Genomic DNA, 108,519 nt, shown 5'->3' on the forward strand with positions numbered 1-108,519 from the left:
TATTTATTTATTATGTATACAATAGTCTGTCTGTGTGTATGTCTGCAGGCCAGAAGAGGGCACCAGACCTCATTACAGATGGTTGTGAGCCACCATGTGGTTGCCGGGTATTGAACTCAGGACCTTTGGAAGAGCAGGCAATGCTCTTAACCACTGAGCCACCTCTCTAGCCCTTCTGCTGTATCTCTTAACGTGTGTCTTGAATTTGTCTTTGTTCCTGCTGTTTTGCCTTTCTCAACTGCTTTTGTAGTCCTCTTGTGCCACTCCCTAAGTGAAGTGCTAGGATTACAAACATGCCAGCATGCCTGATGTGTGCGGTGCTAGGGAGCAAACAGTACTCTCTACCAGTTGGCCTGCATCCCCCAACTCCTCTGCTGCAATCTTGACTGATTTCTGTGTCTCTCCCTTTTATTTCAATCCATTTTCCAAACAGCTAATAGTATTTTCTTTACTAAAATGTGCATTTTGGGAAATGTATTCACTTCTCTAGAAGGTCTTTGTCTGACTCCCTATTTTCTACCAAAGTGGGCATTATAGGCCATTTGTATAGTCAGTCATTCTAGCCCCTGCTCATATGTTCTTTTCAGTTTTGTCTCTCCATGTTCCAGTTTACCACTACGACCTTCTAATTTACTCCATTATGGAATTCATAGATGCATCTGATTGCTTGCTCTCGCTCCCTCTCTCCCTGGCCTCATTGTCTTTCAAGTGCTGGGGTTATAGGAATTTTCCATCATACCTCTTGAGGATTTCTTAGTGCTCTCTCTCATCCAGTACTGATCTTCTGTAAGTGTGGTATTTATATATGTGTGTGTGTGTCACATACATCTATGTCAGCTCTCTCCTTCCACCATGTAAGTTTCGGTGTTCAAAGTTAGGTCATCAGTTTGGCAACAGGTGCCTGCTAAAGCCATCTTGCTGGGCCCTTGTTTTGTTTTGTTGAGGAAGAGTCTCACATAGCCCAGGCAGGCCTCTAACTTATTATGTAGATGAACAAAACCTTAAACTTCTGGTCTTCCTGCCTCCACCTGTAGAACAAATGTGCCTATCACCACGACTAGCTTTTTATTTAACTTTATGTGCATTGGTGTGACGGTATCAGATCTCTTGGAACTAGAGTTACAGTTGTGAGCTCATGTGCATGTGGGTGCTGGGAATTGAACCCTGGTCCTCTGGAAGAACAGCCAGTGCTTGTAACACCTGATTCGTCTCTCCAGCTCTATTTTCTTAAAATGTATTTGGCCTTTATTTATTTTTAAAATTTTTGTTTTTTTCAAAACAGGGTTTCTCTGTGTAGCCCTGGCTGCCCTGGAGCTCCCTCTGGGTAGCAGACTAGCATCAAACTCCAGAGATCTGTTGCCTCTGTCTCCCGAGTACTAGGGTCAAAGATGTCCCGCCATCGCCCAGCTGACTGACTGACTTTTTTTTTTTAAATTTATTATGTATACAGTGTCTGCATGTACACCTGCAGGGCAGAAGATGGTACCAGATCTCATTATATGGATGGTTGTGAGCCACCATGTGGTTGCTGGGAATTGAACTCAGGACCTCTGGAAGAACAGCCAGTGATCTTAACCGCTGAGCCATCTCTCCAGCCCCCTGACTTTTTATTTTAATTAATTTCTTCAATTTAGTATACAATGTAGGATTTTCATTATGGCTATACATTTATATGCCATACACTAATCATACCTTTCCTACTGTTTGCTGGGACCCTCTCCTGAATTGTCCCTCCTTTTGCTTTAATCCACATACATTCATTGACCGTCCTTGTTCTCTTTTAAACGTCTCTCTATTCCCCCTCCACACCCAGCGTCCTTTCTATGTTCAGCGCATATACTGTTTATTGCAGAATTCTTTGAGTCCATCTTTTACAAACCTACTTTGGTCCAAACTGACTACATGCCAGTCTTTAGGTCTCTCTTTTTTTGTTGTTATTGATACTCCTGATTTATCTCCATTTCTTTGTGGTCAGATAGCTCTTCTTCCTCCTTTTTGATTTTAGCACCTCCTTAGGGAAGCCTTTCCAGACTTGTCCTTTTAAGCAGAACCCAGGGCTTTCTTTCTTGTGTTCTTCAGTCCCTTAGGCTAATGTTAGTCACTGTGAGCAGGCACTTGCTTATTTAACCTCTTGACTTCTTGGACTTCTAGCACCAGGCCTAGAGCCACACAGCCAGAGTATTTAGTGAATGATCCCTCAGCTTGACCATTGATTGTCTCTTCTGGATTTCCAGGTGAGGATGAGGACAGCGACTCATCTTCCCAGTGCTCTCTGTATGGTGACTCAGATGGTGAAAATGGGAGCACGTCAGACTCCGAGAGCAGCAGCTCCTCTTCCTCTTCATCCTCCTCCTCCTCCTCCTCCTCTTCCTCGTCTTCCTCATCAGAGTCTTCCTCTGAAGAAGAAGAACAGTCAGCAGTCATTCCCCCAGTGTCACCAACCCCCAGAGAAGTCCCAGAATCCCTTCCAGCACCTAATGAGAAGCCTGAGACAGACAGGGTGGTAGACTCCCCTGCCATGCCTCTCCCTGAAAAGGAGACATCACCCACACGGCCTACAGGTAGGTTTCATCAGACAGGTCATGTGACTAAGATGTATGTTTGTCAGTGTCTTGGAGAATGGAGTCTACCTACACTTTGTACCTGAGGTGCTGTGAATATGTGGAGGCAGTTAAATGGTCACGTGCTAACACTTAACTCATGTCTGAGTTTTGCCTTTGCTTTCTTTTGCAGATGTGTATGGTCCTTATTTTTCTGTAGCACATGCACCTGATGGTCCTGTGGTAGGTAGGGACTGTGCGTTCATACAGTAGAAGTTTATTGAGCACTACTACTACCAGTAGCAGTACAAAGACATGATGGTGTGTCCTCATAAAGCTTTCAGTCTACAGGGAGATACAGGCCAGTCAAGCAATAAGTGCATAAAATAACTATGATTTTAAACCATTAAATACTATGAAGGGAAGATGCAAGGAACTCAGATTCCTGAGAGTGTCTTTGGGTCTGGGCACATCATCGCGCTGAGGCACAGTGGTCTGAATAGCAGACACTGAGGAGGAACTAGCAGATATATAGGCTCTGCATAAGGCACAGAATACAAGTTGGAACACCTGTAAGAAAGCTCACCCTATGGTATGTTGAAAATTTAGAGTGAAGGGTGGCCAGAACTGTAGAAGTGACTGAGGCCCTCCTATGCAAAATGCAGACTCTATGCAAAAAAAATTTTCTTTGCCATGGAAAGGAAATTACTAGATAATAGTGATTTGAAAGGATACATTACAAAGAGGAGTTGGAGAGGAGCCAGAGTGTCACAGGGACACTTTTTTTTTTTTTTTCTTTTTTTTTTTTGTTTTTTGAGACAGAGTTTCTCTATAGCTTTTGGAGACTGTCCTGGAAATCACTCTGTAAACCAGGTTGGCCTCAAACTCAGAGATCTGCCTACCTGTGCCTTCTGAGTGCTAGAATTAAAGGCATGCGCCACCACCACCCGGCTGCAGGAAAACTATTCAGAGGCTGGGAAGATGGGACTTAAGGGTCCCTCTAAAATTAAATTTTAAAAAATTTCAACACCCATAAGATGAAGACTTCTTCTGACACTGTATACTGAATCTATGGGCAAGAGAAGACCACTTAGGAGGCATTTTTCTCCTTCGATTTTTCTGGGCCCACATCTACATTCCCAAAAGACCATTCTGGCGGGAAGTGGGATTTGGAAAAGGGGAAGGAGATATAAGGGAGGCATTAGAGGGGACACAGGTAAAATACAATTCCTGGACTGGGGATAGAGCCCAGCAGGTAAAGTGCTTCTCCCACACAAACCAGAGAACCTTTGGGTTTGATCCTAGCACCCACATAAAGGTGTGGTGGCTTGCACTTACAATACCAGGTTTGGGGAAGCAGAGACAGATCCCTGGGTTGAGCTCCTTGTCCCAGTGAAAGACCATATCTCAAAAACCAGGGTGGACAGTTGAAGAATTACACTTGAGGTTGTGGGTCAGAGACAGAAAATAAGTGGAAATAGGGATGAAGAAGAGGATAAATAACTTGGTGATACTACATGCCACAAAAAGATGGTAAAGTGACCTAGGATTATAGGCACGGATGATTTGGAGTTGAGTTGTGGCCTCTGGACTTTGAGTTGAAAACATTGGCAATTGGGTTATAGAGCTGAGGTTTTGGAGTCAGGTAGGAAGATATAAAGTTTGAGGCCATTTTAGACTATTCAGGCCTAATCTTGGCAATTTAGCAAGACCCTCTATCGAAATAAAATTTTACAAAGGTCCAGCAGTCTAGCTCAGTGGTAGTATTTACTAGCATGCATAAAGTCCTAGGTACAGTGTCCAGTACTAACTGACTGAATACACAAATAAATAAAAAATGAAAAGGCGGGGTTAGACTATGTTATTGTGCACAGGAGAAGTTATAAGATAGAGGTGCCTTGGATTTGACAGGTCATTAGAATTACAAACTTCAGATGAATAGTTGAGGCTGAAAGCAAGTAATAAGGGACAAGGGAAGGTAACAGCGATAGCTAGTTTCCTCTAAGGGTAGGGTATACAAGGAGGGCTGTGTGGCTTAGTGCCAGGAAATTGGGGAAGACCTGAAAAGGTAGTTCACACGTTCCTCTGGAAATTGTCAGCTTAATAACTAACGAGTAGCCTAATTAAAGAAAAGGCGTTGAGGGTCTAGATATAGCAGCCAATTTCAGTCAGTTTATATAGCAGCTGGTGATATGAGCTTCATCCTGGACTCCACTGAGCTCCAGGCTAGTCTGAGCTACATGAGACCTCTTTCAAAAAGCAGGAGATGGAGTGGGTAGGTGTGGGTATGCTTACATGGTATGCTTACTGGGAGAATTCAGAGACGAGTAGAACATCTTGGTCTTGCCTTTTTTATTTTCTTTTTTGGTTTTTCAAGGCAGGGTTTCTCTGAGTATATTTGGAGCCTGTCCTAGAACGTGCTCTGTAGACCAGGCTGGCCTCCAACTCACAGAGATCCACCTGCCTCTGCCTCCTGAGTGCTGGGATGAAAGGTGTGTGCCACCACAGCCCGGTGGTCTTGCCTTTCTTTTGTCTTTTAGTTTGGTTTATTTTTGCTTTTCCCCAGGAAATTGGTTTCCTTTGTTTCTTCATTCCAGTACAGTGTTCATACTCACCAACCACCAGGCTAGCAATAGGGCAACCAACCTACTATCTTAGACCTTCTTAGAAGTCTGTGATTGGGCCAGCTTGGATCAGGTGCAGTCTTTGTGGTATCACCTAGTGATGGCTCTGAGGGAGAAAGCTGGGGGACACTGACTTCTAGGGCCTTGTCTTTAAGAATTGAGGTCATGGGTGAGCAATTCCCAGAAAAAAAGTAGTTGTACTGCCTGAGCAGGTAACCCAAAAATTGTATCTTAAATGAAAGCCTGCGGAAGTGAGGGACCGAAGAAACCTGTGTGAAGAAGCTGAGTTGGATGCTAAGATGTGTACTTTGCCATTGTCTGAGACCCACGTGATACCCACGTGACACAACACATTGAAGGGCCTTACTTAGTGTTCCCAAGTAAGGAGCACTCAGTTCAAGGCAGTATGTTCAGCTGATTGCTGCCTGCCCAGCCAGATGTAGTACTGGCTGCCACTTAGTATTGAAAATGGTACAGTGGGCCAGGTAGTGGTGGTGCATGCCCTTAATCCCAGCACTCGGGAGACAGAGGCAGGTGGATCTCTGGAAGTTCGAGACCACCCTGGTCTACAAGAGCTAGTTCCAGGACAGGCACCAAAGCTACAGAGAAACCCTGTCTCGGAAAAAAAAAAAAAAAAAAGAGCTTGTGAAAATGGTACAGTGAGATGTAAAAGCTATAAGCCCACAAGTGTCTAGTCATGAAATGTGTTCTTTTCCAATGGTCTTTTTTTTTTTTTTAAGATTGATTTATTTATTATGAATACAGTGTTCTGCCTGCATGTATGCCAGCAGGCCAGAAGAGGACACCAGATCTTATTACAAATGGGTGTGAGCCACCATGTGGTTGCTGGGAATTGAACTCAGGACCTTTGGAAGAACAGCCAGTGCTCTTAACCTCTGAGCCATCTCTCCAGCCCCTCCAATGGTCTTAAAAATAATCTAGAAGTCCAATTTTTTTTTTTTTTTTTTTTTTTTTTTTTTTTTTGTGGCAACCCTTCCCTCCCTGGTTTTTCTAGTTTCACTAGACATTTGATTTGGTCAGTTATTCCATTTGAATGAAAGCTTCCTGCACTTATCTGTCTCCTCTGAGTTTTCTCCATGTCTGACATGACCAGAGTAGATGCTTGTTAGCTGGAATAATGAATAGGTACAGAGCCCTTTCCTGTTCAGGGAACACACAGGGCTGAGAGTGATATGGGCAGGAGAGAGGCAGGCAGGAGTGTCCACTGTGTAAGCAGGTATGTGTATTTATCATCATGAGTGTATTAGATGGAAGCTGGCTGGGCAGTGGTGGCGCATGCCTTTAATCCCAGCACTTGGAAGGCAGAGGCAGCTGGATCTCTGTGAGTTCGAGGCCAGCCTGGTCTACAAGAGCTAGTCCCAGGATAGACTCCAAAAGCTACAGTGAAACCCTGTCTCGAAAAAAACAACAAAACTTTATATGGAAGCTGAGGCAGAATAGGTAGAACTTGATGAAGTAAGGCTGCTTCACGCTAGTATAGCTGAGCCCAGGTCTCCAGCCCTGACAGTTTTGTCTGATGAAGTTGGCCTTTGCCCACGTGCTTCCATCCCCAGGTACTGCTGAGGAAGCACCTCCTAATATACCGCAGCCTCCTCCAGAGCCACCAGCTGGACCTCCAGACCCTGCCCCCCGCCTGGATGAGCGTCCTTCTTCTCCTATCCCTCTCCTACCCCCACCCAAGAAACGCCGGAAAACTGTCTCCTTCTCTGCCGCTGAGGAGACACCAACCCCAGAGCCTCCCCCAGCTGCCCCACTGCAGGCCAAGTCTCCTGGTCCAGTCTCTCGAAAAGTTCCCCGGGTTGTGGAGCGGACCATTCGGAACCTGCCCCTGGACCATGCATCTCTAGTTAAGAGTTGGCCTGAGGAGGTGACCCGAGGGGGTCGGAATCGGGCTGGAGGTCGTGTCCGCTCTACTGAAGAAGAAGAAGCCACTGAGTCAGGGACAGAAGTAGACCTGGCAGTGCTGGCTGATCTAGCCCTGACCCCAGCCAGACGTGGGTTAGCTATCCTACCCACTGGTGACGACTCAGAGGCCACAGAGACCTCAGACGAGGCTGAACGCCCAAGTCCTCTACTCAGCCATATCCTCTTGGAACACAACTATGCCCTGGCCCTCAAGCCTCCACCTGCCACACCAGCACCTCGGCCCTTAGAGCCAGCTCCTGCCCTGGATGCACTCTTCAGCTCCCCAGCTGATGAAGTCTTGGAGGCCCCTGAGGTGGTGGTGGCTGAGGCAGAGGAGTCAAAGCAACAGTTGCCGCAGCAGCATCCGGAGCAGGAGGGGGAGGATGAAGAGGAAGATGAGGAGGAAGAGGAGTCCGAGTCTTCAGAAAGCAGCAGCAGCAGCAGCAGCAGCAGTGACGAGGAAGGAGCTATCAGGAGGCGCAGCCTCCGCTCCCACACTCGACGAAGACGGCCACCACTCCCACCCCCACCCCCACCGCCTCCTTCCTTTGAACCAAGGAGTGAATTTGAGCAGATGACCATCCTATATGACATTTGGAACTCAGGCCTGGACTTGGAAGACATGAGCTACTTACGACTCACATATGAGCGGCTGCTGCAGCAGACCAGTGGGGCCGACTGGCTTAATGATACCCACTGGGTCCATCACACAAATATCCTGAGCCACAGAGTCTGCTTATTCCCTAGAGCAAGACACGGGGTTGGGGTGGGGACAGCTGTCCTTGGGGTCATGTGGCCAGAAATGTCATCCTCCGGTCACTTCTAGGATTGTATACTGGTCTCCTATCTGTATAACTCACTGTGCCTTGGTTAGCTTTGGGGTTCTCTAGCTGCCAGCTCTCTTTTTCCCTCTGCCTTGTGTCTTTTCTGGCACAACAGGTAAGGTCTAGACTTGCCTTATCCAGTCTGTTTCCTGAATGTTCTCACCGTTGGACCAGCTACCGGGTAGGCTGGGTTTGGGGTGGACAGGAGGTGTGGGCCCCAAGGGACTGGCCAGTAGGGAACCTGTTCTCTTCCTTAACACCCTGCACTCACCAACCTAAGCACTCCAAAGCGCAAGCGACGGCCCCAAGATGGGCCCCGGGAGCATCAGACAGGCTCTGCACGCAGCGAAGGTTACTATCCCATCAGCAAGAAGGAGAAGGACAAGTACCTGGATGTGTGCCCTGTCTCAGCGCGACAGCTGGAAGGCGTGGACACTCAGGTAGAGCCCTGCCTCAAGCCCTAGCTTGCCTCCTCCTTCCAGTCCTTCAAGCACTCACCACCGCCTTAATCTTGTTCACAGGGGACTAATCGGGTGCTTTCTGAGCGACGGTCAGAGCAGCGGCGGTTACTGAGCGCCATTGGCACCTCAGCCATCATGGATAGTGATCTGCTAAAGCTAAACCAGCTCAAGGTCAGGAGGGGAAACTGGAGGAGGGAGGAGACCCAGTGAAAAAAACCACAACAAGGAGATTGCCCCTGGTGTGATCCTATGGGACAGGGGAAGGTGCAAGTTTGTGGGAGCATCAAACCATTAAAGCTACTTTCTGTCTCTTAGTTCCGGAAGAAGAAACTCCGATTTGGCCGGAGCCGGATCCATGAGTGGGGTCTGTTTGCCATGGAACCCATCGCAGCTGACGAGATGGTGATAGAATATGTTGGCCAGAACATCCGCCAGGTAAGGTTCCGCGCCAGCATCAGCCCAGCTGCTGACTGTACAACAGCATGAGATTTCACGCCATCATCTGAGGCTTTTACAAAGCCTCACTCATTACTGCTACTGCCACTGCTCAGCTTTGAGACTTACTTAGTAAAGTAGACGTTAGTAGGCCAGCCTCCCGGGAACACTGGGCAGCAATGATAGTCAAGAATGGTGTTGATACCAGGGAGTTGTAGAAGTTGTGACCCAGAGCCTCCCAGAGCCCTGGAAGCTAAAGGGCCGTGAACTCCTGGGGCAGCAGGATACATGTGCTCCAGTTCTGGGGACAGCGTGTGCAAAGGCTTAGAAGCTGCATCCTCTTAGGAAGATGAGGCCAGTGCATGTGTTCAGGGCTAGTGACAGAGATGTGAGCCTGGAAATGCAAGAGGAGCCAACTCCTCAGAGCTGGAACCGTATCAGTCAAGTGTGACCTTGTGGATGGATGGGGAAAGTCCTGGAAGCTGTGCAAGCAAGGACTTGAGAAGCTAAATAAGCTCCCTCTGGCTGTGTAGAAAAGAGCTTGTGTAGGCTGGTCTCGGTGGGGCTTAATGGCAGATCAAAGCCAAGGTATGGAAGAGGTAGTGGCCCAGGGATGACAGGAGTCTAGCCTGTGGGTCCAGAGTGGTTGACAGAACCAGGTAGTTGGCCGTAGAGGGTGAAGGTAAGGTGTTGAGGTCTTTCTCAAGGTATCCCCATTAGCTTCTAGGAATGTGATTGGGAGCAACAGAAGGAACAGAAATAAGATCAGGATTGTCCCAGTGTAGACATAGGCTCAGGGTCCTAGGGTTGTAGGGATGATATTCCACAGTCCTACTGAGGTGGACTTGGCTGGAGATTGAAGCCTGGAGGAGTCCTCACCACAGAACTGCTGGTTAGAACTCTGCAAAGGGGTAAGGTCACCCAGTGAGAATGGAGAATGCATTGCTTATTTCCTGGGAATGGCTGCCCCTTGCTGAAAGCCTTTGTCCTGGCACAGACCATCTGCCATCTGCTCTTGCCAGCTGCCCATAGGTGTCTTATTTGGGAAGGATAGTCTTAGGAGAGGATTCAATTGAAGGCATGGCACTGTCATCTCAGAAGCTGCCCCAAGCCCACAGCATACTATTGGCTCCACTGTGGCCACAGGTTCTCCGAAGAGCCAATACTGGTTTCTCCAGAGTCCTTCTGTGGCTGACTTTGGGTCAGAATGGGTGGGAGCAGGTAGACTCAGGTGCTTATCCAATCAGCCTGACCCCAGGAGCTGCTGGGAGCAAGTCTAGCCCGTGCAGTGGCTGATGTCCATGACGTGTGCATCTCATCCTCCCAGATGGTAGCTGACATGCGGGAGAAACGCTACGTTCAGGAGGGCATTGGCAGCAGCTACCTTTTCCGGGTGGATCACGATACCATCATTGATGCCACCAAGTGTGGCAACCTCGCCAGGTTCATCAACCACTGCTGCACGGTGCGCTCAGGGCTGGGCCAGGGCTGGGCTGGGCAAGGGTGAGGTGGGGCTGCGGCTTACACTGCCCCTCCTGCAGCCCAACTGCTACGCTAAAGTGATCACCATCGAGTCTCAGAAGAAGATTGTGATCTACTCCAAGCAGCCCATTGGCGTGGATGAGGAGATCACCTACGACTACAAGTTCCCACTAGAGGACAACAAGATCCCGTGTCTGTGCGGCACTGAAAGCTGCCGTGGCTCCCTCAACTGAGGTGGGGCAGGACTAGTGCCCTCACCCCTATTTATTCCCCCTTGGTGCCCTAAGCTCCCAGCACCCCCAGCCTTAGTGGGCTCAGCAGGGCCCACATGCCCCCATCTCCACATGGGGGATAGGGGCCCTGAGCCCAGCAAGGGAGCCTCAGTCCTTTGAGGTAACTTCTGACTCCCCATACCCTTTGCCCAACCACCCTCTTAATTTTTTTTTCTTTGCGGAGAAGAAGCTGTAAATGTTGTGTAGCTGCCAGCAGCTGTTTCCTGTGGAAACCTGGGGTACCAGCCTGTATAGATGCTATTCTTGGGGGCTGAAGAGCCCTCTGCTTCATGTTAGTGGGGACTTCCCCTTCTGTCCTATATGCACCCCTCCCCAATTTAGGGGTCTCTGGGGCAGTGGCCATGTTCTCCCCCTGGGGGGGCCTTTGGCCCCTAGTCCTGGGAACTCTGTGCCTGGAACCCTGCCTCATCTGTTCCTGCCAGACCCTGTGGGTCACCCTCCCACCCTGGTGTCTCAGAGCTCTGGCTCAGTGGGCCAGGATGGTGGGGGGCAGGCCCTTCTTGTTGGGCTGGATTGTATATAATGTTAATAGTGAAAACCCAACGCCACATTTTTATAATTGTGATTAAACTTTATTGTACAAAAATGCTTGGTCAATATCTTTGGGAAGAGCAGGCTGGGATGCGGGTGAAGCGAGAGGATGAAAATGGGTGGCCTGAAGTTTGGGGTGAATAGGCCTGCGGACAGCAGTATTGCTGTGGACCAACCACCTAAAGGACTACAACAACCATGCCTGTATCTCCCCAGGGATGCTAGCCAGAGCTGTACCAAGATCAGGCTTCCCTCCTCTCTCTCCCCAGAACCACAGCTGGTGCTGGGACTCCAGCCTACTGGGAAACCCAGCAGGAGGGAAGAAGCAAGGTCATGTAGCAGTGATGAGGTCACCCTGTCTCGACCCCATTATCCCTAAATACGTCATTAGCAAGTGGGCAGGTTCTGTCCTCTGCCACAGAGAGTGGAATGGCCACCAGGGGGCACTCTGGCAAGAGAATTCCCTCCTCCAGACTCCCTTGCCCGCCCCTAGGGGTGGAGGCTAGGCTGGTCTTCCTGGAATGGGCCAGGGAGGAGGAGCAAGCGGAAGGAAGGAAGCCTGTGTGCAGCTAGCTGGCCCACCAGCCCAGGACACTGCCTCTCCCAGTGGCCAGTTTGGACTCCCTGGGACTAGCTACAGGTAGGCAGAGACGATACTGAGCCCAAGGGGCCCTTCTCTTACTTTGCTCAGTCCTTACCACCTCCTTGCACCCTTTCTAAACGACTCTTTCCCTTTTTTCCCTTCTTTAGTATCCCCAGTCATTTTTTCCATCCACCTCAATCCCTAACCCGTTCTGCATCCAATCCGAGTGACTAGGGTAAGAGGGTGGGCAGTCTGATGGCTGCCAGCACACAGCTGCAGCCACAGCTACTAAGCCTCTTCCACCCAGATTATCGTCCCACCTGCTAGACCCCTCTAGCAAAAACACATCATTGAAGCAAGTGGTGTTCTCTTCCCACAGCTGGGCATGGCAGAACCTGCACAGGTGCCAACACTGGTCTACCTGGTCACAGGTGGCTGTGGCTTCCTGGGGGAGCGTATTGTTCGAATGCTGCTGGAGCAGGAGCCCAGGCTTCGGGAGCTGCGAGTCTTTGACCTGCACCTCAGTTCCTGGCTGGAGGAGCTGAAAACAGGTGACTGAGTGGGGCAGTAGGTATGGCGCCCCAACCTCCCCAAACTGGGATTTGTGCAGTTGTGGAAAAGGTGATTCCTATGTCTGTCCTCCAGCTCACACAGACGGGATGGGTGAGTCACAGGGAACATGTGGTCCCCTAGGGGCATGCAGGCCAAACTCAGCAGCAGGCTTAGTCCTCAGCTCTGACACTGCCTTGGGCTTCTCCACCAGGGCCTGTGCAGGTGACCGCCATCCAGGGGGATGTGACTCAGGCCCACGAGGTGGCAGCTGCCGTGGCTGGATCTCATGTGGTCATCCACACAGCTGGGCTGGTGGATGTGTTTGGGAAGGCCAGTCCAAAGACCATCCACAAAGTGAACGTGCAGGGTGAGGTGCTACCTACATGTTTTTCCGTGTGACACCCGTCATTCCTTAGCATGTGGCCTGACCTTAGCATGGGCATCCTGTGATTTTCCTGTGAGAGCCTGTCCTGCTGATCACGGGGCCCCGTCACTGCTCCCCAACCCTTTCCTGACCTGTGGTGGTTCACCCTGCACACAGGGTGAAGCCGAAAAAGATGTCGAGGCAGGAAGAAGACAGCTTGCATTTGTCCCTTCCCTTCACAGGCACGCAGAATGTGATTGAGGCTTGTATACAGACTGGAACTCAGTTCCTGGTCTACACAAGCAGCATGGAAGTTGTGGGACCTAATATCAAGGGCCACCCCTTCTACAGGTGAGCTCAGCCCCACTGAATGTCAGAGGCCCTTTACCTCCAGCATTGAGTCTGTTTTCTCCCCCTCTAGGGGCAATGAGGACACCCCATATGAAGCAGTCCACAGGCACCCCTACCCTTGCAGCAAAGCCCTTGCTGAGCAACTGGTCCTGGAGGCCAATGGAAGGAAGGTAGGCTGCAAAAACAGGGCTTGGGGTGCTGAAGGTAGAGGAGAACCTGACTCCCAGGCTTCTTTGCATTCATCTCCGCCCCATGGTGGCCAGGATAGAGGCGTGTGCTCCAACATTTTCCCTTTGCCACCAGGTCAACGGAGGGCTACCCCTGGTGACATGTGCCCTTCGACCCACGGGCATCTACGGTGAAGGTCATCAGGTCATAAGAGAGTTCTACAACCAAGGACTGCGCTATGGGGGTCGGCTCTTTCGAGCCATCCCAGCTTCTGTGGAGCACGGTCGAGTCTATGTTGGTAAGGACAGAGCAAGGCAAAGGGAGCCCGAGAGCAGCGCAAGGGGGCTGGCTCTGAAGGTGGCAGAGTCACGAGTGTCCCCCTGGCCCTGTGAGGGCTCAGGCAGACGATGATCATGTGGGCACTTTCTGCATGGATCGCAAGAGAAAGTCTCCACGCCAGCTGGGAGGGCTGACATGTCATGGGTTATGCCAAGCACTGAAGCAGGGTGAGGACAGTTCTCCAGAGAAAGACAAGGGCAGCGTCCAGACAGGAACCGAGTAGCTACGGGATATCTGGGAGGGCGGGTGGCTACAGGGGTGGGGGAGAGCCACCTTGACCAGTTGGTAGTGAGGTTTGGGCCAAACAGGGGCCTGGACCAAGGGCCCTCAGGGGCTTATCTGCCTCCCTCCCTACTGGTAGGCAATGTGGCTTGGATGCACGTGCTGGTGGCCCGAGAGCTGGAGCAGCGGGCAGCACTCATGGGTGGCCAGGTGTATTTCTGCTATGATAAATCACCTTATAAGAGCTACGAGGACTTCAACATGGAGTTTCTGGGTCCCTGTGGACTTCGGCTGATAGGCACCCACCCACTGCTGCCCTACTGGCTGCTGCTGCTGCTGGCTACCCTCAATGCCCTGCTGCAGTGGCTGCTCCGCCCACTGGTGCTGTACACACCCCTGCTGAATCCCTACACTCTGGCCATGGCCAACACCACCTTCACTGTCAGCACCAACAAGGCACAGCGCCATTTTGGCTACAAGCCCCTCTTCTCATGGGAAGAGAGCAAGGCCCGCACCATTCACTGGGTGCAGACCTTGGAGGGTTCTGGAGTGGCTGGAGGCCACTGTGGCACACACTCAAGGTCCTGAACCTTCAGAGCCTGGATGGAGAGAAACGACTGCCTTCTGAAGCTAGAGGCTGTGGTGCCTGACTGGGTGGTAGGAACCGTGCCACGTTTTAACTACATAGATCTTGAGCCTGGGTGCTATCCCAGCCTCCAAGTTCTAACAGGGTTTAGGAACAGGCCTATCTTTGGTCCTGAGGCCTGCCAGCTGAGTGTAAAAACTGATTTCTAAATGGTCTCACTATCCTTCCCACTTCTGGTTTCTCAAGCAGGAAGGGGCTCACGCTGGTCTGCTTACTCCAGGTGGTCTTCAGACCTGGCTTCTGCCACATCTGGCTCTCCTTAAGGGGTTGTAGTTCGATCATTATTTAAACGTGTATCTCTTTTAGACATTTATCTTTTAATTTGCTTTAAAGAAAGCTGAAGAAATCAGTGAGTTTCCATGTCTTCTCCAACCACATTCAGTGCCTGTGATATTGTTAGCTTTCTGCCAAGGGGGCCAACCATGTGGTATCAGGCCAAGCCTGGATTAAAATCCTTTTCCAAGTCTGTGTCTACCTGTTGTCTCCCCTCCCCCCAGTGTCTCCCGTCAACACGGCGCCTGTCCCATGTGGGGACAGAAGGAAGTGAGCACACAGCAAGCCCGCTGTTGGATTGGTTGCTATTTCTCCCGTCCCACCAGGCCCAACCTGGCCCAGGATAGGGTTCGGGCGCTCTGGGGACAGGACATGCAGGTCTGGGGCAGGGGTCAAAATTTCCTGTATTTGATCCATTTGCAAGTTGATCACCAATAGAGAGAAATAAGACTCTGAGGGCTAACAGGAGGGTGGCCAGGCTCTGGGCCCCCAGCCAGGCCCCAGGAGTCCTGTCCCCTCAGGGGAGGGGAGGGAGAGAGTTCTAGAAACCAATGGAGAAAAAAAGGGGGCAGGGGCTCATGTCAGCAAACATGGCTACATCACGTGACACGCCAGCAACACAGAAACACACCAACGCACACAGCTGCACAGCGGGGTGTGGGGAGAGGCTAGGTGGGGGAGAAGGGAGCTAGGGACCAGCCATCTTGTCCTCTGTGAGGTGGGCAGGGCAGGGTGAGTTCACAGAACACATCATGTGTACACGCTCAAGGCATGACAAGAGCGTGATGACCCACGGGCACAGGAGACGGACACATGGTGGGCTTTGTAAGAGGCAAGGAAGGGACAATGGAAGCATTGAGTCCTGGCTTGGGCCTAGGACCACCACGGGGGCACATTTGGGCTTGATGGTTTTAGGTGTGTGGAGGTCAGGCGACACACACTTATCTGAGAACATGCAAAAGACACCAGCCCCCAGACAATCCAGGACACGCATATGGACAACAGTCAACAAGCTTGTCCATCATGTGATGTGTAGGTCTTGTAGAAAGCTGGGTTACAGCAGACTCAGGACTGCTAATCCACTTGAGGCCCAGTGGTGGGCAGCCCTGAGCCCAGTGCCATTCAAAGAGGCAAAAGCAGCATGCCAGCCACAGTCTGTCCTTGGGAACATTGCGACTGGGGTGTCAAGAGAGGCTGCTAGAAACACCTAGGTTGAAGGGGGTTCTGGCTGGGCTGAAGGAAGAAGTGGGTGGATGCTGGGGCCTCCTCTGGCATCTCCAGAGAAGTCAAGGATGGGGGCACGAAGCTCTGGGCGAACTCCTGTCCTGCTGAAGAGTATTCTGGAAATGGATAGGCAGGCTCCCTCCTCAGCACAGCTAACCTGGGGGTTACACACATGTGGATGCACACATGCACACACGCATACACACCAGGTGGGCAGAGCTCAAACAGACAGGCAGGGAAGAGATGAGCTGTCAGGGCTTGCTCAGAACATTTCCATCTAGAAAGCCATATTTTCAGGGACTCCCCCTCCCCTCGTCCTGCATGCACCTGTGCTCACACACACTTCACATGGCTACCCAACTGCAGGCCAGGACACATGTCCCTCTGTGTGCCTACACGTTCACAGGACTTGCAGCACTGTCCTTTATCCCGCTGACATCCTGCCTGCTCCCAGAGAGCCCACAAAGTGCACACATAGCTGTGCACACAGTGGAAGGGCTTTCTCCATTCCTCACCGCTGGAGGATGCTCCCTGTCTCAACCTCCCTGTCACCCAACTGTGGTAGTGGCCATGGCTGATGCTTCAGCAGTACATGTGTCTGAGGGACAGATTCAAGGATGGCCCTAAGTAGCCACTCAGGTGTGTGTAAAATCCAGCTGCCCAAACCCAAGCTCCTCGAGGAAGAGTTCAGAGCATTGGCTGAGGCAGTGAGGACAAACAAGAGCTTCGAGGTGAGTTTGAGAGGCAGAAAGGGTAAATGCCATGGTTTCCCACCTGTCTGGAGCAGCCCTTGGCATCTTACCTCCTTAGGCCTACCACACTCCTTCCAGGAGACAGTTTGTGTGCAAACTGGTGTGGCCCAGGATGGGCACCATGCTGTTTGTGTGTGAGGCCCCAGCCCCTGTGTGTGACCACCTTTCTGGAACTTCCTCAGCCTCGGCATTTGTGAACACACTAGGACGTGCTAGTTGTTCAAGGCTCAATACTGCTGTCAGGCAGAAAGAGAAAGGTAAGAGTCTGGGTGTGTGCTCCCGTCAGATGGTCTGGAGAGGAAGGACACGGCACTGGCACACTCCTGATGGAGCAGTGTGAGCCGCTGTTCTGAGGAAAGGGAGGGAGCAACTAAGTCTGGAGAAACAAACCTGGGGAGCATGAACTTAAAGAGAAACGTGTGTGCGTGTGATGCACAGAAGCAGAAACATGTAGAAAGTCCATAAGGGTGCACACGTACACAGTCGTCTTCCAGTAGCTTAGTGACAGCTATCTCTACCCATTCAAAACTAGTGTCTGATTCACAGCATGGATGGCTCTGTCTAGGAGAAGATTATCAACACTACACCACAGAGAGAGAGAGAGAGAGAGAGAGACCTGTGCACAAGCCCTTTACATCACCATCTATTAGGGAAAATACGCACTCATACAAACTAAGTCAGGATCTTTATCATTTACACACAGGTTTCCACTTGCTTCCCCTGAACTCAAAGTTCAACACACACACACACACACACACACACACACACACACGGACGGACGGACGGGTGGGGGGAGTCCCCAGGAAATGACGTGAACCCCTGGCAGTAACTGAGCCAGGAGAGTTTGTGAATTCTACATCACAGGAGACATGTGCGGTGGTCTCTGGGCCTCCCTGGATCCTCGGAGGCTGGGAATTCCCTCACATGTACCTCCCACTCCAGATGGAGCAGACAGGAGAGAAGGTCAGTGGAGGAATTGCTTTTGCACTGGGTTTTCACACTTAGAAAACTCCATGTACACACATTGTATGGCCACAGATCTATGCACACACACACACCTGCACTACACGTGTCTGTTCACAGAAGACAGGTTATGGTATGGCGGGCTGCTGTGTTCTACTCGGCCACAGTCTGCACAGCAACGGGAGAGAGGGAAGTTCAGACCACACAGGATGGAGGTGGCAGAAAGAGGTTCAGGGGATCTACATACATCTACACAAGTACATACACGCTGGGGTGTCCACACGTCTTGAGCATGTGCCCGCGGCATGCATGTTGGTGTGCATGTGTGATCACGCCTGCTGTTATCTATGTGCGGCAAGGTGGAGGGGGGATCCATGGCAAAGTCAGAGCCAGGGACTCCAGGGTGTGCGTGAGGGTGGCAGGAGCTGAAACTGCCTGGGTCTGTTTTGGGAGTGAGCTCGGAGCAGGGGAGAGTGAGGGGCGGGGATTGCTCCCAATGAGTGGAGAGGGACTGAGGGAAGAGAAGGGTAGGGGCCTACAAGCCCAGGGTCCCCCCAATGGATGACGCCAAGACCACCCCCAGCACCACACAGCAAATGATGATCATGATTTTCTTCTGTAGGTGCAAAGATGAGAGGGGAAGAGGAAGAGAGAGAGACAGATAGACAGACAGACAAATGAAGGGAGAGTCGGGATATAGGACATGAGGAAAGAGGGGAGAGAAAACAGAAACAGGAAGAGGTCAGAGCCAGAGATAAGGCCTCTCACCCATTTCGTAACTGCCACACCCCGCCCACTGATCTCCTACCCCCATCAGGCCACCTCCACTGGCTTACCCTCCTCGCCTTGCTCTGATATTTCACAGCTTTCTTGGTGTCGGACACAGCTCGTTCCACATAGTCCACGGAATGTTCCACATTGTATTCGATGCGGTCAATCATCTCGCCCTGCAGACGGGGGAATATGAAGAAGGGAGAATGAGGGTCGGCTAGAAAAGGCATCCTTGGGGCTCGTGGGGACCCCCAGACTGGTGCAGCCTGTACCTGGCTCTCCACGAGCATGGCCATGTCCACAAACATGTCGTGCAGCTCTCGGATGCTGGTCTCCAGTTTGATGATCTCATTGTGCCTGGTCTCAATCTCATTTAGTGCCTGCTTTGTCATCTGCGAGTCCATTTTGATCTAGGGCGGTGCGAGGAAGAATGGGGCTGTGACCACTCTTTGTTCATGTAAGGGTTTCAACTTAACAGTTAGAGGGGCCGGGTACAAGTCCTTGGGCAAATTATTTACCCTCTCTGGACCTTGCTAGCCACCACCTAGAAAATATGGATCATAGGCTGGGTGTGCTGGTGCACGCCTTTGATACCAGCACTCGGGAGGCAGAGGCAGGCAAACCTCTGTGAGTTCGAGGTCAGCCTGGTCCACAGAGTGAGTTCCAGGACAACCAAGGCTACACAGAGAAACCCTATCTGGAGAAAAAAGAGATGGAGGGAGAGGGAGAGAAAGAAAGAAAAGAAAAGGAAGGGAGGAAGGGAGGGAAAGGAAGGAAGGAATGAAGGAAGGAAGGAAGGAAGGAAGGAGGAAGGATCATAATAGCACCTATCTCAAAAGACTGTTGTGAAATTGAATGTGTCTGTGTATGTAACTTTGAACAATCCCTGGAACACCATAAGCATCAAAAGAAGTTTGTTGAATTACAAGAAATAAAGCTTGTAGAAGGCTGGCAATCTGGCCCCAGGGCTTCCTGTAGTGGAACACACACCGGGGAAGCCCAGGGAAGAGAGATGGTCAAAGCTGACGGGCGATGGCAAGATACAGCAGGTGGGAAAGTAGCAAAAGGCAGAGGCTCAGATGTGGAGGCAGTGTGCCCGCAAGTCAACAGGAGCCTCGTGAGATGAAGCAGGGGATAAATAAGAACAAGATGCACATCGGTCTCGAGATCAGGAGGAGAAATTCCAGCTCACAGCTACAGTGTCCCCTCAGCTCCTGACCCAGCCATTGGCTCCCACTGAGTTTAGAACACAGTGGGCAATCGCTTTCCCTCTGTACCCACAGGACTCCCTATTACCCTGGCCACACACCGCCACACATGGGGAGCAACCCTCCTCCCCACCCTCTCACTCTCCCTCACACCAAGCTCACTCCCAAAATAGACCCTTTCTACCCATATTTCCTGCCCCTATTGTAAGCACCAAGGTCACCCAGCAGCTGTCCTGCAAGTGTCCCTGTCTCCTGTCTACATTTTGACTGCTCTTCACCAATATTCTCATTATCTAAACACTCATTTGCTTCTCCTTTTTAGCTTAGATTTTTAAATGTGTACGTGTTTACACTAGAATGTAAACCCAGCTGCCCATGTGGATTGAAGGACTTGAATTCCCTGCAGCTGGAATTGCAGAATGTTGTGAGCCTGACACAGTTGAACTCTGGCGCCATAACCACTAAACCATCTCTCCCCAGATCCTGGTGTCTCTTTTTGTCTTTTTTAAAGACTTATTTATTTCCATATATGGGTGTTTTGTCTGCACGTACATCATCTGCACACCAGAAGAGGGCATTGGGTCCCATGGGAGTAGAGTTACAGATGGTTGAGAGTCACTATGTGGGTGCTGGGAATTGAACTCAGGACCTCTGGTAGAGCAGCCAGTGCTCTTAACCACTGAGCCACTTCTCCAGCCCCATCCTGTTGGATCGTAAGATCCATCTCAATGACAACTCCTAACATCTTCCTTGACTCCAATATTAATAATCCTAGCCAACACTTAGGGCTCATCTGCCATTTCCTCAGCCCATCCAGGGCTCATCTGCCTTTTCCTCAGCCCATCCAGGTCCCCAACCCCACTGACATTGTTGTGAAACTGAGTGAGTTCCATAAAGGTGGTTTCCACGGCCACAATGGAATGCCAGGGGGCAGAGGTCAATCCTTTTTATTTATTTATTTATTTATTTATTTATTTATTTGAGGCAGGTCTTCCTATGTAGTCCTGGAAGCTATGTAGTCCAAGCAGGTCTTGAACTCCCAGAGATCTTCCCAAGCACTGTGATTAAAGGTGTGCACCACCATGCCTGGCCAGAGTCCAGCTCTTGCCCACTAAAGTAAGACCTCTTGGAGTTGCCCACCAGGCTCCTCTCCAATCTCACACAGAGACAAGACAGCCTGAGGAGAGCTGTATTGGAAGGAGGAGGGGTGTCCCACTGGCCCACCGGAGTCAACTCAACAAATATCACATTCCACTGCAAACTCTTAGACAACCACAGTGAACACTTTATATCTGCTTACACCCATTTCCCAAAGCCATCTGGCCACAGAGGAAGAGATGGACACAGGACTGGGCAGGCCAGAGCACACGTCCACAATGAGAAAGAGAACCTGGGTTTGGGGGAAGCCCCTGTGCTCACATGTAACAGAACGGGGTCCTGTGGGCTCAGGGAGGGGGGAACGCTGCCGCTTCAGGCACCACACTGAGCTCTGACTCAGAAATTAAGACTGTGTTCTTACCAACAGCAATCTACAGATTCAGTGCAATGCCTATCAAAATCCCGGCAAAATTCTTCAAAGACCTCGAAAGAACGGTAAACTTCACATGGAAAAGCAAAAAACCCAGGACAGCCACAACAATCCTGTAGAATAAAAGAACTTCTGAGCCGGGCGATGGTGGCGCACACCTTTAATCCCAGCACTCGGGAGGCAGAGGCAAGCGGATCTCTGTGAGTTCGAGACCAGCCTGGTCTACAGAGCTAGTTCCAGGACAGGCTCCAAAGCCACAGAGAAACCCTGTCTCGAAAAACAAAACAAAACAAAACAAAAAAAAGAACTTCTGGAGGCATCACAATCCCTGACTTCAAACTCTACTGCAGAGCTACAGTACTGAAAACAGACTGGTATTGGCATAAGAACAGACAGGAGGACCAATGGAACTGAATAGAAGACCCGGATATCAATCCACACATCTTCGAACACCTGATCTTTGATAAAGAAGCAAAAAATATCAAATGGAAAAAAGAAAGCATATTTAACAAGAAGTGCTGGCATAACTGAATATCAACATGTAGAAAAATGAAAATAGACTCATATCTATCACCACACACAAAACTCAAGTCCAAATGGATCAAAGACCTCAACTTAAAGCCAGCCACACTAACCTTATAGAAGAGACAGTGGGAAGTACACTTGAACGCATAGGCACAGGAGACCACTTCCTAAACATAACCCCAACAGCACAAACACTGAGAGAAACAATAAGGGGAACTCCTGAAACTGAAAAGCTTCTGTAAAACAAAGGACACGGTCAACAAGACAAAACGACAGCCTACAGAATGGGAAAAGATTTTTCACTAACCCCACATCAGACAGAGGTCTGATCTCCAAAATATACAAAAAACTCAAGAAATTGGACACCAAAAGAACACATAATCCAATAAAAAATTGAGTACAGACCTAAACAGAGAACTCTCGACAGAGGAATCTAAAATGGCTGAAAGACACTTAAGGAAATGTTCAACATCCTTAGTCATCGGAGAAATGCAGATCAAAACAACTCTGAGATTCCATCTTACACGGGTAAGAATGGCCAAAATCAAAAACACTGATGACAACTTATGCTGGAGAGGTTGTGAGGAAAAGGGAACACTTCTGCATTACTGGTGGGAATGCAAGCTGGTACAACCCCTTTGGATGTCAGTGTGGCAATTTCTCAGAAAACTAGGAAACAACCTTCCTCAAGACCCAGTAAGGGGCTGGAGAAATGGCTCAGTGGGTAAGAGCATTGCCTGTTCTTCCAAAGGTCCTGAGTTCAATTCCCAGCAACCACATGGTGGCTCACAACCATCTGTAATGAGATCTGATGCCCTCTTCTGGCCTGCAGGCAGACACACAGAGAGAATATTGTATACATAATAAATAAATAAATAAATAAATAAATAAATAAATACCCAGTAATACCACTTTGGGGTATATAGCCAAAGGATGCTCAATCGTGCCACAAGGACATGTGCTCAACTATGTTCATAGCAGCTTTGTTTGTCATTGCCAGAACCTAGAAACAACCTAAATGCCTCTCGACCAAAGAATGGATAAGGAAAACGTGCTACATTTACACAATGGAGTACTACACAGCAGAAAAAAATAACGACAGCTTGAATTTTGCAGGAAAATGGATGGAGCTAGAAAACATCATTTTGAGTGAGGTAACCCAGACACAGAAAGACAATTATCACATGTACTCACTCATAGGTGGTTTTTAAACATAAAGCAAAGAAAGCCAGCCTACAAACCACAATCCCAGAAAACTTAGACAACAATGAGGACACTAAGAGAGACTTACATAGATCTAATCTACATGGGAAGTAGAAAAAGACAAGATCTCCTGAGTAAATTGGGAGCATGGGGACCATGGGGGAGGGTTGAAGGGGGAGGGGAGAGCAGGGAGGGGACCAGAGAAAAATGTAGAGCTCAGTAACTATCAATTAAAAAAAAAAAAAAGGAAACACACACACACAAAAAAAAAAAGAAAAAGAAATTAAGACTGGAGTCAAGTTCTTCGCAAGTTATTTCACCTTCTGGCTCAATTTTCCTCATCTGAGAAAGGAGCTACCTTCAAGATTTTGGAGACGATTAAATGAGGGGTAGACACGATGGTGCACCCCTGTACTTCCTGCTGAGGCCAAGAGGATTGTGAGTCTTGAAACAATCCTGTCTCAAAAAACAAACAAAAACCCTGCAAGTGTGAAAAAATGCCCCCGCAGCGCTATTGACCCTTTCCACGGAGCTGCCTTCCTGCTCCGCCCCCATGGAATCTCCCAGTTCTTGGTCCAAGTTGTCCATTCTCTGAGATTCCAGAGTGGACATGGAGGAGAGAGGCCAATGTTTTCCCCACAGACCCTGACCCGACCCAGGGGCTCACATCGTCAGTGAAGATGGCCAGCTTCCCGCTTTCCAACATGTCTTCCAGTTCTTCATTGGTAGTGGTCCTGCCGGCTGTGGAGGACAAGAACTTCCTGCTCAGGAACTGGGTCTGAGGTGGTGGGGTGAAGGGAACAGGAACCCAGGACCCACCCTTCCAGGCTCAGGCCAGGTGCTGGCTCCAGGGAGGAACCCGTGGAGCGGGCCTGTCAAGTCCTGGGAGTCTGGGGATGGGGAGGGGCACACGCACTGATCTCCAGCTGCCGCTGGATGCGGTCCTTGCAGCGGTCCCGGTACTTGGACTGGGTTGCGTTATACTCGGTCATTACCTCCACGAACTTCCGCGAGAGAGTAGAGTGCTAGAGAATCGGAAAGACACACAGGGTGTCATGAACACAAGGCTGAGAAGGATGCTGCAGCAGCTTCCCACGAATTCAAAACCGTATCTCCATCCTTCGCTCTGCTGTCTGGCACAACCCCGCCCAGAGCCCCCNCCCCCCCCCCCCCCCCCCCCCCCGCGACAGAGACCACTCCTGCCTGGGCTGGTCCCCTGCACGCTGAGCTTACCTGAGTCTTGCGGATGCGCAGGTCAGCGGAGGAACGATTCAGCCCCTCTTCCTGCTCAATGCTTTGCTCGATCGCTATGGGAGAAAAGACACAGTTACAGGCTGGAGATGGAGAAAGGGACCAGGATCTGGAGTGTAGGAAGAGGTCGGGTCCAGGCTAAGGGAAGAGACATCATGCTCCACGAAAGGAATTATGGTTGCTGGGCGGTGGTTGCGCACACCTTTAATCCCAGCACTTGGGAGGCAGAGACAGGCAGATCTCTGTGAGTTGGAGGCCAACCTGATCTACAGAGCAAGTTCCTGGACAGGCTCCAAAGCTACAGAGAAGCCCTGCCTCAAAAACCAAAAACAAAACAAAGCAAAAACAAAAAAAAAAAAAAAAACAAAAAAAAAATCATGAAAAGGAAGAAAGAAAGAAACAGTTGTGGGGAGCTCTAGTTTTGCAGGCTGCCAAATAAGCAGGCAGGAATCTGAGGGAGTTTCCTAAAGCAGGTAGGGAAAGACAGAGTCAAAAGGTCACCAGACAGAAGCTTTGTTTTGATGGAAGAATTTTGCCTTGGAGGGAATATAGTCCATTCGCTAGAGGGGACACCCCCCAAAGTAGTCTCCAGTTCCTTTTACCTCTAAACAAAAAGCAAAACCCACCAGCACTTTGTGTGCATGTGTGCTTTTAAAGGCAGGGTGTGGTTTTTTACATTGCCTGAAACTTGTGGACTCAAAGACACTTCTGCCTCAACTTTCTGAGTAGCTGCTCCTACAGGCAAGACCCCCACTACCTTCTGACTTTTTGGTGGCCATCCTTTCATGAGAATTCTGTAGCTTACAGGTAGATGTTCTAACAGAGAAAACATAGCTCTCCTGCCCTGCCTGTCTTGTCAGTTCTGCTTCTTTATTGTTTTATCTTTTGTTTTTTTGAGACAAGGTTTCTCTAGGTAGCCCTGGCTGTCTGGAACTTACTCTGTAGACCAGGCTGGCCTCCAACTCTGCCTTCTAAGTGCTGGTATTAAAGGCATGTACCACCACTGCCTAGCTGAGTTCCTACTTCTATCTATCTACCTTCCTACATAGGTATTCGTGATTTTTCAAGACAGGGTTTCTTTCTGTAACTTTGAAGCCTGTCCTGGAACTAACTCTGTAGACCAGGCTAGCCTCGAACTCACAGAGATCCACCTGCCTCTGCCTCCCGAGTGCTGGGATTAAAGGTGCGCGCCACCACTGCCCGGCTGAGTTTCCACTTCTAAAGGATGTTTTGTACTGCTTCTGGACCGTGGATTCCCGACTCCATTACTCAGATTTTCTGAGCAGAGCTTGCAGGAACAGCTTCTTCACATTAAGATCAGAAAGTGCAGCAGGGATGAATCACCCAGGCTGCTGAGACTCGGGACCTCTGGGCCAATCCTGAGAATGCCATCTCTCTGTCCTCCTGGCAGTCGGGAGGAATGGAGCTAGATGGCACCTCAAGACTCTCCTGTAGGCAGAAGCAGGAACGACTGACTGAGTGCTATTGCCGGCTGGGCCAGCTCAGAGAAAGCACCAGGCGTACACCACCAGGGATCCAGGGACCTACGTCCTGCTGGGCCATGTTATAAGACCTGGGGCTAGGGCCAACTCTTTGTAGAGGGGTATTGTACAATGATTCTGGGAACTGAGTGATATTGGTTGGTATTTCACATTAGAAACTGGGGTTTGAATTCCTAAGACGACTTTTCAAGGTCACCCTGTTGCCACCAACTGGAAAAAAAGTGAAAAAGATGGGATTTTTTTTTTCCTGGTCAATTTTTTTTTCCATGACAGACAGGGTTTCTCTGTAGCTTTGGAGCCTGTCCTGGAACTAGCTCTTGAAGACCAGGCTGGCCTCAAACTCAGAGATCTGCCTGCCTCTGCCTCCTGAGTGCTGGGATTAAAGGCGTGCACCACCACCTCTCTGTGTCTGGTCAATTTCTTAAACGATCTTCACTTTTCCTGTCTCCTGTCTGAAACTATTCCTGAACCCCTGACCACAATGTTTTCCTCGTGGCCTCCTAGAACGTGTTCTAGATCAGGACACAATGGGTCTGAAGAAACCATGGAGTCCTGGACCTGTGACCCGCCCACCCACCTCAGCCCACCGAGTGCTAAAATTATAGGGGCACACTATTATGCCTCTCTGCAACCTGAGTTTTATGGAGTTTGTTTTGAAAATGTCACCTTACAACTCTGGCTCTCCTGGAACTCACTATGTAGATCAGGCTGGTCTCGAACTCATAGAGATCTACCTGCCTCTGCCTCCCTAGCGCTGAGCCTAACGGTGTGCGCCACCACATCTGGCAACTTTTATGTTTTCTATTTGAGATTCTTGGTAAGACTTCATCTGGAGAAAAATATTCCGCTGTCAAAAATATAAGGAAAAAAAATTTTATAATTGCTTCAGTTTCTCCTACTATACTGACAAGCAAACTGCGGACACGGACAGGGACTGTCCGCAGTGAGTGGACCTCACAGGCTGAACTCCTCCCCTGCAGATTACATGACCATGACCCCAGAGCACACCCACAAAGGGCTTATCTTTACAGGTCAGCATCAGAGGCTCCCAGAAGGCCCCCCCCCCCCCCCAGTCCAAAAGGACATGAAGCTTATTTCCTCATCGCCCCAGGGAAGGCTAATGGTTTGGGGGACAGGCCCTTGATAAAGCCTGTCTAAAGTTCAGCAACGGGCCTCAGGGCTGCAGGCACTTGGTAACTATCTTCTGCTGCTCAATTACCACGGCACGCCAGTGGCAGCTCCTTAACACTGCTCTTCCCCTGGCATCAGCCGACGAGGAGGTTCCCAGCCCACAGTGCTTTGGGGGAAGGTGATTATTACCAGCACCCAAGTCCTTAAATTAGAGTGGATGCATGAGCCTTTGGCAAGGCCCTCCTGAAAGCGTGCCAGCCCCTGATGTCAGCCACACGGTCCAATCTGTCCTGAGCCGAGGATACTAATTCAGAAGCATTTGCTGAGCCACCTACTGGGTGCTCAGTGTCGTGCTCAGAGCCTCTTCAGGACAAATGAGGTCTGAACAAAATTAAAACCTTGGAGGAGGATGTTTCTTTCATTTCCCCCCTCCCTTTCTCCCTGGATTTTCTGAAATAGGGTCTCATTATGTAGCCCACATTCATTGGAAACTCTGACTTTTCCTGTGGCAGCTTCCTGAGTGCTGGGATTATAGGTCATCACCACCTTGACTGACTGGAAATCTGCATTCCTCTGATTGATGGCTCTTAGGTGCAGTTCAGGCGGAAACCCTACCCAGCTCACTTCCCAATCAGCTCCCTGAATAGGAATCTGGTCCCCAGAAGCCTGTGGGCACTGCCGACAGGGACCTGTTTTGTCCAGTGCGCAGCGGAGATCTTTCTCCGCCGATTCAGGATTGCGTCACTCAGTCGCTCACCTTTCAACTTGGACCGGACCTTGTTCGCGGTCTTTTTGATGTCTGCCGTGAGGTCCTCCAGCTCCTGTTTGGTCTCTGGGGGGGGGGGGGGGGGGCAAACAGGGAAGTGAGAACCTGGATGGGGCTCTGGCCCCCGAGTCCCCCTGAAGAAGTGGCACTCACTCTCATCCGGGTTGGGGGCTGCGAGGATGGCGCTGTGCTGTTTCTTCACCTGCTCCACGTCCTCAGACAGTTTCTCGATGCAGCCTCGGATCTCTTCCACCTGGGCAGGAACTCAGTGCCACCTCACCCAAGTTGGTGGGCCAGATGAGGGGATCAGGACAACTAGCCAGTGCTCAGTGAAATGGGCCAAACCCAGAAGGCCAAGGAGTGTGCAGGAAAAGGGGTGCACAGGGCAAAGGATGTTGCTGGGGAGGGGCACGGTTCTCGGCCAGGGCTACTGGGGGCTCTACCTGTTCAAAGAACTCATCCATAAAGTGGTCTCGATCCACGTGGACCACCTCCTCTTCATCATCGCTGTCTTTCGCCTGCAGAGCAGAGCAAGGCCAGACCAGTGAGCAGTCCTACCCCGCTCCCCAAGGTTGATGCGCCTGCCCTCTGGTCCCCTACCTGCCTCACACACGGATGGCACCAGTTCTAGACTCGGAGCCTAGGAAGGGTCCTAGTCAGGAGGGCTGGCAAGGACAACAGTCAGAGCCAGCACTGGGTTACTTGAAGAACAATGTCTCGGATGCCAGGGTACCTTAAAGGAGTCAGCTAAAGGCGTTCCCTGAGATAGGAACAGCCTCGGGTGTTCAGTCTGGTCTCTCTGAAAGAGACATTAGTTGAGGCTGTCGCTATTCATTGCTAGACACAAATGGCAACATTTCAACAACCAGCTAGTTGTCACGTTTGTGATGGTCACCTCTGGTCTCTGATGAGGATTCTAGAATGCTTTCCCGGGCTCTGAACCTTCCCGCCATCCCTTAGCAGCGCCTGCTCGGGTCTCCCCTTTCCCTGCCCCGACCTGACCATTCATTCCCTTATGGAAGGTCGCATGGGTGCCAAGCTGCCAGTAGCTGGTGCCAAGTTGAGCGAGCACAGCCAGGCCCGGCAAGGGCTGGCTGAGCCGGGTCGGCAGCACTCTGACCTGCTTCCTCCCACGCCTTCCTCCTCCCGCTGCACTCTGCTGCTGGAGACCCCCTCTTCCCCCACACCAGTCGCTTGCTCGTTCTCTTCCAGTCCCTTCCAGCCGCACACCCACCAACTCTCTCTGACTTGGATTTCCCAGTTGCAACCTGCAGCTGCTCAAGCCTCCACCCTCAGGGCTCAGAGACACAAAGGGATATACCCACCCACACTGGCATCTCCAGGCAGACCGGAGACACAGACAGAAGAGCTGACACACAGGCACACAGAAATAGGCTCCCAACACCCACATGGAGCCTCACTGCCGCGCTGACATCCACCGCATACAGACCCAGGCAGAGCTGCTTTACTGACGGGTGAACGCACAGACCAACAGCCACATCCCTGGGGCATGGAGGACGGTACTGCCTTTTCAGCCAACCTCTTTGAGCCCCAGGATGGCATTCTCACCCAGTTAGGCAGAAGGCACAAAAGGGCTCCCTTGGGATCCCCACTCTTCTTTGCTTGGGACAGAATTCCCAAAGGCAAAGTTGAACTTAGCCATCGACAGACATTAAGTATGGAGCCCTAATCAACCCCAGTGGAAAGTTAAGGGGGTCAGCCTGACACCCAGACAGGTTGAGCCAGAGTTCAGATAGAATGCAGCCAAGAGAGCCTGCATGAGATCAAGACAGGAGCCAGGCAGCAGCTGCTTGGAAGTGGAGCCTCTGGGACCTGAAGCAGCGAGCTGACCCCGCCTGGAGCAGATCAGACGACAGGAGAAGAAGGAACAGCTCTTGGCTCAGATGCATCTGTTCAGACTGAACCTACACAGAGCCAGATGGGACCAAGATGCAACCAAGACACCAAGATCACTTGGGATCCACAGATCCTGGGCAACTCTGGGACCAGCACAACCCAGAAGACACCTTCTGTGGGAGGCCAGAAAGTCACGTGATTCTGCCCAGGTCTTGCTCTATTCAAACTTGAGGGTCTCAAAGGTCCTTCTGAGACTTCTGGCTTCTCCAGTCTCTCTCTGTCCCAGGACTGCCCCTGGCAGATGCTGGCCCTGCAGGCCTCTGAGAGGGGACTCATCTTTAGGATGCACTAGTTTCTTATGGAACTTTCCAGCTTCCCAGCCTCCAGGGTCACAGCCTCCTGCTGACCTTCCCATCCTCCACCCGCCCACCCTCCACCAGCTTCATGCAGGTCAGGAGAACCCTGGCTGGTCTAGGTACCCGGGAACCTTCCTCTTCTCTGACTATTTCCCTTCCCGTGCCGACTTGAAGTCCATCCTAGAGTCTGATTTCAGTCTCTCCTGCTGTTTTCAGGACCTCTCTCCTTAGACTTTCTAGAGTATCTAAGTTACCTCCCTACTTGCCCTTGAGAAGGACCTGAGTATGACTTGGTTGGGCTAATAATTACAGAGAGCTAAAATCCCTCTGGGTGTCCAAACATGTTCACAATCATAATCCCCTTTGATCCTCACCACCACAGCCCAGTGAGATCAATTAAACAAATACTGTTCTCATTTCATCCATGAAGGAGCACGGGGCCAGGGTGGGCAAAGGGCAGTGAATTGCCCAAGGCCAAGTAGGACCAGGAGACCATGATCCAGGAACATGGCCTGCTTCCCAAGGCTCTAGTGAACTGCTGCCCAGGCCACTGTTTGCCATTGGTTCCTTTCCCTCCCAGGCCGGCTCCTGCTGCACCCCGGCAACCCCGCCACAGGGCCGTCTGCCACTGCCTCTCACGTTCTCCTCATCTTGTCTGACCTTCTTCAAGACTCTGTAAGAGGGGGCTGGAGCCACGGCTCAGCTGTTCAAAGTGTGTGTCGGTCTTGCAGAGGACCCAAGTTTGGATCTCAGCATCCATGTTGGGTTGTTCACAAAACCATCTGTATGTAACTCCACTCCAGGGATCTGATGCCTTCTTCTGGTCTCTGCAGGTTCCTTCACTCAGCACTCATGAGTGCAGGCAAACACACACAGACACACACACACAGACACAATATTTTTAGAGTCTGGTGTGGGGATGCAGTAGTTCGAGGCTGGCCTGGTCTACAGCACGTGAGTTCCGGGACAGCCAAGGCTACTAGAGAAACCTTGTCTCAACAACAACAACAAAAATAAATAAAATCTACTTTAAAATCTTGAAAACAAAACAAGACCAGGGTCTGGGGAGATGGCTTGGTGGTGAAGAGCTGGCTGCCCTTCCATAGGCTCCAGGCTTCAAGCCAGCACCCATGAGGCAGCTCAGAACCCTCAGGAACAACAACCCCAGAGAGTCCAGACATTCTCTTCTGGCCTCTGGGGGCACCAGGCATGCTGTGATGAAGGTGCAGACAAAACACTCACACATAGTAGATAAACAACTCTGTGAGGTGACAGATACAGTGGTAAAAATCCTACAACCCAGCATGGAAAGCCGAGGCAGGAGGATTGCCATGAGTTTGAAGCAAGTGAGTTCTAGCTCAGCCTGGCTACAGAATAAGATCCTGTCTCAAGACCAGACATTACCTGGCATGGTGACACTTTTAATTACGTAGAGGGAGGTGAATCTCTGTGAGTTCAAGGCCAGGCTGGTCTGCACAGCTAGGCCCAAGCCAGACAGGACCACATAGTGAGACCCTATCTAAAACAAACAAACACATAACACACTCTGTAATGACACGCAATGACACAACTGCAGCTCTGACACACATCCAAGCAGAGCTTTACAGAGTTCCGGGTGCTTGTCTGTATATCCTGCACACGCTCATCCATTTAATTCAGTATGGATCTGGGGGATGGGGGAACCCACGGCCTCGTGCATGCTGGGCAACACTCTGTCGCTGAGTGACCATTCCAGCTCTTGGTTTTCTGAGACAGTCTTTTTGTTTTGTTTTGTTTTTCGAGACAGGGTTTCTCTGTAGCTTTGGAGCCTGTCCTGGAACTAGCTCTTCCTGGAACTAGACAGGCTGGCCTCGAACTCACAGAGATCTGCCTGTCTCTATCTCCCGAGTGCTGGGATTAAATAAAGGCGTGAGCCACCACCACCACCTGGTATTTTCTGAGACAGTCTTATGTAGCTCAGAGTAGCCTCTAACCTGGAATCCTCCTGTCTCTGCTCCCCGAGTGCTGGGTTACAAACTGCATCAACACCGTCCTTACTCATTTAATTCTTTTTCGAGACAAGGTTTCTCTATAGCTTTGGAGCCTGTCCTGGAACTCACTATGTAGACTAGGCTTGCCTCGAACTCACAGAGATCCGCCTGCCTCTGCCTCCCGAGTGCTGGGATTAAAGGCGTGCACCACCACCGCCTGGCTCGTTTAATTCTTACAATAGTCTCCTGAGAGAGAGAGCACGAGCAAGGAACTCAGGACCGCGAGGGGTGCACCCACACACTGAGACAATGGGGATGTTCTATCGGGAACTCACCAAGGCCAGCTGGCCTGGATCTGAAAAAGCCTGGGATAAAACCGGACTCGCTGAACATAGAGGACAATGAGGACTACTGAGAACTCAAGAACAATGGCAATGGGTTTTTGTTCCTACTGCACGAACTGGCTTTGTGGGAGCCTAGGCAGTTTGGATGCTCACCTTACTAGACCTGGATGGAGGTGGGTGGTCCTTGGACTTCCCACAGGGCAGGGAACCCTGATTGCTCTTTGGGCTAACGAGGGAAGGGGACTTGATTGGGGGAGGGGGAGGGAAATGGGAGGTAGTGGCGGGGAAGAATCAGAAATCTTTAATAAATAAATAAATATCAAGGCCTCGTACCTTCCTTTGTGAGATGGCAGTCTCCTCCCACAGAGGGCAGGGGAAGCAAGGAGACAGGCAGGGAGATGACTGGTGCTGCAAGTGGGGAGTGTCTGGTGAGGGCGGACTGAGCCCTGGGCCTTCTGTGTGGCAGATGAGGAGACAGTTCAGACAGGTGGCTCTATTGCCTGAGGCTTCATAGTAAACAAGACTGGAGGTGGGGCTGGAAAGGGGACCCATCGGATCTCAAGGCTTTTTCCATCCATGCCACGGACAGGTGGCAGTCCCTCTATTTCTACCTGGCTACAAAGAGAGCTGTTGGACTCGCTCTCTTTCCCTCTATTTCTCTGTCCCTCCGCCCACTTCTTTCCAGGGTCTCACTATGTGACCCAGAGTAGCTTCAAACTTGCAGCAATCCTCCTGCCTCAGCCTCTCAAGTGTTGGGATTACAGGAGCAAGCCCGTGTCCAGCAGTTCCTCACATTTAATCTCACGATCGCGCCACAAAGTAGACGTTCTTATTCCCATTTTACAGATTAAAAAAACTGAGGCACAGGAAGATTACATAACTTGCCCGAAGGTGATCAGCCAATCAGGTGTTGGTGGGTGGCAGGGCATTGCTTGTCAGTGTCCACCAATTGCTGAGCACCTGGGAGGATTCAGGAGATTAGGAAGAGCTCCTGTCACCTTCCGAAGCCTCCTTGGCTGTGTGGGGCATTTGATCCAATCCCCTAGCTTCCATCTGGCTCTTTAAAGTCAAAGGTGTTCACATCAGCAATAAGAGCGTTCTGGTGTGTGTATGTGTATGTTCACACGTGTGCGCACATGTGTGTGTGCATGTGTGTGGTTTTGGAGATTGAGCTGAGGGGATTATATGCACACATGCTCACACACACCACCATGTACTCCCTACCCAGGCTCTTCAAGGTGCAAGCCCTACGTCATCAGACCCCTCCGGCACCCTCACGATTCTGCCCATCTGCTTCCTTGGCTTGGGCCTCTCCTCCCCCACCTTCCCTGGTCCAGCCTGACTCTTTGCTCCTTCTTTTCCTCTCATCAGGCTACCGAGCCCACCTGCTCCCTTCCTGATCCTCCTGCGTCCCCAAGTCACTCATTCAACTAACAAATAAATATGATTGCACTAGGGGTAAAGAAGCCTGGGCCTGGGAAGGAAGGGTTTGTCTCCAAGCAGCTGCAGGTGTGTGTTGGGGGCGGGGCCGGCAAACAGTGACAAATGAGTAAGATAGTGCCTAAGTGTGAAATAGCAGACGGAGATATACAGTGTGTGTGTGTGTGTATGTATGCGCGCGAGTGTCTGCGCATGTGTGTGTGCACGTGTGGTACGTGTGTGTGCATGCATGTGTGTGCACATATGCATGTTGTGTGTGCACATGTGTGCATGTGTGTGCAAGCACGCGTGTGTGCATGCATGTATGTGCACATATGTGTATTGTGTGTATATGTCTGTGTGCATGTATGTGCATATATGTGTGTGTTGTGTGTGCATGTGTGTGTATGTGTGTGTGCATGTGTGTGTGTGCATGTGTGTGTGTGTTGGGAACACGCATGTGGCACTTTATTCAGGTGGCCAGGGAGGGTCTTTCCGGGGAGGTGACATTTGAGTTGAGTCCAATCGTGCTGCCATGCGGGAGAAATTGGACTTAAGGCAATGGGAACAGTATTCACGGGCAAAAGAAACACGCGCGAAGAACGCAAGGCAGAGAAAAGTCCCAGGCAAGGGGAGGGATTGAATCTGTTAGTCTCCGCCTGCTCTTACAAGCTTCCCCTCCCTCTTTCCTCCCCCTGCCCTCCCACCCCAAGCTGGCACACGTCCTCCTCTTTTCTCTCACTCTGTCTCGGCTGGCTTCCTCCTTGGACCTGGGACACCTACTCAACTGAGGCCTCCCCACTGCAAGGAGCTATGTCCAGCCTAGTACCTCCCAGTGCCCAACCCAAAGAGACAGAAAGCCCTGGTTCAACACCAGCTCCACCAGCTGTGGCACCTCTGGCAAGTCTGTCTTTTTTTCTGTAGCCCTCGGGCAATTCCAGAATTACTTAGGTGTCATCCACGTGGGTTTATGTGATGCTCCAGAGAAACTGGAAAGTCACCTGGGAATAGCAACCACACAGCGCTGCTGTGCAGCAGGCCGTCTTAGGCACCTGGATTAATTAACTTTCAATTCTCCAAATAATCCTGTGAAACCAGGTAGTACCGTTACACTCAAATTACGCAGGAAGAGACTGAGGCTGGGATGGAGCTCAATGACAGAGTACCTGCCTGGTGTATTCAATACCTCAGTCCAATCCCAGCACCACACACACATACACACACACACACACACACACACACACACACACCAGAGAGAGACATACACAGAAACATACAGAGACACAGATGCACACACACAGATATACACACTCAGAGACACAGATGCACACACAGAGTTCAGGATACAAACAAAAACCTACCCACCACCAGCAAACCACCCTGAGTACTAGACAGGTCAATAACTTGCCCAAGGTCACACATGAAGGAACTAAGCCAGGACATAAGCCCAGACAATCTCACTTCCAAGTCTGGGCCCTTACCCTCTGTAGGATAAACAGATTTTGAAAACTCCTCGGAACACTACAGAGCTCTGGCAAGACAACCAGGCCCTGCATTCACCATGTCCTCCCGGCCTAGGCCTGCGGAGTCTCCCCTGCCTTCCCAGAGCTTGGCTTTCAACTCTGGCAGAGGCTCATACACTCCAGACATCTGGAGCTCCTACCTACCCCACCCCACCAGCACCCTCCCAAACCTCCACTTTGCCTAAGCTGTGACTAACAGCAAAACCATCAGTGTTCGCCCAGCCCCCTCAGCCCCTGCCACCTGGTCCTGCTCCCAGGCTGGCCACAGGTTTCCTCAGCTCTGGGCAGGGAGCCCTGACTCAGAGGAGTGCTCCCCACTCTTGTCTCCCTCTCCCTCCAATTTTACCACAGTTGTATCCCCACTTTATTACATTTCTCTAGGTTCAGGAATCATGGCATGGTCTCGGCGGCTAGGGATCTGAGTTTGAATTCTGTTTTCTCCCTTGCTTAGCTGTGAAGCCTGGGGAAATTCTTTAAACCCTCTGGGCTTTCGTTTTCCCAAATATTAGACATAGCAGACTCTCTATCTACCTTACCAGGAAGTTGGTTGGGATTTGATGGGGCTGCCATGACAACCTGCTTTGCAAACTGCACCTGGACTACTACTTTAGTGGCTACTAAGGCTGTTGGTCTGGGTTTGAATCCTGCCCTTTCTCTAGCTATGTAACTTTGGCCAAGTTCCTTAACGTCTCTGAGCCTCTGCTCCCTTTTCTGTGAGATGAGATCATGCTAACAACCAGACTCACATAGCATTGCCAGTAATCAGAGGTGATTTCCTATAAAACACGCAGACTAGAGTTGCCATTGCTACTACCATCTTCCTCATCTCTCCTCCCTCTACTGTCGGCTCCTCCTGCCTCCACGAGCAGTTTCCTGCCTCTGTGTTCTTTCCCTGTACCCCCTGTAAACTGGGGTCCCCCAGTTTAGAGGCTTCCTGACAACAGAGCTTTGTCTCCACTCTCCAACTTGTATCGCAGAAGCCAAGAGGTCATGTCAGTCTGGCAGCCCGGAGGCCCCTGAGCCATTTGACCTGCACCACACAGAACACTTTCTTGATGACCTTGGGGCAATCCCTTCCCATCCCTGAATCTCAGTTTCCTCATCTGTCAGATGGAGTAACAGTCTCTTGGAATTCTGGCATAACCCACTCCATCAGGACACAGGGGCCAGTGGCCACCATCACACAGCAGACTGCCACCTCAGCCTCCTCGGGCCCATGTCATTCTCCAAATGTTTCCGTACCCTCCCTGCCCCGAAATCATTCTCATAGGGCCATCACAGTCCCTCCAAAGAACAGCCTCCCCTGCAAGCTCCTGACCTATCCTCCCCCAACCCTCCAGGCCTTTTGGAGCCTAGGCCCTGGTCGCCAGCAGCCTGCCCCTGGCTGCTCCCATGCCCCAGTTCCCCCGAACACTATGTGGCCTATGTCACACAACCCAATTTGGTGACCTGGTGGGTGAATCTGCCTCTCCTCTCCCACCTTTGGGGTCACTTCAGCTGAGGCTCTGGCCCAGGGGAACTCAGTTCCCCCCTACAGTCCCCCCTGTAAGCAGTGCCCTCTCCCCACGGAGCAACACACTAGTGCGCTTGCGTGCACACACACACACACACACACATCACCAACACCACGACACACTTCATTCACTGCTAGGTGCTGGCATCTAGTCTCAACCTGTGTCCTCCATAGCACCCCAAATCTGGGTCCTGCTGGACCCGGCCTGGCCAGTAACCACCTCCATCCGTCCAATTTGACAAACCAGCTCCAGGGAGGATGGTGTCCCCCCAGTCTGCTCTTGACATTCGCTCTCTCCCATCCCCAGGTTAGACCCAGGGCCCCCCTGGGCATATGGGCTGCCCAAGCCCCTGAGACCTCTCCTGCCCCCTTGTGTCTCAATGGCCTTCAACTCCTTCCAGCCACTGTCCTCCAATTGCAGGGTAACTGGATATCAGGTGCCAGGAGATGCTCGGGTTCTTGGCTTCTAACCTCTAGTCTTATCATTTGCCCCCCCATGTCACAGGATCTCCCCCACTCCATTCCAACGCGCTCCCCAAATACAGGGTCCCGCCTCCCCACCTCTCCCACCCCCTAGCTCACACTCCGCAGCTCCTGAGTCCGATCCTTCATCCTGCGACGGGCTCCTCCTCCCCTTCTTCGTCCTCCCGCCTCCGCTGCTTCTCTCTGCCTCCTGCCTCTTTGCTGGAGGCCGGGGGTCTGGGGGCACCGGGCTAGACCTCCGAGGGATGTGCGGATAAGGTGCGCGGCGTGAGGGGCGAGGGCGGGAGCTGAGGCCAGGCAGAGACAGGGGCCTGGGCCGACTGGGCTCTGCCTGGGCTGCGGTGGCGATGCGGCTGCGGCACAGGGTTGGATGGAGGGATGCGGGAGCCGAGGCGCGGGGGAGGGGGGCGGAGGGAGGTGAGGAGGAAGGGAGGGAGGGGGAGCAGGAGGGGGCGGGGAGCAGGGGGCATGCGCAGCGCCCCGGGGCTGGGGGCGCCTGGGGGTTGTAGTCCAGGGAGGGGCACCCACGGGAGGGGCACAGGGGAGGCCTAGAAGTCGAGGGGGGGGGCAGAGCCCAAGAAGCAGGGAGAGATGCAGAGGCAGGGACAAGGATGCTGGGTGAAAGGCGGTTGGGGTGGACCAGCAGAAAGAAGGGCTAAGGCAGTGAATTGAGGGAATAACCTAGGAGAGGTAGAGTGTATGCACGGGTGTCTCCGTGAGCCTACACAGGACCACTTTTATCCCGTCCCTTAGGCTCTGCAGGAGGCTCTTTGGACCAGAAATAACAAACCTGACCCTGTATGTGGCTATTGCTTGCTGAAAAGAACGCGGGGCTTCTTCTATACATCCTTTGTCACCCTACCTGGGAGTGCCCTGGTGCTGGTGGGTTGCAACTTGTCTTCTCACGAGAACAGGGTGGTCGCTACCTGCTGAGACCTCCTGCTCTGGCATTTTGGATGACTCTGTTAAAATGGCATTTATCCTACCCTATCAAGAATTTCAGTGGCATATGCTTGTCTAGCATGCCTGCAAGGCCCTGGGTTCCATCCCCCAACACCAGGGTTGTGAAGGAAGATCTCTGCTGAATCTTGAAATCTTGAATCTGGTGCTGCAGAAGGTCCAGTGAGCCCCAAACCCCCATCTGCCCTCCCCATCTCATCACTTAAAAACACACCCAGTCTTCCTTTCCTCTGCAGTGGGCTTTGGACCCCCAATGGGGCGACTTGGACCTTGTTTTTGCCAAATACCCGGCGACTACCCCGAGACACCATTTCTCTGTGTCCAGGCAGGGCTTAACATCCATGACCTTCAACAGTTCCGAAACCCAGTGGCCTTCTTGTACCCCCCCCCCCCCCACCGGTGTCCTTGCCTCCCTGCTGCCCCACCACTGCAACCTCCATGTGCCAGGACCCTCTTCTGCACCATGACCCTCAGCCAAGGCTCCTGGGTGCCAGGCTAGGCTCTCACCTTCCTTTTGAATCCTTGGACTTTATGTAGACATGTGTGTGCAGGTGCGTTCACGTGCACACGTGCACACATGCAGGGCAGAGGTCAGTGTCGGGTGGCTTCTGATTCTCTCCACCTTACGTTTTGTTTTTGAGGCAGGCTCTTGCACTGGCCGGCAGTTTACCATTTTAGCTCTTCTGGAGCCTTCATGTGTCTGTCCCCCTGGGGCTCACAGGGCTACAGATGTGTGCTGTCATGCTCAGCTTTCCTGTGATGCTGGGGCTCCGCACTCAGGGACACATCGTGCACGGAGCCCAGGTTTGCCCTGTGCTCTACCACACCTTTCTGTACCTTCATCCTGTGGTTCCCACCTGTACCAGTGAACCAGCTCCTCAGAGGAAGCCTACTGGAGCCCGGGGCCAAGAGGACAGAGACAAAACATACAGTCACCTGTGGAGAGCGAGGCCTGCACTGTGGTGAGGGGACCCCAAACACAGGTCGGCCTTGGCAGCCAGAAGTGCGTCTTCCCGTTTGCCATCAAAGGCGATAGCGCTGTCTACCCAGCCACTCCCTGGAGGCAGACTCTATCCTGACGCCCTCCCCACCACAGCGTTGCTGTTAAGAGTGTCCACCACGACCCACTCCCTGGATGGCAACTCAACGTCCTAGTCACTCGTGCTCTCCCGGGTGTGTGGGTCGGCAGGCTGGGGCTTCAGAGGACTCAGTACAGTGTCCAGTGTTCCAAGGCAGAGCTCTCTTTGCTAGCGCCTCTCTCCTAACACTGGACCCCAAAGTTGGCTTGTCACATACTGGGTAAATGCTCTACACTGAGCTCCTCTCAGCCCTGGTTTGCCACGTCCTAACTTCCTCCTGTCCCCTCCACCTCAGGTCAGTCTGGGCTCTCATCACCTTCCTTTCACCTGCATCACCAGGGGCGCTGCCTCAGTGGTCCTCCCTCTGGAAGGCCCTTTCCTTTATGTCCCTCTCCCTGAATTCTGGTATGATCGTCACCAAGCTGTCTGGATATGCTAATGATACCTGTCGTACCACCACTTCCCACGGTTTCCAGGATTGCATTCAGAAGCTAATCTAAGACCTGGTGTGGTGGCACATGCCTGTGATTCTAGCACTCAGGGGGCAGAGACAGGCAGATGTCAAGCTGGAAGCCAATCTGCGTATATAGTGGGACTTTGATTGAAGACAACAAATGGGCTGTAGAGAGAGTTCAGTGGTTAAGGGCACTGCTTGTTCATACGGAGGACAAGCTTCGGAGCTCAGCGTCACCCCTGGCATTGATGTCTGCCTGTATCGCCCGTCCCAGTGGATATGATGCCCTCTTCTGGCCCCCACAGGCACTGTACCCAGGTGATGCATTTACACACATACACACACACACAGGCAAAACAATCACACAAATACAAATCATTAGGAGCTGAAAAGATGAATCTACAGTTGCTGCTCTTGACGAGGGCCCAGGTTCAGTTCCAAGTACCCATGTGGCACTCACAACCATCTTATGACTCTGGTCCCAGAAGGGTTGATGCCCTCTTCTGGCCTCCCTCGTGCACCAGGTACAAATGTGGTACATATACATACATATATGCAGGCAAAATACTCATGATATAAAATAAAAAGAGGTCTCTGACACAAACAGAGCCCATTGTGCCATTAGTTGCGCCAACCATCGCCTCGTTTTCCCATCACCTCCCTTCACGCCAAGGAATCATAGCCTCCACGTATCTCTGAGCAAGAGGCTATGTGTTGGAACTTGCTTTGTAAACCAGGCTGGCCTCCAACTCGCTGAGATTCGCCTGCCTGCCTCTGCCTCCCGAGTGCTGTGATTAAAGGTGTCATCACTGCCTGGCCAGCAATTTTATAAAGGGAAATATTTAATTGGGGCTGGCTTACAGTTCAGAGGTTTAGTCCATTATCGTCATAGTGGGAAACATGGCAGCAGGCAGGCAGACACGGTGCTGGAGAGGGAGCTGAGAGTTCTACATCTTGACCAGCAGGCAGCAGGAGGCTGCCCCACACTGGCCTGCCCCAACAGTGACACACTTCCTCCAACAAGGCCATACCTCCAAAGAGTGCCATTCCCTATGGACCAAATATTCCATGAGGGCCATACCTATCCAAACCACCACAGCGTGTGAGGCTCAGTTCCCGCCCCACCAGAACAGCACAGGCCTAACTGCTGTCTATGTTTCCCCACGAACAGACGCAGGCCAAGCAGAGTGACACTCACCAGAAATCTGAATAAGGGCATGTTGACTCACACCTTTACCTACGCACAAGGAAAATAAGCCCAACAAAGTTGGTAGATTTTGTCTACTGGGCCCACTGCTAATTTCCCTGGGGTTTTGTGGGTCCTCGAACACTGTGAGCTCACAGTGTCTGCTAAGGCACTAGTGTGACTAGAGAGGAGGGACACTGGCACACACCGGCTACGACGACAACTATAATTCCTGTCACTGTCCAGCAGGTTATTTATTTATGTGGTGCTGGTGACTTGGGTATGATAGACAGCCACTCTAGCATTGAGCTACACTTTCAATCCTTATTTTTAAATTATTATCATCATATTATTATTTGAGACAAGCTCTTGCCTTGGCTGGCCTGGAACTCGATATGTAGACCAGGCTGGTCTCGAGCTCACAAAGATCCACTTGTCCAGAAGCATGCACCACCATACCTGGCCCAGATTTATCATTATTTTTAATATGTGTATATATGTGTGTGTTTGTGCATGGGTTCACGCATGTGCATGCATGTGTCTACGGAGGCCGGAGGTGTTGGTTCCTCTAGAGCTGCACTTAGAGGCAGTTGTGAGCTGCCCAGCATGGGTGCTGGAACCAAACTCAGAGCCTCTGCAAGTGCAGTATGCTCTCCTAACTGCTAAGCTGCCTCTCCAGTCCCTTCCTTAAATTTTTTAAAATAATATTTATTTGACATGTGTTTCCGCCACACGTATGTGTGTGCACTACGTGTGTGCCTGGTGCCCACGGAGGTCAGCAGATAACATCAGATCCTTTGGAACTGAAGTTATGGAGGGTTCTAGTCACCATACGGGTACTGGACACTGAACCTGAGTCTTCTGCAAGAGCAGCCAATGCTCCTACCTGCTGAGCTATCTATCCTTTTAATTTTAATTTTTTATTTTGCGATAGAGCACTGCTAATTTCTCAGGTTGACTGTTTATATTTCGGCTGCATTTCAAGGTGTGTGCCAGGGCCAGCAAAGTGGCTCAGGTGGCTCAGATCTCAGAACCTATGCTGAAGGTCAGAGTCCACTCTTGAGGTCGTCCTCAAGCCGCTACTCACTGCACCCTCATACATACAATAATTTGTTCCTTAAAGGTGTCTGCCACCACGCTCAGATTGTTCGTTGGCCTTCTGCTGCTTTTTGTTCCATTAGCTTGGGTTACTCGGGATTGATGCATACCCTTGAACAGGCGAGCCAAGCACAGCCTCACCTTGCTAGATCTTTAGTGGCTTCCACTCATCACATCCAGGATCACCTGAAATCTACCCAACAAACCTGGGAGGAGAGTCTGCATCATGCACCAGTTCCTTTTGCAATCTCTCTACCTGAGTGACCTTACTGGAGCCTCAGTACAACCAGGCAGCCTCTGCTCAGAAATGTCCCTGCTCCCTGTCACTCACATTGGCACATGCTGTCATTTCTTGAGCACCCTGACTCCTGTCGCAAGCCATTACCCACACTTTTCTCCCATCATGCCTTCCCTCAAGCCCCTGTCTCCTGGAGGTCCTTTCTCTATCATAGTCTTTACTACTTAGCTTCTCCACTTTTCTTTTCTTTTAAATTTATTTATTTTTAAATATTTACTAATTTTTATGTGCATTGGTGTTTTGCATGTGTAAGGCTGTCCAGTCCCCTAGAACTGTAGTTATAGACAGCTATGAGCTGCCATGTGGGCTCTGGGTATTGAACCTGGGTCCTGTAGCAGAACAGTCAGTGTTCCTAACCGCTGAGCCATCTCTCCAGCCCCTAAAATTTATTTTATTTGCATTGATGTGAGGGTGTCAGATGCCCTGGAACTGAAGTTACAGACATGTGTGAGCTGCCATGTGGGTGCTGGGATTGAACCCTGGTCCTCTGGAAGAGCAGCCAGTGCTCTTAACCATTGAGCCATCTCTCCAGCCCCCTCCAGTTTTTTCTTAACTCCTATGGAGTTCAACGGAAAGCCCATTAGATTGTCTAGCTTCTTTCCTAGAAATTCTGATTCCATAGATGTGGCCTGGGACTAAGGAACCTGAGTTCTTAGCAATTACCTCTGAGGATTTATTTGCAGTCAAGTTTGAGAACTTTTGGATATTAGGTTAGTCAGGTTATGCTACAAAAACAAAACAAACAAGAAACCCTCCAACCCTGAGTGATTTAAGACTCTAGAGGTTTGTAGGATGGGTGTGGTGGAGCATGCCTTTAATTCCAACACAGGGAGTTTGAGGTTAGCCTAGTGTACAGAGTTCCAAGGACAGTCAAGGCCACACAGAGAAACCCTGCTTTGGAGACAGACTATGGAGATTTGGTTACTTTCAAGATATTGTCTCCTTTTCTTTCTTTCTTTTTTTTTTTTGGAGGGGTGGGGTGGGGGGAAGGGTGGGGTAGTCCTGTCTATTCTGGAACTCTCTCTGTAGAACAGGTTGGCCTCTAATTCACAGAGATCCACACGCCTCTGCCTCCCGAGTAGTGGGATTGGGTGTGCAGAGATTCTGTTCTTAAAGAAGACTTGGCGCTGCGGGTGGAGCACACATTCACAGCTGATCACCTGCTGAACTCTTTCTGGTTAAATCTCTGTTCCATCCACAGCACAGTACCGCCACAGCTTGCTTGAGAACAGATAAACAACCACCAACCATCCATTCGCTAGATGCTTCGTGGTCATCATGCTTCAGTGGAGAGAGAAGCGGACATCAGGACTGCCCGGTGGAGTGAGTGCCTGCCTCTTCTGGTCTTCAGTTTCTAAGCTTGTAAGGCAGCTCTGATACCGTCTTGTTCAGGCACAGAGAAAGCCCTTGTTGAGAAAATGATCAAGCAAGTCAGCTGCAACAAGAGGATCTCTGCTCGAGCAGCCGTGAGAAAGCCCATGACTCTGGGGCACACCCTTCTTGTTTCAGCCTGTTTCCAGGTTTATTCCAGAGGGTCTTGGAATTTGGTTTATTTCTCTCTCCTCATCACATTCACTGCCTCATCAAACCATTATGAACCTGAACATGACTATAATATTATTCACAACAGTGATGGTCTTTCTATGCTAACCTGAATATTAATAAAGAATATTTACTGATTAAAACAGTAATGATGCTGCCGACATAGCATTCTTATAGTGCTCATCAGGCACTGAGCTCTATTTTTTGCTTTTAAATTGTGGGGTTTTTTAAGTTTATTTTTATTTTATGTGCATTGGTGTTTTGTTGGGTTCCCTGGAATTGGAATTGCAGTTATGAGCTGCCATGTAGGTGCTGGGAATTGAACCTGGGTCCATCTAGAAGGGCAGTCAGTGCTCTTAACCACTGAGCCATCTCTCCAGGCCCCTGAGCTCTGTTTAAGTATGCTGTAGGCATTTACTCTTCCCAGTGACTGTCTGAGGTTACTCCTATTATCCCCATTTACAGCTTAGGAAATGGGAGTATGAGGAGCTGAAGTAGCTTGCTCAAGCAGGAGCTGACCATCAATCCCCAGATAAAACCAAATATTTCCCTAGTCACCTGCTCTCTCCTTCCAAAGGGGCCCATCCAGCCTTCTTTGCAGCAAAACCAACCCGTTACACAGCAGAGACTAGATTATGGCCCTGCCTTTCTAGATGTGTTCTGATCATTCGCAACACCCACTTTCCCTATCCACTCACATGGTCCAGATACCACTAATTAGGACGTCTTCTTAAAGTTATTTTGTTCTTAATTACGTGTATATCTGTGTGCTGGCTAGTCTTATGTTAGCTTGACACACAAACTAGAGTTATCTGAAAGGAGGAACCTCAACTGAGAAAGTGCCTCCAATGAAACTCAGCTATAGGCCGGCTGTAGGCCAGGTGATAGTGGTGCACACCTTTAATCTCAGTAACAGGAGGCAGAGACAGGCGATTTCTCTGAGTTGGAGGCCAACCTCATCTACGGAGCAAGTTTCAGGACAGCTAGGGCTACACAGAGAAACTCTGTATCGAAAAAAAAACAAACAAACAAACAAAGAAAAAGAAAAAAAAGACAAAAAACCCTCTGGCTATAGGATATTTTCTTTTTTGATGATCAGTGGGGGAGGGCGCAGCCCATTGTGGGTGGTGCCATCCCTGGGCTGGTGGTCCTGGGCTCTATAAGAGAGATGACTGAGCAAGCCATGGGGACCAAGCCAGTAAGCAGCTCCCCCGCTCTGCATCAGCTCCAGTCTCCGAGTTCCTGCCCTGACTTCCTTCAATGATGAACAGCAGTATGGAAGTGTAAACCAAACTTGCCTTTTGGTCACGGTGTTCTGCCGCAGCAACAGACACCCTAAGACACCTGTGTTTGTGTGTGGGCACGTGGACGAGAGTGCAGGTGCCCTCGGAGCCCAGGGCACCAGGTGGGCGTGGGCACTCAGTGCTGGTACTGGCACTGAACTCCGGCGAGAGTTCTGCAAGAGCAACAGACCCTGCCAACTCCTGAGTCAACCCTGCAGCTCCAACTTAGGAATTCCTTCCAGTCCTTCATGAACTGCAATATTTAGCCAGTGTGGCAGTTAATGTCTGTAATCTCAATATGGAAGACACCAAGGCAGAAGGAGTCCATAAATTAGAAGGTAGTCTGGGCTACATGGTGAGGTTAGACCTCGTCTCAGATCAAACAATTATAGTCAGTCTCAGCAGAACAGGCTTGTCATCCCAGCTACATGAGGGGCTGAATAGGAGGGTCTCTTGGGCCCAAGAGTTCCAAGAGTTCAAGGCTAGCTGACTACTAGCAAGATCACCTCCCGGTCCCCTCACTGACCCCACCAGGTAGTCCAGTCTGGCCTCAAACTGAGAGATCTGCCTTTGCCTCCTGAGTGCTGGGATAAAGGCATGCACTATCATATGTAATTCTCTAGAATAGCAGCAAGGACTCTTAACCGAGAGTCAGTTTTTAGGCCTTATTTTTAAAATAATTTTTTTTGGGGGGAGGAAGAGATGAAGAGATGGCTCAGCAATTGAGAACACTGGCTGCTCTTCCAGAGGACATGGGTTCAGTTCCCAGAACCCACATAGTGGCTCATAAGTGGTTGAAAGTCCAGGTACAGGGGATCCAACACTCTCTTCTGGCCTCCATGGGCACTAGGTATACACCTAGAATAGACATGCAGGCAGGCAAAACACACATACATATGAAATATTAAGAAGAAATGTTACAGTAAAAATAATAACTTTGCCAAGCATAGTGACACACGCCTTTAATCCAATCCCAACACTCAGGAGGCAGAGACAGGAAGATCTCTGTGAGTTCAAGGCCAGCCTGGCCTACAATGAGAGTTCCAAGACAGCCAGGACTGTTACACAGAGAAACCCTGTCCTCAAGAACAAAACAAAAACCTAAGACTGAACCTAGGCTTTTGTACATATTAGGCAAATGTCTGCTAAGCCTTTTCCTGGCCTGAAAGGTTTACTCTTAGGCACTCCATATTTATGAACATTATATTTCTATAAATAGGATTTTCTACATTTCCTTCATAGTTTATTGCTATGACTTACAAACATGATTAAAGTCTTCCTCTTACACTAGCAAACTTACTTAACATACAGGCAGGATGAGAGCCCCAGGCATGACCCAGGTTTCTCCTGCCCTTCCCTCTGGAACCATGTCTGTCAGACTCTGTCCTTCTCCATCTCCATCTCCCAGGCTCAGTGTGTCTCTGACTCCTAACTTCCCTCCTGTGACAGCGTCTCAGGAAGGTGACTGTCTAGCCGAGGAACGTTCCTGGTGAGATTGTGCATATGTAAAAAGTATATACGGGGGCCGGAGAGATAGCTCAGGAGTAAGAACACTTTCTCTTAACAACAAACAACAACAAAGAACAAACCTTATGTTTTGTTTTTTGAGACAGTGTTTCCCTGTATAGCCCTGGCTGTCCTGGAACTCGCTCTGTAGACCAGGCTGGCCTTGAACTCACAGAGATCTGCCTGCCTCTTCCTGCCTCCCTAGTGCTGGCATTAAAGGTGTGTGCCACCACTGTTGGGCAAATCACATGGATCTTTTGGTACTTTTATAGGGTTCAAAAGTCAAACTAGGGCTGGAGAGATGGCTCAACAGTTAAGTGCACTGGCTGTTCTTCCAGAGGACCTGGGTTCAATTCTCATCACCCATATGGCAGCTCACAACTTCCTGTAGCTCCAGCTCCCTGGGAGCTCACACCTTTATACCAATGCACATAAAATAAATTATTTTTTTAAAAGAATCAAATAGGAGGCACGCAAGCTGGCACACGTCTATAATCCCCAGTACGGTGAGACTTAGTCTTAAAAAGCAGATATAGGATATGGAGAGATGACTCAGTGGGGAAGAATGCTTCTTGTTCCAGAGGGCTTGAGTTCCATGCACTGAGACTTGGCAGCTCGCAACTGTCAGGAACTCCAGTTCCAGAAAATCTAACGCCCTTCTAGCCTCTTAGAGCACACGCGCACACACACACACACACTAAAAACCAAATACACATACTTTACATGTATACATATAAAATGGAAACTCTGTAGATTAAAACTCTTACTCTAACAAATTTTCAAACCACCATGCAATACCGCAGGGGAGGTTTCTCCTATTCTCTAGTGCACAGCAGTGGTTGTAGGGTCTGTCTGTAGACTTGTTCTACGTGTGGGAGTGCTTTGCCTGTCTGTGTGTGTGTGCACCATATGTATGCTATCATGGATGACTGGAACCACAGTTGTGACTAGTCTAGGTGTTGAGGATTTGAATCTTTTTGAATGTGCTCTTAACTTTTGAGCCCTGGAACTCTTCTTAGAAGTCTTCCCAAGATTTCTTTCTTTTCTTTTTTAAATTTTCGAGACAGGGTTTCTCTGTAGCTTTGGAGCCTGTCCTGGAACTAGCTCTTGTAGACCAGGCTGTCCTCAAACTCACAGAGATCCGCCTGCCTCTGCCTCCCGAGTGCTGGGATTAAAGGTGTGCGCCACCATCGCCCGGCTCAGACTCTTGTCTATAACACAGGCTGGTTTCGAACGTGAATGTTCATTCTGCTTTAGCCACCTCAGGACTCAGCTTCCAAGCTTACAAACCCATGCTTGCCCACAGTTGTTATTTTCTTTCTTTCTTTTCTTTTTATTTTGTGTTTTTTGTTTTGTTTTTGACACAGGGCCTCTCTCTCTACATAGCAATGGTCCTGGCTGTTCTGAAACTTACCACGTAGACCAGGCTGGCCTTGAACTCACTGAGGTCTGTCAGCCTCTGCCTCCCAGGTACTGGTAGTAAAGAGTGGAGCCACTATGCTGGCCAGTGTAACATTCTAACAAGTTACTTGACCCATCTGTATGGTGGCTTGTTTGTTTTTTCAGTGCCCAGGGCAACCAGGAGGTGAAATCCAGGGCTTTGTGTATATTTACTACCCCTGAACAGCTCACCTGACCCCTCTATCATCTTAGACTAGAGTTCAAGGACGAAATAGTGCCTGGTGACCCAGTGTCACCCATAAGAACAGTATGCATGCGATGAAGAAGATTGGGTTTAGGAGGCTATCAGAGTGGGCAATGTCTGATACATGTCCAGGAGGGGACAGCCAGGCTGAGACCTCTAGGAGGCCTGTTGATTCCAGACCCGGAGAACATTTGCACTATAGGCTGGGAGGCCTCGACTTGTTAGTCAGGTAAAGCCACAGAAGCAACGGTAGTTTGAGGAATGGGAGGTCCTGGGTGAAACTCTAGAAGGTGGCCAAATGCTAACTCTCAAACACACTCCTGAGGCTGGAGCTTCATCTCTGTGGTCTATGGGCTTGAGAAAACCACAGGCTGAGTGCTGTCTGCAGAGGGAACAGAGGCCATTAACAGAGCCAAGGTTATCCTTGGCTCCTGGGGACGAAGCAGGTAGAAAGAGGGAACTAAGGTCTGTCTCAGTGCCAACACAGCAAGCATGGCAGAGAGAACCCATAACACAGAGAAGAGGGTCAATCCAAAACAGCACCCCCATCTCACAGAAGTGCCGTGTGGCTTCCAATGCTTTTTCCCCCTACATTTTCTTGTAGTCCAGGCAGACCTCAGATTCATTACGTAGTTTAGGATGATCTTAAACTTCTGATTCTCCTAGCTCCACCTCCTGAGTGCTGGGATTACAAGTGAGTACCACTGTCCTGGTTTATGCGGTGCTAAGTGTAAAACCCAGGGCTTCAAGCTTGTCTTACGTCCTCTAGCTGTCTACCAGCTGAACTACCATGCACAGCACAGCCTTTGCTTTGCTTCTTCAGAATGGGTTTCATGTAACTTCTATTGGCCTCCTGCTTCTACCTCTCAAGTGCTCCATGTGTTACCATGCCCAGCTCAATGAATTAAAATTATAAAATGTTTATATTGATGTCTCATGCATATATTAAATGTGTTACACAAATATTAAATGCAAAAGAAAGGGTTTAATTCATTAATGACCAGCTAGTATGTGCCAGGTACCATGGTGGGTACTGGAGACCCAGCAGTGTATAGGGCAGGTGGAAATTCCTGTCCTCAGAGACTTTATATTCTGGTGCTAAGCAAAATATAGGGCCTGAGAGGTGCAGGTGGAGACAGAAGAAATGTACAGGATTGGCAAGACTGCTCGCCTAGCACCTGGTGCACAGTGGGGCTCAGGAGATGGCAAGGATAGGCAGAGTGGAATCTCTGGCAGAGGCATTGGGCTACTGAAATCCCCAGAGAAATAGTCCCCATCATCATCACCATCCAGAACGGCAAACACACAACCTCAGCCCATAGCAGGTTTCTTATTCAGTTCTGATCAAACACTAGGAGTTTAATGCTACTATTCTCTCTCTTTTCAGATGGGCACTAAAGCAGAGAGGTTAAATGAATGAGCAGGGAGCCCAGCCCAGGTCACCTGGTTCCAGGACAGGACAGGTTGCTAAGCCTGAGGACCATTAGAGCTTGAGTTTCAGACAGACAGATGGAATATATAGCCCACTAATACCTACATATCCAAAACCCACTATAGAAACCCAGACTCAAGGCTAGGAAGGGCCTAGGAGGAACAGCATTCAGCGGTGGGGAGCTCCACCAATTGCCTGTTTGCTCCAAATATCACTCCACTTGGGGGCTGTCAGCATCATGAGACCTTGACAGTAAGAAAATAATGAGGTTCCAGCCTCCTGGAACCTTAATACCTGTGATCGCACCCAGAGACCACAAATGAAATAATAATGAATATTATAACCCTGAGATACTCGAAATAGAAGCCCCAAATACTCGACACTGCAGCTGGAGACCAAGAGGCTGGGAAATGGGCAGACATGACCGAAGGGCACAGAGAGAGACAGAACTCACAAACGCAAGTGGCAAAGCCTTAGCAGTCTACAAGACCCTACCATATCTTTCCTCACCTTAACCGTTCTCGATGCCATCCGGTTCTTACCTTAGCAAGGAAGAAACTGTAAGACCTAGATGTCAAAGGGGGAAATTGAATCTGACAGAACAGGGCTAGAAGACAGGTATCCAAGAGTCACCTCGGCCCCACCCCTTTGTAATACTAACCAGAGAATCTGAGGGAGGGGACGAGTAGGAGGCAAGTAGCAGTTAGGTAGAGAGGCGGCAGCCAATATGCAAGGATACCCTTGCAGAATTCATTTTTATCTTTTTGTTGGGGGAGGGAGGGCACCAGGGGCATGGAAGACTGAAGACTTACATTTGGGGGCTGTCAACATCATGAGACCCTGAAGTCAGACCCCCAGCAGTCAGTTTTCTCCACATCATCTTCAGGGGACCACACCAGGCGGAGCTGTGCCTCCTGAGAAACCCAATGTTGCATTCCCTCTGCGGGGTGGTCGGGGCTCTATTGTCCTTGCTCTCTCATTCCCAGCTCCAGGCAAGCCACATTAAGTATCAAAGCTCGGGACCCATGCATGGGATCAGAGCGCACTTGCCAGTTTCCAGTCTTGATGAGCACCCCATCATATGCAGTCACTTGTAGTACAGAGATGGAAGATCAAGGCCCAGAGACATAATATGACTCTCCAAAAGTTCATAGCAACTCGGACTCAGAAATCTAGGCTTCTTGACCAGAACGTACTAGAGGGGGACACACTGTTGCCTCCTTTGTTGAACCTCCTCTCAAGAAATATAATTCTTATTTTTGGCTGTGCTGACACCTGCTGAGGGACTCTGGGGGGGCTTCTAGACAAGGGAAGCCCCACAAGTGCATCGGGTTTTAGTCTGTTGGTCCCTGATGTGTCACTGGCTCCTAAAACAGTATTTGTTCCATAGTATGTACCCAATAAATATGTCACGTGAACGTATGTCCAGAGAGACAAAACTGGGAAAATGGCACAGTGAGCGAAGCCTAAAGATCAGGAAGCCACGGGCTTTAATTTCAGATACATGAAGGGCTCGTACTCGGATCAAGTCTTCTGTGAGGGTCTATTATATGCCAAGCGCCGAATCTGGTGCTGGGGAGTCCGTGAAAGAAGAGCAAGTCATGCTCGATCTTCAGTTGTAAGGCAGGCAGGGCTGCGGAGGTAACAATCTATTTCTCTCGGTCCTAGCTGCTCTGACGGTGGTGAGCTCAGCGGGACTGCAGTGATCATGCAGGGCGTAGGCCGCCCACCTGTCAGAAGCTGTGCCAAGAGGACGCAGGGTGTGTGTGGGGGAGCTCCACCTTGGCAGAGGTCACTTCCCACCCCCAGATTCTCTGCCTACAAAACCCTGCAATCTTCTGACGCGGTGGACTCGGATCTCATTATTTTCTGACTCTCAAGGTCCCATGATACTGACAGTCCCCAAATGTTAAGTCTGCGGTTTGCCCACGCCCTAGGACCCAAGATGAAAACAAAAAGTGAATTCTACAAGGGTATCCTCGGTGGGTGGCGGAGGGTGGGAAGTGCACCCCTCCCCACCTCTAAGAAGCTTTAGGGGTACAGCTAAGGCACAGGGGTGTCGGGGACGTCGCGAGACTGAAGTCCGAGACGTCGCTGACAGCGCCGGAACACGTGACTGGCTGTCGGGAGCGCAGCCCGCGGAGCCGGGCCTGGTCTGTCACGTGATGAGGGGGCGCCATGGGGTGATGTGAGATACGAGGCTCTCAGACTGCGTGCAAATGACGCATTCCCAACCCTTTGGGCAACTAGATTTCAGTTCTAATATGAGATGTTCCGGTGAAGGGGGGGGGGGGGGCGGGCTCTCGATCCAGGCAGCCTGGCTTCCGTTCGGCTGCGACTGTTTCCGACCTCCGCCTTTCCCTCTAGCGAGGAAGAGACAGGACTTCGTGCGCATGCTCGGAATCATCCGCCGAGGGGCGGGGCCGCAACTGAGGGAGCAGGATGGGGGGAAGAGAAGGGAATTCCAACTTGTAGAACTTTGGGGGTCCTATGGTCGGGTTCCTCCCGGCGGCTGTGGATGGTGAAAGGGGCGGGGCCTTTGTAAGTTCGTGGGGGTGTTGGGGTTCGCAGGGTGAGGAAGGGGGTGTCAAGTGTGAGAGAGAGGTGCAGGAGTTCCAAACTTAGAACCTTGAGGCCCTCGGGGCTCAGGTCCGGGGACGGGGCGCTCCGGCCGCCATGCGCGACAGGACCCATGAGTTGAGGCAGGTGAGAAACTGGGGCCAGGAGGGCGGTGCTGGAATGAGAAGCTGGGGCCGGGCGGGCGCGCCTGGATTGAGGACTCCTGGTTTGGGGTCCGGGAGGGGTGGCTGATGGCCAGGAAGGAAAATCCCGGAAGCCCATGGTTCCTGCGGGTCGAGAACCGCAGCAGGCAAGCAGTGCCAATGACTCCGGCCCTGGCAGGGGGACAACAGCTCGGACGATGAAGATGAGGTTCGAGTCGCGCTGGTGGTGCACCCAGGTACCGCCCGGCTGGGCAGCCCGGACGACGAGTTCTTCCAGAAGGTAAGGGTCCGAGGGACCGAGGAGTAGGGAGGATTACAGTACCACTTATGTCTTCAGTTCCCTTGGTGATCCTCCCTAGGTCCAGACAATTCGGCAAACTATGGCCAAACTGGAGAGTAAAGTCCGGGAGTTGGAGAAACAGCAGGTCACCATTCTGGCCACGCCCCTTCCCGAGGAGAGTAAGCGAAATCCGGGCTTGCTCACGTCAGCCCGGTGGATTATGGGGGATGTAGTTCCATATTAGATGCTAGCCAGGGTGGGTTTGGTTGTGGTTTGTGGTAGAGGCTGTGGTTTGGAAGTGTTGACCTTCTCTCGTTTAGGCATGAAGCAGGGCCTCCAGAACCTGCGCGAAGAGATCAAACAGCTGGGGAGAGAGGTCCGGGCACAGCTAAAAGGTGAATGAATTTCAAGGGCCTCGGCCAGGTCATTCCCTGTGATTCAGCCTTGTTGCTGGGGAGTTGTTGCCTACACAATCAAGTGATATATCCAGATCACACAGCAGGCCTGGGTCTAGGATCTCTGCCCTGTGGCATCCAAGCCATGGTAGTTTTCATTGCACATGCTGGCCTCTCAGATTCCTTTATTATTATTTTAAATTTAAATTCAAAGCTCCTTACTGTTTTAGTTCTTGGTCCAGTGTGTATTCTTTGAGCAGACAGGTGAGGGATTTCTTAGGGAACCTCTTCAAACTTGAGGGAACCCACTGGTGTAATACAAAGAAAAACTTCTCTTAGAAGTTCAGAATTAGCCTCCTCCTCCCCCACCTCTCCCTTCTATGTAATCCAGGCAGGCCTCGAATTCACAGAGATCCATCTGTCTCTGCCTCTTGAGTGCTGAGACTAAATTAAAGGCCTGCCCCAACCATGCCAGCTGACTGACTGATCTCACTTCCTTCTTTTTCCCTCCTCCTCCTAGTTCCTTTTTTTTCTTCCCCCCTCCTCTCTCTTCCTCTGCCATCATTATGTGTCACTACTAAAATACATCCCTGCTCATAAGTCACTTTGTAATAAAAATTCTGTGAAGACAAGAACCTCCTTATTATGTAGCTGAAAGTTGGATGTGGCCCTGGGTTCTGGTTCCCAAACAATTTTTTAAATTTTATTTAAATTTTTGTATTATACATTTTAAATCTTTTATTATTTTTGGGAGACACAATATATAGATCATGCTAGCCCAGACAGAAATCAGCTGGCCTCCCAAACAAGTTTTAGAAGTCTCAGGGCAAAACCTGCTTTCTAGCAACCCTTGTGTTTCTCCCACAGCCATAGAGCCCCCGAAGGAAGAAGCTGATGAGAATTATAACTCAGTCAACACAAGAATGAAAAAAACCCAGGTGGGTTTCGCTTTCCTGGAGCTAGGGCATTTCATCAGGTGTTTCTTAGGTTTCAGAGTGGTGACCACGTCGCACTTAGAGACCTTGTTTCTCGGATCTCTGTCTGCCCTGATGATCTTCTATATGAAGAAGCTTGTGCTTAACAGAGAGAAAGAACTTTGTATATAGGTAGAGGATCCCGGTCTCCAGTGCTCAGTCCATTATAGCACCCTGCCTCCTCCCTTCGAAGAGAATGCGCTGTGTCAGGTGTGACATAGGCCTGGCTATGGGAGACATACTTTCCCAAAACCGAAATGGGGAATTTGGACTGAATAGGGAACAAAGATATTTCTCGTGTAGGACTTGGTCCCTAATTGCTCTCTTCAGGGAAGAGACAGAAACAAAAACTGGCAAGCAGGGCTGGAGCGATAGCTTGGTGGTTAAGACCACTGACTGCTCTTCCAGAGGACCTGGTTCAATTCCTAGCACCCACATAGCAGCTCACAACCACCTGTAGCTCCAGATCTAGGGGATCTGACATCTCACACAAATATACATGTAGGCAAAACACCCATGATCATAAATTAAAAAATTAAAAGATCCAGGTATGGTGGCAGAGGCAGACAGATCCCTGTAAGTTTGAGGCTAGCGTGGTCTACAAAGCCAGTTCCAGGATAGCCAGTACTGTTGCACAGAGAAACCTTATCTTGGAAAACCAAAAAATAAATAAAAAGACAAAATGACAAGCAAGGACATCCTTGACTCCATAGATAGAATTCGGGAGATGAAGAGGGGCTGGCAAAGTGGATCAGTGAGTAAAGGTGTCTGCTTCTAAGCCGTACAACCTCATTCAGTCACTGATCCACATGGCAGAAGGGGAACTGACTCCTGCAAGTTGTCCTGACTTCTACATACGTGACATGGCGCACATGCCCTCCTCTGTGCACACACACACAAGGATAATGTAGGGACTGTACCACTTTTGCAGGGGAACTCAGTTCGGCTGTTGCTGATCCCTGACACAGCACCCAAGTCAGGTAGCTTCCAACCATCTGTCAGCTCTAGGGCAAGGCCTCTGACCTCTTCAGGCGCCGGCACTACCCACAGATGAGTGCACATAATTAAAAATATGAAAATATATATTTCAAAAAACACTTTTAAGAGGAAGGAGTTGTGGGGCAGCGGTGAAGTGGAAGTCATATCAGGCAGTGTCTTAGTGAGGAGATTTGACGCGACCTGACAGGGCCCCTCTGGGTGCAGAGTGAAGAGCGACTAGCGGTTGGGATTTGTGGAGGTCAAGGCTGGAGTAGGAGGGAGGTTTGGGCGTCTTGAAAGGACGCAGAAGTGGGAGTTGAGAAGTGCTTATGAAGGAATCGGGAGGAGCAGGACCCGCAAGAGGGCACCTGTGGTGGTTATTGGTGTAAGAGGGTCCTGTTGCCCACGGTAGTAGCATGGTGCCCTTGAGCTGGTGAGGGTACCTGCCTTCGAAACAGCGGCAGTGGCAGTCAGTCAGCCTTCAACAGTGCACGCCGAGTGACTGTGTGCCAGACTTTTAAACTAAAAATTCTACCCTTGAGACATTTACATTCTAGTGGGGCAAACCAGTCACTAAATCAGTATTTTATTTTTTACTATTTGAGTCAAGGTCTCACTAAAAATCTCACTGGATTGGAACTCACTATGTTGATAAGGCTGCGCTCAGACCTGGAGGTCTCCTCCATTCTGCCTTCCCGGTGCTGGAATTAAAGGTGTAGCCACACCACCTGGCTTAAATTATTTTATAATCAAATAAGTACTAGGGGTTAAAACAGCAGAAAAGGAGGGAAAGTGCTGGCAGGGGAAGGAGTGTCATTTAAATGAGGGGAAGAGTAGATCTGAGTGGTGAACTTTGTACTTAGCCTGGGAGGCCCTGGTTTCACTAGCCGATATACAGAAAGTATCCTTTGTTTCTTGTGTGAATGTGTGCGGATACATATGCCCGCCACGGTGCCCATGTTGAGGTCAGCTTTCCCCTTGCTGTGGTGGGGTCTGTCTGTCTGCTGCTGCGCTAGGAGTCTCTTGCCTCTGCCTCCCGTCTCACTTTAGACATGCTGGGATTACAGCAGCATGCATGCCACCACATCTGGCTCTTTACCTAGGTTCTGGGATCCTTGACGATGGGTTGTCATGCTTGCGCAACCAGCATTTTTACAGTCTCAGCCATCTCCCTAGTCCCTCCCACCTCCAAATAAATTTAAAAAATAACTAAGGGCTGGAGGTGTCAATCGGTTCTTAGAGTGCTTGCCCAGCATGCACAGGGCCCTAGGTTAGATTCCCACCACCGCATAACGCAGCTCCGTCTTGGCGCACACCTGTGATGAGAGGAGGCCAGCCTGGGCTACATGGGACCTTGTCTCAAACCAAGTAAAAATAAGATCAAAATTAAGAACTCAAAAAGAGCTAAGCAGTGGTGGTGCACGTCTTTAATCCCAGCACTCCAGAGGCAGAGGCAGGCAGATCTTTGTGAGTTTGAGGCCAGCCTGGTCTACAAGAGCTAGTTCCAGGACAGGTTCCAAAGCTACAGAGAAACCCTGTCTCAAAAAAAAAAAAAAAAAAAACTCAAAAAGAAGTGAATCCAGACAAGTAATCATAGCACTTCGAAGGTAGAGACAGGATCAAGGAGTCACCCTCAGTGAGCTTAAGACCATCCTGAGCGGGCTGGAGAGATGGCTCAGAGGTTAAGAGCATTACCTGCTCTTCCAAAGGTCCCGAGTTCAATTCCCAGCAACCACATGGTGGCTCACAACCAGGGGTCTGGTGCCCTCTTCTGGCCTGCAGACATACACACAGACATAATATTGTATACATAATAAATAAATAAATAAATAAACAAACAAACCATCCTGAGCTATGTACGGCTAGGTCTCAAAACCAACTAACCAACAAAAAATAAGTAAGGCCTGAGAGATGTCCCAGTAGTTAAAAGTGCCAGCTGTCCTTCCAGAGGACCTTGATTCTCGGCACCCACGTGGTGGCTCACAGTCTTCTGTAACTCCAGTCTCAGGGGTCTGACATGCAGGCAAAATATCCATACACATAAATAATAATAATACAAATTTAAAAAATAAAATAAAGGATTGAAGACTTAAAGGTGCTTTGGGGATGAGCATTCTAGGCAGAAGGAACAGTGTGCAGAGGCTGATGTGAGCATGTTTTGTTGAGGAAGAAGCTACTGGAGAGGAAGGAGAGAGAGGGAAGTAGTGAGGAGGTGTGGGTGGAAGCAAAGTCATGGGCATAATGGGGGCCCTGACAAGACCTTTGGCTTTTGTTCGAGGAGTGAGGGAACCTGCCAAGGTCCCGAGGTGGTTGTGGCCTTGGCACGTCCAGGTAGTTCCTGCTGATGCCCAGCCAGACTTTCTGTTCTTAGCACGGGGTCCTGTCGCAGCAGTTTGTCGAGCTCATCAACAAGTGCAACTCAATGCAGTCGGAGTACCGCGAGAAGAACGTGGAGCGCATCCGCAGGCAGCTGAGAATCAGTGAGTTCTGCCCCCCCTCGCCCAGCCGGCTTGGGAGCGCTGAACTGGCTTTCGGCTCTGACCTGACCTTTCCTGTTACAGCCAATGCTGGGATGGTGTCTGATGAGGAGCTGGAGCAGATGCTGGACAGCGGGCAGAGTGAAGTGTTCGTGTCCAATGTGAGTGACCACAGCCAGCGACCCTCTGGGGCCTTCCATCTTTGAGACCTGGTTTCTTTGTGTGGAGGACAGACCAAGGCCCAGACAGGAATGGCCTGGAATGCTGGGGTCATAGCTTAGAGGGCAGTTCCAGAAGCTCAGCAGAAGCTTTGGACCAGCTGCTGTAACATCCCTGTAACATCTTCACCCGTTCCTGTCTGCCCTCCAGATACTGAAGGACACACAAGTGACACGCCAGGCCCTGAATGAGATCTCAGCACGACACAGTGAGATCCAGCAGCTGGAGCGCAGCATCCGGGAGCTCCATGAGATCTTCACTTTTCTAGCGACCGAGGTGGAGATGCAGGTGGGTACCCAGGGAAGCCCTGTGCTGCCTGAAGCCCTTGCTGTGACCTGGAGTTAAGTTCCACCCTAAGACACTTACCTGGGCTTTTATGTTCTTCCAAGATGGGGCATGCTCCCACGTGCCCCTCCCCATCCTTAGCCGAACTCTCTCCACCTCCACAGTCACCTCAGTGTCACTCCTTGATCCATAGGGTCCCACCTGTGCCTCCAGCCCGCATGTCACCTGGGCATGGCCTTGATCATGGCTTCTCTTGCTGTGACAGACCCCCCCCCCTTAGTGCTGTTAGAGCTGTGGAGAGCTGTTCCTACAGGGCCAGCCTCTCAGTCTCTAGAAGGTTGGAGTGGTGCCCATAGGCCTGGCTGTAGGGCTCCAGGTGAGCTTCCAGCCTTGTCCCGACCTGATCTGAACTCCACGGTGCTGCAGCCAGTCTCTTCTGCAGCTGGCAGTCATGGGACAGGGCTGTGATCGAGTGGGAATACCAGGAGGAGGCAGGGAGCGGGATGGAGACAGGCCTAGACTGGGTGAATTCAGACAGAAGTTTACTGTCTGTGAGAAAGGTGCTACCTTACGAGGCACCGACTGCAGGCCTCCGCTACAGATGGAGGGTATATGGGACACAGGGCCAGAGAGAAGGGACAACATGACAGTGCTGGGGCCTGGAAGCAGTGCTTACTCTGAACATTTCTCAGCTGTTGTCCTGCCAGATCTTTGTTAGTTAGTTTTTTCTGCCAAGAATGCCTTGACTAGCCAGGCAGTGGTGACAGAGGCAGACATTTCTCTGTGAGTTCAAGGCCAGCCTGGTTTACAGATCAAGTTCCAGGACAGCCAGGGATACAGGGAGAAATCCTGTCTTGAAAAACAAAACAAAGGGCTGGAGAGATGGCTCAGTGGTTAAGAGCATTGCCTGCTCTTCCAAAGGTCCTGAGTTCAATTCCCCGCAACCACATGGTGGCTCACAACCATCTGTAAAGAGGTCTGGTGCCCTCTTCCGGCCTGCAGACATGCACACAGACAGAATATTGTATAATAATAAATAAGTAAATATTTTTAAAAAAAAAAAGAAAAGAAAAACAAAAACAACAATGACTATCTTGATCATTTTAGGCTGGGCAGGGCAGGGTAACTGTTCCCTGCGTCCATGCCTGGTTATCCATCCTCTCTGAACCGTCCCTTTCCTGAGCAGGGGGAGATGATCAACCGGATTGAGAAGAACATCCTGAGCTCAGCAGACTATGTGGAGCGTGGGCAAGAGCATGTCAAGATGGCCCTAGAGAACCAGAAGAAGGCGAGGAAGGTAAGCCTCGTCTCTTGCCCCAGCCGTGGGCTCTCCAGAGCGACTTTCCATGACCCTCCCTCTCTCACAGAAAAAAGTCATGATTGCCATCTGTGTTTCTGTCACTGTGCTCATCTTGGCGGTCATCATTGGCATCACCATAACCATTGGATAATACCACATGTTCTTGGTGAGATATGGTGGACACGCCCCATCCCTGGCACTGGCCTTCCTGTCTCCTGTCAGACCCATTTCTCTCTCCTTCCCTTGCAGGCACTGGGAGAAGCAGAGACCCAGCGTCTGTGGAGGCAGGGCAGGCCTCCAGCCGAACCCACTCTCACGCTGGCCCTGTGCAGAGGGCATATGGCTCTTGTGGGGCTGGCAGCTGCTCATTCCTGGAGTCCTCCCCTTCACGCCACAAGGCCTGGGAGAGAGTTTGCAATGTCCTGTTTGTCTGGGACACATGCTTTTGTAAAAAATTAAAAAAAAAAGAAAGAAAGAAAGAAAAAAAAAAACCTTGGCACACTCCTGCCTGTGTGTTCCTGAAAAGGCTGGCCCAGACCGCCAAGCATCCATTCTCCCTTCTCCCTGGCCATTACTGCTGCCAGACCCAGTCTAGACAGGCTCAGACCAGACTTCTGTAGAAGTGCAACCACAGCAGGCTGGCTCTCAGGGGGGTTGTGGAGGGCCAAGGAGAGCTCACACTCACTGGGATCCATGTCCCTGAAACTATCAGCTGCCTAGCCCAGTGCTGGGCCACGGGCGGGCGAGGTGAGTGTGTGAGAGGTACCAGTGGCATGCCTGAGGACAAGAGGGAGAGACATCGAGAAACACGTGACCAGACAGGAAGAGTAGTTCTCAGTGGGGCATTCATGTGGAATGTTAAATGTGCTAGGGACAGGTCGTAAGAAGTTGCCAGGGAGAGAAGCCAGCGGGACAGGTCCTGTGACCTGAGATGGGCACTGCCTTTTATATATAAGAGGGGTGTTTAGGGACCCATCCCCACAGTGGCCGCTGCCTGGCTTATGGGTACTGTCCAGTGGAAGTAGGCAAAGGAGCCTGGAACCTGGTTTTTACAAGACACGCGAGCTGCCTGCAGGTCCTGATTCTGTGTCAGGGCCAGCCTAGACCACATAGCACATTCCAGGCCATCCAGGGCTGCTTGGAAGGACTGTGTCTCAGGAGTGAAAAAGAAATGGTGTATAACCTGGTATGGTGACTTTAATCCCGGAATGCAGGAGGCTGGGGTGGGTGGATCTCTGAGTCTGAGCCCAGCCTGGTCTACATAGAAAGCTCCAAGAGAAACCCTGTCCGCACCCCCCCCCCCAATTGTGTGTGTGTGTGTGTTCAGGCATGCAGGTCAGAGGTTAACTTTTAAGGCTAGCTTCTCCTTGTCCTTTGTGGGTTCCAAGGTCAGACTCAGGTTGCCAGATTTGTGTGGCAAGTGCTCTTACCTGCTGAACCATCTCGCTGGTCCCTGATTCCGAATTCTAAAGAGCTTCTCCTCCAGGTGCCTAGTTTCCAGAGAAGGATGTAGCTTTTCATGAGGACACATGCATGGTTCAGGAGGAAGCTGCTCCTGACCCAGGCTTGGGTAGATTCTGTGGTCCTTGGCTTTGATCTCTAGGGCTTTCCAGTCACCCTGTCCCATCCTGCTTTCACAAGACCCCACTGCTCAGCCAGCACTGCCTGTAATTGTGCTGAGTCCTGACAGAGCCAGAGGAGACAGCCTCGTACACTTCCTGACCATCTGGGAAGGGACAGAATGGGAGACTGGCCAAGTGGCCCCTGCCCATCGTCATTTGGCTGGTGGCCAGCCAACAGCTGGCGTATTGGTCCTAGATTGCATGCTTCTTGCTGTCTGTATATGGGACTTGCTTTGATCTCAACTGGAAAACAGTGGGTTAGAGAGCCTAGGTTTCCATAGCGAGCATCAGGATTGCTTGGTATCCAGGGAGCAGCCTCTCCCCTCAGCATAAAGTGGCTCATTTTAGGAAGTTTATATGTGCTGGGCATCACACGAACTCCCTGAAAGTAGTAGAATCACTGAGTGTAAGAGACGGGTGTACGCCTTTAATCCCAGTAATTGGGAGGCAGAAGCAGACTGATCTCTGTGAGTTCGAGGCCAGCCTGGTCTATAGGCTCACTCCTGACCCATTTGCTGTCTTTGTCCAATTTCTTATGATCAGATCCTCAGAGCTCACATGAAGCATGTGTGGTGTGCACATGTGCCATCCCAGTGGGGAGATGGGAGTTGGACACTGGAGTCCCCAAGAGCCTGAGAGCCAGCTAGCCTGGGAAACAAGAGACAAGGTGGAAGGTGGTTGTCCTCTGACCTCTGCCTGCACCCACACAGATATGAACATGCGCACACATATACATACACCATAACACAAACTATTAACTCGTCTTTGCAACAAAGCCATATCAAGTGTACAGTCCATGCCTTTTGTTTGCTTTGATTTTTTTTGTTTGTTTGTTTTTTCAAGACAGGGTTTCTCTGTGTAGCCTTGGCTGTCCTGGGACTCCCTCTGTAGACCAAGTTGGCCTCCAACTCAGAGTTTCTGGTCTCTGCCTCCTGAGTGCTGGAATTAAAGGTATGCACCGCCACTGCCTGGCCAGTGCATGCCTTTTGTAAAAAAGCATTCATAGTGATTCCCAAAAAGTCTGTTCAGTTAGTCAAGGTGATTGGGGAAAAGAAAGATGAACAACTAAGTCAGCGCTCCCAAGATGTCAGTAGACATAGGCTTCCTACAGCCACATCTAGAGAGGAAGCATTTTTATAAGGGGTTATAAGTGCCGCTCTTGTTCCAGGGAACTGATGAGAATATAATTGACCAGGAGGCAGAGGTGAGGCAGGTGGATCTCTTGAGTTCAAGGCCAGCCTGGTCTACAGAAGGAAGTTCCAGGACAAGCAGAACTACACAGAGAAACTGTGTCTCGAAAAGACAAAATGAAACATTTTCTGGGTATGCGTCATGCTTGAAATCTCAGCACTCGGGAATCTGAGGCAGAGGATGGCTATGAGTTCACAGGACTAACCTTTAGAAGTCTAAGTTAGGGGCTCAGTGGTTAAGAGCATTGGCTGCTCTTCCAGAGGTCCTAAGTTCAATTTCCAGCAACCACATAGTGGCTCACAACTATCTATAATGAGATCTGGTGCCCTCTTCTGGCATGTGGACATACATGCAGGCAGAACACTGAATACATCAAAAATAAATAAATCTTTAAAAAAAAAAAAGTAAGTCAAAGTTGGCATGAAGTTGTCCAATGAAGTCAAAAGATCCAGGGTGGGGTTTTTGTTTGTTTTGGTTTTTAAGTGCTGTCCCTTCCCTAGGATACTGCCCTCGTCTAGTGACTCAAGATGGCCCTCTGCCACTTCCACGGCCACACCCTTGGATCAGTTTGCCCTTCCCCTAAATTGCAGTTCAAGTTTTATAGGTGATTTTTGCTCTAATGTTTTTAGAATATAAATCACATCACCAGAACCAGGTACAAATGTTGCTGAGAACATGTTTGTATTGCCCAGTAAGTTCTATACTGCTGGGCAGTATTAAAGTAGTAAAGGTGGTGCACACCTTTAATCTCAGTGCTCAGGAGGCAGAGGCAGGTGGATCTCTGCGTTCAAGGCCAGCCTGGCCTACAGAGTGAGCTCCAGGACAGCCAGGGCTACACAGAGAAATCCTGTGTCGAAAAAAGAAAAGAAAAGAAGAAAAAAAGTTCTATTACTCTGGTTTTGATTTGGCTTTTTGAAACAGGGTCTCCCTTTGTTGCCCAGGGTTGCTTTGAAGTCTTGGCAATCCTTATACCTCAGCCTCTCAATAGGCCTTGGATTGGGGTTGTAATTGTTTTGAGACTGGATCTATACCAGGCGGGCCTTGATCTCCCAGTGCTCCTATATTAGCCTCCCAAGTTCTGAGATTTCCAGAAAGTATTACCATGCCCAGCTTAGGTGCTTGTTTTTTTGTTCTATTGCTCTGAACTGAGGGGAGGATTAATATTTGCAAACCAGTGGGCATTGCATTACAGTCAGCACAAATATTAGCCTCTCCAGGTTATGCTCATCTGTGCGTGTGCGCAGGATCCCCTGAAATGAGTCACTGTGGGTCACCATGTGGGTGCTCGTGTCCAAACCTGGGTCTCCCCCAAGTGTTCTTAACCGCGAGCCATCTTTCTAGCCTCACTTGCCACATAGCCCAGGCTGACCTCACACTTATGTCGGTTCTCGTGGCTTAGCCTCCTTGGTGCTGGGATTGCACACCTACACTTTCTATTACTCATTATAAAATTCTCACACTTAGAAGCTTCCAGCCCACATTTATTATTTCACAATTCTGGAGGTGAGAAGTCCAAAGCTTGTCACTCAGCAAAGGCAGAGTGCGCAGAACGGCTTCCTGCTGGCGGCTCAGGGCAGAATCTGTTCCTCTTTCGGGTCTAATTGTTGCCTGCACCCCTTGGCTGGGGGACCCATCTTCCACTCAAAAGCACATCTGTCTGTCATCACCACTTTCTCGCAGTAACTTCTGTGTCCTGTGTCCTCTTATAAATGCCATTGTGGGGCCGGGCTGTGGTGGTGCACGCCTTTAATCCCAGCACTTGGGAGGCAGAAGCAGGGAATCTCTGAAGCTAGCCTGGTCTACAGAACAAATTCCAGGACAGCCAGGGCTACACAGGGAAATCTTGTCTCAAAAAAAAACCAAAAAAACAAAACCAAAAAAAAAAACAAAAATAAATGCCTTTGAGATTGCATAGGAGCCACTCAGACAATCGAGCTCCATCTCTAGCCGTCTTGAGTTGCACAGGTCCACAGATGCTAATTGTGCTGTGGGCCAGATGCTCAGCTGAGTCCGGAAATTCTCACATCTCCCAAGGCTTTTGCTGTATAGATGAATGCTACCAGATTCCAGCGAGTAGGGTATGAACATAAGTGTGTGCGTGTGTGTGGGCACGTGTGTGCAAGCGCACACGCACACACACACCAGTGCCATGCTTCCTATTCCACGTTTAACTCAATTTAGCAATTTATTCATGAAATTTTTATTGAGCAAGATTTATGTTCCAGACGTTATTGTAGGTGCCTGGGGAAGAGAACTAGAAATAAAGGCGAGGTCTCTGTTGTTATACATGGTGTTGTTAGTGGAGAAGTCAGCTGGAGAGATTGTTAGGACATTCTAAATCTATAACAGGCATTATGGGAAAGGGGATAGCAGAAAGCTCTTACCTTTGGAGGGGAGGGAAGCTAAGGCAAAGGGTGGAGAGTTTGCTTCCAGCCTGGGCTACATATCCAGACTATCTCCAAAGAAAAGGCCTGAGTCGGGATGGACCTTTTAAGTCCAAGCAAGTGGGAGGCAGAGGCAGGCAGATCTCTCTGAGCCTGAGTCCAGCCTGGTCTACAGTGCAGGTTCCAGGCTAGCCAGGGTTACATAGTGAGACTTTGTCTTTAAAAAAAAAAAAGTAAGTAAACAAGAAATACAGTAAAAGTGTCAGGATGTTGGAGCAGCTGTCCTAGCGGCTCTCACAGGAGCCATTTTAGGAAAGATGACTAATGCCCGTTGGCCCTGAGCCCCAGAGGGCAGGACAAAGCCGTGAAGGATGATTTCCACTCTGAAAACCTAAGAGAGTTTTCCAAGGTGGAGTTTTGTTTGTGTTTTGAGACACAACCTTAATTTGTAACTCCAGCTGACCTGGAACTCACTATATAGACCAGGCTGGCCTCAAACTCAGAGAGATCTGTTTGCCTCTGCCTCTTGAGTGCTGGGATTAAAGTCGTGATACCACACCTAGACCCTAGGTGGGTTTAAAAATATTTTAAAGGGTCATATATTTTAATTTATGTGTATCTGGCCAAGGAGGCCAGAGACATTGGATTCCCTGGATCTGGAGTTAAACAGTTGTAAACTTACCTGATAGGGGTTCTGGGAGTCAAATCCAGATCCTCCGCAAAAGCAGTGATTACTCTTACATACTGCGCCATCTCTCCCGCCCTTCAAATGAATTTGTACATTGCTTCCAATGGGTAGTTTCCTTTCCTCTTCCACCTTCCAGGTGCCTGCAGTTGTTGGGCTGTGCTTGTTCCAGAAACCCCATTGTCGGTGGGGAGTAATGCTAGGAACGAACCCAGGTCGCCATGCATGCCGGGTGAACACTGTAGGGCTGAGTCGCACAGGTCCACGGCTGAGAAACCGCACTGCAGGGCGGGCTCTACCCACAGTGGGACCTCCTTCTGATTTTGATGATTGATAAAAACTTGGGCTTTAGAATAGGAAACTTTTTGGACTTTGACAGGGTTAGAATTTTGGGAAATGTCATTTTGCATGTGGGACAGACATGGATCTTTGAAGGCCAGGAGATATGCTAGGTAAAGTAACAGCCCTCTGAATAGTCCATGTCCTGATGTCTATGAATATATTCCTTTACATGGTGAAAGGTTTGTGCGGGATTGACCTCGGGGCCTTGTAAATGCCAGGAGATGACCCTCTACCACTGAGCTCCACACCCCGCTACTGACTGTACGGTTGACAGATCCATAACTAGGTCTCCCCAGGGAGGTATCCCAGGCTGGTGCTCCACCTGCGGTCCTCCTGCCTCTGTGTCCTAAGGAACTGTGGTTACTGCAGATGTCATCCCTGTGCTGGCTGGAGGGACTGCGCAGACAGAACGAGAGTTACTGGCTGAGTTGAAGATTAAAATTGGATTGTGCAGATGAGCCCAATGTGATCCCACAAATAACAGAGAAATCTCTCCATCCAGCTGCGGAAGACTAAGGCAGAATGAAGCAGAAGCTGGGGACGGGCACGCAGAATTGTACTCCCAGCACTCAGAGGCTGGAGCAGAAGGATTTCGAGTTTCAAATCAGCAGGACCTTGTCTCACAAAACAAAACAAACAAACCCAAATAAGGGCAAGGAAGATGGTTCAGTTGGTAGTGTTTGCTGCAGAAGCATGAGGACCTGGATTTGAATAGCTAGCACCCATGGGAGAGATGGGCATACGGCCTGGGATGACCAAGGACGACAGGGCTTGTGGGGCAGCCAGGCTGCCAAATTCATGAATTCCACATTCAGCGAGAGTATGTCTTAAAAAAGAAGGTGGTAGCTCTGCTAGGGGTGGTGGCTCAAGCCTTTAATCCCAGCATTTGGGAAGCAGAAACAGGCAGAACTCTGTGAGTTTCGGGCTATCCTGGTCTACATAGTAAGCTCCTGGCCAATCGGTTATATAGGGAGACCCTGTCTCAAAAAAAAAAAAAAACATACAAACAAAAGAGACAATAAAATAGTAAGGCAGAGAAATGATTGAGGAAAACCCCTGATGTTGACTCTGGATCCCACACGTGTGCCCACATAGGCCCATGCACCTGGTAAGGCTTCTGTGGCTGAAGTCTGACGGACTAGGGAGGAGACGGAGACAGCAGAGAGACCAAGACAAAGGCTGACTCGGGGCAGGAAGGCTTCTGCTGGGCTGCACCAGCAGTCCAGAACTGACTGGTCTCCACCACTCCTCAGCTCCTCAGTGCAGTCCAGAATGCGGCTGCTCCCTCTGCTTCAGCCTCAACCCTAGCCAGAAGTGCTCTCCTCCCCTGAGGAAGCCATCTTCTTTCTGTGCTGGCCCTGAGACTCCTGCCTCCATCTTCCAGATGCTTAGGTCACAAGTGTGCACACACATAGCCTTTCCCTTCTTCCCTTTTTCCCTTTCCCCCTCTTGCCCTTCCTCCCCCCCTTTCTTTCCTCCCTTTTGCTTTTCCTGCCACCCCTTCCTTTCCTGGGGACTGAGCCCAGGGTGAGCCCGTTTCTTCACAGGGGATAATAACCACAGCCCACAGATGGAAAGCTGACGCCAGCTTTTGTCTTAGCGCCAGGGCCTATGAATCTGCACTCACCAGTTACACAAGAGCTGGCAGGAAACAGAGTTAAGGGAACAGAGAGAAAAAGATGCGTGAGGGACAGAGATCAAGACTTCAAGACACTACTGTAGGCGTGATGACCCATGCCTTCAATCCAGCGTTCAGGAACAGAGGCATTTGAGGCCAGCCTGGTCTACACAATGAGTTTCCAGCACAGCCAGGGCTACACAGATAGATCCTGTATCTAAATAAATAAATAAATAGAAGAAAAACAAAAAGACTGGGGGCTGGAGAGATGGCTCAGAGGTGAAGAGCATTGCCTGCTCTTCTAAAGGTCCTGAGTTCAATTTCCAGCAACCACATGGTGGCTCACAACCATCTGTAATGAGGTTTGATGCCCTCTTCTGACCTGCAGTCGTACACACAGACAGAATATTGTATACATAATAAATAAATAAATAAATAAATAAATAAATAAATAAATATTTTTTTTAAAAAAAGACTTACTGACAGTACTCTGAAAATAAAACTGGACACAGACATCCCAGGGAAATGACACACACATATTCTTATGAAGGGGTGTGGAGGCGTAGCTCAGCTGGTAGGGTACTTGTGTAACAAGCACTCAGCGCTGGGCTGGATCCCAGCACCACACCAAGTGGATATAGTAAGGTAAGGCACACCTGTACTCACAGGGCTCAGGAAGAGCAAGGAGGGGATCAGAAGCTGAAAGTCATCCTTGGCTGCACAGCTAGTTTGAGGCCTACCTGGGTCACACAAGATCCTGTCTCGAGGGAAAAAAATCCTGGGCTAGAGAAATGGCTCAGCAGTTAACAACACTGACTGCTCTTGTAGAGGACCTGGGCTCAGTTCCCAGCACCCACATGGTGGGATCACAACCGCTGTAACTCCAGATCCTGGGTATCCAATGCCCTCTTCTGACCTCTGCAGCAGCAAGCACACATCTGGTGCACACACACATACACAGGCAAACCACTCAAGCATTAAAATGAAATCTTTTTTTTTGTGACAGGGTTTCTCTGTGTAATAGTCCTGACTGTCCTGGAACTCACTCCACAGACCAAGCTGGCCTCAGACTTGCAGAGATCCACCTGCCTACTTTTGCCTTACCCAGCTTTTTTATTTTTATTTATTTTATTTATTTTTTTAGGGTTTCTCTATATAGCCCTGACTGTCCTGGGACTCATTTTGTAGATCAGGCTGGCCTTGAACTAAAATCAATAAATCTTAAAAAAAACAAAGCCAAAAAACCTTAGGGAATACAGACACAGAAATCTCCAATAAAATATTAGCAAAGCAAATCCAACCCAACATCATGTGAAAAAGTATTATATGACATGGCCAAGTAGTATTTATCCCAGTAATACAAGTTTGGTTTACTATCCAGAAGTCAAATACAGATTATTAGTAGAATAAAGAACAAAAGCCATAGAATAATCACAACAGACACAGAAAATACATTTGATAAAATGTAACTCGCTTTCATATAGGAAACAGCACATTAGAGACTTGAGATGCAGATGTAGAGCGCGTGTTTTGGCATGAACTTGAGGTGCGGGTGTAGAACGTGTGTTTTAGCATGAACAAAGGCCTGATTTGATCCCAAGCACCAAATAAACCAAGCATGGTGGTCACCAGCCAGCAATTCCAGCACTCAGGAGGCTCAGAAGTTCAATGTCATTCTAGGCTACTGAATTCCAAGCCACGCTAGACCCCGTGAAACCTCTTTTTAATAAAAGGCTCAGCACAATAGGAGTGAAAGGGAATGTCCTCGTTATATCAGAAGACTGTACTGATCCAAAAGCAAAACAGATGAAACGACCCACTTAAGCCATTCTCTAAGTCTAGCACCTGAGAAGCAGAGGGGAAGAAGGTCCCAGGCTAGCCATGGCTACATAGGGAGTTTGAGGCCAGGGGAGACTGTATGAGACCCTGTTCCAAAATGAAACTAAATGTAGTGAAGGAAAAAACAATTCATTTGTAATAGCAACAAAAAGAATAATTTGTTATAAATTTTACAACAGAAGTGTAAGATTTATAGATAAAATGAAAAATACTGTTGAAAGAAAGATCTAGAGTGTGACTAGAGAGGTGGCCTGGAGGTTAAGAGCACTGGCTGCTCCTCCAGAGGTCCTGGACTAGATTCCCAGGTAACATAACTACACACACACTGTAACTCCAGTTCCAGGGAATCCAACACCTCCTTGGGCATTGCATGCACATTGTGCACAAACAAAACACACCCCAGCAAAACACCCATGCATACAATAAAAATAAATCTTTGAGGTCAGGTGGCAGTGGTGCATGCCTTTAATCCCTGCACTTGGGAGGCAGAGGCAGGTGGACTGCCTGTTCTGCAGTTTGTTCCAGGACAGCCAGGGCTACACAAAGAAACCTGTCTTGAAAAACATCCCCCCCACACACACACAAAAAAAAAGAAAAAATCTTTAAAAAAAAAAAAAAAAAAAAAGAAAAAAAGAAAAAAAAAAAAAAAAAAAAGCAGTGTATGAGCACCAACAGCAGACTTAATCGTGCAGAATAAAGCATCCATGAAAAAAAAAAGAAAAAATCTTTAAAAATTAAAATAAATATCTAATTAAATTTAAAACTTCCCACGCTCACAGATCAGAAAACATAATATTGTTAAGATGGTAATATGCCACAAATGATCAACTGATTCACTACAACTACCAAAGCCTAAACTATCTTTTTGAATTTCTTTTTTTTTTTTTTGGCTCCCCGTCGGGGAATCGAACCCCGGTCTCCCGCGTGACCTTTTTGAATTTCTTGACAGCAAAATCTGACAATCTGATCCAAAAGTCCAAATGGACATAAGTGTGATGACATACGTCTATAATTTCCAGCACTTGGAGGCTGAGGCAGGAGGGGGATGGAGGGTTCGAAGCCAGCAAGGGTTACATAGTGAATTTGGGAACCACCATGCAGCTCTCAAACACAGTCCTCAAAAAAACTACAAAGTAAAATGAGAAATGGAACTGTAAGACCAGAAAAAAAAAAAAAAAAAAAACAACAAAAACAAACTCTTGAGGTAAAATAAGTTGGGAGAAAAAAAAAAAGTAACAAAGTTGGAAGTCTCATAGGCCCTGATTTGAAGTTCCTATAAAATTGTACTAATCAGGGGCTGGAGAATGACTCAGTGACTAGGAGCACTTATCGCAGAGGTCTAGGGTTCAGTTCCCAGCATCTACATGGTCATTGGCAACCATCCGTAGCAACAGTTCTGGGGGACCCAACACCTTCTGAGTGCACAGACGTACACGCAGTCAAAATACTTAGAAATAAGCCGGGCGGTGGTGGCGCACGCCTTTAATCCCAGCACTCGGGAGGCAGAGGCAGGCGGATCTCTGTGAGTTCGAGGCCAGCCTGGTCTACCAAGAGCTAGTTCCAGGACAGGAACCAAAAGCTACGGAGAAACCCTGTCTCGAAAAATCAAAAAAAAAAAAAAAAGGGGGGGGGGCTGGAGAGATGGCTCAGTGGTTAAGAGCATTGCCTGCTCTTCCAAAGGTCCTGAGTTCAATTCCCAGCAACCACATGGTGGCTCACAACCATCTGTAAAGAGGTCTGGCGCCCTCTTCTGGCCTTCAGGCATACAGACATACAGACAGAATATTGTATACTAATAAATAAATAAATATTAAAAAAAGAAAACCCATTTAAAAAAAAAGAAAGAAATCTTTTAAAAATCCTACAATAATTAAAATAGTGTGGTTTGGCATAATGGCAGACATGAAGGTGTGGCCTAGATGGAGCATTTGCCTGGCATGAGCCAGGCCTTGGGCTTGATCCCCAGCTACAAACCAAACGAAACCCCTCATATTTACAGGTATTTTATTTATTTTTTTAAGAAAGCCAAGACAATTCAATAGACAAAGAATGGTCTTTTTAACAGATGCTTTTGAAGCTGAAAATCCATAGGCAAAAAATGAAGTTGAACCACCTGCTTTAAACCATTTACAGAAATGAACTCAAAACAAGCCAAGTATCTTAAGTCTAAGGGTTTCTAGCTATAAAAACATACATAGCTTGTAAAAATACATTTACGGCAGCTGGAGGAATGGCTCCGCTGTTAAGAACTTGCTGCCACATCGGGTGGCTCACAATTGCTTGTAATTCCAGCTCCAGGGGACCCGACACCCTCTATGAACACCTGCACTGACATGCATATAACCCACATATAAACATGATTAAAAATTAAAAACAGAAAGTTTGTAAGTAAATTATGAACTTTCTGACTGTTTTAATTGTGTGTCTCTGTGTGTGTTTGTGTGCATTTGTGTCAAGAGGGCACGGCAGGTCAAGAGGGGGACTTTCTGTAGTGAATTCTCTGCTTCGACAATGTAGGTTCCAGTGATCAAACTCAGGTCAGCAGCCTTGGTGGCTTTACGAGATGAGCCATCTCAGCGTCCACTAGGACTAGTGTTAAAGACCCATGCCCTCCCCTCCCCCCAGAGAACTTATTTTTATTATACCAAAGTCCTTATTAAGAGCTAAGTAAATGCTCTACCACGGAACTACACTCTCAACTCTAAAGACCCCCCCCCATTTTAGACTCTGTGTGTGTGTGTGTGTGCATGTACCACGTTCCTTGTGGGAGGTCAGAGGACATCTAAGAACCAGTTCTCCCCTTCCACATGCGGTTCTTGGCTATAGAACTTGGGTTGTCAAACTTGGTGGCAAATACATTTTATTGGTTGGGCCATCTTCATGAACCCAGAAGATTTCCCTCTAAACACTACTTTCTGCTCTCTTTGCCATTAAGACTGTCTCCTGGGGCTCACTACCTGGTTTACCATTCCTGAACTATGGCTGCTGGCTGTAATGTCCCCCATGACTAGCACGTGAGCTTGCAGGTGAGCTTCCCAACACTGCCAATGTGGTGGTTCTCAGCTCTTACAAGAGCACAGAATTCCAGTCTGATGGGACACGGCTGTAGTCTCCGCCCTTAGGACGCTGAGGCAAGAGAATCACCTCAAGTTCAAGGCTAGTCTGGGCTAACAGGGAGATGAGAGAGGAGGGGGCTGTATAGCAAGATTCTGTCTCAAAGAGGAGGAAAAGAAAAGGAAGAGCTAAGGAAGGGAGTTCTGGCTCACTTAGGGCTACAGCTACAATGGAAAGGGGGCGCTATAATGTATGACCTAGAATCTTCTTCAGCAGCCTGCTAGGTGGGCAGAGTGGCTCAGCAGGTAAAGGAGCTTGCTGCCATCCCTAGGTCCCAAATGGTGGAACACTGACTCCCAAGCTGTCCTCTGACTCCATGTGTGCACCATGGTACACGGGCCCACACACACATGTGCACACACACAAGATAAGTATAAATGTAATTTTTTTTGGTGGGGGGGGTTAGAGACAGTGTTCCTCTGTGTAGCCCTGGTTGTCCTGGAACTCATTCTGTAGACCAGGCTGGCCTCGAACTCAGACATCATGCCAGCCTGTTTCCCAAGTGCTAGGATTAAAAGTGTATGCCACCACTGCCTGTCTAACTATAAAGTTTTTTAAAAGATGCATTCCATGAGAATCTGAGGACGTATGTAACCTGACCCTAAGGAGAGCATGCTAATGACTTCTGTCCTTCTATGCTCTAAAATTCTGTCTGCAAATTTTAGCCTCACCCTGGTTTTTTCTTTTTTTGGGTTTTGTTTTTTGAGACAGGGTTTCTCTGCGTAACAGGCTTTTTGTTTTAAATTATTGTTTTGATTTGAAACACAGTCTCATTTCACTTGAGACCCCTCCGAATCTGCCATGTAGCCACGGCTGGCCTTCAAATCCTGATCACCTGCTCCCACCTTCCCTGTGCTGGGATTACAGGCATATGGGCGACACCTGAACAACCCATGTCCTGGGTATCTTCCCTGTGTGTGTGTTCATGCATGCAAGTATGCTCACGTGATGATGGAGATGAAATCCGTGGCCTCATCCAGACATTTTTCAGGGAAGCTATGGACTACTCTATCTCTTCCCCAGTGATATGAACATCACATCTGTCATTAAAAAACTCACAGAAACTGTCAGTCATCCCAGCACTTCAGATGCTGAGTGAAAACACTCAAGGGCCACCCTGGGCTACACAGCAAGACTGTCAAAAAAAAAAAAAAACAAAACAAACCAAACCAACCAACCAAACAAAAAGACCAAAGGAATGAATGATAAATGTGTTGGGCTTGGTGGTACAAGTCTGTCCCAGCTGCTCAGCAGGCGGAAGTCTAGTCAACTTTGTCTCAAAATAAAGACGACAGAGGGCTGGACATCAGCACTGCAGTGAGTTCACAGACACACTCAGGCTGCTTCCGGATCTTCTCACTCTACTGGCTGACTTTTATTTTTGTACCAATCACATATTTTCTATTCTAATACTTTGGTTTTTAGCATCAAACTATCACCTCTGTTTTTTTTTTTTTGTTTGTTTGTTTGTTTTAAATTATCATGGGCTGGAGGTGTAGCTCAGTGGTAGAGCGAGTGCTAATCATGTTCCACATGAGCTTTGGATTTTCAGACTGGGGACTGAAAAGTCCTTTGGGCTCTTTCTGTACACCATAATGGCACAGCTAATGTGCTGCTGGATGCTTCCAAAACCATCAATAATGCCAAACAGGCAAACATCAGGCTGGTAGCAAGCCACATGCCCAAGTTATCTTCATTTTCTAGCTGTAGTGACATATGACCATACTGAAAACACTGATGGTCACAGCCCTGGGAAGATTGCTGTGAACTTCACAGGCCGGTCAGAGTCTGGACAGCAAAGAGCCCCAGGTTTGATACAAATCTCACTAATCTGGGGAGATGACAAACTAATCTGCTCCCAAGTTTGGTTTCACTGCGCTGACAACCAGCTAGCACCACACAGGTTAGGGAAACCCTTAGGTTTTGTTTCCCCTACAAACAAAAGACAGTCAGGTGTGATGGCATACGCTTGGGAAGCTAAGGCAGAGTACCAGTTTCAGGGCATCTTGGGCTGCACTGTGAATTTAATGCTAGCCATAGCTGCATAGGCAGTGAATTTAAAGATTAAACTGGGAAAGTCAACTTCTTCCTCCTAATGCTGTGGATAGAACCCAGGACCTCACACATAGAAGGCAAGTGCTCCTCCACCAAGATAAAACCCTGTGTCCTACAACTCCTGATGGACACCAAGATTGCCTTGAACTCACAGCGATCCCCTTACCTATCAGCTCCTGGCTATCCTGAAACACACTATGCAGACCAGGCTGGTCTCAGAGACCCGCCTGACTCTGCCTCCTGAGTGCTGGGATTAAAGATGCGCACCACCATGCCCAGCCAGCACTTTTAAAACGAGGTTTATTCCTTTGTAGTTCATGGGTTTTGATGTGAAGAGGGATCTTTTTCTCCTCCAACCATGTCTCCTAATGTGCTACTGTGACAAACAGAAAAGATCATCTTTTTTTAGCTGTCTCACACCCAGGGAAGAATTTTTTTAAAGGTAGCTGGAGAGACATGCTGGGTACTTTTTTACTGTGAGCCTTAGCCTTTAGCAGTGGAGCCATTCCTCCAGCCAATTGCTTAAGCCCGGCTTACTATCTTAAGCAGATAGAAGCACTCAGTAAAGGTTTCATTATATCCTGAGTGTAGGCTAAGCAAAGCTACACAGGTTTTTCATTGCAGGACTTCAATACACCTTTTAATCAGCAAGAATTCTCAAGAGGCATAGACACACTCCTGTCCTGATTGACCACTGAAAGCTCTTTCACAAGAAACCCAAAATATACTTTGGCAAACAATGAATTAATTGCAAGACCCTTCTAGGAACCATTTGTGGTGGTAAACACCTGGAATCCTCGTATTTGGGAGGCTGAGGCAGGGGAATTGGTTGAGTTCAAGGGGAGCCTGGGCTATACAGTGAATTCTGGATCAGGCTAAGTCGTGAGAGCCTGTCACAAAAGAAACCACCACCAAGACCCTTATAATTTCTATTAATCCGGAACCTCCACTGAAGTTTAACTCAGCCAGAATACAGAAGACGGCTTGCTGTCAAAGCCAATGCTTTAATGAGTGTCTCTCACAAGCGCTGCCGGCCTCCACTGTCCCCTGCTCTTAGTGGACTGAGAGCTGAGCCAGTTGCTCAGTGGCAGGGATGTGAAAACTGGGAACGGGCATCTGGGAGTGTGGCAGAGAGAGCTACCAGCTTCAAGCTGACCCTTCTTCTGGCATTCCTAGCAAAGCCACAAGAGGCTCCAGGGGTATGGGGGTTCCAATGGGCGCAGGGTGAGTGCGTTCATGTTTGCGCAGGTCACTGGCACTCAAGAAAGCTTTAGGACACTGGGGACAAGAGTAGGGGCGTACAGAACTGTGGGTGCGGCTATGTTTGCGAAGCCCAGCCCTGTCTGAGAAGCTCTTACCACACTGGGTGCAGGGAAAGGGCCGGAGCTCCGGGTGTGTGCGCTCGTGCCTGCGTAGCAACGTCAGTGTGGAGAAAGTTTCTTTACACTCGCGACACACAAACTGTGGAGGCTTCTCATCGGGTTCCTCACCCCCCACCTCCCCTGCATCTCCTAGGGTACCAGGAGCTTCCCCGACGCCAGCATCCTGGCACTCCACGTGCTCCACAGTCATGCCCACCACTTGCCACTGTGTGGCTACTACACCCCCAGACTCTGCAGGTAGCCCTAGCAGCCCGGCTGGAGGGTCCCCTAGCCCTGCGCCTGCCACGGGGGCGGCTGAGCCCTCACCCACGACACCTACAGGCAGCGCCAGTCCCAGTACCAGCTCCTGCTGGGGGGCAGCTCCTGTAGCCTCATTGCTTCTATGGGTACGTTCATGCTTCCTGAGGCTGGATAACACCACAAAGGATTTCCCGCAGGCATTGCAGTGGAAAGGACGCTCGCCGGAGTGCATGCGGCTGTGCTTGGTAAGGCTAGCTCGCTCAGCAAAGGCTCGCCCACACTCCTCACAGCGGAATGGCCGCTGTCCTGAGTGCACCAATGCATGCCGCTTGAGGTCCCAGGAAGCCACGAAAGTCTTGTCGCACTGCAGGCACTTGAAGGGGCGGTCGCCAGTGTGCACTCGCCGATGCATGGCCAGGTCAGCAGGCTGCCGGAAGTCCTTGCCGCACTTCTCACAGCGGTAAGGCTTCACGCCCTCATGCGCCCGCTGGTGGCGGCGGAAACTCGAGGGATCAGAGAACATGCGGCCACAGCGAGGGCATAGGAAGGGCTTCTCGCCAGAATGCGTGCGCTCATGGCTTTGGTAGGAGCTGAGCTGCGTGAAGCCTTTACCACAAGCCGGACAGCGATAGGGTTTCTGGGCCGCATGGATACGCTGGTGGCATGTGAGGGAAGAGGATCGGGAGAAACTTTTCCCGCACTCAGAGCAGAGGAAGGGGCGCTCACCCGTGTGGGACCTGTGGAGCAACGGAGGCCCTGGTTAGATGGCAACAGACTCACGTGGGACAGCCATAGCCTGTTTGGGCTGCAATTCCCTAAGAGCCGCAGGGTTGCACCCTAGAGTAAGACATTTAGCCGGGCACTGGTGGCACACGCCTCTAATCTCAGCACTTGGGAGGCAGGCAGATCTCAGTGAGTTCTTGACCAGCCTGGTCTATAAAAAGCTGGTTCCAGTGCCGGGTGGTGGTGGTGCATGCCTTTAATCCCAGCACTCTCTGTGAGTTCGAGGCCAGCCTGGGCTACAAAAGCTAGACAGGCTCCAAAGCTACAGAGAAACTCTGTCTCAAAAAACAACAAAACAAAACAAAAACCCCCAAAACAAAGTTAGTTCTAGGCCAGCCCAGGCAACTAAAGAATTCTGTTTTCAAAACCAAAACCAAACAAAACATCTAAAGAGCCATTTTTCCTAGGACCTACCCACATATGTCCCTTCCCTGTGAGTGACAGATACCCCTTTCCGGCTGTACTGGAACCGAGGCCAGTAAGACCCCACCCGCTCTCAGGGTTCCATCTTCAGGAACTTTGCTCTGCCACCCAGCCTGACCTGTCCAACCAGGTCTCCCATTTTTAGGTAAGTATCCACCTGCCCCTTTTCCCATTGGCATAATCTATTAAGATGCTAGTTCCCACTTAAGCTTTCCAGCCGTATCCAGGGGTCTCACCGCTCATGGTTACGTAAGTCCTTGAGCTCAGCGTAGGCCTTGCCGCAGCGCTCGCAGCTGTAGGGTCGCAGGCCTGCATGGGTGCGCCGATGCTTGCGGAACACTGAAGGGTCAGCGAAGCTCTTGCCGCAGTCGGTACAGGCATAGGGCCGCTCACCTGTGTGCCCACGCTGGTGGATCTTGAGTTTAGAGAGTGTACCATAAGCCTTGGGGCAGTGCGCACATCGGAAGGGCAGCTCACCGGCATGGGAGGCCAGGTGCACACGCAGGCACACTGGCTGCATGAAGCGGCGGCCACACTCTGGGCACGGGAAGGGCTTCTCACCAGTGTGGCTGCGCCCATGGCTTCGTAGCTCAGGAGCTGTTTTGTAGGTCTTGGGACACAGTGGGCAGGCATAGGGCCGGGGTTTGGCTACTGAACCAGACACCTTGTCTCCACTGGCTTCCTCGGCCTTGGGCTCTGCATCCACCTTTGGCTGGACCTCATTCACCTCCTCTGTGCAGTCTGTGGGTGTATGTGTAGCAGCATGGCGCGCTGCCCTGGGAGCATTCGGAAATGTCTTTGTACAGAACAGGCACTTAAAACGGCGTCCAGAGCGCTTGTAGCAGGGGCCTGGGGACTTGGCCTCTGTAGCCTCCTCTTCCATGACTTTGGTGAGTGGGCCTTCTCTGCAAGAGAAGCAAAATTAGACCAAAGCCACCCTGCTGTACTCTTTAAGGCTTCCCACTTTACTAAAGTTCTCTCAATATCTAAGGCAACCATATCTTTAAGGAAAAAAATTATTTTTATTTCACATGTATGAAGGTTTACTGACACCATGTCCTGAGGACCCGGTGCTCAGGAAGGCTGTTCCATCCCCTGGAACTGGAGTTACATTTGTTTGCGAGCTACCTTGTGGGTGCTGGGAATCAAACCTGAAAGGCATGCAAGAACAGCAAGTGCTCTTGACCACTGAGTCATCTCTCCAGTCTCACAGGTCACCGGATCATACCAGGACTTCCAAACCTGGGGCTCCTCAGCCCAAACCACAGGACTTCTACATCCTTTATGCTAATGGTCCCCAGGTTTGATACTATGTTCAAGTCTCCCTGGTGATCCCCAGTAAATAAGAGGCCAGAACCACAAAGAGCCAGCTATATTCTACCCCTTACCCTCTCCATTGTCCAACCCCCTGGTATCCCACAATGCCTAGGTCCCATTACTCTCACAATCGTCCTTTCTCAGTTCCAACCAAGACTTTAAGGTCTCCAAGTGCTCAGGAAGAAGGACTTGGGTCCAGAGAGAGGAGTCGATGTTTGGAGGTAATGGGTCTCAGATGTGCGTTACCCTCCCCCTGGTTGGTCAGCTCCTGGAGAAGCAAGCATTCAAAGAATTTTGACCATGCTTGGCTTTCAGGGACTCCACCCCAGTCAGGAATTTTGGTCCATCCTCTGATCTGGAATCCCTTTTAGTCCCTACTCCAAAACTCTAGAAATGGGAGCTCACTCTCAAGGCAGCCTGACCTACTGTTGGCAGTCACAGCTGATGTGTCTGAGCTAGCGAGGCCTCCTGGGATACTAGCTCTTGCTGAGTCCCTACTTTCTGGCCAAGAGCCCAGACAACATCCACACAGCTGCTCCCAGGATCATAGTTGGGAAAAAATAGGATTAACAGCTGCACTGGTCTTAACACCCACTCATCCTCCCAGAGGGATGAATGGAAGAGGATTAGGGCAGATCCTCTTAAGGGGAGCTTAGATGTGGTGCTGGGCAGGGCAGAGTGGGCAAGGAGAACCAGGTGTGCCCAGAGGGTGGCAGGCCAGGCCTCTATGTCCAGCCTTGTGTATAGACCCATGTCCTCATCCAGGAGGATGGAGCTGAACTAAGTCTGTGGTGGGGGAGATGGATGGGTTCAGGGCCTATTCCAGAAAAGGCCTACAGAAGCAGTTTAGCTGGTTGGCTGAGGGAGCCCTGAGTGAGATGCTCCTTAGGATCAGCCAGCCCTATACCAGGAAGCATTTTTTTTGGGGGGAGGGGAGTTTTGAGACTCAAACCCAGAGCCTGGTGCAGGCAAGACAAGTGCGCCACTATTGAGTCACATCTTGGCCTCCTAAATTTCTCCTAAAGGGAAAATCAAAACAAGAACCAGGCTGAGGGTGCAGGAGACTTTGCTAGTCTTGATCCCAAGAACTGCTTAAAAAAAAAAAAAAAGACAGCTCACATCTATTAAGTACCTGCCAAAATCACAGCATCCTAACCTTTTTTATATAGCAGTTCATTGTTACATCAACACCACAAGAAAGCAGGTCCATAGTAACCGCGCTTCAGTGGAACTAAGTAGACTCTGAAGGTCCAGCTTCAACTCTAGCTGCCACCACTTCCTGGCTGATGTGACTTTTGTACAACTGACCTCAGAACCTCAGTTTTCTCACCTGAAAAATGGAGGTAAAAATAGGACTAGCTCATGGGGTCCATGAGGACTGATCCGAACCTGATCTGATCAGTCTTCCCTAAATCTGAGTCGTCTCAGAGCCAGCCAGCTGGGTGTGGCACTTACATAATTCTCACACTGCCTCAAACAGGAACCACTGACCCCATTTTATAGATGAGGATGAGTTGAGTTCTAAGAGTAGAGAGCCCTGTTGAGTCATACGGTTAGAAACTTAACACAGCTGAGACCTGGCTCTGGGCATTTAGAATGTCTGAGCCCTAGCTCAGACGTCTGGGCCTGCCCCAGGGTCCAGGAGCCTGGGCTTGTGTGGCACCCATCCCTCCTTCCATTTTGCTAACACTTCCCTGAGATTAGAGCCCGGAGCCAACAATGTCTCACTCAGACTCATGAGCTCCTATCCTGGCCCTGCCAGCTCTGTGCTTCAGTCTTTCTGCGGGAGGGGTAGATCCGTCCCAAGGCACTTACAGAGAGTGGAGGATCCGTCCCAAGGCACTTAGGAGAAATGGTAAGGAAGCGTTTAATGGGTCCCAGCAGGCACCTAGCTCAGTGAAGAATGGAGAGCAGATCATGCCTCATCTCACCCACTACTTCCAAGAGTAGCTTTCCCCAGTGAGGTCTGACAAAGCCCTGCAGCAAAATCCTCATCTACAATTCCAATACTTGTGAGGACAATGCAGGAAGATTGTTAGTTCAAGGCCAGCCTGAGCTATGGTAGCAAGATCCTGACTTAACAAAAACAAGGGGCTGGAAAGATGGCTCTGTTGTTAGGGATCTTGCTGTTCTGAGGGGATCTTGCTGTTCTGACGGGACCTTGCTGAGTCCAGTTCCTAGTTTCGCATTCAGAGGCTCACAACCACCAGCTCCAAGGAATCTGATACTCTCTTTTGGCCTCCTTGGATACCTGCAGCCATGTCCAAAGGCACAAATAGGTATGTGCATGGGCACGCACACACACAAAATCCTTTTAAAAATATCAAACAAAGCCGGGCGGTGGTGGTGCATGCCTTTAATCCCAGCACTCGGGAGGCAGAGGCAGGCGGATCTCTGTGAGTTTGAGGCCAGCCTGGGCTACAAGAGCTAGTTCCAGGACAGGAACCAAAAGCTACGGAGAAACCCTGTCTCGAAAAATCAAAAAAAAAAAAAAAAAAATCAAACAAAAGCCAGGTGGTGGTGGTGCATGCCTTTAATCCCAGCACTCAGTTGAAAAAGGCGGGTAGATCTGAGTTTGAAAGTCTAGTCTAGTGAGTTCTAGGGCAGCCAGAGCTACAGAGATACCCTGTCTCAAAAACTGTAAACGAAAAGAACCATCAACTAAGGAAGGTGATGTAGAGTGCTACAATCTGTATTTTCAGTTGTTTGTTTATTACGTATACAGTCTTCTGCCTGCAGGACAGAAGGGGGCACCAGATCTCAATACAGATGGTTGAGAGCCACCTTGTGGTTGCTGGGAATTGAATTTAGGACCTCTGGAAGAACACCCTGTGCTCTTAATCTCTGAGCCATCTCTCTAGCCCCTACAATCTGTACTTTTATTCTCTGATATTAAAAAAAAATCACAGGCAGGAGAGATTGCTAAATGGTTAAGGACACTCCCTGGTCTTCTAGAGCAGTGGTTCTCAACCCATGGGCCTGCCTCTTTAGGGGCAGAACAACCCTTTTATAGGGGTCGCCTAAGACCACTGGAAAACACAGATATTCACATTACAATTCATAACAATTATAGTTATGAGGTAGCAATGAAATTAATTCTATGGCCGGGGTCACCACAGCATGAGGAATTGTATTAGAGGGTCACAGCATTAGGAAGGCTGAGAGTCACTGCTATAGAGGCTATGAATTCGGTTCCCAACACCAATGTTAGGCAGCTCCAGTGGGCCTGACATTTTCCTGTCCTCTGTCTGTACATACAAATACACCCAGATTTAGAGTCTTTTTTTTTTTTTTTAATTCTTCAAGACAGGGTTTCTTTATAGCCCTGGCTGTCCTTGAACTCAGAAATCCACCTGCCCTAGCCTCCTGAGTACTGGGAGTAAAGGTACGCACCACCACACTCAGCTGTGTGTGTGTGCAGAGGACAGCTGAGAGTCGGTTGCCGTCTTTCCCTTTGTTGACTGTGGTCCTGTGTACTGTTTCTGTTGCTCCACTGTCCTCCAGACAGCTGGCCAGCCTCCTGACCATTCTGTCCACATTTCATCTCCTCACAGCCATGCCACCAAGTCCAGCTTTTTGCATGGATTTGGGGGGACTTGAACTCAGATTGTCAGGCTTGTATGGCTAGAGTTTTAATAACCCACCAAACCATCTCTGGAGCCCTGCAATCTGTACTTTAAACCAACTCTGTGGACCATTAAGAATCAAACATGTGAGCCAGGATACTTGCCTGACACACCCGAGGCACTGGGTTCTATCCTCAGTATAAAAAAAAAAAAGAAAAAAGAAAAAGAAAAATAGACAGGCAGACACACACACACACACACACACACACACACACACACACACACACATTCCTAGGTCTCCAAGTGCTTCCAGGAGGGAAACATTTTTACTACAACTGTTTTAAATCCTCACAATGCAAAAAGTGCACAGAGCTAAGATGTCCAGAGTCAAAGCTGAACCCTCCCTGCCCTCAAGCGCTAGCCTCTTGAGGGCACTCTTTATTCAACTGCAATCCTTTAACAAAATCCCGACGCTTCCCAGGAAAAGACCAGTATCTTTCTATGATCAGCAAATCCCGATCCACCTCACTCCTGCTGGCCTCTGTTCAGTTCCCTGCTTCCCTCACAGGCGCCACCCACACCTCCTGCTTCATTTTCAGCTTCAATTTCTTCCCACCCCAGGCTGCTTACACGAGCAGTTCTCCTGGTCAGAGCCATGATTTCTCATCGTCTCCTGCGTGTCTGTATGTATTAGCCTCCAGACTCTTCCTTTATTAAGGCTTTCTTTCTTCTTTTTTTAAATTTTATTTACTCTCTCTATGTATGTACACTCAAGGGTGTATGTGTAGTAGTCAAAGGACATCTTGCAGGAGTCAAGCCTCTCCTTTTACGATATGGGTCTAGGAGGCTGAACTTGGGTCTCAAGCTCAGCCATCCACCCCCCCCCCCCCAAGAAGGCTTTCCTGGACACTGGAGAAAAGGCACAGCGTTATGAGGAATTACTCTTCTTCCAGAGGATCCAGGTTTGATTCCCATCACCCACGTGGTAGCTCACAATCACCTATAACTCCAGTTATAGGCACCAGGCATATACTTGGTGCACACACATACATGTAAGCTAACACTCATACACATAAAAAATAAAGGTTTTTCTTGACTACCTTTGTGTGTATGTGTGTTTCAGGGTCTTACTATGTAGCCCAGGCTGGCCCTGATTGTTCCTGCCTCAGCCTCCTCAGGGTTGGGATTGGGATTACAGGCGTGGATCGTGTACTTTGATCACCTACCTTCCTTTGTTTTTGGCAGAACTTGGAATTGAATTTAGGGTGGCATTCATGCCTGATAAGCAAGCGGTCTTCCACTGTGCCACTGAGACAAGGTTTCATGACATAGCCTTGGCTGGCCTGGAACTCACAGAGATATGCCTGCCTGTCTCCCAAGTGCTGGGATTTAAAGGTGTGCGCCACCACACCTCATAGACTCTTTTTCAAAACGATATCTTTATCCTGGCTATCATTATCATGTAACTTCTTCTTTCAAAGAACAATTTTCTCTGTGATGCCATCTGGATCAACTACCTCTCGCAGGCTTACTGCTGTGGACTGGTGTCATCAGCATTTTATACACACCGATCCAGCTACTTAAGCTCTTCTCATAATTCCTACAAGTCTGTTATAGGCTGAACATTTGTGTTCTTAAATTTTGTGTTTGGAAACAAGTTCTTTTCAGAAGTCATTAAAGTTAAATAAGGTCGTAAGGGCAGAGCTAGCAAGATGGCCCAGTAGGTAAAAAGGCGTTTTCACCAAGCCTGGCACCCTGAGTTGGATCCTCAGGACCCACAAGATGGGAAGAGAGAACAGACTCCAGTAAGTTGTCCTCTGACCTCCACATATGTGCTGCCAACACACATAAGCACACACAAGATAAATAAAGATTTAATTACACAAGTTCTTAAGAGACAACACAGAAATGCCAGTAACTGGTCATAGATTGAGCTAGTACTGGAAACCAGGCAATCATATACCCAAATTTCTGCCATCTGTTCCCTTAGCTATTGCTTTATTACCACTAACACATTTTATTATCCGGTTGTGCACTAGGGTCCAGGGAATGTTGTTCTATGTCCAAAGCTGTTTGGTGACTGAGAGCAAACTGCAGGAGGAATTCAAAGCCAGGTCTACAGCCTCCGTCTCTTCCATCGTAGGAGTTTGTAAGATTCAGCCACCAACTCTTCATTAACCGAAATTCCCCATCTTTACAAGGTCATCCAGCCCCAGGATCACCCCAGTACCCCAATTTGTTCCCTGTTGTGATGGAACACAGTGTCACTAATCGCCTGTGAGGGGAATGACATTTTGCTGTCTCTCAAGCTAATGAAGACTCAGTGCCCAATGCGAGTGCAGCCCATTCCCCCATCTCTCCAAGACAGCAAACAGGCTACCAGACCTTGGGCCTTTTGATGAGTTGAAGGAACTGTGCTGGGGTGAACTCAATGTTTCATTGTATCCTAGGCCTTTTGAGTTAGCTCAAAAATGATCCCATTTATGCCGGGCGATGGTGGCGCACGCCTTTAATCCCAGCACTCGGGAGGCAGAGGCAGGCGGATCTCTGTGAGTTCGAGACCAGCCTGGTCTACAGAGCTAGTGCCAGGACAGGCTCCAAAGCCACAGAGAAACCCTGTCTCGAAAAACCAAAACCAAAACAAAACAAAAAAAATCCCATTTTCCCAGCCAGTTTCTGGGGCAGTGTTCCCTCCGGTCAGCAACCTACGTTCCATCCACAATTGACAAACTTTACCACCTCCATAAGCAATTCCCTTTGCCCTGGAGCCCTCTTTCTTTTTTCCCACGGAAAGATTCTTGCATGCTTCCAATGCTCCATTCCCCAGTACTCCGTGCCCTCGAGAACATTTAACGAGCAGTAAAGATGAGGGATGCGTAGCTCTCTGGACCTCAATTTTTTTCAATCGAATGGGGCCCCTGAAGCAAACGGGAGTTTGCAGGGAGGTAGGGCCTACCAGACTCTCTGAGGAGGGACAAGAGCTGCAGAAACCCAGCGCTCCTCGCTCTCTGCAACCGTGTTTGTGCGGGTGTCCACGCCAGACAGGCAGTCCCCGCGGAGCGGGGCTGGATGCTGACTCATTTGGGACTAAACCCTAGGATAACGTGGCCTCGGCGAGCGTAGCAAAACAGAATGAATGAAGAAGGAAGGAATGAACAAATGAATGGACAGAGGAGCGAGAGCAGGACAAAGGCCTGCAAAATGGCGTTCTTTAGGACCGCGGGAGGGGCGGACGAGACCTCGGACGGGGAGGGGGGCGCGCAGACGCGGAGGACTTGACTAGGAGGCCCTCGCCACACAGACAAAAGCCCGTAACATGGCGGACTCTAGGACCCCCGGGCCCGCGCGGTGCAAGCCCGGCAGTCGCGTCCGCCGAGCCTAGACATCCCCAGCGCTGACCGGCGGGCACCGGGCGGGTTCTAGGACCTGCTGGGCCCGCAGCCCGCCCGAGACCGCTCACCGCTCGCCCCGCCCGCGATGCTCGCGCCTGGTCAACTCCGTCCGCTCGGCATCGGCGGGGAGACTGAAGGCAGCTCAAACCGCGCTGGTGGCCGCTGCCTGAGGCCCTTGCGACTTCCCGCAGACGCGTCCTACCTGGTGCGACTTCCACAGGCTCCGCAGCATCGGCAGCGGTGCCCAGCACCGGCAGAGCCCGGGACACTCGAGGAGGGGCCGGCGCTAGGACCCAGCGGGAGGGAGGCTAGGGGCGGGGCCGGCGGCCAGACAGCGGAAGTGGAAAGGCGCCTTCCTTGCTCAGGAGGAAGGAAAAACTTACGGGAGCCACCCCGAGCCTCCAGTAGCAGAGAAGTATCTCGCGAAGGGTCTCTGGGTGCTAAGGGGATGGGACGCCAGACCGATTGACGGTGTACACCCGCCAGGTCGCCGGAAATGTCTCCAAGAGCTAGGAGGTGGGGAGAGACAGAGCGGGCACTGAGGTTTCGTAGTGCCTGAGTCCGTTTAGATTCCACATTTTCTCCAACAGCGAGTAGTGAACTTAGGATCCCCCCACGCCTGTCTCGGGAAGAGTCTTTTATGGAACCTCGTGAAAAGTGTCACCCAAGTACCGTAGCCAGGGCTGCAGGATATTTTTTACTGCTGTGCTTACTGAGTAAGCGCTGGAAAGATTTTAGCAGCTTTGGACGGAAGAGTTTCTTAACTCCATCAGAACGCCGCGCTGACCTGCGTGGGCGGAGCCAGAGTTGCGCCCACAGTCGAGCGTGGTAGCTCCCGCCGCCTGTAATTCCAGCGTTCCCGGAGTTGAGACAGGAGGATTGCGGCGAGTTCGACGCCAGCCTGGGCCGCATAGTTAGGACGAGTCTCAAAACCAACAAAAACCAAACATAGAGTTGGGCCCACCCGGAACCTAGCGCCGGAAGCTTGTCCGTTTAGGAATACGGCTCGGAGACGAGACAGGAAGTGTTCCTAGGCGGAAGTTTCAGGGGGAAGCTTTAGCACCTGGGACACTTCCTGATTCCTAGTAACAATAGGAAGTGTCCGCGGAACTGGGGTAGACTCTTGACTCGTACCAGCCGTGCTCTGTTACCCCTAGCTCCTTCTTTTCCCCGCTTCTTTCCCTCGTCCTCCACCCCCGGGAACCCTGGCTGAGAGTGCGTGTGTGTGAGCTCGAGAACCCTCGCACCAGCCACCACTTAGGGCTCGCGGCTGCAGTTAGGGTAAGGGTCCCAGTGCGCAGGCGCGCTCCCGTTCACGACCTCCAACGGACGCGCCGGCGGCGGGAACCAGAAGGCACTCCCGGTGCGAGGTAGGGATCTAGAGAGGAAATTGGCAGAAGAGACGAGTGACTCTAGAGAGTCGTGATGGTGGTTGGTTAGGGAAAGGGACTCTTATATGAAGAAGTTTTGAGAAAAGAGAATTCCGGGAACAGGCTCAGCTGGTGAGATTAGAAATAGTTGTGTTAGGGTCCCAGGAGACTGGAGTCCGCCTCGGAGAAAGAGAAGATGATGTGGCGGAAATGAGTGACAGCTACTGGGAAAGCGAGGGCTTTGGAATGAAGATTGCCTCTTGCAGTGAGTTTATGTGAGAACTGGGGAAACACAGGCATTGGATTTAGTGGCATAAATACACTTACAAGGCGGGCGTGGTAGCCCACGACTTGAATCCCCCAGTACTAGGGAAGTTAGGACTATAAATATTTATAGTGAGACCATGTCTCAGATACCTTTCTCCCCAAATAAGAGTACACTTAAGCCGGGTGGTTGTGGCGCACACCTTTAATCCCAGCACTCGGGAAGTAGAAGCAGGGGCTCTCTGTGAGTTCGAGTCCAGCCTGGTCTACAAGAGCTAGTTCCAGGATAGGCCCCAAAGCTACAGAGAAACCCTGTGTTGAAAAACCAAAACAAGAAAAAAAAAAGTACACTTAACAGCAATGCTTGGCACGTGGTACCGCGCAGCCTGAGTTGCTGTCATCTTAAGAATGTAGAGAGGAAGTAGAAGAGAAAATGAAAAATGATGATGCCAGCAAGGTAAGGCAGGCAGGAGATAGCAAAGAAAGCAGAGGATAAAATGCAATTCCAACCTGAGACAGGACGGGATTACATATGTTTAAAGGAAGCAGGTAAAACAAACGCCTAACAGTGTGATGTTGAAGAAACAGGCAGGACCTCTAACTTGTGTGAAGCCCTAGGTGGCCGCTGAAGAAAGCAGCTGCTTCCTCAGTGCTTTGAGACCATTCAGTTTGCTGAAGGGTGAAGAAAGGGTTGTACTCGTCTTGTTGCAAGGTCTGGCCAGCTGTGGTTCTCACCTATAATTGAGCTCTCAGGGGGCTCATAGGAAAATCCATGAGTGTGAAGCTATCTTGGGCTGCATAGGGAGCTCCCAAGGAACTTAAGCTCCAGAATGAGCTAGGACCTTATCTCAAAACAAACCAGCATCAAAGCCAGAAACAGTTCTGGTTTGCTGTTAAAATTCATAGATAGTTATTAGTTTTTCCAGAATTATAGAGAGCAGAGACTTAGGAGTAGGAAGAAATACATATGTATATTATATACTGTCTAAAATACAAAATCAGTTAGGTCTCAAGACTCTCATTTCCTTCCTCTGGGATAAGGAGATGCCTTACACCTCGGGGAACTTTCCTAGACATTTGTACATAGTAAAGCTGTAAACGGTGGTCCCTCTACACCCATAGAAAGCAGGGCCATGGCATGGTTGGTTGGGAATCCTCTCTGTGACTTCTAGTGAATGTGGTGCTCATATAGCGAAGAAGCAATACTGACTCAATCCTTCATTCTGCCCGCCCCCCCCCCTTCTAGGCCTTGACCCCTTCTGCAGGGAAAGATGCGGCTGCCACCTGTCTGTTCCTCCTGAGCCTCCAGGTTTTCTACCACATTGCCCCATGGAGGACATGCCCCTCTCAATCAGTTGCTCTGACTGTCAGCGCCACTTTCCCAGCCTCCCGGAACTATCACGGCATCGAGAACTGCTCCATCCATCCACCAACCAGCACAGTGAGGAAGCTGACAGTGTCCTTTCCCAGCGGAACCACGAGTCTGGGCTTTTCCCCTGTACCACCTGTGGCAAGGACTTTACTAACCCCTTGAGCCTCCAGAGCCACATGAGGACTCATGCTCCCGAGGGCCTCCAAAGGCACAGGCCCCTACATGCCAAGGAAACGACTTCACACCATCAGAGTGAGACAATGGCTGCTGAAGCCTGGGGTCAGAGGCTGGACTCTAGGGAAGCCTGGGGAAATCAGACGAAGCATGTACGAGAGGCACATGAATGTGACGCTGGAGTGGATCCCAGGACAGCTCCGGGGACCTGGGAAGATCCACCCAACAAACAAAGAGAAGGCTTAGAAATGCAACCAGATCCTAAAGGAAGTGCAGAGGACTGGGTACCCACCACCACTTCTGATGGAGCGCCACCGCTCCCCACTCCAGCCAGCAGCCTCCTCAGCAATCTGGAACAATATTTGGCTGAATCGGTAGTGAACTTCACAGGGAGCCAGGAGTCCACTGAGCCCCTTCCTGCTGAGGAGGAGCGAAAATACAAGTGCAATCAGTGTGGAAAGACCTACAAGCATGCTGGGAGCCTCACCAATCACCGCCAGAGCCACACTCTGGGCGTTTACCCTTGTGCCATCTGTTTTAAGGAGTTTTCTAACCTTATGGCTCTGAAGAACCACTCACGACTCCACGCTCAGTATCGGCCATACCACTGTCCCCACTGCCCCCGTGCCTTCCGGCTCCCTCGGGATCTGCTGGAACATCAGCAGTCCCATGAGGGGGAGAAGCTGGATCAGCCGTGGGAAGAGAGAGAGATGCCTACTACGAATGGACACGCAGATGAGAGGAGCTGGAATCAGCTACCTAAAACACAGATGCTAAACGGCTCTGGGGAGCTAGAGGATGGTAGCCAAGAGGAGTATCGACCTTTCTGTTGTAGGGACTGTGGCCGGACTTACCGCCACGCAGGTAGTCTCATCAACCATCGAAAGAGTCACCAAACAGGTATCTACCCCTGCTCAGTTTGTTCCAAGCAGCTATTCAATGCAGCTGCTCTGAAAAACCATGTTCGTGCTCATCATAGACCCCGGCAAGGAGCCGGAGAAGATGGCCAGTCATCAGTGTCCTCAACTGCCCTTATGTCGGCTGAGACTACCCAAAAAGAGGAAGAGGTCCTCACAACCAACCTGGACCATCGTCCCTATAAGTGCAATGAGTGTGGTCGGGCTTATCGCCACAGGGGGAGCCTGGTGAACCACCGCCACAGCCATCGGACAGGAGAATACCAGTGCTCACTCTGTCCACGGAAATATCCCAACCTTATGGCTCTGCGCAACCACGTGCGCGTCCATTGCAAGGCCACGCGCCGAAGTACAGACCCAGGGACTGAGGGTTCCCCTAGCCCTGTCAAGAGGGAACAACCTGACCCAATGGGAACAGAAGCAGCATTCCCCACAGATCAGGGGCGGGTATACAGACAAGAAGAAGCCACCAGTATTCCCCCAACGGCAGATAAGACAACACCACAGATGTGTAACATTTGTGGGATGTTCTTTGAAGATCTCAAGAGTCTGGAGCGTCATGGAAGGACACACAGGGCAGGGGAAGGAGAAAAGAGCAGGACAGACAACACCAGGTCACCACCTAGAACATTTGCTTGTCGAGACTGTGGAAAGAGCTACCGCCACTCGGGGAGCCTTATCAACCATAGGCAGACCCATCAGACAGGAGACTTCAGCTGTGGGACCTGTGCCAAGCATTTCCATACTATGGCTGCCATGAAGAGCCATTTACGACGTCATAGTCGGCAGTGGAATAGGAGGCGGCAGAAACAGGATAGTACTGGTGAGGAGGAGTCCAAATGCCCACCTGTGGGCACCTGGACCCAGAAGTTAGAAAATGATGAGGGCCTGGAGTCTTCCCAAGACCCTCTGGGAGAAAGTCCTTGTGGGACTGAGGGCCACCTGAAGAGGGATGGGGACTGCTTGCAGGCAGGATCCCAAGACTGCGAATATGGGCTTGGAAGGGATGAATCCTGTTTCCCGGGTGGTAAAGAGGATACTGGCACCGAGGAAGGACTAGAAAAGAAAGAAGCCTGTTTCCTTGGCCACATGGACATCCCAGGTGATGAGGAAAGCAGTGAAGTTGGCTTTTGTGACAGCCTCCCTGGGATGGATAGTGACCAGAAACAGGGCATTTGCCAGTCCGACTCCTCTCCCCCTGCTGACCGTGACACTGTCTGGAAGGCAGAAGTCACTCACATGTGTTCTGATTGTGGGGATTCTTTCCCCCAAGCTGCCGACCTGCTGAGCCATAAGTCCTGCCACCCTCCAGGCATCTACCAATGCTCTCTCTGTCCAAAGGAGTTTGATTCTCTGCCTGCCCTGCGTAGTCACTTCCAGAACCACAGACCAGGGGAGGTCGCCTCAGCACAGCCCTTCCTCTGCTGTCTGTGCGGAATGATCTTTCCTGGGAGAACTGGCTACAGGCGCCACCTGCGCCAGGTTCATGGCACTTCTGGCATACCTGAGGGCTCAGAAGAGGAGGAGGAAGGCACAGCGGAAGCAGCCTCTACCCACAGTCCTCCTCTGCAGCTCTCAGAAGCAGAGCTGCTGAATCAGCTACAGCGGGAAGTGGAGGCTCTAGATGGAGCAGGTTATGGACACATTTGTGGTTGCTGTGGTCAGACCTATGATGACCTGGGGAGCCTGGAGCGTCACCATCAAAGTCAGAGTTCCAGCAATATGACCGAGAACATTCCTAGCCACTTGGAAGGATCGGGTGATGCGGTAGAAATGGCTACAGATGATGTCTTTGAGGGCACAGTGACCTCTGTTTCAGAAGCGGGTGGGGACACTCAGTCTGAGGAGGGAGCAGGAGGCACAGTTGCAGACAGCCTTTGCATGCAGGCTGGTGAAAGCTTCCCCAAGTCCCATCCTCGCCCTTTCCAATGTAACCAGTGTGGCAAGACCTATCGCCATGGAGGCAGCCTGGTGAACCACCGTAAGATCCACCAGACAGGCAACTTCATCTGCCCTGTCTGTTCCCGCTGCTACCCCAACCTGGCTGCCTACCGGAATCATCTGCGCAACCACCCTCGCTGCAAAGGTTCAGAGCCCCAAGTGGGGCCTATCGCAGAGGCAGGAGGCAGCAACGAACCCCAGAATGTGGCAGAGGCAGGAGGCAGCAACGAACCCCAGAATGTGGCAGAGGCAGGGCAGGAACAGGCAGTCATAGGGCAGCTCCAGGAAGAACTTAAAGTGGAGCCCTTGGAGGAGCTGGCGGGAGTGAAAGAAGAAGTGTGGGAAGAGACCACGGTAAAGGAGGAGGAGCTAGAGCAGAGGCTGGAGACGGCAGAGAAAGGCTGTCAAACTGAAGTTAGCTCTGAGCGGCCCTTTAGCTGTGAAGTGTGTGGCCGAACCTACAAGCATGCTGGCAGCCTCATCAATCACCGGCAGAGCCATCAGACTGGCCACTTTGGCTGTCAGGCCTGCTCCAAGGGCTTTTCAAACCTCATGTCCCTTAAGAATCACCGGCGCATCCATGCAGACCCTCGGCGTTTCCGCTGCAGTGACTGCGGGAAAGCCTTTCGCCTGCGGAAGCAGCTGGCCAACCACCAGCGGGTTCATACTGAGCGACGGAGGGGAAGGGGCACCCAGAAGCCGACTCGTGAGGATCGGTCTTTCAGGTGTGGGCAGTGTGGCCGGAACTACCGCCATGCTGGCAGCCTTCTGAACCATCAGTGCACCCAGGAGACAGGCCAGTACAGCTGCTCCTTTTGCTTTAAGACCTATTCCAACCGCACAGCCCTGAAAGACCATCAGAGGCTGCATTCTGATAGCCGGAGGCGGCGGACACCCCGGAGGGGAGCAACTGTACGTTGTACCCTTTGTGGCTGTGGCTTTCCTGGCCAGCGATCTCTGGAGCGGCATCTTCAGGAGCATGAGGAGACCAAACTAGAGCTGACCAGTGGCCAGGGAGACCCACATGATGCTGAAGGCAGTAAGGAGAACCTTGCTGATGACTGGGGAGTGGAGGGCAGACCAGAAGGTACTCAGTCAGTACCACAGCTGGAGCTTGGAACCAAGAGGCCTGGGGAGCATAGTCAGAGTCCCAGCAGGCCAGCACAGTCAGAAGTCACAGAATCTTTATCTTGGGAAGTGGGGAAGGTAGATGGGTATCGAGGAGAAAGGGGACAAATGACTCACAATGGTGCCTGGGTTCCTCAGGATCAGTTAGCCAAGCCAGAAGGCAAGTTGGAAGATACTGGCTCCAAGAATTCTTGTCACTTCTCTGAGAGCCAGTCCAGTGATTCTACCGTAAGTTATATGGATAGCCAGGACGGTGGAGACAGCAGCTCTCGGCTCCAGTCAGAGAGCCACCCCTCTTGCAGCCAGTGTGGAAAGACCTATCAACCTGATGGCCTCTTGAACCCCAGCATTGACAAGAAAGTCTGTCACAGTTGTTTGCTCTGTTCCCCAGAGATACTGAGTCCTGTGACCACTAAGATCCACAACCACATTGCCGCCCAGACCTTTGCTTGTCGTAACTGCAGCAAAGTGTTTGCGTCCCACAGTGAGCTGGCCACACACATGCAGACTCATGCTGTTGACGATAGCCAGGTGCCAGGTCAGACAGAGGAGACCAGAGAGCCACAAGCTTGGATGGCAGCGGTGGATCCCCCTGGTCCAGGGAACACTCAGGAGGCCCCATCCGAACCTTGCAGAGACCCAGAAGAGAATGGGGAGCCAGCTAATGGAGGACAAGGAACAAACCTCACAGCAGCTGAAGACAAGGAGCGTCCCTTTTGCTGTGCCCAGTGTGGGCGCTCCTACCGCCATGCTGGTAGCCTGCTGAACCACCAGAAGGCCCATACCACTGGACTCTACCCCTGCTCCCTGTGTCCCAAACTCCTGCCCAACCTGCTGTCTCTCAAGAACCACAGCAGGACCCACACAGACCCCAAGCGCTACAGCTGCAACATCTGTGGCAAGGCTTTTCGAACAGCTGCCCGGCTGCGGGGCCATGGGCGGGTCCATGCCCCTCAGGAGGGACCATTCACCTGTTCTCACTGTCCCCGCCATTTTCGCCACCGAAATAGCTTCCTGCAGCACCAGCAGCAGCACCAGGAGGAGTGGACAATGTCTAGCTCAGGTATGTGGGGTGAATGGGTTGGATAGAGGGTTGAGGGGACCCAGAAGGAGGTGGGCACACGGTGGAGAGAAGCCATGGCCCTGAGTAGGTAAAGGAAGTAAGGACAGAATCGAGTGGATTGTGAGAAGCGGCGGAAGCCTGGACACGGACTGACAAACTGAAGTGTGAATCGTGGATCAGAAAGATGGACACTGGGGTAGGTGGGGTGGATGGGGCAGGAGCGTGGAGTGTTGTATAGCCAAAGAGTGACTGTTTTCTTTCAGTAGGCCAGGGTGTCTGGGAACTGCCACATCTGGGAACCCTGATTTAGCCAGCAATGATTCCCAGAGGGAAGGGTGAAATGGGCTGTGTTTAGGTTCTGGTCTTTCCAAGAATGGGCAAGAAGCCAGAGAATGAGAAAGGGGGGTGGGGGTGGGTTGCAGATTCCTGGGTTGTCTTGCAGGTAGATAGGAATAGCCTGCAGGATTAAAGCCAAGGTGGGTCTGCCTGTTCAGTTGGTAACGCTAACTGGCTGCTTTCCTGCTGACTGGGCCAGTTTGCTGGCTTACTGGTCACTACTCACTCTCTGTCCCTCTTTCCCTATGGCTTGTCTCTGTCTTCCAGCTCCCTTGGAATTGAGGCCTCTGTGAGTGGTGTACTGAACCCTTTTGATCTTCCTTTTAGTTAACTTTTCCCTCTCCTTCTGATACAGATCTTGTAAGAACCAACCAGACCGCCCTCTCCACCGGTACCTTCCCCAACACAGCCCTTTAACTAAGGGCTGACTCATGGATAATTGTTTCTTTGAAGACAGGCCCATCTGAGCAGTGGCAGTCATTAGTCTAGCTCTTCCCTCTATCACAGTGAATCTCTCGGGGGTGGGGAACTGGCCTCCACCCAGCCCACTGAAGGGCAAAGCTGTGGAGGCCGGGGCAGTCTGTGTACTCAGCAAGCCTTATGCTCATATTCCCCTCTGCAGAAGAAAATCCATTCCATCTATAGCCACCAAGGGTAGGTGTCCCTGAAATGTATGCCCTTGACCAGAGCTTGGCTGAGAAGGACAAAATAGTGATGGGTCCTGAGAACTGAAGAAATGGCTCTCAGGACCAAAGGCTTCTCAAATGAGCGAGGAGCCTAGTAACCAAGGCTGTAAAAATAATTACAATTATTTTTATAAGTTATAAGTTCCTGGGTGAGGGGGAGATGCTAGGCATGGTACCTAAAAAGCCTTATACACAATAGGCGAACTCTTTGACCCTGAGCTATTTATCCTGGCCTCTTGCACTTGTCTCTCTCTCAGGGCCATGTCAGGAACTGACCTGTAGGTCTGAGAGGTGGCTTAGGCCTCCCTCAGTGACCTCTTCTTCTCTTCGTAGGAGCTTCCATGGTACCAGCATCAAGCAGAGGGGATGGGGACTCATCTACAGCCTCACTTCTGAACCCCTCACCCCCGTGGCCTGCAGACCTCAACTTCTCTCTCTGAACTTCAAGTCTCCAAAGAAGAGTTCACTGAAGCTGGGGATGCAGGCACAGAGAGGCTTCATCTCCACATTCGCTCAGGATTGCTTGGGTCTCCCCATCTCCTCTTCCCTGAAGAGGAGCCTGATCTGGTTTCTCTCTCAATAAGGGGGATAAGGTAGTCTTCATGTCTGTGTCCATGAAGGACCTCCTTCCCAAGCCTTTGTCACCATGTTCTTCCACGGCCAGGCTCTGCCAGAATGCTGTGCTAGCCAGATTCTAACCCAGGAGAGGCATATTCAGAGCGTACACAGGTGGGAAAGTTGCCTGTGGAAGGGGAGCCTTTTACTATAGTTTGTAACTTATTTTCTAAAATCTATTTTGTAACAATTTATTTAAGTTTTAAAAAAGGAAAATTGCTCCCCACCCCCCCCCCAAAAAAAAACTTTTTTTTTTTCTTCACAACAGCTGCTGGTGTGGTTGTGTATGACGGGTTATTTAAGGAGTCCTGGAGACACCCCTGTTGGATTGCAGAGCTTGGGGGTGGGTCATGGTCACACACAGAAAGCATCCCTGGGCTGGCTCATTCCCAGTCAGACAGTTGGCTTGGCTTGCCTCAGGTCAGGGAACCACCAATAGGGAGGGGAGGGGATGGAGTGGAGAACTGGGTGTTGGTGGGAGTTGCCTGGCTTTTCTGGCGTCTTGTGAGTGAACTAGAGAGTCACCATCAACAACCGGCGGGTCGGCCTGTCGAGGAGAGGAAGGAAATTAACTTGGCCCCATCCCTAGAGCTTTATTAACTTGTGTTGAAAAAAGCAGGATCCATCTTGGCCCCTATGGCGTATGGGAGACCTGAAGACCAAGAAGCTGAGACCCTTACTGCCTACGTCCACGTGGATCTGTCTGTTGCTTACTCCACACCCCAGGCAGCTAGAGCCTGAGTGTCCTCCTTAGAGGGGAGCCCAGGCTAAGGAGGAAGAATGAAGAGGGACACGTACTTGAGTTGACCAGGCAGCTTCCAGGCTCAGCCTCGGGCTCTGGCTCCTCAGCGAAGTAGACCTGCCAGTCTAGACTGCTGACCCAGTCCTCATAGGCAGAGAGTGCCGCAAAGACCGCAGGCCTTGCAGGGCCTTGGCAGGTGTCTCCAAAGCTGTGCAGTCCAGCCAGGAACCACGTGCCCCTGACCTCATGGACGAGTGGTGCCCCAGATAGGCCCTGTTAGGGAGCAGGTTACACTTGGTGACTTTCCGTAGCGGGTGGGAGGGGCTTGGAGCTGTAGCCTGGGCTGTTTGGGGGCCAGCTGGCAGGAGGACTTAGTTTCAGGTGAGAAGCAAGGCTAGTAACCAAGCATGGTAGAAAGGTGAGAAAATGCCAGGGGTCTGCTGGGTAAGGGCTAGGAACTGGAACTCACCTCACACTGAGGCAGCTCACCCACGACAGTGGTGCAGACCATCCCGGGCAGGATGGGAGTGCCCGTGCTCCCAGGGGCTGCGTGGTGTTGGCTACAGGCCATTCGCCCCAGGACTCTGACAGGCACTGTCTGTGGGTGGCTGTTGGCTAGAAAACAAAGGACGAGAGCAGATGCCTCAGTTGCCTGCAAGTCCAGTGGACCACTGCCAGCATCCCCGTTACTATGTACCTGCTCCTGGAATCATCCCCAGAACCCAGCCATGTGCACCGTCGGGCAGGTGGTGGTCAGCATAGGGCAAGCAAAGGGGCCTCAGGCCAGGGCCTAACGTCACAGGCTGAGTCAGCAGCAGGAGGGCCACATCATAGCCGCCCTCTGGATGGGTGTAGGCCCCATGCAGAATGAGTTGTTTGAGGCTCCATTCCTCTGGTCCAGCCCCCAGACCTACACTCCATTCCTCTAAGGTTTGGCGCCTGTTGAGAGGCAGAGTTCTCAGCACTGAGAGACACAGCTGGGGCAAGGGGCACAGAGGAGAGTGACATAAGGCTCACCCGATAAAGCAGTGAGCAGCAGTCAGCACCACCACCTCTGATACCAGGGCTCCACCACAAGCCAACTTCCCATGGTGCTTCAGTCTAGCATCCCAGGGCCACTGAGAGAGTGCTCCTGCCTGAGGGCCTTCACTCCTCAAGGAGCCACACGCTGAAATAGGTGAATTACATCACCCAGTTAAGTGGTCACTTAACACTAGGACCTGTGCTGAGTGCTTCTGAATGTCAGCAGATCTTCCCAGTTGACTCTCAGCTTCATTACCAAAGGTAAACTAATACAGATTAACCTAGCTCTGTAACCAAAACCAGGTAGCCCACTTGGGATTCAGAGCCAACGTGCATGCCTTTAATCCTGATGTGACAGTAATCAGTGCCAGCCTTAACCTGGAAGGTCTCTGCCCCACTCCCCCACCCACCTACAGTTCCCCAAGCCTGGACCAGCCCTAAAATCCCTAGCTTGCTATTCTGAACATCAGGACCTAGCTTCCTTCCCTGAAATGACTTTGCATGCAATTTGCATTGCAGTCACTGCTCTGTCTCACCTTCCTGGATTTCTGCCTGGAAACTTGCAGCTTTCCCCCTGAAACCAGCCAGAGATTTCAGAGACACCCACCTGTAAAACTTCCTGGCTCCAGTGGGGCTGTTTGTATCCCAGAAACTAAAAGGCCCTTACAAACCTAGTTCTCTGTTGGCAGTGTCTAGACTCAGTGTCTGAGCTGAAGTTTGCTTCCTCATGGCTTCTACCCATTGGCCAGGAAGCCTTCATATGGCCTGAGTGTCCCTGTACACTCCACTTTTAATACCATGCGCAGACCTACCTACCTACCTACACAGCTGTTCTCATCGCTGGTCTCCACAGTTCCTGGGTCCTGTACCAGGAAAGCTGCCCCGTGAACGCGGGCCTGCAGCCACGAGCTGTGAGTGGCCATGTCAGTCAGCAGCACAGGAGTGTCCTCTTCGGCACATTTTGATGTGAAGCTTATGATCCCAACCTGGACCCAGTGTCCATCAGGCTCACGGCACATCACAGGTCCCCCAGAATCTCCCTGGAGCCAGGCAAAGGAGTCACCTGAGCCCCAATTCACTACTAACCAGATGCCTTCTGGCTGTTCCCCGTCACCCTTTTCTGTGGGCCCTTGGCCCAAGATTAGGCCTTCCCTTTCCCCCTGTACTCATCAGACCTGGCAGGGTCCCTGTACCCCAGGCTGGGCACCCCCACACAGCATCCCAGGTCTTGCTGGGTTGGCCAGCAGCCGCTGGTGTAACCGATTATAGAGACAGTTGCAGGTGGGGCGGCTGATGAGACGAAGGCGCAGGTTCCGTAGGGTCCTGGAAACTGGCAACGGAGATGAAGCTGAGTCTAGCTCTAGGAAGCAGTGGGGCCCAGGCAGAGTGCCTTCTAGGTCTTGTCAGGACAGGACTTACCATCGCTGGTGTTTTGGTCCCAGCCTGTGGCCCAGCAAGAAGCTCCAAAGGGGAAGTGATGGGTGGACCGGGGCAAGCAGAGGGTTGTATGGGCTGTGGGGTGGCTGAGCTGGAGCAGGGCCAGGTCTGATCCCTGGCTGTAGTGGTTATAGGCCTTGGGCAACTGCAGAGCAGCAACTGGCACCTCTTCAGCCCCTGGGCTCAGCCCCTCCTGCTTCAGAGAACCCAGGACCACGGACCAGGAGCTCAGTTCTGTTGTGGCCACCCTGAAAGGAGAAGGGCAGGGCCCGGGCAGCTGAGTGCCAGTGAGCATGACAGCGGGGAGAAGGAACACAGGTGGGGAAGATGAGCAGAGAACCCGACTTCAGCCACGCTCCTCCAGTTCCCACTTCCTCCTCTGTAGAGCAGGAAAGATGGCAAAGGCTGAGCTGGTCATAAATGACATTTCGTTATTCTAGGGGCAAAAGAGTCTTGCAAGGTACAGGGAGGGACAAGTCCACCCTCAAATCGAGAGACTGAACCAAAGCACGACTCACTTTTCAAAGCAGTGAGCGGCTGTGAGGACCCAGGTATCGGCCACCAGTGAGCCGCTGCAGATGTGTACCCCCTGTCGCCTGATGCTGGCCTGCCAGGGCCATTCATGAGGTAACGTGTTGCCTTCCTGGGGCTCCGGAGGGCCAGGGCCGCGTTGCCCGCAGGCTGTAGAGAAGGGTGAGTCATGGTCACTGTGGACACTGTCCTGACCTCGGGACCACACAACGCCATTCCCCCTTCCCCATTATCCCCCAGTACAGCCCATGTCTCGTTCCCACCACTTACCACGCTGAGCTGCTTGAAGACCTAGGAAGAAGAAGACACAAGACCTTAACTGGTGGAGGGGATGAGTCGGGTTCTTATCTACGGCTGGCTACCTCACCAGCCCCTCCCAGAATGCAAATATTTATATGCTGCTAAAAAGCAGCTTTTATTGGAGCCCATTCAGAGTACTCAGCCATTAACTCCTCAGCTGTGCTCAGCACTCTTGGGCCCAAGAAGCAAGGCCTGAGATTTATCTTGGGAGCAGGCCAACCCTCCAGGCTTCTGAACCCCTAACTCCTGCCCCCACCACTGAGTCAGGGAGGTGGCCAGTGTATGTGAAGGACATTAGCCTAATTGTCCCTTCAGCTGTGGAAGCCTGAGATGCTAGATTAGAGGCCTCTGTCATGTCCAAAGTGGGGGAGGCCCCAAGTGAGACTCACTCCACCCCTGTGCTAATGAATCAAACTACCTTTCCGGAGGAGGCTGACCTTTCCCAAGGGTCCCTGCCCTGCCTGAAACTCATCCTGGGCTCACACAAAGAGGCCTAATGCACATCTGAAGCAGAATTAGCGCAGACAGCTCCAAGCCAGCGGGGCCAGAGCAGGCCTGAGGTCATTCTGCAAGTAGAGGATCGGAAGGGGCGAAATACACACAGGTGAGACGACTGCACCCAGACAGAGTGATCTCAGATCCTTCCCTGCCCAATCCGCACGCAGACTGCTCTCAAGCACCTGACTTAGCTTTCTGCCCTTCAGTCTCCTCATCAAGACATAACTACTGTAGGAGTTAATGTATTGGCACAGGTTCTTACACAGTGCTCAGACTTGGCCCAGGAAAACCATCCACTTGACAGCAGGCTGTGTGTTACCTCCCTTCTCTCCCCACATCCCTCCTCCCACATGACAACTCCACACACCTAGACAAGGACATCCACGGGGAGACTATAGCCCCTTGGGATCCCTTACATAGCAATTGCAGTCTACTTGAATGGCTTACCCTCTAGCAGGACCACAGCTCCCACAATAAGCAGCCCTGGTCCCCAGCTCTGCCGCATCCTGCTCCGGGCCACTCAGTGCGCTAGCTCGTTCTCAGAGGAGCCACCTGGGTTTCCCTGGCTCCACCCCAGCTCCGCCCCCAGTCAACTAAGAGCCAGGTGTTACTTTTCCTGGGCTAGAAGGAAACCAACGGCTTGGGGCGGTGGTTGTGTGGTCCTTACGCCTCTCTGGACTTCTGGCAATGGCCACACTCCCCCAGTTCAAATCCCAGTTCCCCCATTTACTGCACCAGTAACTTTAAACAATGAAACTGTTTCTGTCTTGCCTGAAAAACTCCAGGGCTTTGAGGGGTGGGAGCTGGAGAGATGACTCAACACCTAGCAGCACTGACCCCATTCGATTCCCAGAAGCCATAGGGCAGTGCACACCACCTGTAACTCCAGTTCCAGGGGATCTGACACCTTCTTCTGCCCTCCCAAGTCACCAGGCATATATGTGGTGCACAGACATACATGCAGGCAAGACACTCACATACACAGAATAATAGTAAGAATTTCAAATTGGTCCCATCAAGTGGACTGGAAGGAATGTTGCTTTTTATTATTTTTTTAAAAGATTTATTTATTAAGCATACAATGTACTGCTGGCAAGGAAGGCACCAGGTCTCATTACAGATGGTTGTGAGCCACCATGTGGTTGCTAAGAATTGAACTCGGGACTTCTGGAAGAGCAGCCAGTGCTCTTACCCTCTGAGCCATCTCTCCAGCCCCTATTATTATTTTTTTTTTTTATCAATTATTTATTCTAGAGAGAGGGCAGGCAACCTGTGAGGGCTTTTTCCTTCTCCTATGTGGTTCTCAGAGTTTGAAATCACATGGTGGCCAGGTGCCTTTCCTGCTGAGCCATTTCACCAGGCCCGTAAACAAAAAATATGTAGGGGGCTGGCACAAAGACACTGGCCACCAAGCCTAATGAGCCAAGTCTGTTTCCCGGGACCCACATGGTGGAGAAAGGCTTCTTGCAAGTTGAAGTCTACCACACGTCATGGCATTCAGCACGCACACACACTCATAAATTTTAAAAATATGTCTGGGGTTGCCGGGCAGTGATGGCCTTTAAACCCAGAGGCAGGCAGATCTTTGTGAGTTCAAGGCCAGCCTGGTCTACCGAGTGAGTTCCAGGACAGCCAGGGCTACACAGAGAAACCCTGTCTTGAAAAAAAAAACTTAAAAAAAAAAATGCCTAGGGGCTTGGAGAGATGGCTCATTGGTTTCTTCATGGGCTGCTCTTGCCGGGAGACCCACGTTCGATTTCCAGGTCCACCTGTAACTCCAGTTCCAGGGGATCCAACACCCACTTATGTCCTTTCCAGGCACTAGGCACACACGTGGTGCAGACACAGGCATACACATAAAATAATTTTTAAAATTCCTTTAAGTATTTATGGTCGGGTGGTGGTGGCGCACGCCTTTAATCCCAGCAAGAGCAGCCCTGTCTCAAAACAACAACAACAACAAAACCCCAAAAATCTGACTTCTAGACCAGTTACTTGCCTCCCTCAGGACAAGGCCAGGTAGGTTTCACACATGTCCCGTGGTTTGCTTCTGAGGCCACATGTGCAGAGCTCGGTCTCATGCCAGTGTTGCTGTCTTACAAGTGCTGGGCTGGAGGTTAGACCCTTCCAACTCCTCACTTAAGCTAGCTCCATCCAGGGGCTGGAGAGATGGCTCAGTGGTCAAGAGCATTGCCTGCTCTTCCAAAAGTCCTGAGTTCAATTCCCAGCAACCACATGGTGGCTCACAACCATCTGTAGTGAAGTCTAGTGCCCTCTTCTGGCCTTCAGGAATACACACAGACAGAACATTGTATACATAATAGATAAATATTTAAAAAAAGCTAGCTCCATCCAGGAATCCTGACCCAATGGCGACACCTGTGAGCTGAGTTGGCTCAGGTGGATTCAGAGTGGGAGACAAGGGCTAGAGTACAGCTCGGTGTGGCGCTCCTGCCTAGCTGTGCAGAGCCCTACAATGTGAGCTTCGGGATATTTCCCTCCCCCAACTCTTCCCCGTACTAGAGATGTAGTCTCAGGCACATTGGCTTCTCTGAATCTAAGCTGCCTCACCAATATAAAAACAATGGTGGTAACTATCTCAGACAATTACTTTGAGGATTAAATTAACTACCAGTTTCTTAGACAATGCTTGGGATGTCAAGTCCGCGGTCCTACATTAGGAAAAACAGAAAGAGAATCTGAGCCTGGCCCTCTGCAGGTGTTAAGACTGGCTCAGGCTGTTAGGTGAGGTAGCTGCAGAGGTTCAAGTTGGACTACAGAAGAAATTCCAAGCAAGCTCGGCCTCCAGGTGTGTGGCAGCCACTCCTACGACAGGAGTCTGAGCCCTAGGCAGCCAACGCAAGCTTGTTTCCTGGACGTGGGGGCTGATGTGCCAGACTTTGCTGACATAAGCATGCTAGAGATGATGCAGCCACCCGTCCCAGACAGGCCCTCCATCGCACTCTGACTCATCCCAGTTCCAGAGAAGGCAATAAGGAAAGACCAACACCCCAAAGGATCCCTGGCAGACGGATGCTTCAGACTTGACCAACTTAGGAAAATTTATTGTTCAAAACCATTCTCTTTAGCCAAGAGCAGAAAGCAGTCCTTGAGAAGAGAACTTAGAGGCACGCCTGGTCATTGTCCTATGTGTGGTTATGGAGGGGGACTGGAATGTAAGGAGTAGGGCCTTCTACGGACCCACACATGACCCTCTTGAGCAAGGCTCATGTGCCAAGGCAAAGCAGGTTACGTTAGGCTGGCACGAGGTGGGATCTCAGTGCTTTTTGGCCTTGTGTTCTGGCACCTCCTGGAAGCTCAGCAACATCAAACCCACATTGATAGCATAGGTGGTGATGCAAACGATGCAGAAATCATGGAGCACAAAGAACAGGATCCAGGCCAGGTAGACAGAACCAGCGAGGGACACCAGGGAACTCAGTACCAGGAGGACGGAAGCCCAACGTCCCCTCAAGCAACCTGCAAAACAAGAGAGGATCATTAAAGGTACATTTAGAACTCTGCCATTCCTCCCCAGTGTCAGAGAGTAGCTGCATCTGCTAAAAGTTCTCTAAGACAGGATCCAGTGGGCCTTATGTGTTCACTAACCCTTGGGACCCAACAGTAAATTCTAACTCTGTATGAGATGAAACATGAGTCACCTTTGGAGTCTCCTCAAAAAGAGTTTGTAAGCTGAGCCAGGAGGTGGTGGAGCACACCTTTAATCCCAGCACTAGGGAGGCAGACACAGGCAGATCTCCATGAGTTCAAGGCTAGCCTGGTCTCTACAAGAGCTAGTTTCAGGACAGGCTTGGACAGGCCTCAAAGCTACAGAGAAACCCTGTCTCAAAAAACAAAACGAAACAAAAAAGAATTTGTAAAATGGCTGTGTTTACATAGGCCTATAATCTTGGCACCTGGGATATGGAGGCAGGAGGCTCAAGAGTTCAAAGTCAACCTAGAATGCATAAGACCTTGTCTCAAAACAGTTGGTCCTAACACTTGGGATACAGAGGCAGGAGGATCTCTGCAAGTTCCAGGCCAACCTGGTCTACATAATGAATTCCAGAGTAACCAGGGCTACATAGAAAGTTCCTGTCTTTTTTGGGGGGGAGGGGAGGCGTCGAGACAGAGTTTCTCTGTGTAACAGCCCTAGCTGTCCTGGAACCAGCTCTCTAGACCAACCTCGAACTCACAGAGATCTGCCTGCCTGCCTATGCCACACAAGTTTGTGCACCACTACCACCCGACAAAAGTTATTTATTATTTTTATTACTTTTTAATATATGAGTGCTTTGTCTGCCGCTATGCCTACATGCTAGAACAGAGAATCAGATCCCAGTATAGATGGTTGTGAGCCACCATGTGAGTGCTAGGAATTAAACTCAGGACGTCTAGAAGAGCAGCCAGTGCTCTTAACCTCTGAGCCATCTCTCCAGAGCCAAGAGAGATCTCTGTCTTAAGAAAATTAAAAACTGGCCAGGCAGGCGGTGGCTGTGTATGCCTAGAACACAGCGAGTTCCAAGAAAGGCACCAAAATTACACAGAGAAATCTCTCAAAAAACCACCAGGTGTTGGCACATGCCTTTAATCCCAGCACTTGGGAGGCAGAGGCAGGCAGTTCTTTGAGTTTGAGGCCAGCCTCAGGTAGAGTGAGTTCCAGGACAGCCATGGCTATGCAGAGAAACCCTGTCTTGGGGGTGGGGAAAAGGAATTGATACCAGAGGAAATCTTTGAGAGCCCTACAGCCTCTGGCTACCTAAACTAAGGCAACCCTGCTAGTGTCTTCCTTTCTTGTCCCCTTGTGATGAGGTTGTTCAGTGATTAGCTGTGATTAGTTGGCTGTCAACTGTCTGGGTCACTAAGACATGGGGTGGTGCTGATCTGGCTTAGGAGGTCAGGAAGGGACAATGCCACTCACCTAACAACAGTTGTATGGTGTAAAACATGCAACCAAATATGCTGTTGGATTGGTTGAGGATGCTGTCGGCTCCTAGCACGTGCTCCACCAGCCCAAAGCCACGGCCCCACCTGGCGGGAGGGAAAAACCCAGGGAAGCGTGGTCAACCTAGTGCCTCCTGGAAAAAAAGCGATTAGCAAGACTCTCCACCCACCAGGAATCCAAAGGTCAGTGACCCTCTGGTGTGTCACTGACTCTATCCTGGTCTGTCATCATAGGCCATTAGTAACTTCAGGAGCTAGTGAGATGGCTCAGCTAATAAAAGTGCTTACTTCCAAGCCTGTCAACTGGGTGGACTCCTCCAGACCCACGAAGTGGGAGGGAACCACCTCCGATTTCCACGTGCATGTAGTAGCATGCACATGCAACCCCACAGACAAATAAACGGAAAAAAAATGTTTTTAATTTTTTCAGCCTGTTCGCGCTTTATGGTGACCACTCAGAGAAATGTGGAGCACAATCTATTTGTTCCCTCGCCACCAACATCCGGTCCTCCAGCACAACCAGAGTGAGCCACCTTTATCCCTGAGCAGAACAATGACACCACCTCCTGTCATTCTGCATCATCCTCAATCTCTGTGTACCATTCTGCCCTGCCTCCTCCAGTTTTCCAATCACAGTTATTCGCTGGCATCCTCAGCCTTCAAATCCCAGTATCTCTGAATGGTCCAGGCCCTGTGCACGTCTGAAACTCTTGGGGCAGCACTTTCAAAGTGTCCGTTCTGCGGACCCTGCGATCCCAGACTGCAAAATCATCCGGCAACCTGGCCGTCAAGGTACACCTGGCCTTCAGGGACCCCATGCTTTCCATTTCTGCACGCACCGAGAGGAGAAGACGCGTGAACAGCTGATGGAGGTCCCCACGTCGCAGAGCGCACGGTAGTCCTCGTCGCGGGCGCGCGCCGCCTTCACGTGCAGCGCGTACAGTGAGAGCGCGAAGCCGGCGAGGCAGAGCGCGAACCGCACGCGTCCCGGGTTCCTCCAGGTGGTGCCCATGTCGTCGACAGTCCAGACCACCAAGGGCTGGAGGGAAGAGCCCGCCACGGGGCGGAGGCGGGGCCTGGCGGGGCCACGCCCCTCAGGCCCGTAGGTTGGCCGGCCTCGGCGGGCATCCTCCTATCCAATTGATCGTTCTTAGGCAAGGCAGCTAGGGATGCTGGGCTGGTAAACAGGGTTAAGGGACGTGAGGAATCATTGGTACGGCTGCTGCCAGGCATGATGGGAATCGTAGTCGGAGAGACTGAAAGAGCTCAAGGAAAATGGAGTCTCTAGAGTTGTGAAGCTACTATTAACGTGACGGTGCTCAGCACGTTCTCTGTGCCAAGGTCCTGTTTTGTGCATTTGGCTTGTCTAGAGATTAACGGACAAATGGAACGTAGCGAAAACTGTGACGCGTTTCAGGAAGCATTTCCCCTGAAACTATTTCAGATGCCATTCGGCTATAAGCCGAGCTTCCAGGGCGCCGCCAGCCATCCCTCGCGCCTCACCAGCGCCTCTTGTGGGCGGAGCGCGCCCTTCGTCTCACAATAAATTCCGTTATCTTGGCCACACTGCTGGCAGTTTCCTAGACCTTGGCACTGATGTGGTACCAGCCTTCTTGGCAAAACTTGAGCCTAAATCAATCCAACAATCCCTCTGATATTATTTCCCCTTTACAGATATCCCGGCTATCGAGGACCCTTCTATTTTGTCCACCTCGTCATCCTTCCCATTTGCGTCGAGTTCCTGCACCAGCTCCCTCTACCTCTCTCCCCTACTGTCCTTAATCTAATCCCTTCACAGTTAAGTTTAGGGAAGATTTTACATTCCCAGTCTTCTTCAACTTCTTTCTTGCTACTCACATAATAAACGAGCTGCCCCTGAACGTTCCCCTGACTCCTACTGCAAGTATGGCAAGACGTTAAGCCCAATGCCAAGTGGTATTAATTGCTGCTTTCAATAACCTTTTTTTTTTATTTTCGAGACAGGGTTTCTCTGTAGTTTTTGGTGCCTGTCCTGGAACTAGCTCTTGTAGACCAGGCTGGCCTCAAACTCACAAAGATCCTCCTGCCTCTGCCTCCCGAGTGCTGGGATTAAAGGCGTGCGCCACCACCGCCCGGCTTGCTTTCAATAACCTTATTCCTTGATAGATCTCTACATAGATCAGCCTGGCCTAGAACTTGCAGACATCCACCTGCCTCTGCCTCCAGAGTGCTGGGATTAAAGGGGTGCATTTCTGTGCCAGCTAAGATCTTTTCCTTTCCTTCTCAAGGTCTCATTTCCAGGTATGACCTGCAGAGAAACAAGCCAAAATAAATAAATGCATACAGGATAAGCTAGGCATGATGGTAAACCTAGGAGATGGAAGCAGGAAGATCAAGAATTCAAGGTTAACCCCAACATAAACTACACGAGTCTCTGCCTCTAAAACCAATAAACAAATAAGCCAGAGCTACTACCCTGGATCATTATTTGGGTCCAACTAAAACATGAAAGCTCACAGGAAAGAGTCACAGGGAAGTAACCAGAGGAGAAACCGAGGGAGTTCTGAGCTAGTAGTGACTGTCAGTGGCATTGAGAAACAGGGAAGGGCAAAGAAACAAAAAGAAACAGATCCTCCCTAGAGTTTCTAGAACAGTCTCGCCAAACAGCTTTGGCTGACATAAAACTTTCCCAATAGTCCTACCTCAGCTTCCTGAGTGCTGGGTCTACAGATACGTCTCATTACATCTGGCCAGAATTAACTAATTAATCAATTGATACTGTGCTCAGGGGAGCCAAGGAGGCTGTGAATGCATGTGTAAGGACTGAATGAAGCCCTAAGTGAATGTGTATTGTTGGTATGGTCACAGCCAGCTCAAGGACCAATGCCCCAGACCCATGGGAAGTTGGCAAAGCTTGCTCAGTCCTGGGGTGAGGCTCAGGGAGATGGCGAAGTCTTCCTCTAGTCCAAGGGGACGTGCTGACAGTGTGTGCAAGTAAGGGTGTTTGAGAACAATTGATCAATGTGAGCACAAACTAGCAGCTGCAGCTCCACCTCCCAGATGTTACAGCCTGAGACTGTTCATCCACAGACGCCTCCTCCCGAGACTCGCTAACTCCTGTCCCTCTGCTGTACACGATAAACTCTCTGAGGTTTGAGGATTGGGTAGGGAGAGTGGGCTTTGAGCAAGCCCAGTCCGTGTGTTTGTGTGTCTACTCTTTCTTCATTCCTTCACTGCCCCAGTCAGGTTTCAGGGACTAAGCCATACGGGATTCGGTGATGTGGTGTTGTGCAAACCAGTCTCAATCCTTTGATTCCCCTCAATTTTCTTGCCTCCAGTTCCCTAGTACGAGGATCACAGACCAAGATCACCAGACCCAAAAAGCTGTTGATACTTTTATTTTGGCCTAGTGACACCCGTTGATGTCTATTTTACTCTTTTGCTCTTTACTCTTTGGGGGCCTTTGCTCTTTGTTCTTTTGTTCTTTGGGGGGCTCAGCACCCAGATCCCAAATAAATCACACATGGAATCTTATTCTTTCTTATAAACGCCTGGTCTTAGCTTGGCTAATTTCTTACCAACTTTTCTAAACTTGCATTGTCCTGACTACCTTTTGCCTCTGGTTTTTTTCCTTCTCTTACTTCTGTGTAATGTTACTTTCACTTTTACTCCTTGGCTGGCTGGGTGGCTGACCTCTAACATCCCCCATTCCTTCTTGTTGCACCTCTTCCTTAGTTCTCCTCCTATTTATACTCTGTCAGCTCCTCCCATTATAGCTCCTACCATTCAGCTCTTCATTAGATCATCAGTGGTTTTAAACAAGCAATAAAAATCACAGCTTCAGGGGGCTGGAGAGATGGCTCAGTGGTTAAGAGCATTGCCTGCTCTTCCAAAGGTCCTGAGTTCAATTCCCAGCAACCACATGGTGGCTCACAACCATCTGTAATGGGGTCTGGTGCCCTCTTCTGGCCTGCAGGATGGCTCAGTGGTTAAGAGCATTGCCTGCTCTTCCAAAGGTCCTGAGTTCAATTCCCAGCAACCACATGGTGGCTCACAACCATCTGTAATGGGGTCTGGTGCCCTCTTCTGGCCTGCAGGCATACACACAGACAGAATATTGTATACACAGACAGAATATACAATATTTAATATTGTATAAATAAATATTAAAAAATCACAGCTTCACAGAGTTAAACAAATGCAGCATAGACAAAAGCAACACATCCTTT

At 50.4% G+C, this 108,519-nt stretch overlaps 8 protein-coding genes across 26 annotated transcripts in view; 4 read left to right on the forward strand and 4 right to left on the reverse strand.

Moving 5' to 3' along the window:
- Positions 1 to 11,471, forward strand: part of Setd1a (SET domain containing 1A, histone lysine methyltransferase) — a 24,389-nt gene extending 12,918 nt beyond the window's left edge. For all 3 annotated transcript variants that reach the window (XM_050165838.1, XM_050165837.1, XM_050165839.1), the window contains exons 13-19: positions 2,235 to 2,561; positions 6,739 to 7,803; positions 8,182 to 8,354; positions 8,436 to 8,546; positions 8,691 to 8,810; positions 10,138 to 10,275; positions 10,352 to 11,471. In XM_050165838.1, the coding sequence (XP_050021795.1) occupies positions 2,235 to 2,561; positions 6,739 to 7,803; positions 8,182 to 8,354; positions 8,436 to 8,546; positions 8,691 to 8,810; positions 10,138 to 10,275; positions 10,352 to 10,525 (2,108 nt within the window). In that variant the 3' untranslated portion in view covers positions 10,526 to 11,471. The remainder of the gene's footprint in view (positions 1 to 2,234; positions 2,562 to 6,738; positions 7,804 to 8,181; positions 8,355 to 8,435; positions 8,547 to 8,690; positions 8,811 to 10,137; positions 10,276 to 10,351) is intronic.
- Positions 11,472 to 11,634: 163 nt separating this feature from the next.
- On the forward strand, positions 11,635 to 23,039 carry Hsd3b7 (hydroxy-delta-5-steroid dehydrogenase, 3 beta- and steroid delta-isomerase 7). Of its 2 annotated transcripts, XM_050165864.1 has the most exons (9): positions 11,694 to 11,756; positions 11,867 to 11,934; positions 12,079 to 12,250; positions 12,463 to 12,618; positions 12,858 to 12,966; positions 13,037 to 13,136; positions 13,270 to 13,432; positions 13,835 to 17,553; positions 21,058 to 23,039. In XM_050165864.1, the coding sequence occupies exons 3-8, from the start codon at positions 12,085 to 12,087 to the stop codon at positions 14,281 to 14,283; spliced, it is 1,143 nt and encodes a 380-aa protein (XP_050021821.1). In that variant the 5' UTR covers positions 11,694 to 11,756; positions 11,867 to 11,934; positions 12,079 to 12,084; the 3' UTR covers positions 14,284 to 17,553; positions 21,058 to 23,039. The 2 variants fall into 2 exon arrangements, with proteins under 2 accessions (XP_050021820.1, XP_050021821.1); XM_050165863.1 differs by lacking the exon at positions 11,867 to 11,934 and having other exon boundaries at positions 11,635 to 11,756.
- Positions 17,560 to 37,294, reverse strand: Stx1b (syntaxin 1B). Of its 6 annotated transcripts, none has more exons than XM_050165862.1 (10): positions 37,003 to 37,294; positions 27,882 to 27,956; positions 27,592 to 27,691; positions 27,430 to 27,504; positions 24,022 to 24,095; positions 23,705 to 23,813; positions 23,456 to 23,529; positions 18,597 to 18,734; positions 18,390 to 18,500; positions 17,560 to 18,169 (listed from the first exon to the last, which is right to left on the reverse strand). In XM_050165862.1, exons 1-10 carry the CDS (start codon positions 37,030 to 37,032, stop codon positions 18,089 to 18,091), a joined length of 867 nt encoding a protein of 288 aa, XP_050021819.1. In that variant the 5' UTR covers positions 37,033 to 37,294; the 3' UTR covers positions 17,560 to 18,088. The 6 variants fall into 6 exon arrangements, with proteins under 6 accessions (XP_050021819.1, XP_050021815.1, XP_050021816.1 ...); XM_050165858.1 differs by lacking the exon at positions 37,003 to 37,294 and adding an exon at positions 29,368 to 29,727; XM_050165859.1 differs by having other exon boundaries at positions 18,390 to 18,734.
- Positions 37,295 to 51,722: 14,428 nt separating this feature from the next.
- Stx4 (syntaxin 4) lies at positions 51,723 to 59,493 on the forward strand. Of its 3 annotated transcripts, none has more exons than XM_050165865.1 (11): positions 51,723 to 51,927; positions 52,288 to 52,389; positions 52,469 to 52,568; positions 52,710 to 52,784; positions 53,652 to 53,722; positions 57,108 to 57,216; positions 57,298 to 57,374; positions 57,583 to 57,720; positions 58,904 to 59,014; positions 59,085 to 59,183; positions 59,267 to 59,491. In XM_050165865.1, the coding sequence occupies exons 1-10, from the start codon at positions 51,877 to 51,879 to the stop codon at positions 59,166 to 59,168; spliced, it is 918 nt and encodes a 305-aa protein (XP_050021822.1). In that variant the 5' UTR covers positions 51,723 to 51,876; the 3' UTR covers positions 59,169 to 59,183; positions 59,267 to 59,491. The 3 variants fall into 3 exon arrangements, with proteins under 3 accessions (XP_050021822.1, XP_050021823.1, XP_050021824.1); XM_050165866.1 differs by lacking the exon at positions 51,723 to 51,927 and adding an exon at positions 51,934 to 52,092; XM_050165867.1 differs by lacking the exons at positions 51,723 to 51,927; positions 52,469 to 52,568 and having other exon boundaries at positions 59,267 to 59,493.
- An 11,192-nt stretch (positions 59,494 to 70,685) lies between these two features.
- Positions 70,686 to 85,487, reverse strand: Znf668 (zinc finger protein 668). 4 transcript variants are annotated; one of them, XM_050165851.1, is made up of 3 exons: positions 85,354 to 85,487; positions 76,932 to 77,600; positions 70,686 to 76,226 (listed from the first exon to the last, which is right to left on the reverse strand). In XM_050165851.1, exons 2-3 carry the CDS (start codon positions 77,576 to 77,578, stop codon positions 75,014 to 75,016), a joined length of 1,860 nt encoding a protein of 619 aa, XP_050021808.1. In that variant the 5' UTR covers positions 77,579 to 77,600; positions 85,354 to 85,487; the 3' UTR covers positions 70,686 to 75,013. The 4 variants fall into 4 exon arrangements, with proteins under 4 accessions (XP_050021808.1, XP_050021807.1, XP_050021805.1 ...); XM_050165850.1 differs by having other exon boundaries at positions 85,173 to 85,358; XM_050165848.1 differs by lacking the exon at positions 85,354 to 85,487 and adding an exon at positions 84,535 to 84,646.
- On the forward strand, positions 84,970 to 95,103 carry Znf646 (zinc finger protein 646). 5 transcript variants are annotated; one of them, XM_050165836.1, is made up of 3 exons: positions 84,970 to 85,175; positions 87,851 to 93,199; positions 94,555 to 95,103. In XM_050165836.1, the coding sequence occupies exons 2-3, from the start codon at positions 87,934 to 87,936 to the stop codon at positions 94,659 to 94,661; spliced, it is 5,373 nt and encodes a 1,790-aa protein (XP_050021793.1). In that variant the 5' UTR covers positions 84,970 to 85,175; positions 87,851 to 87,933; the 3' UTR covers positions 94,662 to 95,103. The 5 variants fall into 5 exon arrangements, with proteins under 5 accessions (XP_050021793.1, XP_050021791.1, XP_050021789.1 ...); XM_050165834.1 differs by lacking the exon at positions 84,970 to 85,175 and adding an exon at positions 85,349 to 85,486; XM_050165832.1 differs by lacking the exon at positions 84,970 to 85,175 and adding an exon at positions 85,619 to 86,605.
- Positions 95,104 to 95,239: 136 nt separating this feature from the next.
- Positions 95,240 to 102,282, reverse strand: Prss53 (serine protease 53). 2 transcript variants are annotated; one of them, XM_050165852.1, is made up of 11 exons: positions 99,815 to 100,362; positions 98,840 to 98,860; positions 98,557 to 98,719; positions 98,021 to 98,286; positions 97,777 to 97,931; positions 97,422 to 97,641; positions 96,596 to 96,746; positions 96,276 to 96,517; positions 96,048 to 96,193; positions 95,635 to 95,851; positions 95,240 to 95,383 (listed from the first exon to the last, which is right to left on the reverse strand). In XM_050165852.1, the coding sequence occupies exons 1-11, from the start codon at positions 99,870 to 99,872 to the stop codon at positions 95,364 to 95,366; spliced, it is 1,659 nt and encodes a 552-aa protein (XP_050021809.1). In that variant the 5' UTR covers positions 99,873 to 100,362; the 3' UTR covers positions 95,240 to 95,363. The 2 variants fall into 2 exon arrangements, with proteins under 2 accessions (XP_050021809.1, XP_050021810.1); XM_050165853.1 differs by lacking the exons at positions 96,276 to 96,517; positions 96,596 to 96,746 and having other exon boundaries at positions 99,815 to 102,282.
- Positions 102,283 to 102,411: 129 nt separating this feature from the next.
- On the reverse strand, positions 102,412 to 105,390 carry Vkorc1 (vitamin K epoxide reductase complex subunit 1). The gene is made up of 3 exons (XM_050165878.1): positions 105,151 to 105,390; positions 104,289 to 104,398; positions 102,412 to 102,847 (listed from the first exon to the last, which is right to left on the reverse strand). Exons 1-3 carry the CDS (start codon positions 105,321 to 105,323, stop codon positions 102,645 to 102,647), a joined length of 486 nt encoding a protein of 161 aa, XP_050021835.1. The 5' UTR covers positions 105,324 to 105,390; the 3' UTR covers positions 102,412 to 102,644.
- Between the last annotated feature and the right edge of the window lie 3,129 nt (positions 105,391 to 108,519).

This window comes from Alexandromys fortis, unplaced genomic scaffold, assembly GCF_014885135.2.
Source record: "Alexandromys fortis isolate MF-2015 unplaced genomic scaffold, M_Fortis_MF-2015_v1.1 scaffold_146, whole genome shotgun sequence".
Classification (NCBI taxonomy): Eukaryota; Metazoa; Chordata; class Mammalia; order Rodentia; family Cricetidae; genus Alexandromys; species Alexandromys fortis.

Coding starts and splice junctions, on each gene's coding strand:
- Hsd3b7 (XM_050165863.1), top strand. CDS start 12,085: ATGGCAGAACCTGCACAGGTGCCAACACTGGTCTACCTGGTCACAGGT. Junction 12,619..12,857: donor CCACAAAGTGAACGTGCAGG/GTGAGGTGCTAC, acceptor TTCCCTTCACAG/GCACGCAGAATGTGATTGAG. Junction 13,137..13,269: donor TGGAGGCCAATGGAAGGAAG/GTAGGCTGCAAA, acceptor CTTTGCCACCAG/GTCAACGGAGGGCTACCCCT.
- Stx1b (XM_050165857.1), bottom strand. CDS start 29,631: ATGAGTCCCCTCTCAGAGGCCTGCAGGGCCAGCATCTGCCAGGGGCAG. Junction 23,530..23,704: donor CCAGCGGCAGCTGGAGATCA/GTGCGTGTGCCC, acceptor TGTCCTCCACAG/CCGGCAGGACCACTACCAAT. Junction 18,170..18,389: donor ATCAGAGCAAGGCGAGGAGG/GTAAGCCAGTGG, acceptor TTGCACCTACAG/AAGAAAATCATGATCATCAT.
- Stx4 (XM_050165865.1), top strand. CDS start 51,877: ATGGTCGGGTTCCTCCCGGCGGCTGTGGATGGTGAAAGGGGCGGGGCC. Junction 51,928..52,287: donor GTGAAAGGGGCGGGGCCTTT/GTAAGTTCGTGG, acceptor CGGCCCTGGCAG/GGGGACAACAGCTCGGACGA. Junction 57,217..57,297: donor CCGCAGGCAGCTGAGAATCA/GTGAGTTCTGCC, acceptor TTCCTGTTACAG/CCAATGCTGGGATGGTGTCT.
- Znf668 (XM_050165851.1), bottom strand. CDS start 77,578: ATGGAAGAGGAGGCTACAGAGGCCAAGTCCCCAGGCCCCTGCTACAAG. Junction 76,227..76,931: donor GACTTACGTAACCATGAGCG/GTGAGACCCCTG, acceptor GTTGCTCCACAG/GTCCCACACGGGTGAGCGCC.
- Znf646 (XM_050165832.1), top strand. CDS start 86,551: ATGAGTGACAGCTACTGGGAAAGCGAGGGCTTTGGAATGAAGATTGCC. Junction 86,606..87,850: donor AATGAAGATTGCCTCTTGCA/GTGAGTTTATGT, acceptor CCCCCCTTCTAG/GCCTTGACCCCTTCTGCAGG. Junction 93,200..94,554: donor GTGGACAATGTCTAGCTCAG/GTATGTGGGGTG, acceptor TTCTCTTCGTAG/GAGCTTCCATGGTACCAGCA.
- Prss53 (XM_050165852.1), bottom strand. CDS start 99,872: ATGCGGCAGAGCTGGGGACCAGGGCTGCTTATTGTGGGAGCTGTGGTC. Junction 98,287..98,556: donor GCCGCTCACTGCTTTGAAAA/GTGAGTCGTGCT, acceptor TTCTCCTTTCAG/GGTGGCCACAACAGAACTGA. Junction 95,384..95,634: donor AAGCTGCCTGGTCAACTCAA/GTACGTGTCCCT, acceptor TCTCCTCGACAG/GCCGACCCGCCGGTTGTTGA.
- Vkorc1 (XM_050165878.1), bottom strand. CDS start 105,323: ATGGGCACCACCTGGAGGAACCCGGGACGCGTGCGGTTCGCGCTCTGC. Junction 104,399..105,150: donor TCACGCGTCTTCTCCTCTCG/GTGCGTGCAGAA, acceptor CCCTCCCGCCAG/GTGGGGCCGTGGCTTTGGGC. Junction 102,848..104,288: donor CACCATACAACTGTTGTTAG/GTGAGTGGCATT, acceptor CTTGTTTTGCAG/GTTGCTTGAGGGGACGTTGG.